We start from the raw sequence: 122,588 nt of genomic DNA on the forward strand, positions 1-122,588 counted from the left end.
TACATGATAGATTAGGTGTGGGAATGAGTGAAAGGGAATCTGCAGCCTACAGAACAAAATGCAATCTGACCAAAAAATCTGGCGCCCTTTTCTCTGCGATGCAATTGGCTGTTCGGCTTTACAAAGGTACAGGCAGTGACCTGGCATATGATTGGTAGATTGATTCCACATGACAGCCGCAGTAGCTGAGCCCAGACACACACCCCTTTGTCTGTCACTGTTTTTGCCAATAAAGCCAGCAGAGATTAAACAAAAAAACAAACAAATGATATCATTTTCCCGTGCCACTCCCCGTGAACCCAGTCTCCTGCTCATTATTAGCCGTGGAAACATCTTCTGTCAAATGATCAAGTACATGAGAGGCTTGTGCATGGGGGATATAAAGAACCTGGGGGCGGGGAGATCGGAGCCCGACTGACTGCGTTATTACATACTTCCTGTGGTATATTTATGACCAAGACTGTAATTTCCGGTAGCCGATCTGGACTTATCCCCCTCTCTCTCACTCCAGTCTGTTTGTATATTTACCCCTCCCACGAGCCAGTATAAACTCATCAGCTGGGCGGAGTCGCGCTGAAAGGGGACACTGTCTAGCTTAGTATAGCCCTCCCCACAGACACACTGCTAGAGAGATAAAGGTGGTGGATGGGGGAGAGGATTCCCCCGAAATAGGACGAGAACAGAGGATATTTAAAGCATCGCAGGAGCAGACTGGTCCCTCCTCCTCCATCACAGTCTGTAATATGATAATAAGTTGTTATTGCATACTTGCTATATAACATTGTCTAGCAGCTTCTTTCTGGGATTCCTATGGATATCCACCTGCAGGTAGGTACACCGGCATGGGGTGACGGGAGTCTATTTTGCCTGGGGAAAAAAAAGATCACGTCTGCTGGAAAAGTGTTATGCTCACAACCAGAGTCTGCGAGGTTTTTTATTCATCTGGGGTAGCAGCTCCCTCTCCTCTCTTATTACACTACCTATTTTAAGCATCTTCTGCCTAGGGTTTATGCTTGTCCTTTATTTAGAGTGTGAGCTCCTGGGATTAGGGCACATGAAGTCAAAATGTTCCATTATTTGATCCCTTTATTCACCGTGCCAAACTCCTTTAGGAGCAGTGCATGCAATATAGGGAACAATGCAGTATTATGTATGTGTGTATATATGTGTATATATATATATATATATATATATATATATATATATATATATATATATATATATATATATATGTAATAATTCCCAAATAATAATTTTTATCTTTCTGGATAGTACCTTGTACAATCCTAGTACAATGTATATGTTTAACCAAGATCTTTGAATAGCAGGGTTGTCCCACCTGTGACCCTCCAGCCCTTGCTTCCAGGTTTCAGAGTTGTACTTGAACTAAAGCTACAGTCTGCACATTCCTGCACATTGATTTGTCATCTTGAGTGGCACAGGGTTATAAATACAGACTATTGGAGTTTGGTTTATCCAAAACCATATGGGTGGTATTTCCTTTAAATCCATTATTCGCCGGGAATGATTTCCCCCTGTTACATTGCAGTTCATGCCTTTGTCTCTGAGTCTCCAGGAGTTGCAGCGTAAGGGTGAGAGATGCCTTTTTTTTTTAATTGACATTGACTCTGCTGAATACAGCAGGAGATGTATGAGATTAATATGATATGTGATTTTGTGTCTGTAGTAGCCTAAGAGAGTGAGGATACACTTTTCCTACAAAATAGCCTCTAGTGCTTGCTGGTGATAAGATTTACTAAATAAATGATAAGCAGGGGGGTGTAGATGATAAATTAAAAAAAAAAAAAGTTTTTTGTGTAAGTGTTTTTTTATTGATTTTGGTATATGCAACATTTTTAGTTTTGCAAACAAATCACACTTAATATTGTTGAATTCATTCAGATTGCTGGTTTTGACTTTGTGCAGCGATTTAGATATATTATGAGTGATAAAGGTAAGGTCCTGCTTTTGCTGCTGACAAAAACATTGTTCTGCTTGTTACCTGGATCTTATTGTCTGGCAGTTCTGGAACATGCAACATTGTTCCACTGCTGAATAATCTTTTTTTCCCCAAAGGAATTACCAGTTCTTCTTGGACCATGCGTAGTTACATAGTAAGTTTGGTTGAAAAAAGACACGTCCATCAAGTTCAACTTTTTAAGTCTATATATAACCTGCCTAATGGCTAGTTGATCCACAGGAAGGCAAAAAAAAAAACATTTGAAGCCTCTCCAATTTGCCTCAGAGGGGGAAAATAATTCCTTCCTGACTCCCAAGATGGCAATCAAACTGGTCCCTGGATCAACTTGTGCTATGAGCTATCTTCCATAACCTTGTATTCCCTCCCAGGGCTGGAACTAGGGGTAGGCAAAAGAGGCACGTGCCTAGGGTGCAAAGCTTGGGGAGCACCAGGCACTTACCTCATAAGCAACCTACCCCTAGTCCGCCACTGAAAAAGGTTAAGCGGGTGCCACTCTTTAACATCAAAGCATGCTGACGTAGGCCCGTCTGCTCCGCAAATGCGACTCCTTGTTTGTATGAGGGGGGGGCGGGGTGTGACGTGGCCCGGCTGGGTTGCCTGGGGCACCCAGCCAGCATTGCCTGGCACTTTTCCCTCCATTGCTAAAAAGCCATCTAACCCCTTCTTAAAACTATCTAATGTATCAGTCTGTACGACTGATTCAGGGAGAAAATTCCATATTCTCACAGCTCTCACTGTAAGAAAAAAAAAACTTCAGAATATTTAGCCAAAACCTCCTTTCTTCTAATCGGAATGGGTGACCTTATGTCAGCTGGAAAGACCTACTGTTAAATAAAGCATTAGAGAGATTATTATATGATCCCCTTATAAATTTATACATAGTTATCATATCACCCCTTAAGTGATTCTTCTCCAGTGTAAACAACCCTAACTTGACCAGTCTTTCCTCATAGCTAAGATTTTCCATACCTTTTACCAGCTTGTTTTCCTTCTCTGTACCCTCTGTAATTCACTAATGTCCTGTTTGAGCGCTGGAGATCAAAACTGTACGGCATATTCTAGATTGGGCCTTACCAGCGCTCTGTACAGTAGAAGAATAACCCCCTCCTCCCGGGAATCTATGCCCCTTTTAATACAGCTCTATACCGTATTTGCCCTTGAAGCTGCTGATTGGCATTGCTTGCTACAGCCAAGTTTATCATCTACAAGGACTCCAAGGTCCTTTTCCATTATGGGTTTGCCTAGTGCAGCCCCATTAAGGGTATAAGTGGCTTGGATATGTTTACATCCCAGGTGCATGACTTTACATTTATCAACATTGAATCTCATTTGCCACTTAGCTGCCCAGATTGCCAGTTTGTCAAGATCCTGTTGCAAGGATGCCACATCCTGGATGTAATTGATTGGGCTGGATAGTTTTGTGTCATCTGCAAACATTGATACATTAGTTGCTATAACCTCCCCTAAGTCATTAATAAATAAAAGTAGACCCAATACCGAGCCCTGAGGAACTCCACTAAGAACCTTACTCCAAGTAGAGAATTTACTATTCACAACCACCCTCTGTACCCGATCATGTAGCCAATTTCCTATCCATGTGCAAATGACTTCATTAAGCCCAACATACCTTAGTTTAGAAAGCAGTCATTTGTGGGGCACTGTATCAAATGCTTTGGTATAATCCAAATAGATCTACTGCTCTGTCCAGCATCTTACTTACCTTATCATAAAAAGCAATCAGATTTGTCGGACATGAACTATCCTTCATAAAGCCGTGCTAATTGCTGCTCATAATGCCATTCACTACAACAGAATTTTGAATGTGATCCATTAACAAGCCTTCAAATAGTTTGCCCACCACAGATGTCAAACTTTCTGGCCTATAATTGCCAGACTGAGATCGTAATCCATTTTTAAATATTGTAATTACATCCGCTTTCCTCCACTCCATAGGTACCATTCCAGATAAAAGCGAATCTGAGAAAATCAGAAATAGAGGCTGGTCTAAAACTGAAATAAGTTCTCTTAGAACCGGGGGTGTATTCCATCTGGCCCTGGCGCCTTGTTCACATTCATTTTTATTAAAGCTTTATGAACCATATGCTGAGTCAGCCACTCAGAGCTTAGATTGAGCAGAGCCAACAGTGCAGCTATGAGGGGAGTTTGGCAACTCTGACTCTATTGTATACACTGAAGAAAAGAACTAATTTAGCCTTTTCTGTATCTGTTACAGCGATTCTGGTACCATTATTTAAAGGAGCAACACTCTCAACCCGCATCTTTTTACTGTTAGTCTTAGCCTCTGTCCCAATCCGCATCATTTCCTATCTTCGCCTTTCAGATTGCGGTTTTAGAACATTTATTAGTGTTTATATTCATTAAATGCAGCTTCTGTCCCCACAGACTTGTAGCTTTTGAATGCCTTTCTCTTCTTTCCTATTAAGTTCTATATTAAGCCACATAGGGTTATTCTTGGTGCTTCTACATTTTCTTCTTAAGAGAATAAAATGTGAACAGTAACAATGTAATATCATTTTAAATAACCACTTATGTTCTGTGTTTTTAGTTGATATAATGCCCCAATCTATGCTGTGAAGCGCAGCCCTCAATGCACTAAAATTAGCTTTTCTGAAATTCAGGGTTTTTGTTGCCCCAGTGTATAATTGTTTTTTGCACCTTTTTGCTCTGGATCCAGCATAGAATTTTTTTCTGGCTGGCTCTACAACTTAAATGGCATAACATTGTCATGCAACAAGTTTATAAACTTGTTCCCATGAACTGAACGGCTAGTAGTGTTCCTCCAGTCAATATCTATGTAATCAAAATCACCCATTAGCATTACTTCCCCCAAACTAGCAGGCTTTTCTATTTACATCAGGAGTTTAGCCTCCTTCTCCTCTTCACTTACATTGGGGGGTCTACAGGGCCGCCATCAGCGAGGGACATTGGGGAGAGTTGTTGGGGGCCCCCTTACCCTCGGGCCCCCTACAACTCGTCCCCCCTGATGGCGGCCCTGCACACCATAGTTAAATAGTCTACATAATATGGGTGTTCTTATGTGGAAAGGGGTAAATACTGACCCCCTTTTTTTTTTATTAGCATGTGGGAACCCTAGCCACCAATGTGTTTTTTTTTTTTTTTTTTACTGTGTGGTGGGAGTTGGGCTTGTGGGGTGGGGAGGGTGTACCTGTAGGTGGGGCTTGTGGTGGGCGCAGCCCAAGGGGCCCAGGAAAGTTTGTTGTATGGGGCCCTGCGATTTCTGATGGCGGCCCCCGGGTCTATAGCAAACTCCTACAAATAATTTGCTTGTCTCTTTACAATCATTGAAGAGCTCTACCCATACAAATTCCGCCCCCTCATTTTCTATCTTCACCTCCTCCTTTATGTTAGCTTTTAAATCCTGCCTAACAAACAGACATACCCCTCCTTTTCTATTGCCTCTGTCCTTTCGAAAAACAAAGTATAGCCACTGATGTTAAAGTTGAAGAAAGGAAAAAGAACTGACCCACATAACTGCACCTTCCCATCCGTAAATCCAATGCGCAATGCGCATTTTTAGTTTCTGGTTAGGCAGGCATCTGATAGGGACATAGAATTGGCTAACTGGGTGATCGGATCGGGAGGGGACCTCTGTGGGTGAAGGGGTTGGATAATGGAATGATCCGTGGGTCTGATACTATCTGATACATTTGAGTTTCTAACGTACTTAAGCGCCTAAGGGCTGTTGCTACCTTGGTTCTCACTCCTCCAACCTAATACCACAAGGGAGGGATCCTCAAGTGGGTGAAGGGGTTGGTTTGGTGTGGGGCAATCTTGGCTGTACCAGATAGACGTATAGCTTGGCCTATGTGCCAAATAATTACCATCTGTGTTCCAACCGCAACTTTGTATTGACTCAAGTGCAATTAGCACATTTCCCCTCAAACTCGGTGTTACCGTGTCAATCAGCCTCCTATACCTAACCTCAATTTTAATGTTGCTCTCTAGACTTTGGTTTTAACGATTTATTAAAGGTTACGTTTTATTTAATTTGCTTCATAGGAGTTTTGGATTTACGGATGGGAAGGTGCAGTTATGTGGTTCAGTTCTTTTTTCTTTCTTCAATTATAATTACTATTTGACCCTGCACACCATCCTCTGTGTTTGATGGGCGGTGCTCCCCAATCACTAACTCTCTAACACTGATGTTAAAGGGATACTGTCAGGGAAAAACATATTTTTTTCAAAAACACATCAGTTAACAGTGCTACTCCAGCAGAATTCTGCACTGAAATCTGTTTCTCAAAAGAGCAAACAGATTTTTTAATATTTAATTTTAAAATCTGACATGGGGCTAGACATATTGTTAGTTTGCCAGCTGTCCCAGTCATGTGACTTGTGCTCTGATAAATGTCAGTCACTCTTTACTGCTCTACTGCAAGTTGGAGTGATATTACCCCCTCCCTTTCACCCCTCCAGCAGCCTAACAGCAGAACAATGGAAAGGTAACCAGATAGCAGCTCCCTAACACAAGATAACTGCTGCCTGGTAGATCTAAGAACAGCATTCAATAGTAAAAAGCCAAGTCCCACTGAGACAAGGAAGTTTCTTAGTGTGGCAACTTCGGGCATGACGCGTGTGCCATGCCGCAGGCGACTTTGCATTATAGCCGGCGCAAGACAGGGGGAAGGTGTTCGAGGAGATTAGAAAGAAGAGGCGATTAGTCGCCAGGCGACTAAATATCCCCGAATCTCCAGGTGTACCCTTACCCTTAAGTAAAGTATTTAGTTAAGAAATTGCTTGTAGAGCTCCTGTGAACATGTGTGAAAAATCATATTTCTTTCCAGAAATGTGATTAGAGTGTGGTGATTAAATGGAGCATAGTATGTATTCAACTTCCCTATACTTGGAATCAGCCAATCCCAGCGAAAATGGGAATTTAAATTTACACATATCAAATATTTAAATATGTTTGATCTGCACCTATTGTTTGGACTTTTGGAATGCTATCTGGCTGCTAGAGTCAGGAGAAGATCAGAAATGAATTATAGGAAATGCACAATACACATAATGCTCCATTTTTATACAAATCAAAGCCGATTTTCATTGAATATTGACATATTTTTGAGAGGACAAATTCTAATTGTGAACAGAGCAGTCTTTATTTCTGAAGTTACACTGGGTAGGTTGAGAACCACTGTGTCTGGATGTACAATACCAGCCTATGGCTGACTCTGCCTTGATTACATGAGTATTGTACAGCACTGCAGCCAGTCACAGTGAGCCTTTTGAGGTGGTCATCAGTTAAATTTTTTGGGATTCACTTCTGTTGCCTGCTAATGAGTACATCATTGACCAGTAATCACGCTAACTGTATATGTCAGATATGGTTGGGTAAGCTAGTTTGCCTTGTGGCACCATGCTTACATGCTGCTAAGGTTACACTAGTGGCTAACAAAGTGTAGATCACCTTTTAGATAACATTTGGTATGGTGTAGACAGTGATATTGAGACTGTTTTTGATTGGTCATTTTTTAAGAGAAGGCCTGAGTAGGAAGATAATTATTAATAATTTAGCAACAGTAAAATTATTTATCCTTAGAGAGAAGAAGTGTTTTGGCTGGTGGTACCTGGAACCTCCATAAACTGGAAGAAGCAGAGGAAGAGTATGGCCGATAATTCAACACCTATAAAAAAAAAAAAATAGGATCGGTTGAAAAGTTGCTAAGAATAGGACATTCTATAACATATTAAACTTTAACTTAAAGGGAAACTGTGCAATATTTTTGTTTCAAGATTGTTTTGGTATGGACATCACTTTGTATGTTGGCGTAAATGTTATTGTACAGGTATGGGACCTATTTTCCAGAATGCTTGGGACTTGGGGTTTTCTGTTATTTGGATCCCCATACCTTAATACAGGGATTCCCAACCAGTAGCTCGTGAGCAACATGTTGCTCTCCAACCCCTTGGATGTTGCTCCCAGTGGCCTCAAACGAGGAGCTTATTTTTTAATTCCTGGCTTGGCGGCAAGGTTTGGTTGTATAAAAACCAGGTGCACTGCCAAACAGAGCCTCAGTGTAGGTTGACAATCCTCATAGAGGCTACCAAATGGCCAATCACAGCACTTATTTGGCACCCCAAGAACATTTTCATGCTTGTGTTGCTCCCCAACTCCTTTTACTTCTGAATGTTGCTCATGGGTTCAAAAGGTTGGGGATACCTGCCTTAATGCTTTAAAAAAAATAATTTAAACTAAACCCATTAGGATTTTGCATCTAAAAATTATTATATCTTAGTTATCAAGTACAAGGTACTTATTATTACAGAGAAAAAGTTAATGATGTTTAAAAACTGGAATTTTTTATTAAAACGGAGACTATGGGAGTCTTCCCATTAATTTGGAGCTTTATGGATAACAGGTTTTCAGATAATGGATGACATATCTGTAGTCCCTAAAATATTAACAAATCTGTCCCAGTTAGAGCTGATGTACAGATAGTCATGGTTGTGTAATGCAAAATATATTCACCTCCCTTTTTTTTGCTTTCTATTAGTGCTGTAAACAATTCCTGAAAACAGTAAATAATTGTGGGTTGGAAAGCATAGGCCATTGACATCAGGGTTGCCACCTGTTTTGTTCTGAAGCCCATTTTTTCTAGGAACGTGGCAGCATTGAATTTTGGCTGTTTTTCGATATTTTTGCTAATTTAGTTTTTAAGCCTACTATAAACCTTTTATTTATATATATATATATATATATATATATATATATATATATATATATATATATATATATATATATATATATATATATATATATATATATATATATAAATAAGCCAGCACGTCAAAAAGTCATTGATTGTAGGTAGTGTATTTAAAGCTTTATTGTTGTCTTTTTTCACGTGAAATGCCATGTTGGCTGATCACAAAAATAATCTATTACAAAGAGCTGATAGTGTTGTTTAAAAAGGTTCATATTTACACCACCTCTTACATGGCATATGTATTTCAATCAACAGTTTGATGAGTACTACCTGCTGATATCGGTAGCTAGGTCTGCCATTCATTTTACCACAATTTGTTATACCTGGTTACATTTGCACCGATATTCATTTCACAATTTTGTACCTTAAATGATTTTGTCACTACTTTTAGTTATATTCTATTATATTTCGTAATTGGTCCCATTTTTTATTTTCTTTAGCAGCTCTAGAGCCTGGAACCCTAGTTACCCCTAGCAACCATATAGTGGTTTTAATAAGAGATTGGACGATGGATAGAAGAAGGCCTAAGTAGAAAGATAAGTAATAAAATTTAAAAATAACATTAAAATTGTAAATGGCCCCCATTTAAAAAAAAAGTTGGAAGTTCTATAACTAATAATGCTAAATTGTAACTACTTCTACTACACCGTGGGCAGTCCACTTCAGTGCAGTTTGCCAAGGTGAAAAGATCAGCAAAGAGAACAACTGTAAACAAATGGTGCAATGTGTTCACAGTTTCAAAGCTGTTTTCCTTAAATTACATTCCCCCTGTGTGTGCAATAATAAATGTCCACTCCCAAAACATGTATGTTATTGATGTGCATTTTCTTAGCAACTTTTCTAGGTTTTTTTTTTATAGCTTTTAAAATAATTCATTTCTTTTGCCTCATCCTGCAAATGAATATGCTAATTTGTTGCATATTTTTTTTTTTTGCATTTTTCACTAGTGACCAAAAAAAGTGGTTCTCTGTGGGGCTTCAGTTTTATTGTTATTATTACTGTTGACCTATTGTAAATTGTTTCATATACATCATACTAAAAAAAATACTATAATAGTATAATACACGCTAAACCTTCGTGCTTATAGTATAACACATAATGGAAAGTTTGTTCATGCTCACAACTAAATATGACATTGCAGCACTCCCATAATGTGATGCATGCTTGTTTATTGGAATGTGATTTAGCTGTAATATTTCAGGCTTTTCCCTTTGGGTTTAGAGGTGTCAGTATAATTTTACATTATCTGCCAGATCTGAAACTGATATATGTGCATTGTGCTACCAAATTCTATTAGAAAAACAAATGGTGAATAGAGATCAAGGCAATTCATTCCTTGGAGGCAGGGGTCAATATATGAGTTACTCTTTAATATTTTGAACCCAGAATTGTTTTAAAGAGCAGTGTCACGAAGTGGAACATGTTGATGGCCATTTAGTACAAACCACCATGTGTATCAACCATGTAGATCAACAACAAGACCATTTTATTATTATTATTATTAGTAGTAGTAGTAGTAGTAGTAGTAGTAGTAGTAACAATAATACAACTGAAATAGAACAGCAGCCAGTAAGAATTAGGAATGTATCTCTGTCATTGCAAAGAATGCTATCCATAAGGAAACAAATGCCTACTCATATTTGGACACTCTGGTCCTTTCCCAAACTAGCCCAGCACTCTTCCATAAGCACAAAGCAGTAGATTTCCAGTACTATGGAATGGTGCAGTCTGATCGGTCAGATGGGCAGGCAAGTGATATTGGGCTAAACGTATGGCGCATGGAAGCTCAGCACCTTTAAAAGCTCCTAGGTATGGCTTGTCCTTTTCCACAACACATGGTTGAGTAGATATCTGACAGTGGCGGAACTACCGGGGGTGCGAGCGGGCCAGGGCCCGCACCCCCTCAGGGCCCCCCGGCAGTCCATGCGCCACTGAGAAATGCGGGCAAATGCGGCCGTACGGAGGGGGACGGGGCCCGGCTGCGCATCACGCACCAGGGCCCGCCCCCTCTAGGATCGCTACTGATATCTGATACTGTGCAACGATGTAATCTTACTGGTTAGGTGGTCTTAATTTTGGGTTGGCATATTGAAGCTTAGGACCTTTAAAAAAGCCATAGATACATACTTTATTGCATGTGGTTGTAGGCTATGGTAGGATAAATTGGTGGACTGTTGTAGGCAGAAGAGATGTTTTATGAGCAAAAAGCAGTTGTTGACCACCTCCCGGATGTGGGTATTGTCCCTGAAAAGTGTTGTTGGATTCCAAATGAGTTTTTGAAGTGAACTTTTTTTTTTTATAGTTAATGAATGATCCACCTACAGTATTATTATTGTTACTTTGCTTTTCTTTAAAATGAAGCCCTTTTCCTATTCCCCTCCGGGCATTCAAATGGCCTGGTTGCTAGGGGAATCGCAACCTTTATTAAAGGAGAAGGAAAGGCAATTTCGGGGTGCCAAAAGTTAGGCACCTCCAAGTGATTCTATTTACTTACCTGACTTTAAGTAAGGTAAGTATGCGAGCACCACTGGCCGATCGTCTTCTGACTTCTGCTTTCTTCTCATGGCTGCGCATGCCGAACTTTAATGAAAAAGCCGGCTATTACGTTCTACTGTGCATGTGTCTGCCCCAGGAAATTTGAAAGAACAGCAAGAATCTTATTTCTCCATGGTGCTCGCTGGAATAACTCCGGACAGGTGCTCCTATTGGAGGAAAATTGCACCGGACCGGGGGTGTCATGTAAGTAGAGACAATCACTTTGGGGTGCCTAACTTTTGGTACCCCCAAGTATAAACGCCATTCCTTCTCCGTTAACCAGATGCTGGGATGCTGCACAACAAAAAGTTAAAAAGCATTTTAACTCAAAAAATCTCAGCAGTATTTGTCTATCAACTCTCAGTTTTGTATCTCTGGCTTCCAAAACAAGGTAGCATAAACCAGCTGATTAACCGACTTGTTACTCCAGTAAAAAACTGATTTTTTTTTAACTAATGTGGAATGATAGTGGAAAAAAAGTAAGTAAACAGCCCATGTAAAATTTTTCTTCTTTTACATATGTGGAGATATTATTTGTTCTTCCAAACAGTATATAAAAGGTGAAGTAATTAGCAATTCCACAAAAAAAAAAAACACATATACAATTTCCTTGGTGGATTCACTGGAATATTTAGGGTCACTGTCATGCTGCAACTTTCTGAGCTTTCTTCTCCTGGCAACTGATTACCTTAAAGCACCCTCTAATACAATGAACAACTCATTGTGGATTTTATTATGTTGAGCTGACAAGGCCCAGATCCAGCAATTCAGCCCCAAACCATAACATTTTCACTGCCATGATTTACAGCTTTCCTCAGGTCCTTCTTTTCAAATGCTTTCTTTGGTTTTCATCAAACATCACTTCTAGTACTGTGGCCAAATCTGTTTTTGCCACATCGGTCCAGACTACATTGTTTCAGCTGTCCATGGGCAAACTTTAGGCCAGATCATCTCGGCCTGTGCAGAAATGCAGGCTGAGAATCCACTCCTCTGCAGCTTGATGTATCTGCACTGAAATACATAGCCTCATCTCAGGTGCAGAGAGATGTAACAGATTTCCTCCTCAAAACGTGAGATACTGCATTAAACTCTGAAATCCCCTGTATCTGCCTGCACCTAGGTGTTTTGCCGCAGACGGAGATCTGCAACCTCTGACCTAGTCTTAGTCTAGCTCTGGTGTTCTTTCTGGACAACACAAGGTTTCCTTCGGCACACCTCCCTTACAGATCTAACTTGTGCTGCCTCCTTCTAATGGTAGATTCATGCACTTTAACATCAAAGGGGAACTATTGTGAAAATAAATGAATATTCTTAAATATATTTGTTTACCAAAAATGCTTACTTTTTAAAATAAAAGAAATAATATAACCGATCGTTAGGAGCCTTTATCTGAGTGCCAATTCAAGCAATTGCTAAATGGGAGTGGGAACATCTTGCTGTGATGTCACAAAACCAGTAGCAAAGTCCCACCCTCCTGTACGCTGAATGCAAAGCATCCTTCCAACAACTGTCTGCCATGAATCCTCCTAAAGCTGGCCATGCATACAAAGATCCACTTGTCTGGCGATGGGTGAGCGATATCGGGCTGATCCAATCATGGGCCATAGGGCCCAGCGATCGGATCACAATGAGGAGAATACAGGCGGTCAAATCGAGGACTGCATCAACAAACCAATGCGGTCCTTGATCCAGCAGGATTTTCAACCCTGCCCAATCGACATCTGGCCAACTTTCGGCCAGTTATCGATCAGGGAAGCCCGTCAGAGGGCCCCATACACTGCCCAATAAAGTGCCGGAGGGGGAGGACTGTTGTCCTGGGCCTAGTGATCTTCATATGAACTAGGGCCCACACCCGTTAAAAATTCCACTAACAGTAGTAACCTTTGAAAATCATGTTTTTGTAAAGTACGCATTCTGACAAATGCAAAATGGGTAAAGATGTCTTTCTGCTCCAAGTGATCAAACTGCAAAGCTTTGCTAGATTTAGCAGTTATTACATTTTTAAGAATTGCCTAAAATTAATACAATTTGCCTCAATTATCTCACCCAGTTTCTTACATAGAAATATAAAACACAATAAATATGAACACCAGTTTATTGAACAGTTTGATGCACAATAAATATAGATTTTCTTGGCTTTAAATTCATCTTCTGTAAACAAACACCCTTATATGCATATTATATTTTGTAAGACCTCCTAACTGTACAATGGCCCCAGAAAGTCATATATTTTTGTAAAGTGCACATTCCAATGAACAAACGGATAAATATGTCTTGCTACTTCAAACTGCAAGGTGTGTTAAGAAACCGTAGTAAATAATGCAAGGCTTAAAGTGCAATAAAATCAAAATAATCAAATAGTGCAATCAATGGAAAGAAAACACACAATAACTGATCTGACAGCATGCTTAAAGGCCAAAATATCTTATCCAATAGTCACGCTGCAAAAACAAAAGAAAACTATACGTTTTACGTTTACAGTTTGTGTGGGCCACTTGGTGTTATTTGTATCAGGGGGAGGGGCTGTTTGGATTGCTGGAGAATCTTTGCAACAGGAAGTATGGTGATGGCAGTGGGGGAGGGGGGTGGCTGTAGGAGAGGCCAGCCCCCCTGCTCCCCCGTTGTGACTTGTCTGCTCTTTGGGGGTCAGTCCTGCCCAGTAATGTGTGTGTGTGTGTGTGTGTGTGTGTGTGTGTGTGTGTGTAAAGCATCATTGGCTTCAAAGGCTCCTCTTTGTTAGTTCCCTGATAGATTGATACAAAACTCTCTTGCTTTCCCCCTGACCCAGTGCCCACTCCACCCCCAGCCAGCTAGCATAATTAGTTGTTTAACTTTAAAAGCTCTGTTCTCTGTCCATTTCATACAAACGTACCCTCCTTTTTCAACACCACCCCCCTTCCAGAAAGGCATGTTGACCACTAGATTTGGTAGCAAAACTCCTGCTCCCCCCTGACCCTGCATCTGTACTTTGAAAGCTCCACTCTGTCCATTTTGCACAAAACTGCTATGCTTTTCCAACTCCCCCTAACACCCCCTCAGAAAGACATGTGGAAAGCTAGACTCCTTAGCCTTTGCTTCCTTCCCTGCCACACATTAGTTTCTATTTGAACACTGAGACAGGAGTGTCAAATGTGCTGTTTAACAGGGCCGGAACTAGGGGTAGGCAGAAGAGGCAGCTGCCTAGGGTGCAATAATAAGGGGGCCCTGGGCAGCTACCTCTAAAACGGTCTTCTGCCTACACCTAGTCCTAGTCTTAAGTTTTCCCTCTTGACACCCAACCCTCTCTTGTCGCTCTCCCTCCCCTCCATTGCTGTCTCCTCCCTCCGCCACTCACGGCTCCCTCCCAGTCCGTACCTTCACTTTCCAGCGCGTGTGCATGCCAGGGGCGGGGCTTGCCAGCCGGGATGCCTAGGGTGGTCGGTCGGCCGGCCTGGCCCAGCTTTTTTAAGTTTGACTTTCCTGCGTATCTAACATCCATGCATCACATAGAAACTAATGTGCGGCAGAGCAGCGTTGTGCGAAATCGTCAGAGTGGAGTTTTAAAATTTAAACTACTAATGCTGGCTGGAGGGGGGAGCTGGGTAAGGGCCCGGGGAGAGACTAGAGCAGGAATTTTGTTACCAAATCTAGCTTTCCACATTCCTTTTGGGAAGCAGGAGGGTGTTGAAAAAGGAGAGAAATGTATGTGAAATGAACAGAGAACAGAGCTTTTAAAGTTAAAAACTACTGATGCTGACTGGAGGGGTGGGCACTAGGTCAAGGAGAGCAGGAGTTTTGCATTAATCTAGGGAGCCGTTGAAACCACTTAGCTGCTGATCATCATTTTTATTTATATAGCGCTGTCAAGATACGCAGTGCTTTGCTGATGCTGACATTGCAGAGCATATGATGGATAACACTATCAACCAATGAGAGAGAGGCATTGTTGTTATGCAAATGAATCCAACTCTGACCCCAGAGCTGGCCAGAGTCAGGTAGGAGAAAAGCAGCTAGGAATAGATTCGCTATGATAACTTCAATATTTTAAAAACTGTACATTTTTTCATGCGTTATATTTAGAGGATTTTAATAACTTTTTACCTATTTATTAATTTTGCGATAGTTCCCCTTTAATAGTGGCTAATGCTAAATGCTGGTTCCATGATTACATTTTGGTGCTTTTAGAGACGTGTCTTATTCTTGTGTTTTGCTCTTGAGCTAAACTTGATATGATGGCCTGTCCTTGGAAAGTTAGCAGTTGCTTGGTTTCTTTTCCACTTACAGATGTTCTTCAGGACAGTGAGTTGTCCAGTTGTTTGGTGAACTTTTTAAATATTTTTCGCACATGTGAAATTTGCATTGATGTTTATTTACACAATGTACAAAGGGAAAGTAAATGGTGAATGTTTATCTATTTCTATCAATATATAACCTCTTTTTCCACTAGACTCTAGTGCCAGAGCTGAGAACTACATTTTTTTTATTTATTTATTAAACAAAACTAAAAATAACTATAATAATTGTAATAATTATTTATTTAAGGACAGATAGCAAATTGCTTTTGAATCCCACTGTCTACATGATAAGGTGACCTTATACCAGTTGCAAGTTATACCTATTCTATAGCATCTGTGGCACGGCCTTGTTCATTTGTATAATCATGATCATCATTTATTTATGTCGAACCAACAGGTTATTCAGCCCTTTGCAATTAAATAAATGGTAACTTAAAGAGTTATCTGACTATTCTATGGCAGAAAAAAAGGTGAAGTCTTAGCAGCTTTTCAGCTGGTCTTCGTTTTTTATTTTTTGTAGTTTTTAAATGATTTGCCTTGTTTTTTGCAATTAAATAAATGGTAACTTACCGGTAAAGAGTTATCTGACTATTCTATGGCAGAAAGAAAGGTGAAGACTTAGCAGCTTTTCAGCTGGTCTTCATTTTTTATTTTTTGTGGTTTTTAAATGATTTGCCTTGTTTTTCTTACTCCTCGCAGCTTTTGAAAGCGCCTACGGTAAGGGCACAAAAACTCACCTGTCATAATGAGGTAGGTAGGGTATCCTGAATTACATGGTTCCCCCTGCAGTGGGGTAAACGGCGTGCACCTGACACTTTAAATAGAGACCAGTATATCTGGACTCTACATCATAAGGTGAACACCAAACAGGGTTGCAATTTAAAGTCTGGGGGAGAACCAGCTGATTATGGGAAACTGTCAATGTTTTTATATCAGTCAGTAGACTTGAAACATATTAACAAACAAATGTTACAAAATGAATCTACAGAAGTAGCTCATGAAAGGCTTGTAGTGCCGCATTTAACTAAGGAATTCTATTAGGCTCTTAAACTATGATGATTTTAAAGGAATTGCTACGATCCTAGATACCTGCTGCCATTAAGTCCCATTCTGTGCGCACAAATATTATGGCCAGAAAAAGGATTCAAAAATAATGCTGTCAGTCTCAGGAGCTATCAAATTGTCCTACTTCTATCTTTGATTTATGGTGTGTACTTGGGGCCACATGCCTGCAACCTGCTTAGTTGGCAGTCGATCAGTCTTATATGCAAATAGGAGTGATAGCAAAAAGGACTGCACATTGTTTCATGTCAGTGATCAAATTTAATAAAATAGTGAAATTTAAATTTTTTTTAGAAACCTTGTAAAATATATATTCAGAATGTTGGGATGCAGGAACAATTACTGAATGAAACATTTTTGTGCCAAGTCAAATGTAGCAATGTGGATTATTTTTTATTCTTCACATAGGCATACAACTCAATGAAATCTGTGCTAGCAGCAATTATATATATATATATATATATATATATATATATATATATATATATATATATATATATATATATATATATATATATATATATATTATATATAACATTTATTTATATATATTTATAAAATGTGTATATATATATATTTAAAACATTGGGTAAATTTTTTCCTGGCAGTAACCCATAGCAACCAATCGGTGATTAACTTTTTTTAGCCAGCTGCAGGTTTGACATATAACAATCATCTGATTGCTTGCCATGGGTTACTGCCCAGGTGTAAATTTGCCCAGTGTTTATAAATAACCCCGATTGTGTTGCAACATCACTGAAAACCTGTACAGGCCACCTGTAACTTATCTGGCTAAACTTTGTATTGGAAACTTAATAAATATTTCTGTTATAATTAAGATTGTCTTTAATAAATGCTTGAACCTTTGTATTTAATTGTTTCATTTTGATAGTAATATGGCTTTTAAAGCCTAAATACGATTATCAGTTTCAAGCTTAAGCAATGGCACATTAATTACTCTAGCATATCAGCTTTTTACAGGGCACGGACTGCACCGAAAACGCAGCAAAAGCCACATGTGTGTCCTGCCCTTAAGTGTATCCATTTAGAACAGTTAAGGAGTCAGCGACCCCCCCCCCTCCCAGAGCTGCTGGTGAAAATAGAACTTTACACTTTAATATTAGAAAAACATCACACATGGAAAATAGAAAGTAATTGGAAAAAGTCTTAATTTCTGGTGAATCTGAAACCAACTGAACTGAAAAAAGTGTTTGAAGGGGAACAACCCCTTTAAGCCTATGATTTTAAACAAATGAAGGACCAACAGACAGCAGAGGCACAGTATAATTCATGTTTTATTAAACATGTATTTCTCTAGTAGGCCCGAACTGTCAGTGCAGACGTTGTGGGTTATGTTATCCTTCACCTCTGGAGGCAGGACAGAAACTGTTGACTCATGGCCCCTCCTCCTGGCTATATGTGCCTGGCTTCACCTTCTCTCAGGAGGTTGAGGACAGTTTTATCTTTTTATTTATTTTATTTTTATATTCTTTCAGATCCCTTTCTTTTAGGAATACCAACACCTATTGGACATGCAGAGCTGTCCCTCAGGTGCAACAATGCCAACTGAGCTAAAAGCAACTTGTGGGCCACAAGCTACAGACACAGTTGAGCAAAAGGGCCATAGGTGACATGCAGAGCTGTCACAGGCACACAACCTACAGGGTAAGCAGAGCTACTTGCTATGCCTATTAGGTTGTTATGGAGCATAGGGAAACAAGGCTCCAATGGCTGACCGGTGCGTCCCAAAGGGTGAGTGCACAAGCAGTCCATTATCCTGGGCCAATCTTTCAGCTAATAAATTACATCAGACACTCACTCAGGGGATCAGGAACACGCAGGTCATTTTTTTTTCCTGTCAGCACCCTAAGCTAAAGTGGAGCCACAGCCTACCGCGGTATCGGTATACCCCAGTTGCCTAGCAACAGACCACGCCATGACTTACGCGGGAGACGATTTGCGCCGTTTTGGTACTTCGGGTCTGACGTCTCCCTCCCAGCCGCACCAACGTGGCAGCTAGGTGTGTTCGCGCCATTCCATCAAGGCACACTGACGTCATCAGGCATAGCAGTATCAGTATTACCAGCACGTCCTGTAGGTTTCTCCCTGCAGATTCTTCCTGCACTCTGCACACCACTATAACGAAGGAGCTCCAGGGGAACTGCATATAATTATACAGCGCATCGCAGACACAGCAAAGTGCAACGGAACAAATTAAAGAGACAGTACACTAAGGGTTCCACACAATAAGTCCCAGAATGGGGTGAGTCAAAAACGCTGCTTTTATTGATTAACACAGCTAGACATGGAGAAAACAAATTCTCTCACCGATCTAAGGGCAGACATACAGTTTGCAAAGAAAGTAAAAAAAAAAAAACAGAAAAATTACCAAAGTGTAAAACTTGCAGGCATTCATTAAGAAGGTCAGAAAGAACTTACTGCTCAGACTGTAAAGTCAGCACCAAAAAGGGCCACCTATATTGTCCCCTCAATATACTTTATCACAACCACCAATAGACCCAGTTTCGACTCCAAATACAGATGACAGAAGGTCATCTCCAGGCCCAATGCTGCCAGCATCACCAACACCAGCCACCCCACAGCTGGGTATAGGGGACGCCTCCCCGCTTCCACTCTGGAATCAACCATAAACAAGCTCCTCAAATCAAGCTCCTCCACAGTTTGGAGACTTTCTACAATGGATAATGAAATCCGTTCAACCTTTTCCCGCAACAAATGTAGAGAATACTCAGACAGCTAAACAGACAGAAAAGCGTAAAGCCGCTCTAGCATTAGACTCCTCTTCAGACTCTGAGGAGGGATTAGCTTCAGACTCTGAGGAGGAAGATGTTTTCTGCCCAGATAAGGACATGTCTGATCACTTACAATCCAATACTGACACAGATTCAGAGGACGAACAAATTCACACTATCAATCAAGAGGTGTCTTAAGAGACTACTTAGGGAAATGATGCAAACACCGGAGATAAAGGATGAAACAGTGGCGCGCTCTAAAGCCGACAAGCTGTTGGGCGTTCAGAAAAAATCCAAATTAACATTTCTCGTATTCAATTCGGTCACACAGGCCATTGAAACAGAATGGAATCAACCAGAGAGGCGTATTGCTCTCACCCAAAGGTTTCTCAAAACATATCCTATACCAGAGGAACACCAAAAGAAGTGGGACAAAGCCCCTAGAGTGGACTCGGCAGTAGCCCGCCTGTCCAGACATACTGCCAGCCGAAGAAGCGGCTTTTAAGCACACATTAGACCGTCGTATGGAATCTACCTTAAAGAAATCCTATGTCCAAGCGGCAGCAATACTACGACCAGCAGTAGCTTCAGCTGGTTTAGCCTGTACGGCAAAACATTGGGCACAAGAATTAGCTACGAATCCCCCATCATCAAGACAGGAGTTACAGTCCGAAGTAGACAAACTAGTAACCAGTTTCTCCTTCCTCGCAGAGGCAGCTATGGAAATTACCAGACTGGTGGCCAAAGCAACAGTAAATACAGTGGTTACAAGACGGGCCTTATGGTTTAAACACTGGTCAGGAGACACTGCCTCAAAATTTAGACTACTTTCCCTACGGTTCACAGGTGATTCTCTCTTCGGCTCTGATCTTAGAGGTAGCTTTCCAGTCCAGACCTTTTCAGGACAACTCTATCTGACCAGGCAAATAAGCGCAGCAGAACACCCTGGCACCAGCAGACTCGACCTAACATCAAGAAATCTGTCCCCAATAGAACCACGTCGGCCTGATTCAGCCCCACAAGGGCAGAGTCTGGTGGGAGGCAGATTACACGTAACACACGTAACAGACATGTGGGTGTTGACAATAATTCGACACGGTTACAGAATTCCTTTCTTGCCACATCTACCAACCACAAAGTTCCGTACACCATCAACTACCCCAAACAAAGCGCAGCTGCTTCAAAAAGCAGTCCAGTCACTACTACAAGCAGAAGTTATACAAGAAGTCCCACAAACCCAGAGGTTTCGAGGTTTTTACACCAACCTGTTTCTGGTCAGGCAGAAGGATAGCACCTTCAGACCGGTGCTAAACCTAAAATCTCTCAACACACTAGTCTCCAATCAAAAATTCAGAATGGAATCCATTCGGTCAGTCATAGCAAATATGGAACCAAACTATTTCATGACATCCATAGACCTGCAGGATGCCTACCTACATATACCCATTTACCCAGAGTCCTGCCGATATCTACGTTTCGCCATAGGCAACCACCACTACCAACTTACGGCCGTGCCCTTTGGACTCTGTACTGTGCCACATGTTTTCACCAAGGTGCTAACACCAGTATTAGCCTACCTCAGAGCTCTGGGAATAAAACTTCTACCCTACTTGGAATGCTATCTCTTCATTGGCTGTTAGACTGGAGGGTGTGTTTAGTAATCTGATCTGAGAAGAACTGAGCATGTTTATAAGTCAACAGCCAAAGCAATTCCTGAGGGAGGGGGCCGAGTGGGTTAGAGGAGGAGAAGGATTTCTAAGTAATTAATGGGATGCTGCAGCCTTACTGTTAACTGCCACTCTGGTTGTTAAAAGTTTATCTAAAGATTTCAATGAGGCTTTTCACCGATTAAATTTTTGTGGGGGTTTACATGCTCTTTAAGAGACACTAGAGGGTTAACCAGCCAGAGGTGTAGGCTGTGGTGTTTTAAGGAAGTGAGCAGCAGGTCAAGGAGAGAGAGAGAGAGAGCGACCTTGTACTTCACCTGCTGAATTGACCAGAGTTCCTGGGTCTGATAGCAAGTGGGACATTTTTCTTGATCGGATATTCACCTGTGGGGTTCCCCAAGAGACCAGCCTGTTTAATCTCCATATGTTCTGGACGTTCCAACTACCAAAATATGCAAACGTAACCTTTAATTCGATTTTATATTTTGTCGCTGAATTCAAGCCTATTGTTCTGTTTTGGAAAAGCTCTTTTGAGTTGAAAAATAAATGGATTATTTTTCCTTCACTCTGGAGTGGCCTGCATTTATGGTGCAAATCCCAGTGTGATCTCCCCAAACTTAGGGAAATTCCAAAAACACCCGCACACCCTCGTCCTTCGATAGTGACTCCCTGGTGCACAGCAAAGGAAGGAGACGGCCACCTTCCAAGTAACAGCAGTACAAAAATTTCACCGGCACACAGGATAATGCAAGCAGGCTCGGCCTTGCTATGTGATTTATTGCAGCATGCAACGTTTCGGGGTTACCGATGCTTGATAAAGGGGGTAACCCCGAAACGTTGCATGCTGCAATAAATCACATAGCAAGGCCGAGCCTGCTTGCATTATCCTGTGTGCCGGTGAAATTTTTGTACTGCTATCTCCCCAAACTTCACATCCTCAATAAGCTAAAATAACGTAATGCCTAAATAAGGACAGATATTTACAGGCTAGCTAAGATAGATTGTTTTGTTTAAAAGACTGTCAAACAAATTTTTAGGGTTAGAAAAAATAAGAATGTATTGTTACATTTTTTTCAACATTTATTTTTCATATAAAGGATATGTGAAAACAAATGAATTTAAAGTTGCTCATAATGCTCTTTTAAGCACTTTTGCAATTTACCAAATTACATTTTTATTGTTTTGGAGATATTCATATTTTTTAAAATACTTGTATATGAAAGCCCCCAGCACCACCTCATTTGAAAAGGAAAGCCTTGTGATGTTGTACTCATCTGTTCTAAGCAGAGTACTGGAAAACTTAAAGGAGAACTATGACTTTTGTTTTACAATATTGAAAATATAAAGTCTAGACAAACATTTTAACAATGTATAGTTTTTAAAAAATTTTTGTTCCCAGACTAACTTCACTATTTCTTTACTGTTGGTTAAAATCAACAGCAGTTTGGCCCTTTTTTGAAATTCATTATATTAGCTAATATCTTCATAAACTAGAAAACAAATAACATTAACTGCAAAAGTGTTTCGAAGATTTTAAAATAATTTTGTTTAAGGGTTTACATTTCCTTTATAGTTTTACCAAGAAATAAAAACTGGTGGGAGAACTTTATTTCCTAATATTTATATAGTGCCAATACATTTTCACAGTGCTTTACACATAATTCATACCAGTCCCTGCCCCAGTCTGGTCCCTATCACATTTGCTTGCTTTTGTGGGAGTAAACCCTCACAGACACAGAATTTGCAGATACCGCCCAAGAGAGTCATCTTTCACAAAGCAATCAACCTCAGCACCTCAAATTATATAAAAGCCTGAGGTGCAAGTCAATAGACAACAGCGGCACCAAATTAAAGCGCTTTATATGCATTTAAATATGATGTACCGTTACCCTGTACTTGTAAAAACTGAGTGTTTGCGTCAGAACCACTATTATAGTTCTATAAATAAGCTGCTGTGCAAGCCATGAGGTTTGAAATAGGACAAAAAGGAATAGGCTACATAGCAGATAACAACAGATAAGCTGTGTAGAATACAATGGGTTTAGTTCTTACACAGGAAGATAAACAGGGTCAGATGGCATTCATGGTATTGAACAATATAATGAAACCTCTCTCATATACATTGTAAAATAAAATTTGTGTTGCCAAGAAATAGTTTACTTGCAACACATGCACACTTTGAAATTTTAACAGAACATATTGTCACTTTTTGTTGCTGAGGCCATCTCTGGTAGAGCAATTATATCAAAGCACAGAAACCTTTGCATTTTACAGTATAGTGACATGTTCTTTATCAGGTTCAATAAAGACATCTTATAAGACGGCAGTGACGCAGTATGAAGGCACTAGAGAATGTTGCCTAGGAAACAAATGGATCACTCATCGCCTGATGAGGGAACCTTGACTCTTTGTGTATGTGTTTACTTAGTCTCTTTGTACATTTTCTACAACCCTTCAAGTTCAATGAGTTTTCTACAGGACCTCAGCCTTCTCACTAGTACAGTCTGTGTGTTTTTTCACAGGCCTCCCACTCACTTGAACAATTGCTCTGCCTCGTACATATTTTGCTTTGCTTTTCTGTCCATAGCTTTTAGATCACCGATACCATTCTTAGTCAGGAGCTGCATAATTTGCAGATACAGTGAGTTCATTTATATGTACAAGCTATTAAAGTTAACACATCATTAAAGGAGAAGGAAAGCTACCAAAGGCAGTTTATTGCCAATAGATTAGCCACAATAGTGCAAGCTGTAACACTAAATTTATTCTGTAGAATGCTTTACCATACCTGAGTAAACAGCTCTAGGAGCTATCTCTGTTTGTTTAGGATAACGGCTGCCATATTAGCTTGGTGTGTCAACACTTCCTACCTGAGTCTCTTCCTGCTCACTCATAGCTCTGGGCTCAGATTACAGCAGGGGGAGGGAGGGGGAGAGAGAAGCAAACTGAGCATGCTCAAGCCCTAGCCCTGGAGGTTTATGCTGAAAACAGGAAGTCTGATACAGAAGCCCATGTGTACACAATAGAAGGAAAGAAATGTGGCGTTTCTTTTGACAGAGGACTCAGATCAGCATTACTTTGAGGGTTTACTGATGTATTTATATAGACCATTCTGATAAAGCATACTTAATTTTAGCCTTTCTTTCTCCTTTATGAGGAGTGCCACCAAGCTCTTGGACATCCCCCTTGATGTTAGGCTAATATCATTTTCTTAAAAAGTCAGCAGCCCTCAAGTTATGTTTTATCATTAACTCAACATGTAAGAGGCATTAATACGACTGATGGAACTTTCTAATAATAAAACAGAAGTATCACTTTTTTGAGAATGCAGATGTTTCTTGGGGCTCTTCTTACTGATTAAAACAAAGTCTAGGAGATAAAGCACTCAACGGATATTGTTTCCATTTGTTATTTTCCCAATGCAAATACTAATAGATGAAAGGATTTCATTTCTGTTTATTTCTCAACAGTTTCTTCTATTTTTAGATTACGCTGCAGGTTTAACCTTGCCTAAGCAGGCATGGTCCTACTGGCAGGCTGGCTACGAGCTCACAAACTTTCTATTGTATTTATAATTACATTGCAAGAAATCAAAAACTAGAGAGAAAAATCAATTCAAAAGGATCATCACTACTGAGAACTCAAGAACTTTTAATTTGAATATAAAAGTAAAAATAGATGCGTATCTAAAAACAGCACCAATGTGTAAAGTCAAAGTAAAATAGTGGTATTAGATACTTAGATATCCACAAATGTATTTTTTTTTTTTTGCATGTGTTTGAATTGCAAAATAAAATAATCTGCACATGATTATCTGCTGAGCCGTATGTTGGCCTATTCTGGTTAGCTCTTGAACAGCTCTTATAAAAGTGTGACACTAGTGAGCAACGCTGTTTATACATGACTTGGGTGACTTTGTTAAGCAGATATTATTTACACAAGGGTATTATTGCATGCAATTAGTTGCTAGGAGTGTTGGTTGAAATCAAAACACTGGTAATAGTGTCTATTTGGCCTACTTGCAGAGGTCAGAAGAGAGCAAGAATACAATATAATCCCCAGAAATAAAACCCAGAGATCTCGGAGATCATCAAATTACTTTGAGAGTTTGCCTTGGGTAATCAGAGCAAGCACCAAATTCTTTTGTAGCTGTCTCTATATATGGCCATTTCTAAATGGAAAAATAGTAGCCATTTAATTAGGCAGAGCCATAACATATGATTTAATATAAAAAGGAGTTTATTCAGCTCTTTCTTCTGGTTAATATATTTTGTATAAAGAGATACCTGTGCTGCTGGTTGTCATATCTCCACTTTCCCACAAATCATATTGTAGAACCCCTGTCTCTTGTGACAGCTGAAACTTATAAAATTGTAAATTTGACTTAGAATTGCAGCCACTTAGAGGCTGGGGTGCATTCATGTGTCCCTCCACCTGCCTGTGTAACCAGAATATCAGCATCCAGAACAGTCATAGGTAGCTGCGGTATACAGCTCTTCTATTTATAAATAGAAATGTGGTACAAAAGTAATCTCTATGAACAAAATAAGCTTTAAAATCATTTTTGATCTAGGAGAGAAGGCCAGCCAAAGGGGGAGCAACTACAGATGAAGCAGGAGTTATATGGGCCACATACATGAGGCTCTAATTCACATACAATTAAAAAAAATATTTGTAAAACACGTCAGCCTCTAGACCTTTTGGGGGCCTGAAAACGAATTTGCTGTGGGGGCCACTGCCAGCCAACACTGCTTATAGGTGTATTTGCCCTTTTGGCTTGAAAACCTAAACTTGTTTTCTTTTTGGCATGAAACAGGAAATAAGTCAGTGGGACAATTTTTTGGACCCTAACCCCTATATTAAGAATTTCTGGACTATAGATGTATGGCACAAACAAAAACGTACTTGTCTGGCAGATAGGACATCTAATCCTGAGAGTTGAGCAAATTCCAGTAACTGTACTGAATACACAACAACAATACACAAACCGTTTCAGATCATATTGTTTATTCCTTTTGAATGAAGCTATGGCTTATGAAACACTTGCACAGTAGGTAACACACAATATTAATTTACATTTGTATAATAATGGCTTCTGTTCCTCAGTGCTGCTAAATGTGCTTCATAGTGCCCATTTATTGTTCTCTACAATTAACAGGCTTCAGGATATAGCTACCAAAGGACATTGTAATTGGATAGAGAGAGAGAATGGTTTCTCATTCATGTTTTACTGTCATTAACATTACTGTTATAGTAGGCAAGCGTTTTCATCTCTTAAGGATGGTAGCCTCGTTACTAGGATTGTTGTTTATAATGGCTAATACTAATGTTTTGTTGTCGGCATTGACACTTTTGGAATATAATGTGGAATTAATGTGTATTACGAGATGTTTTATAGTAGAAAAATGGTAATATGTAATACAATTTAACTAAATACATTTTGTCGCAGAAAACCTGATTCTCTTGCTTTTCCATTAGCCAACTGCTGGATTATTGCTCTAAACATTGTTTGCAAAGTCATCTATTCATGAAGTGAACATTTTTTTTTAGACTTCCTGGATAATATTATTAGGCCACATAAAGGTCTTGTGCTGCACATGAATTCGAGAATGCACCAGAAATAATGTGTCTTTGCACACGTAATGTGGGCATTGAACTGGATATTATTCCACTGTATCTGACTCTTGCACACTGCATCGGGCACAACTACGTCCGATTCGTGTGTGAGAGAAACTGTAAATCGGATGCAGTTGCACCGAATATTTTTAAAGTCTGCCTGGTTTATTTCCTGTGTTCTGCATGTAAGTGACTTCTGCTCCCAATAATTTAGGAGCAGCTGCCCTGATATCTGCTTAGCAAAGATATACTATAAACAAGAGGATGTCATTTGAGTGGGGGGTGGATACAATGTTTAAACTGTAGGTGCAAAGCATACCTTTTTTTCAAAAAAAAAAAAAAAATCTTTTGGCACTTTACTATGATTTTGCCTAGTTGTGCTTATAGATGCATTACCTTGAAAAAATAAAATGTTGAGCAAAATATTGCATTATTTTTTATGTTGTGCCGGTGAACTCTGCAACAACTGCATATACTGTATATCAGCCGGATATAGGCAACCCCTGGCTTAGTTGGCTTAAAGCAGGTGTTTATTTTTTTAATTCCGTGCTTGGAGACCACTTTTTGTTGCCTAACAACCATGTATAATGCCAAATAGAGCCTCCAATAGACCAGTCCACATAGATGCTACCAAATAGCCAATTACAGCCTCAGAAATGTTTTCCTTTCTTGTGTTTCTCCCTGACTGTCTTACATTGTAATGTGGCTCATGGGTAAAGAAAAAAAAGTTTGGGGACACCTGATTTATAACAACTCCCTTGATCCATGTTCCATAAGGCCTTATAGAGTCTATAATTGTTATTAATTTCTGCTTTGATTGCACAATTTTTCAGATAATTTAATTGTTATTGCAATTATTGCATATGTTATTGTTGTTCCAAGAAAGATGACATTTTGTTAGAGTGCCAGCATACTGTGACGTTTCCCTAATATCCTTGCTGTTTTGTTTGTTTGTAGGAAATGAGCCCATAATAATATAAAATGGAGGACTGCCTTCACACTTCTTCGGAAAATCTCTCTAAGTTAGTGAGTTGGGCCCACAGTCATGGAACCATATGTAGCCTTATTCCTAACCTGAAGCACTTGCTTTCTGAGGGTTCTCATGGCACCCTGACAGCAATGTGGGGCTGTAGTGCTGGCCATGCCTATCACTGGCCATTGACTACTACTTGTCGTGCTGGACCACAAGAAAGAGTTTGTTTCCAGGACAATAGAAGCTTCAACTCTGACAGCCCCAGCATACTTGGTGTACCCTCAGAGACTCAAACCAGTCCCTTGGAAAGATATCCAGGGAGACCTGGCAAATCCAAATTAGACTGCAATAGAACAAGGGATTCTTGTGACTTTCCCTACTGTAGCGAGCCATCGGAGATTGATGAACCAGTAGAGGAATATGAAGATGAAGCCACATTATTTGACATGGTGTGTGAGTCATCTGTGACTGATGAAGACAGTGATTTTGAGCACACAGTCCAGCAATCATCAAGTACTTCTCGAAAAAGGTCAAGTGGTGGACTTAACTCTTCTCTTTCAGGATCCCAGACTCATATTGCAGACGAGGATAGCAGTGATGTAATTGTAAAAAAGATCAAACAGGAAAATCCTGAAGACTATTACATTGTTGCAAATGCGGAACTCAAAGGAGGTGCTGACGGCCCCACAATATCTCTCACACAGATGTCTAAGCCGAAGAATCAGACTCTTTCATCATCTCCTTTTGTTGGTACGTCAAAAACATCCAATATAGTACCTCCATCCATAAACACTGATTTGGACATACAAGCTATTACACCTTCTCCGCTGGTTCTGCCTCGGCATCCTCCACAAAACCCCCCCCAGAGACCAACACCAACATCACAAAACAAAACTGTACCTAATGCTTCCTTAGTCAACCAACAAGTAGCACTTCAAATGCCTGTCAGCACATCCACAGGAAATCCTAATCAGCCCATTAGCATTCCTTTATCAGCACTTCAATTGCCAGGACAGGAAAAGAAGGAGATCTCAGAAGAGCTTCTTCCCCCTGTACTAAAGCCAGTATTGCCCAATGAAGTAGCACTTTCACCTTCAATAAGTGCGGAACCAGAAGTTAGCTCAAGTCAGCAGCAGTCAAATAACATCCCAATTATCAACTGTGAGACAACACCACAATCAATACCAGGTATGATAAGTTTATATTTTCTTTCTGCAGTTTGGTAGCTGTATTATGGTTCAATACTCATAACACCTGAACTATATCTGGCCACCTCCCCAGAACCTATCCAGATGTTTTTAGCCATCTAGTGGACTTTTCACTTAAAAATGTTCATGTTAATTGCTATGCTTATGTAATGACTTTGCCATCAACCTCATGGGGTGCTATATGTCATAAGACCTAGGGGTTTGTTTATGGATGAGGCTTTATTTCCTATTGACCATCCTCTCTAGAAGGACAATGACAAAAGTGGAAGTTTGTCTCTTAATATTTTGGGGTGGTGGGTGCACCTGTGAGTAGCTTTGTCCCTACTTACAACAAGTTGAACTAGTTTGGAGGACTTAGTGTATTCAAGAGCAAACACAGAAACAAAATGCCATATCTGCCTTTGCTTTGAGCCCACTGAAGGAGAATGTAGGGAGCTGTACTGAAATTAAAGCGGTGGTTCACCTTTAAGTTAACTTTTAGTATGTTCTAAAATGGCCAGTTCTAAGCAATTGTTCGAATGGTCTTCATTATTAATTTTTTTTATAGTTTTTTTTTCATTATTTGCCTTCTTTTTCTTACTCTTTCCAGCTTTTAAATGGGGGTTACTGCCCTCATTTAAAAAACAAATGCTCCTTATTTTGTATAATAAATATAAACATGAACTTACTGCACCAGAAGCCTAATAAAACAAATGATTTATGCCCGCAGGGGGCTGTAATTTTCTAATATTGTTAAACATCTTTGCAAGACCAAGACTTGGGAGGTTAAGCTTAGGGATCATCATAAATTATCCAAACAGCACAAGTCAAATAATTTCTGCCATAGAAGCTGGTACAGCAAGACTGATTAATAATCAGAATATGCAGACTGCACTGGGTCTGTGGATAAGAATCTGTACACAGTTGCCGGTTGCTTTATAGGGAAACCAACAAAGCTGCTGCAGTTCTGGGAAGTAAAGTGGGGGGAGTCCCCCCCCTGCTTTTTAAAAGTATGATCTGTTTCCCTGCAGAGCAGTTAGGGACTTACTGCAGCAGTCAGAGAAGTAAAACAAAGGGGGAATTTTACTGCATACAATCCAGTTTCTTATAAAAACGGTACACAAGTATATTGGAGATAAATTTCTTTTTCTTTAAAGAAAGTAAAATAGGTTTTTATTTTTTGCCTACATCCCCTTTAAGGCTACAAATGTATTGTTATTGGGACTTTTTATTACTTCTAGTTTTATTTAGACCCTCCCCTAATTATATTCCAATCTGTTATTCAATTAATCAACCCCTTTAAACTAGAGGCACACTGGGGCAAAATCAGCTAGCTGAAATATGCTGGCTGATTTCAACCCTACTGAGGGCAGTAGCCTCCTCTCTTTTCAGCATTTAAAATAGACTTCAGTGTATTTTCATAGTGCAACGAATCACAGTTCTTCGCTGAAATCTGCCGAGTCTGTTGCGTCAAAGCTGAGTCAACGCTTTAAAACATGGAAAGGGAGAAGGCTACTGCCCACTGTAGGGCTAGCATATTGCAGCTAGCTGATTTTGGGCCCCCGTGAGGCCCTATCCTTGAAGTAGCATATCACACAGGACAGCCACAGTGACATATATAATAACATTATAATACACAAGACCCATGAATATACTGTAAATTATATCGTTACAAACGGTGCTTAGTGATATCATTGGTTATAGTCAGAGATTACTGATGATGTCACATGACTCAAAACTTGTGTATTTTAATAAATAAATATAATAATATAATATATTATTATATAATAAATAAAGTACCTAGGAATTCCATGACCTGTTTAAAATCACTGGGCCTTCAGTATCGTGTTTTTATATGGTCATAGAACTCCTTGGTAACTTCTAATATCCTTATATTTTACAAGAGGGGGTATTTATTCACTACGGTATATTAGTATATTATGCAATGTCCGGTAACTCATTGTGGCTTAGGCTTCTTATTTCTTAAATGTGTGTGTTTTACTATGATCTCATTACTCATCTGGCCAATTTGCCTTCAAGTTTGGGTTCTCCCTGCTCACCAGCAGGTTTGCACCATCAATGATGATCTCTGCCTAAAAGACTAAACACAAAGAAAGAGTCCCACAACATGGGTGACACTGAAGAGCAAAAAGGAGTCCTAGGTACAACAGGCCTCTTTGTACTACCGTATATACTCGAGTATAAGCCGAGTTTTTCAGCATCCAAAATGTGCTGAAAAAGTCTACCTCGGCTTATACTTGGGTCAGCGGGCAGTAGCCGAGATTGCAGTCACTTTTAATCATTCCTATACCACCAGTTCACTTGGGGAGAGACTGCAATATCCCACAATGCCCTCTGTTGGTTTTATGAAAGAATAACAGTGCGCCCTCTGTTGGTTATATCAAAGAATAACAGTGACTGCAATATCACACAGCGCCATCTGTTGGTTATATCAAAGAATAACAGTAACTGCAATATCACACAGCGCCATCTGTTGGTTGTATCAAAGAATAACAGTGACTGCAATATCACACAGCGCCATCTGTTGGTTGTATCAAAGAATAACAGTGACTGCAATATCACACAGCGCCATCTGTTGGTTGTATCAAAGAATAACAGTGACTGCAATATCACACAGCGCCATCTGTTGGTTGTATCAAAGAATAACAGTGACTGCAATATCACACAGCGCCATCTGTTGGTTGTATCAAAGAATAACAGTGACTGCAATATCACACAGCGCCATCTGTTGGTTATATCAAAGAATAACAGTGACTGCAATATCACACAGCGCCATCTGTTGGTTATATCAAAGAATAACAGTAACTGCAATATCACACAGCACCATCTGTTGGTTGTATCAAAGAATAACAGTGACTGCAATATCACACAGCGCCATCTGTTGGTTATATCAAAGAATAACAGTAACTGCAACATCACACAGCGCCATCTGTTGGTTGAATAAAGGATTAACAGTGATGGCAATATCACACAGCGCCATCTGTTGGTTATACGAAAGATCAGTGATGGTTTTATGACACACAGCACTCTCTGCACAATTCTCTGTCACCATCAACTTTGCAAAGAAGTCCGGTCGATCGCTGGGGGAGTCTTTGGCGGAAGGTGCGCTGCTGGGAGACAGGGCTGTAGTTGTGTCTAGGCTTATACTAGAGTCAATAAGTTTTCCCAGTTTTCGTAGGTAAAATTAGGTACCTCGGCTTATACTCGGATCGGCTTATACTCGAGTATATACGGTATATATTGTGTCAAACCTAAGCAAATAAATCTCTAGTTTTTTTCACTGCAAAGAAAAAAAAATTAAACAGCGCTTTTTAATAGCAAATAAAACAATCACAGTTCACAAAGACAATTGGGGACATTACTGAAGAAAAAGACAAGCAAGGCTCTGGCTTATTGCTCTGTGTGGTGTCTGGTTTCTCAAAAGAGAAATTCCAGCAATAGTTTTCTAAGGAGTAGCTGTATACATACTGTGGCAGTTGGTTTATAACATGCAAAGGTAAGCAGTATTTTTTGCTAATCACTGAGGTGTGATTTTCAGATCTGTGATAAATTGTTAGGCACTATTTTTAGGAGCGAAAGCCTAGTCTCTCTAGCCAAAAATCTCACATATTGACAGAAAACAGCAGCGTTGCGCTTTATAGAAGTGTCAGCCTCAAGGGGTCATTTCTATTTTCTCAGTTTCTCCTTGAAAACATAACTACTTCACTTTTCCATTCTTATATTTGCAGCGCTGAAATTGTTAGGGATCCAGTGTATCATATATAATAGTCCTACAATTGACATAAAATACTAGCAATTGCAGTTTGCAACAACTTTGTTATGGCTTAAACTGGCCATACATTTAGGGGCATATTTATTAACATTGGAAACAAACCTCACCAGTGATGTTGCCCATAGCATCAGCAATTAGACTTGAACAGTCACCTACAAGTTGGGAAAACCAAAGCAAAGGTCTGTTTGGATGGGCAACATCACTGGTGTTATTAAATATGCCCCTTAGAGATCTCTTTATTGCAACATCATCATCGTTTATTTATATGGCCAGCAAATTACACTGATTTATAAAAAAAACGGCTTACAATAATTTAACAAACACGAGTTATGGACAATAAAAATAAAACCAGGGGGCCCTGCTCAGAAGAGCTTACAATTTGAAAAGGGTTAGGGAAGATGAGAACAGTCGATGATTGATGATAAGGTGATGTCTAAATCTTGAGCAAAATTTATCTTTGGCCCTTCTTTTCTACCCAAGCAAGCATGCATCCAATAGTCAATATTTACACTGTGCCACCTCCCTATCACCAATATCCCTCGGACCCTGTTTGTAGGGTTGTGTACTGGTTATTACCTCAGCACCTGCTCTATTTATGCCTCCATTTCCTGTGGCTTTCGCTTCTCTGCTTTTCATGAATAAACCCAACATTCTGTAACGGAAAAGCTGCTTTAGGGCAGAGACATGTGGCGTTCCGGGGAGATTATTTGCCCAGTGACTCGCGAGGCAACTTCGAAAAAAGGAAGCGTACCAAGTGCCCGGCAGGAGGGCAGTTACATTAGTCGCCCAAAGAAATGCCGATTTGTTGCCGGGCGACTAAATCCCCCCCGAATCTCCACGTGTGTCTCTGCCCTTAGACTTCTATGTTCTCATGATGTACAGCAAGAGTTCTACCTCTTTGTTTATTTTAAATATCTAATTGGTTCATGGACTAGAAAAATGATGCCTGAAGTCCCATTTTGTAACTAGATTTGTTTGTTTTAGTTTCCAATACAAGTTCCTGTGTTAGACATTGACAGCACAGCCCTGCTGTTGTAAATCGTTTTGTCTTAGTATATTCCCAGGGGAAAAGCTGTGATCATACAACTCTCTCAAAGCTCAAGAAAGAGATAGGAGGTAGAAAACTAATCATGTAAGGAAACCACTGGGGCTGCATTGAGTCGGCCTGACAGGTGATAATAAATAATGTATCTGCGTGACTGCACCTGTTACATTACCACACCACACTTATTAGTTTACCATGTATGTTTTATGGGTTGGATACTGCAACAGAAGATGCACTTTGTAATCCATCTTGAAAGTGGAAATAAATATATTTGATATTGTTTGCTTTGATTCCATACTATTGCGCATTTTAAATAAAGTGACACCTAAAATAAGAAAATTGCTGTTTGCTATATAATTTATGGGATCTATTATCTGGAAACCCATTGTCCAGAAATGCTCCAAATTTACGGAAAGGCCATCTCCCATAGATGAAATTAAAAATGTTACAAATGATTACCTTTTTCTCTGTAATAATAAAACAGGACCTTGTACTTGATCCCAACTAAGATATAATTAATCCTTATTGGAAGAAAAAACAGCCTATTGGGTTTATTTAATGTTTACATGATGTTCTAGTAGACTTGAGGTATGGAGAGCCAAATAATGGAAAGATCCGTTATCCAGAAAATCCCAGCTCCTGAGCATTCTGGATAACGGGTCCCATACCCGTACAGGGATTTTTAACACCAAATTGGATCCCTATGCTGTTTAGAGTGGGTTTGTATGGTTCCCTTAAATATAGGGACATTTCTCCCTACAATAGAAAATGTTAATTAAAGCAAGATGCATAAAGGATTCGTAATTAAATAGTGGGTCGTAAAGTTAGAAAGCGTCGAAAACATAGTCGCTGAGACATTTTTTTGTGGAGGGTTTAAGTTTCCATTGATCTAAAAATCCAGAAAATTAATCTGCTATTCTAGGTAAATTACTGAAATTGAACTAAATTATGGTATTTAAAAGGAAGCTTCTTGGACTACCTTCCTTGTTCCATAGTCAATGTTGGACCATTCTCCTCTCACTTGTGTGAGGATTAAAGTGAGTTTTTTTTATTTGTATGTGTGTCTGAAATAAAGCCTCCATTGTGTGGAAAGTGGAGTATGCAGATGAAACTTTGCTATTTCTGAAAGCCACATGTAAATGACAGATTGTTGTGCTTGTAAAGCAATTATAAAACCATTTTTAGTTTCAGACTAGACAAATAAAGATGTGTCTTAATCCCGAACACATTCACTTAATTAATTGCATTTCATTTTTTTGTAATAAATCAGCAGGCTAATAAATGCACTGTGAATTTCCCAAGTCTTTGTCATATTCATTTATGTAAAAGAAATACTTCTTTGTTCAGTAGTGTTTATTTCCCTTAAAGAGGATGCAGATGAACTTTACTGGAGTGCCTCCTGCCTGATAAAATATCAAGAAAAAAAACTGACACCCTTTTGCTCTAATTCCTGCGCAAAGACAATTGTAGCACCTTTAAAGGGGTGGTTCACCTTTAAGTTAACTTTTAGTATGTTATAGAATGGTCTATTCTAAGCAACTTTTCAATTGGTCTTCATTTTTTCTTTTTTATATGTTTTGTATTATTTGCCTCCTCCTTCTGACTCTTTCCAGTTCTCAAATCGGGATCACTAACCTAGTGATGTGCGGGTCAGGTTTTTCCCGACCGGCACCTGCCCTCCCTCCACCCAAGCCTGACTTCCGGTTTCCCTTTATAGACCCGCCCCACCGATGACGTCACAAAAGGAGCATGGCGAGCGGCTATAAAGCTGTAAGCCGGCAGTTGAAGGTGGCCGCAAAGGTGGGTGCGGGGTCAGCCCAAACCCGACCATTATTTTTTTACTGTTTTTTCAAAATCTAAGTTTAATGTCCCTGTCTCTGGTGTTTGAGTCTGACAGCTCAGTAATTCAGGTGCAGAATCTAAACTCACAACGAATGATGAGCAAATATGGATGATAGTAGTATAAACAAAAACTGTTCTGGTCTCTGTGAAACTCACCAGGTGTAGGAGGAGGTCCAGGTGCACCGCCCTGAACCCTCAGCTTAGGGGAGCAGACAATGGCAAACAAAATGAGCAGGCACAAAGATCACTCCTCCAGCCAGACTTGTCAAGAAATAGGTAACTTTATTCTGGTATGCAAGGTGTCTGGTAAGGCCTCATCTGGAGTATGCAGTGCAGTTTTGGACTCCAGTCCTTAAGAGGGATATAAATGAGCTGGAGAGAGTGCAGAGATGTGCAACTAAACTGGTTAGAGGAAGGGAACATGATTACACTTTACAAGTACATTATAGACAAATAGCAGGGGACCTTTTTACCCATAAAGAGGATCACCGTACCAGAGGCCGCCCCTTTAGACTAGAAGAAAAGAACTTTCATTTGAAGCAACGTAGGTGGTTCTTCACAGTCAGGACAGTGAGGTTGTGGAATGCACTGCCGGGTGATGTTGTGATGGCTGATTCAGTTAAAGGGGTTGTTCACCTTCAATGTACAAATCTTATGAAACCACTAAAAATGTTCTCAATGTTTTAGAAAAACCATTTTCCATACGAAAAATAAAAATGCCATTGTAAAAGCTAATTTTTATAGCTATTAACTCAGCCCTTCTCCTGTCTCTCTGACCAGTTTTCTGAAGTGATGGGAGTGGCCTATTTTGAACCTGACACACCAAGAACTTCCTATATGATGACATCATCATGCCCAGGCTTTGCCCTTACTTGTTTCCTATTGGATGTTGATACTGCCCTCCTCCTAGTAATTTATTGGGTGCTTGTGAACTGTAACCAGTCACATAATTTGAATGGTCATTGGTTGATTACTCAATTGTAATGGCAGAGGTTAACAGACGCAGCATATAAACAAACCTGCCTTTCAACAAACAATCACACAGCCATGCAGACAAATACTGCAGAAAAGGAAGGAGCAACATTGTTTGGCAAACCTTTGGCATTAGGCATAATGTCAGTTATTTACAAAATTGCAACAAAAACCAGCAGTGACTTGCTTAGAATCGTATGTAACTTACACATCTAGCAGGGACAGTAGGGCTGCCACCTCACCCTTTTAAAACCAAACACATATGAAATCCACAGGCTGAATGGCTATCAACTCATTTAGATGCTGCAGACTGAACTGATTTCTGTGCAGCCATGTATCATGCATCTAAATGAATTGCTAATTAGCCATGCAGGCTGTGGATTTCATATGTGATTGGTTTTAAAAGGGTGAGGTGGCAGCCAGTGACAGGCAGAGCAGTGATGAGGGCAGGTACGTTTTTTGAACATTTTGTGCGCTCTCCCGGGGGGGGGGGGGTAGGTAATTTACCTAGGAAAACGATACCTTTTTTAAGTGTTCCACTTCTGGAACAAGATTTAGAGCTCTAAATACCAAAAAATTAAAAAGTTATATTTTTCATGATATAGGGATCTATACCAGAAAAATATTTTACCTTTTTTATGAGGTAAATACACAAAATAATACATGGACCCCCCCCCCCCCAAAAAAAATAATATATTTCTGGAAAGTACAAGTGTCATCTCCCATAGTAGCCATTATAATCCAATAATTCAAATTTTTAAAAATGATTTCTTTTTCCTGTGTAATAATAAAACAGTAACTTTTACTTGATCCCAACTAAGATATAATTAATCCTTATTGGAAGCAAAACCAGCCTATTGGCTTTATTTAGTGTTTACACCATTTTCTAGTACTAAGATCCAAATTACAGAAAGATCTGCTATCCAGAAGACCCCAGGTCGCAAGCATTCTGTATAACAGATGCCATACCTGTACCTTGTACTTGATCCCAACTAAGATATAATTAATCCTTATTGGAAGCAAAACCAGCCTATTGGGTTTATTTAATGTTTACTTGATTTTCTAGTAGACTTAAGGTATGAAGATCCAAATTATGGAAAGATCCATTATCCAGAAAACTCCAGGTCCCAAGCACCTTGATCCCCCCATCTGCACAGTTGAAGTCTCTGCAGCACACAGCCCACACTCCCCCTCCCTCTCACAAACTTGTAACAGTTTCTCTTCAGTACCTGAATGCTGCTCAAATTCCCCAGCACAGCCCAGCACAGGAAGCAGTGGCAGATTGACAGCAGACATAGCCAATAGGAGTTAAGATAGCTGCCAGTACAATGTGTGATGTCATATAAGGAAGAGGAAGTGAACACTGTAGTGTTTTTGGGGGTCAGTGACCCCCTCCCAGCACAGGGTCTGTGTGGAACTGAAGGATTAGTACAGGGACACTTCTGAGGTGAATATCTCTTGAACTGTACTTTTTCTGTTAACTATATCTATGGAAAAGTTTGTTCTATTCATGTGAACTGTTAGATTTGTCAATTTGTTACAAAGGTGAACAACCCCTTTAATGCCTTTAAGAATGGCTTGGATAATTTTTTGGACAGACATAATATCAAAGGCTATTGTGATACTAAGCTCCATAGTTAGTATAAGTATGGGTATATAGAATTTGTGTGAAAGTAGGGAGGGGTATGTGTATGGATGCTGGGTTTTCATTTGGAGGGGTTGAACTTGATGGACTTTGTCTTTTTTTTTCAACCCAATTTAACTATGTAACTAACTATGTAACTATGTCAATAGATGTTAATTTAATGGATAGGTTAAAAAGCTATCTTTGTGCTCTACACGGAAGCTAATTCAAAGCAACAAAAACTTTACATACAAAAATTAAACACAAAATGTAACATAAAAGACTAATAAAAGAATAGTAAATATAGAATAAGACAGTTATATTATAGTCCTGATGAACTGTATTAGCTATATTAACACCATGAAGGCAAAGGAAACAGAAGATTATTACTGAACATGACAACAATTTCAAAAAGGACCAGTTTAATATATGGGAGGTGGGAGACTTATAATTTAAAATGAAGCTATATAGTCACACTCTTTAGTACTAACTACTCTATAATTTAGAAATAATATGTTACATCGTATTCATTATTCATGCCTAATGGGAATCTTGTTGCTAAATTAAAGATCCATTTTGTTTCAAGGTATAAAGAGTTTTTTTTGTTATATCTCCCCCTCTCTGGTCCAAGGACACCCTTTCTATGCCGATTATGGAAAAGTATTCAAGGTTATTGGAACTACATAAATGAAAATGTCTAGCTACGTTAGTTTCATTATTCTTTGAAATGTTATTTGTGTGTCGCCGGGCCCTTTCTTTCAATGACCTGCCCGTCTGGCCTACATATTGTTTGCCACAGTTTGAGCAGGATATAAGATATATTACATTGCGTGTGTTACAGTTTATATATTTGACAGATTCACCTCATATACCACTAAAAAAATGTTTGCCTGGAGGAGTGATCTTTGGAAGTGCCTGCTCATTTTGTTTGCAGATTCTAAACTGTTACAATTTTGCAACATTCTGTTGATACATTTTTCAGCAGCAAAAAAGAAGAAATGTATCAACTAAATGTATCAATTTAGAACAGTTTACAGGGTCGATGACCCTCCCCCCTTCCCAGAGCTGCTTTAGAAGGTGAAAAATGAAAAATTACACTTCAATATTAGAAAAATGGTCACATGTAGAAAATAGAAAGTAATTGGAAAAACTCTTTATTTCTGGTGAAATACTGAAATCAACTTTGATTAATCTATTACTTGGCTCCTATGTTAATCCTTTAAATCTTTTATAAATATGGCAGCACTAAACTTCCAGGTCAGTCTCGTCACTTGCAGATGTGGCAGTGCTTCATAACCGCAAATAATATGCATCATCTTTCGGTATTAAGCATTCTTATTTAATCTTCCTAGAACGGAGAAATCTAATGGTGCTCAGGATTATCCAACAACTCTCTGCGTCCCTCTGCCTTTAATCTACTCTGTTTATGAATCCAGCAGGAGAAGATTTATTATTGCTGTTACAAATGTATTCTCTTGTTATGGATCAATAGAGATTAACATATCAAGTTATACAAGTTCAGAGTATAAACAATGCCAGTTATTTTAAGAACGAATATATAAACTAAGAAGTGATATCTGAGGCAAGGAAAAGTTGTGTTGTTGTTCCAGCTCCTCATACAAATGCAGCATAGAGTTTGATCAAGTACAGTTCTATAATGTCCAGTTCTAAGAAACTTTTTAATTAGTCTTTATTATTTATTTTTTATAGTTTTTAAATTATTAGGTACTTTCTTCTCACTCTTTCCAGCTTTCAAATGGGGATCACTAACCCCATCTAAACAACAAATGCTCTGTAAGGCTACAAATATATTGTTATTGCTACTTTTTGTTGCTCCTCTTTCTATTCAGGCCCTCTCCTATCCATATTCCAGTTACTTGTTTACATCAGTTCATAGTTGCTAGGGTAAATTGGACCTTAGCAACCAGATTATTTAAAACTGCAAACTGGAAAGCTGCTGAATAAAAAGCTAAATAACTCAAAAGCCACAAATAATAAAAAATGAAAATCAATTGCAAATTGTCTCAGGATATCACTCTCTACATCATACTAAAATTAATTTAAAAGTGAACAACTCCTACAAAGTACTCCTCCACCCAAAAACATAGTTTTGCTTAGTGAAGTAAAATGCAATTTTTTGCAGCTTTCCTATATACACTAATTATACATTTTCAATGGTTTTAAAGATATTCATAAATGTAATTGTAGTTTTTTGGGTGTAGGACCCATTTAATGATGTAATATGATAATAAGTACAGTAGTTGCTTCTGCTATTTTTAGCAGGGTAGGGGGTGCACATGTTTTTACTTCCTGAGCAAGATATACTGAAAATATTAGTAGTTTTCATGATCTATGAACTATTAGACATCTTCAGCATGTGACTGACACATTTTTTCCCGAATACCCAGGCAGACTTTGATAAAGAACTCTCAATTTTAATTGACTTGCTTTTGGAAGGCAATTGTTGATTTAATAGTAGCGGTTTTTAAAACTTCCTTGACTATTGAGATGCCACATCTGCTGTTAGCCCTCCCTATTACTGGACTCCAGAACGCTGCCCAAAAATGGGTTAACCAGGTAGCGACGGTAGCGCGTTTGGCAATCACTTCCAAATGGAAGTCCTCGGAAATCCCATCTCTTACAGAGGTTACATACAGGCTTGAAAGCAATAGGAGATTTGAGGAAATGACTGCTCGAATAAGCAATACACTACCATTACACGATAAAATTTGGGGTAACTGGGTTTTCTATATCACAACCAACAGAGTGGAGAGTGATTCGGCCTAAAACATAAAGGTTGCTGAGGTGGGCCACTTATCTCACCTTGCTCATGTGAGCTCAGTATCACCTTGTGGGGCTCATTTCTTTTTCTTTTTCTGATTCTCGTTGCTTTACTTTGTATGATTGTCCTTTTGACAGACTTGCTTATGTGTTAAAAGCTATGGCTAGTATTGTGCAATCTTACGTCAATGTGGGTAACTAGCCCGTTTGGTTATGTCTGTATTTTATTTTTATTTTGTTTTTTCTTTTGAAAATCAATAAAAAAATAAGTTACAAAAAAAAAAAGAACTCTCAATTTTCACCTACATTTCTGTGTGTTAGTATAACCTTGTGCTTTTGAAAGATGGCCACAAACAGGTCAATACTGCGCCCAAGTTTGTCACTCCAGACCGACCAGCGCAAAACACTGGTGAAGGTGGGGTATGGATCAAACCTGTTATTGTCAAATCACTTTCAACCATTGAATACAGCAAATACCGTCAGTGATTCAGTCTTTAAAGGACAATTAGTAGGTTAGAAATAATGCACACTTAGTTTTGGGATTCTATAACAGTCCAAGGCAACCACAAAGTAAAGAAAAGTTCTGTGCTTAAAGATACTTCCAGTATTATGTATAATAGAGATGTCACCGTACAAGGCTTATTAGAAATGTATTCAGATTCTCATTGTGAGTTGAGTGGGTTAGAGGAGTAGGATTTCTAAGTGATTAAGGGGATGCTGCAGCCTTACTGTTAACCTTTTAACAACCAGAGTGGCAGGTATCTAACGATTTCAAAGAGGCTGTTCACTAATTACATTTTTGTGGAGGAGGTTTACATGTTCTTTAAAGTCAGTAGCTGACTGCCAGTAACTGACAGTTCGTAACTGTAGCACTATAAAAGGTGAAGTTCAAGAACACAAATCAATCAAATGAATACAAACTTTTTACTGCTTATTTCCCTTAAACCACCATCCTGATAACTATAGCACCGGACATTTTACTTAGGGTACATATTGAATATAATAACCCTCCTTTATGCACAGAAATAAAATATAAGATATGGAATACTGCCATAGGAATGCATGGTTTGGGCTTGGAAACCGGTCCACCACTTTCCTACACTGTATCGCTCTTTTTCCTGCTTCTTGATAATTAACGTTGACTTTGCTATACTTCCTTCAAATGTGCTACTAGCTGACTTGTCACAAACAAGCTGGAGAAAATATAAACCCCCCTTTTTCTGCTGAAACTGATCAGCCATCTGCTAGCCTTGCAACACCCATTTAATGACTACTTACTGCTTTCAGAAGAACTGAGGGCTGCAACCATACCCTCTTACTAAAAACATGTATTTTTGCTAGCAGTGCTCTCTGCTCCTCTTATTTCTTCTTTTAATGCATCTTGAATGTTCTTTTTAGTCTCTGACAAGGGACGAGTGTATTAGTTACTATGAATACGCTCCATGCATGAATTGGTTGATTTTAGCCATTATGTTTTCAGTGAAAGGTATGCGGGGTCATGAGTTTTGTTATGAAAAGAGATAACATGTTCTTTCAGCATCCCGCGTCATAAAAATATTTTCTGCCAAAATTAATTCACTGAGTGCATCTGCTCATAAGAATAAAGGAAATGTTTTGCTGAATCTCCAGCATTACATTTGAGATTTATGAACACTTTCTTATGTTATTTTTATATGAAGAGGAGACATGGCATTATTGTCTACAAGAACTGATCTAATGAGCAAAAGATTAAGGGGCACATTTACTAAGCTCGAGTGAAGGATTCGAATGAAAAAAAATTCAAATTTTGAAGTATTTTTTGGGTACTTCAACCATCGAATAGGCGACTACGACCTTCAACTTCGATCCGAAGTAGTGATGGGCGAATTTGCGGCGTTTAGCTTCGCCGAAAAATTTGTGAATTTCGCGTGAAATGGCGAAAAATTCGCGAAACGGCGCCGGCGCCCGTTTTTGACGCCGCCACCCGTTTTTGACGCCGGTGCCCGTTTTTCCGACGCCTGCGCCCGTTTTTCCGACGCCGGCGCCCGTTTTTGACGCCGGCGCCCGTTTTTTTCCGGGAAAAAATTTTTTTTGGACGCCAGCAAATTTTTGCTGCGAATTTTCGCGGGCGTTTCACGAATTTATTCGCTGGCGGCGAATCGTGCAAATTCGCCGCGAATTCGCGCCTGGCGAATAAATTCGCCCATCACTAATCCGAAGTAAAAATCGCTCGACTATTCGACCATTCGATAGTCGAAGTACTGTCTCTTTAAAAAATACTTCAACTACATACTTCGCCAGTTTAAACCTACCGAGGTACAATGTTAGCCTATGGGGATCTGCCCCAGCACTTTTCTAAGTATTTTATGATCGAATAAAAATCCTTCGATCGATCGATTAAATTTTTTTTAATTTTTGATTGAGATTTTTATTCGATCGTTCGATCAAAGTATTTGCGCTAAAATCCTTCGAATTCGATATTCGAAAGATTTTACTTCGAGGGTCGAATTCAAAGGTTTATTAACCTTCGAAATTCAACCCTTGATAAATCTGCCCCCAACTGTTTGCAAAAAACCCTCGGTAAGTGGTGAAGAGTAGATGTGGTTCATTTTTTTCTAGCACACAAGGGGGCAAATTTACTTATGGTCGAATATTGAGGGTTAATTAATCCTCGATATTCGACTGCCGAATTGAATTCCATCGATCGAAGGATTATCCTTCGATCAGAAAATTGTTAGGAAGCCTATGGGGACCTTCCCCATAGGCTAACATTGGCCTTGGTAGGTTTTAGGGGGCGAACTAGGGGGTTAAAGTATTTTTTAAAGAGACAGTACTTCGACTATCGAATGGTCGAATAGTCAAACGATTTTTAGTTTGAATCGAAGTCGAAGTAGCCCATTCGATGGTCAAAGTAGCCAAAAAAAACATTAGAAATTCAAAGTTTTTTTTCCTCTATTCCTTCACTCGAGCTAAGTTAATGGGCCCCAAGGTATTGTAAATTAGATGCAGTGTGTAGGAGGTTGCTATTATTTGGGAAAATACAAAAAAATGGAAAAAAGACACTGGTTTTTGTTTCACAATGAATTAGTGGAAAATCCTGAAAACCATTTATAAAATGACCACGTCCTTAAAGGAGTAGTCAACCTTTGGATTAACTTTTAATATGATGTAGACCAGTGATCCCAACCAGTGGCTTGTGAGCAACATGTTGCTCACCAACCCATGGCATGTTGCTTCTGGTTACCTCAAAGCAGGTGCTTATTTTTGAATTCCTGGCTTGAAAGCAACCTTTATTTGCATAAAATTCAGGTGTCCTGCCAAACAGAGTCTCCTGTAGGCAGTGGGGAATCACAGCCAGTGGTGTAACTACATGTTATTGGTCCCCACAGCAAATTCATTTTAGGGCCCCCAACATATACAGAGGTTGTCCTGTTTTGCCGATATAAATTGAAATTGCTCATTAATAAGAGCCTCATGAGGCCCCCCGCAGGGTCTGCTTCCTCTATAGTTACACCTCTGATTACAGCCCTTATTTGGCACACCTAGGAACTTTCTGCATGCTTATGCTGCTCACCAACTTTTTTTTAACATTTGAAAGTGGCTAAAGGGTAAAAAGTGTTGGGGACACCTGATGTAGAAACTGATGTTCAATTTGCAGTTGTTTTCAGGGACGGACTGGGGGGTCCACTGTCCCCTGCCGAGCCCCCTCCGGGCGCCGCACTTTTTATTTTTCGTCCTGCCCAATAAAGGAAGGTTGCGACAGGGAGATTCTGGAGGGTGCGGATCAGGCAAGGTTTTTTCCTGGTGTCCTGCCGGTCCAGTCCAACCCTGGTGACAGGTATGATGTCACCTGTGAGTGACAATGTAAATGGCAAACTCATACTGTTTTTTTATAAGTGTGGCATATATCATTTGGTGCATAAAATCAAGTGTACACCATATAAGAGCTCCATTGTTTTCTATGTTATAAAAAAGAGCTATATAAAAACTTAGAAAACAATGGAGCTCTTATATACTGTGTACACTTGTATTTATGCACCAAATTATATATGCCACACTTATTAAAAAAAAATGTAAAAAGTTTTTCACTTGAGAAGTCCTTGGAGTGCGGTTATTTTTGGTAATGTATGCATTATGGTGTTGACCTAGCACCCAGGCAATTGATGTGGTTGTGAGCGCACCTTGTAAGACTGACTATATATATATATATATATATATAATGTATATATATATGTGTATATATATATATATATATATATATATATATATATATATATATATATATATATAAAAATGCAATAGTTGACAGCACTCCAAGGAAAATATACAATGCTTGAATAATCAAATAGTGGAGGTTTTATTGAAATCCAATGTTTCGGCTCCACTCAGGAGCCTTCGTCAGGGAACAAGGTTTGTTCCCTGACGAAGGCTCCTGTGTGGAGCCGAAACGTTGGATTTCAATAAAACCTCCACTATTTGATTATTCAAGCATTGTATATTTTCCTTGGAGTGCTGTCAACTATTGCATTTTTGTATTTTGACCTACGGACTAGCACCCAGGTTTTTCTTACTATTATAGGAGTGCGTTCCATTCTGCTTGCTATATATATATATATATATATATATATATATATATATATATATATATATATATATATATATATAATGAAAATAAATATAATACTTTACATTTAGCAACATTTAGCAGGTATTCCTTATTAATGAATAACGATTGTGTTCTTTGTTGATCTTGCTTTTTGAGCACTTATGGTAATGCATGCATGCAAACACATTCTCGCAATTGAAAAAAGACACTCTCTTACATTGAGCACCACTTTCAATTTCTATAGTTTTAGCCATTGCTAAAGGTGTGAAATCTGACCAGACATTAAAAAGGCAAATGAACTCAATGAACTGTTATCTAATGACAAGCCAATAATGACTTAATGTAGTGAGCACTCTGTGGCATACATAATAAGGTACAGATAAGGTTGCAAACAGAGATGAGTTCCACCACAAGTAACTTCATTTAAGCAGGTCTGGTCTAAATAGTGTTGTTGGCTAGAAAAGAAAACTCCACCAATAATGAAATTTGCTATAGATGTATTTCATATATTTAACTAATAAACTGGGTATGGCCATCCCTATAAAAGAATTTTGCCTTTGTGAGAGTGATAAAGCTCTATGTATACTAATGTAAATTATACTGTTGAAATTTTACAATTATTTTTAACACTAGGAATATTTTTTTTATTTCAAATATATATGTCATATGATAAAGAATAAAGGATTCAGTTCGGGATTCTGCCTTTTTCAGCAGGATTAGGATTCTGCCTGGCCTATCCGAATCCTAATTTATATATGCATGACTTTTGTCACAAAACAAGGAAGTGAAAAATGTTTTCCCCTTCCCAACCCTAATTTGCATATACAAATTAGGATTCAGTTTGGTATTCGACTGAATCTTTCGCGAAGGATTCGGGGGTTCGGCCAAATCCTTCTGCACGGCCAAACCGAATCTGAATCCTAATATGCATAAATGTGACTTTTTGTCACGAAACAAGGAAGTGAAATATGTTTTTCGTTTCGGTATTCAGCCGAATCTTTCTCAAAGTATTGGGGGGTTCGGCCAAATCCAAAATAGTGGATTCGGTGCATCCCTAGTTATATTGCAGTTCTGTTATCTATAAGTAGACAATATGCTATGACTGCCTAATAATCCTTACAAATAGTAGCAATGGTGACCCATTATTTAGTAATTATTTAGTAATTATTGTAAGCTAGTAGAGGAGCTTCACAGGTGAAAGAATGGTATTAAGGTGGGGAACCAGAGCAGGTTGTAGAAGAACATGGCAGTTGATGTGATGAGGAGGAGCAATGGGGTGGCAAAGGGCTACCACAAACCAGATAAAGATGGCCATACACTGAGCTATCCTTCAAGGACCATATGACTAGCCATGCACATGGATAGCCACATTCTTTTGTTCTGTTCATTTGGCTGCAGCTCCTTCCTTTCTTTATCTAACGATGCATCCACCAACAAGGTGTATCAACAAATGAAATTTTTGTTTGGACAGATCAGCTAAAAGTCAAAATGACTGGATCCTTGATCCATCGCAATGACTGGATGGTGTGTTCAAAGTTAGCCAAACTGCCCTCAAATGTGGCATCTATGGAGGGCTATTCCACAATAATATATTATTTTCTACTGGCCTCATTCTTTTAGAATTTAGTTTGATTATTTTGGATACTGTATTGGAGATGTTGTAAACCCTACTGTAAATAATTGAGCCGTCCCAGCCTGCTGAAAAACAGCACAGCGCTAGCTATGTTTTATGTTGACGTGCGATTCATTCACTATAAATGACACATCGGGTACAGGTATCTGCTATAGAATTGCTAGTTCCAGATTGCCTTCACCTGATTGACTAGTTGAGGGGTACTGAGAGGTGAGGTTCTACAAAAGCCTGAGCGGGATGCGTTGCATACCCTTGTCCTTAGATGACCATGTTACATTGTAGCATCCGTTCTTTTATGAATGATTATATACTGAAATATTTGATGAATGTGAAAGCTAATGTTATGGAACCAGTACAACCTCTGGTTTCACAAATGAAGAACGTACATTGGGATTTTAGTAAAAAAAATCATTTGACGAATGATGCAGTGGGATAAATTAAATACAAAGCAACCGCTTTTATCTCACATGTTTTTTCCCACCTAAAAAAAAGAAGATTCAATCTCACAATTTTGTTTTTCCTGCAAATCTACATGCAATAAGTGTCCCAATGACACGAAGAATTTATTGTGAATTCGTTTTTGACTTGCCCTAGTCCATCATTTGTGAAACTACTGAAGTTGGCTTTCCAAACGTGAGACAGGTATGTAATATAGTTCTAAAATGTGCTTTTGATTTAAAGTGGAAATACGAAACTATCATCATCTCTTTTCTTTCTTTTTCTGTTTATACCTATTATCTGCTTTTTTGGTTAATTCTTAATTTTAAATTTTGTTTTTAATGCCTTATGACTGTCATGTGATATCGCTCTGAAAAATCTCAGTCCTAATGATTTGTTTTATTTAATTCTATTTATTATTTGTATACTTTGATTTTGACACTCATGGCAATATTACTTTTTGCAATTCTGTAATGTTTTTGTTAATTGCTTTTCATTTTTTACCCCACAAATCTTTTGCCTTCTTCTTTCTTGTAGATGAGGATGACATTTTGGGGGAGCTAAACAGAGAACAGAATGAGAAGACCATTAGAAGCACACAAACAGCTCTACGCAACTTTAGGGATTTTATTATTTCCAAGTACCCTATGGAGATGCGAGAAATCTACATAATCCCTTGTAAGGAACTAGATGACTATTTAGCATCTTTCTTTGTGGATGCCAGACAGAAAGATGGATCTGAGTATGAACCCAATAGCTTAGCCAACTACCAGTGTGGCCTGGAACGTTATCTGAAAGAGCACAGGTACGGTTACAGCATTACCCGAGACAAGGAATTTAAAAGGTCACAGGAAGCTTTAAAGCAAAAACAAATTGAGCTGAGGTGCAAAGGGAAAGGGAATAAACCACACAAGTCTATGAAACTTACCTTTGCTGATGAACTCATACTCCGTAAGAGAGGTCTTCTGAGCCGATACAATCCTGAGGGACTACTGAACCTTGTTTGGTTAAATAACACCAAAGCCTTTGGTCACTGCACTGGTTTTCATGGCTCCACTCTTAAATGGGGAGATGTTAGACTTCGTGTGTTGGAGACTGGTTTAGAATACCTTGAGTGGATGGGACAGGAAAGCCCCGATGTTAAAATCAAAAGAGTGGGGACAGAATGCAGGGTGTATGCCACACCTCACTCTCCACAAACCTGCCCAGTGCAAGACTACAAAGAGTATGCACAAAGGCGGCCTCCTGCCATGCGTTATGAAGATGCACCATTTTATTTGTCCATCAAGCCTGTTGTCAACCTAGCTGCATTGCATTGGTACAACTGCCAGGCCCTTGGGAAAAACAAACTGGCTAAGATGGTAAAGACAATGTGTGAGAAAGGGAACATACCTGGAAGGAAAACTAACTTCAGTGTCTATCAAAGTTGCAGCACGCTCTCTGAAGCACAGAGTAATCAGTTGGTGCTGATATGTAACAATCTAAGCCAGCAGGCTGCCCAATCAATGGCAAGCCACTCTGGGCCTGGTAACTTTATTGTTTCTGCTTCATATGATTCTTCTTCAGACACTGCCTGAGGGTGTCTATTCCAGGATTACTCCAGGGATGCACTTAAATTAAATGAGATTCTCTGACACCAATGTCCTCCGTTCCTGTTGTTGAACTGGTTTAGGGAAATAACATGTAATATGTTTTCTTTTTCCATTACAAATATGTTAATAGGTCTAGTTTTAGTATTGCACTTAGCATAGTATTTATACCATAGTGTTCAACCAAAATGCATGTTGTAGCCTTGGGGTGGGGAAAGAAATCTGCACAAGTAATAAGCAAAGCAGATAGGGACTATTTTTAAAGTAGGAGCCTTGCATTTGCCTTGCCTGAACAGCAAAGCACAGAAGGCTACAGCAACAAAAGGTGCTATTTGAACAATGACTTGACTCACATAGGCTTGTGCTGTAGCCTCGCAGCATCAAATTGCCTGGCAGACCTGATCCGAGGAGCGGTACTGAAACAGAGGTATATTTAGTTGCCTTTTTTTGTCTCCTGCACTTGATAAGCGAATTTTAGTTTTTTAGTCCAACTTTGTTTTGGGTAAAACCAAACACAGAGACAGTCAATTTTTAATGTATGTGTGTTTTGTTTGTCCTTCCGAGCAAGTATTTTCATTTTCTAACATTAAATTGGAGCAAAATATAATTTATAGCAATATGCAAAGGTGCCCATGGCAAAAGACTGTTCACAAATGCAGCTATACTGTATGTTGGCTTGTGCTAGGTCATTGATGTCTGTTTATGTCCATCATAAAACTGTGGCATGTGAAACTACTGATTTTTTTTAAACACCTAAAAACAGATGCAAAACTGCCTTTATTTTTAGCTCTTTGCAGTCTCTTCTGTGCCCCACTTTCTTTCAAATGATATGATTACCTTTGATGCAGAGCACACATGGCAGTATGTAGTACATGTATTGAACATATTCCATTCCATTCCATTCCATTGCAAAGATAGGAACATTTTCGTGGCATTTTAATAACAATATCTTAGCAGAAGAAAAGAATGGAAATCCTAAAATCAGTCAAATATTTAAAGGGATAAATATGTTGGGCAAATTATGATCAGCATTTTGTAGGCTTTTGTAATTAAATAAAAACATAAAAGCGAAGCATTTTCATTGCATGCACCTCTAACAAACAGTAACTTCCACAGGCAAAATAAGCAATTACAATTAATAAGGGATTACAATTAAAATTTATTTTTTGTTCTACACCTTTAAATAAATACCTTGTGTAATGATCCCTAAGGAATTGCTAAGTCTAAAATGCAAGTTGATAATTACTGATAAGTAATGATAAGTCTTTATGTAAACATTCCCAGAACTTCATAGAACTTGACTGACACTGTATATAATGTAGTTATCTACAATACTGCAGAACTGCCGTGCTCTGTGAGCCATGTTATACTCACAGATACTTGTTGCATTGCAAATATCCCTTTCTATGAATAAAACTTTGTACCAAGTATATTTTGTACATTATTATATACTATAACTGACTTCTTTGTTAATGTTGCTGTTTGCATATAAATCAACTTGTATTATAGATTTAGCATTTCATTTTAAAAAAAAATAACCATGTCATATTGATCTTCTGGAACTGAATTCGGAGATATATTTTTCTCCGCTAATTAAATAACGCACAATATCTGTGCTGTTTTTTTATTTTACTTATTACACTAAGGGGCAGATTTATCAAGGGTCGAATTTAGAACTTGATCCCAGGACGTCTTCCATTACTAAAACAGCAATTTGGCAGAAATTCGAATTTGAAATTCAAATTTTCAATTCGACCCTTGACAAATCTGCCCATAATTGTAATGTCCACCTATTGGAGCAAATTTTACAGTAACAACATGCAGGCAATCATTATGGTCATTGGACAGTACCATAAGTAGCGCACAAGTGCAATATTCTCTTGTAAACAAAGAGGGTTGCTCTTAGGGGTGTTATATAACGATTAGCCAGGCTTTACAAAATCTATCTGGAATATTGCTTGGCCCCTGGGGAGGGCAAATCAGGCTTGCTTCGTGTATGGCCAGACTTAATTCTTTAATATGTATGGAGAGATGGAAAATTAAAGGGGCAATTGCTTTGCCCAAGAAGTTCAATTTGAAACTTGAATGCTAATATGTATTTAGATTTACCATAACCCATGCAACGGTAAATTGAATGATTCCTGTAGGTGTACTGTTTTTATGTGCCATGCAGAAAAAATTTAGGGAAATTGGATATCCTCCTTTCTCTCCAAACCTTATCATATTAAATGGTTTTAGCTTTTAATTACCTGCATACTGTACGGTGTGTTACACAAAATTAAAAACTATTAGGGGTTTTTCGTCAGTTTGTCCTTTTTCCAGGTGGATTTATACAGATCCCTTCTACTGACTTTTAAACTTTGCATCATTGAGTCTATGGAGAAATTCAACTCTGGAATTAAAATGTAATTCGTATTGCCCAACGTATAGTATTTTTTTTTCCTTTCAGTTTACCTGTCTATGAACCACACTCCTACTGGGGTACTAACATAGATGGCAAAGCAGTTAAAACTGATACAGTATCCCCAGATTCACTTTAAAATGAATGCCAAAGCCATTTTGCATCCTTGAAAAAGAGTCCAGCACAAAAATACCTTTAAAACTATCCTTATATTTACTCATTTCCCATAACCAAACATAAACATTTTCCCATCCTTGACTTGTCACATGCACTGAACCCCTTTGTATTAAATGTAGAAGTTGCACCTTATTAAATAATTTTCATTGCTTTTTATTGTATATTTGTGATCTTCATCCATTAAGGCCTTTATTGTTGCATTAATTAAAACTGTGATTTTTATATGGTCTGAACGATAAAGATATTCTTAATTAGAGTAGCTGGGCTAAAGTCGCACCAGGAATCTGGCAGTGTTTTGTAGTTGCAACCTGCTTCTGGTGGTGGTGACAAGAAAACAATACTGATCAGCAGAAGTATGGCACACCTACACACTATTTCCTGGTAACCATCAGTTTTGGGGTTCTGTACTTTTCACTAATCCATTACTCCATGATGGTTTTTAGAGAAAAGTAGCAGCTACAAAATGCTCCACATCGCCAATGATTTTAACCTTATGCTATCTAATGATGTTATTTCAAACAATTAATTGAGATGTGATGGGCAAAGAAGCCCAGTGTCTGATAACCTGTCCAGCTTGTATAAGCTATTCTTCATATTAGTGACAGATTTAAGTAGCAGTTTGTTAAATGAATGTTGGTTTAGTAAGAAATGCTTCATTCAGTGCCTGGCTGTGCATTCATCAAACCATTGTTGCAACTGGTGACAGCGGTGGGACAGTTGCAGCTGGCTGTAACTTTTATCAGCCTTTAGTACCAGTACTTTGAGACAAATGAATCCTGTTTCTAGCGACAAAGTTGTGTTGCACAGTTACCAGGATAAACTAACCTAGAGGTTGTTGTTTCAACACAAAAAAGCACTTAAGTTTAAAATAGTTGAAAAAAAAAAAACAAGTTTTGTAGGTTTTTGTCTGACTAAAACTGTAACCTTAAGAGTGGATAAAATTAAAAAATTTTATTAGGGGTAGAGATGAGCAAATTAATTTTGCAAGTTCTGACATTACTGGTTACCAAGACAAACCAAACTATGAGCAAAATTGTACCGCAGAGGCAATTACTGCTCTCCTTTCCACAGTATCTCGGATTAGTAAATCCCCATGCTGTTTGTAGAATGCAGTGTCAGAATGACTGCATTTATGACAGCTATGTATTACAGTTTACTAAAAAAAAAATATAAAAAATCTTCAGTACAGCCTATCAGGGTATTATAATTACCATTAACCATGAGGATATAATAGCCTTTTAATGAGGCATGAAATAAGCTTCAAGGCACAGGGCAAACTATATTACAACTGCAAGATCCAGTGAATTGAGACATTAAGATAACATTAATAATATACAATTTGAAGATAATGGTGTACATACAGTTAGGCCGATAAATCTTTGGACAGACAACTTTTTTTTCTAATTTTAGACCACAATGAATTTTAAATGAAACCTCTCAGATGCAGTTGTACTGCAGACTTTCAACTTTAATTCAGTGGGTTGAACAAAAAGATTGCATAAAAATGTGAGGAACTGAAGCCTTTTTTTTGTTTTAGCATAATCACTTCATTTCAGGGGCTCAAAAGCAATCGGACAAATTAAAAAAACTGAAAATAAAATGTTCATTTCTAATACTTGGTTGAAAGCCCTTTGCTGGCAAAGACAGCCTGAAGTCTTGAACTCATGGACATCACCAGATTCTGGGTTTCCTCCTTTTTAATTCTCTGCCAGGCCTTTACTGCAGCGGCTTTCAGTTGCTGTTTGTTTGTGGGCCTTTCTGTATGAAGTTTAGTCTTCAACAAGTGAAATGCATGCTCAATTGGGTTCAGATCAGGTGACTGACTTGGACATTCAAGAATAATCCACTTCTTTGCTTTAATAAAATCCTGGGGTGCTTTGTCTGTATGTTTTGGGTTATTATGAAACGCCTCCCAATCAATTTGACTGCATTTAGCTGGATTTAAGCAGACTGTGTCTCTGAACACCTCAGAATTAATTTGGCTGCTTCTGTCCTGTGTCACATCATGGATAAACACTAGTGTCCCAGTGCCACTGGCAGCCATGCACACCCAAGCCATCACACTGCCTCCGCCATGTTTTATAGATGATGTGGTATGCTTTGGATCATGAGCTGTTCCACACCTTCTCCATACTTTTTTCTTGCCAGAATTCTGGTAGAGGTTGATCTTGGTTTCATCTGTCCAAAGAATGTTCTTCCAGAACTGTGCTGGCTTTTTTAGATGAAATAGCCATGAAATAGCAATTGAGTAATTGTCCAATTACTTTTAAGCCCCTGAAATGAAGTGATTGTGTTAAAAAAAGGCTTTAGTTCCTCACATTTTTATGCAATCTTTTTGTTCAAAACACTGAATTAAAGCTGAAATTCTGCAGTTCAACTGCATCTGAGTTGTTTCATTAAAATTCATTGTGGTAATGAACAGAACCAAAATTAGAAAAAAAGTTGTATCTGTCCAAAGATTTATGATTAACTGTACCTTAGATAAAAAGCATTGGCATCATACAAAAAAAAAATCTACGAAGATAGACGATCTTAGTAGTTATTTGCCTCTGTATACTATACAACAGTCACTACCTAATAGATAGTATGGCCATATTTATAAGACCTTTGTAGAAAAAATAAAAACAGTGTTAAGTCCTTGCCCAGTTTTACTAACTCCCTGGTTCCATAGAAATCATGCCAAGGAATTAAATTGGTATGTGGTATGTACACCCATAGAGTATGGACTTAAATGGCACACTTAAAGGAGAAGGAAACCCCCAGGGCGCTAAACCCCTCCCCCCTCCCCTGTGCTGCCCCCCCTCCCTCCTCCCCCCTGGCCTACCTGTCCCCCTGGGCAAATGCCCCTAACTTTTTACTCACCCCTCTGCGCAGGTCCTGTCCACGGAGTACGCAGTCGCCATCTTCTCCCACACGCGTCTTCTTCCTGCTCTGATCGGCGTTTTCTGGCGCATGCGCAGTAGGAACAGGTACCGGTACGGCTCTACTGCGCATGCGCCGAATGTCACGAAGTTTTCCGATTTCACTTCGTGACATTCGGTGCATGCGCAGTAGAGCCGTACCGGTACCTGTTCCTACTGCGCATGCGCCAGAAAACGCCGATCAGAGCAGGAAGAAGACGCGCGTGGGAGAAGATGGCGACTGCGTACTCCGTGGACAGGACCTGCGCAGAGGGGTGAGTAAAAAGTTAGGGGCATTTGCCCAGGGGGACAGGTAGGCCAGGGGGGAGGAGGGAGGGGGGGCAGCACAGGGGAAGGGGGGAGGGGTTTAGCGCCCTGGGGGTTTCCTTCTCCTTTAAGAGGATTTACATTTGAAATAACATCAAGTTTGGCATTAGTACTAATATAAACAGCTTTATACATACCAACTTAATTTTACACCAAATTGTAATTGTTGGTATTAGTTTAGAAGACTAGTTAGAAGACTTTTCATATTCTAGAGCACTTCATCTGACTACATAAGTGAACCTGAGACTGAAAGCTAGCTTCTCTGTGTCCCAAATACTATTTGTTTCTTAGGGACTGGGCAAGTGTCAGGACATCATCAATATAACTGCTTCTGCATTACATTAATGATACAGTGAGTCAGCCAGGAGGCTAATCACTCATTTTGAATTGGGTCTTTGCAATGATCCATGCCAGTCACTAACTTGCTAGAAGCAGTTCACTCAACTATAGAAAATGTTTTTTTCTGTATATCACACATTTCTTTGTTTTTACTTTATTTAAAGCAATCAATATTGAAAACACATTAAAGTATGTGTACGCCTTGGTGTTGAAGTCACTGAAGTCCAAAATCTTTCTTATGTTTCATGTTGTAACATTTTGGCACTGATGTGAAAATCTAGTCTTTGTTGTCAACAGAAGAAGCAATATGTACTGATGATTTTGTAGTATTTATCTGTAATAAACTACTCCCACAATTTCCTTTTGTTTATTTAATGCCTATTACAAATAAAGAACGTTTGCGATAAGCTGACTGGAGGTATATTTGTGGATTCTCTGCAGTTAGACTTTTTCTCTTTCTCCGGGTATGGATTTCTGCCTTTGCCATGGAAAGTTTGTTAAGGAATATGTCTATGAAAATTTTCATTTATCCAGGTCATAGTATATCTAGAGAAACTGGACTTGCTGATTAATCATTGAAGACGTTGTTAAAGGGGAACTCCGGCTTCCAAACCAAAATTTGATAAAGAGGCCCACAGAACACAGAAAACCCTAATATACCCATCACAGTTACCTGTTTCTTCAAAAAGTATGAATAAATGCCATTTACTATGCTGAAATCCAGCTGGTTAACAGTTCTTCTCTTTCTGCATCATTTAAAGCCTGGCAGGGAAGGAGGGACTAAAACACTGATGTTACAAATTGTAACAACTACTCCACAGCTTACAGACAGCATGCAGGAACTACATAACCCACAATGCATTGCACTGTGATGTTCTGTTCCTTATTGAATTCACATGTGCAGGGAATTGTGAGGTGGACAGATGGCTGCTGATACACGGTCACAGTAGTTAGACAGCTCAGCAAAGTAGTCAGACAGATCAGCAGGAGAGCAGGGGTTAGGGAACTGTTCAAAACCACTAAAAATCATGAAAAGTCTGCATATTTTTTAATTGATGTATATTGCAAAGTTGCTTGAACTTATGTTTACTTTTCAAAAAGCATAAGTTACGTTTGTGTGGAGTTCCCCTTTAAGGAAGCAGCCATTGACATGAAAAATACAACACAATGGAGGGTTCTTCAATGACCCTTCCATTAAAGGCTATAGGAATAGAAGGCTGCTGATATTTTGTGCCTGTAAGGTCTGTTTTGTTTTGCTGCACACATGCTGGCAGCCTTCATAGAGGTCTTCTGCTTATTATTGGGCAGGGGTCTAACATGTTGGTAAATGCTTCAGTATATGATTTTACCTGCACATAAGTTCATGACCAGTGATTGGTAATGTAAGTAAGGTCCACCAACCTGTGTGCAAAAATGGCAATAAGCTTTAGAGATTACAAAAAAATGCAATCCAGCGTTACAAATGTCATTTTTAAATCGAGCCTTCTCATCTACAGAGAATGCACTTCCGTATAATTTAAAAGCCTTTAATTTGTTATTTATGAGTTTTAGAAACACCGCTTTTTTTAGGGTTTGTTTACCTTTAAATTCTTTTTTTTGTATGATGTAGAGAGTGAAATTCTGAGACAATTTGCAATTGGTTTGAATTTTCAATTAGCTGTGGTTTTTGAGTCATTGATCTTTTTATTCAGCAGCTCTCCAGTTTGCAATTTCAGCAATCTGCTTGCTAAGGTCCAAATAGTAATAGTCTCCTAGCCACCATGCATTGATTTGAATAAGAGACTGGAATATGAATAGGAGAGGCCTAAATAGCTAGATGAGTAATAAAAAGTAGCAATAACAATACAATTGAATCCTTACAGAGCATTTGATTTTTTTAGATGGGGTCAGGCCCATTTTTAAAAGCTGGAAAGAGTCAGAAGAAAGAAATAATGAAAAAAGACCAATTGAAAAGCTGCTTCGAATTAGCCATTCTGTAACATACTAAGTTGAAGGTGAACCTTTAAGTTACCTGAAAATACTGTTTCACACCCAGCCTTAATAAAGGAATTTTCGTTCGTTTGGCGATCTTACCCCGATGCGGCCACATTGAGGTGGGCGATATCGGGCTGATCCGATCGTGGGCCCAACGATCGGATCATAATGGAGGCGACACAGACAGTCAGATTGCGGGACCGTATCAATGAACAGATGTGGCCGCAATCCAACGGGATTTTTTTTACCCTGCCCGATGAACATCTGGCCGACTTTCGGACAGATATCGATCGGGGAAGCCCGTCGGATTGCCCCACACACGGGCCAATAAGCTGCCGTCTTTGGCTGTCGGCAGCTTTTATTGGCCTGTGTATGGCCACCTTAAGGGCAAGGCCAGACGAGGAGATTCGGGGAGGTTTTGTCGCCTGGCGACTAATCGCCATGTCTTTTGCGCGACTATCTCCCCGAACTGCCTCAGCGTTTTTTCCCCATAGGTTACAGCGCAAAATCGCCTGCGCTAATGCACACGCGGCGATGCGTTTTCAATAGTCGCCCAAAGTTGCCTCACCTCGACTATTGAAAACGCATCGCCGCGTGTGCATTAGCGCAGGCGATTTTGTGCTGTAGCCTATGGGGAAAAAACGCTGAGGCAGTTCGGGGAGATAGTCGCGCAAAAGACGTGGCGATTAGTCGCCAGGCGACAAAACCTCCCCGAATCTCCTCGTCTGGCCTTACCCTAAGAGTTTTATGCCTTATATGAAAGTTCTTAGTCTGCTGCTTGGTGACTTTATGCGGTTTGAATATATATACAGTACATATATAGATCTTCTGTTCAAAGTATATCTCCAACCTGACCTTTCTGGTAGCTGACACAAAATTAACCTTGAATATAAAGGCCTGTTCATTCATCAAAGTGATTTTTATCTCACTCAAGATATCATCACACTGTTTGCTTTGTTATTCTGTGGAGCTGATTCATCAGTGTCTCAACTAACTCACAGCTTGATGAATCAGCACCATGGAATAATAGCATAGCGTGAAATGATACCATCTCTCTGAAGATATTACTCTTCTGATGTCTATACCTTATGCTTTGCCAACTCAGCCGTTTCAACTCGGGTGTTCTAAATCTTTTAGAAGAAAGGCCATTTTACAGAGTGTTTATAGACTTTTTTAAACACTTTACATGCCTGCTAAAGGAAAGTTATGTCAGACTGAAAGAGAATGGACTGTGATTAATATTTCCAACATCAAGGAAGGCCAAAGGGCCAGCTGTTCAAATTACATTTGAGAAAGATATCTAACAAATGGAGGTTTGCTACATAGTAAATAAAATGTAAATGGAGTGAAAAGTCAGTTTTCAATTTTTTGAGTTGAGTTGCGACATCTACTGCAGTCACATGACATGTCTTTTCTGCTTTACCTTCTAACATAGAACGTACAGTAGACTTATGGGTACGATGTTTAAAGGGCTTTGAATTAACTAATGGGACGATGTAGAGAGTGATATTCTGAGACAATTTACAATTGGATTTCATTTGTTGTTATTTGTGGTTACTTAGCTTTAATGCCATCAATCTGGTTGCTATGGATCAAATTACCTTAGCAACCATGCACTGATTTGTGTAAGAAAGTATAAAATACCAAAATATGTGTAGTCTTACAGAGCATCTGTTTTAAGATGGGGGTCAGCGACCCCCATTTGAAAGCTGGAAAGAGTCCGAAGAGGAAGGCAAATAATTCAAAAACTATGAAAAAAAATAAGTTCAAATGAAAAGTTACTTAGAATCAGCGATTCTATCACAAACTAAGTTACCTAAAAGGTGAACCACCCTTTTAATTGTATTGCTTTCTGTACTCTACCACACTCTGCAGTGTATTGTCTCCATTGGTAAAACCCTCAATGCTCTCTGTCTATAAAAATAGCAGTACTTGCCTTGAACCACTTTACTTAATAACCATACGTATTTGTATAATCCCAGCACTTGCCAGGGGGTAAATGGCAAAGATAAATTATCTTCCTTCACATTTTAACTAGTTTAGTTTTTATCAAACTCCAAATATGCTTTCAGGTCCCCGAACCCATACTCCGCCAATTGCAAAGTCTACCCGTGCCTGGTTTTAATAAACAACCAAGAATTTCTTTTGGTCATGTATTAAAATCAGTTACTCTAACTGAGCCTGTGGAGTGCTTTATTTATTTGTTATTTTATACCTGCATATGGCATTATATCAGAGGATGAAGCACCCAATGGTGCGAAACGAGTCAGGTGGCTTACATGAGGGATGTAGACAGGGGTGAGACGCTGCCATGTGGTATGATATGAATTTATTTATCTCTATTTTGTAATTCAATTGCTTTGGTGAATTTGCACAAATCCATTATTATATTTATATATTGATTCGCTTAATAATGAGGAGCAGGACAGATGTTACTTATTTTGGGTTGGATGTGGGCAATTGGCTGTGTCCCAGTTAGTAACAAAACTGCACTATGATGATGGTAAACTTCAGGCTACTTTACTTAGAGACTGGGACTGCAGATGTGACACCCAGTATATCAGCTTCTGTAAATAAATGAAATCCCTTTGTGGTTTATGAAAGGGAGAAGACTTACAGATCCTAGTGTGCCAGTGTATGTCGTTAGAGTGTTGTTCATCTCAGCAGTATTTCTACGTTAAGTAAATGATTAGTTCGTTTAAAACTAGGAAAAGCTATGATTCGTGTTAGCTGCTGGAAGTCTTATTAAATGATTATTAATATTACCATATAGTGGGAACTCATTTTCTCTGCTGTCGAATGTATTCGATGAGAAAGGATACAGTAACCAAGTAGCTATAGCTTCATATTAGATTAAGTAAATGCAGTCGTTTTAAGCTGACTTTCTGTTGTGCAAAGTATCGACAAGTAGAAACGTCCTAATGCTAAAGAAACGAGCAGAATCTGGGGTGCAAATTTGGTGAAAAGGTAAAGTCAATACTAAGCAAGTGTTCCTGGCATATAAACAGACACAAATTCCAAAGCATTTTTATACACAGGATAGAAGGTGGTTGATGGTGAGGTTTAAACCCTTTTGCACTTTCATCTGGGTCTACTTCTGCCCATTCTGCACCTGATTTGCAATAGCCAGAAGGATCCTTTGGATCTAATTTATTCCTTTTTCTTCCAGCATATTCCACCAAGCTCAACAGATTTCCCATGTTTCATTTTCAAGATGATCTAAAGGACTTGTGTATCAGTGCAGTCAGCTCGAACACTACCAAGGCTACCTTATATGCTCTGAATGTGTGGAGGTACTGGTGCATGACAAGGGGATTGAAAGACTGCATGGACTTCACTAAGGTAATGCCGTTTATCATCTGTTTGCCTCTGTGTAATAATGTTTAAATTGTTATAACAAAACATTACAGAAATTAGACACCCCCAATCCTCACGTCCTTTTTGCTAAGCCCCTTTTTGCTTTTGTGCCTAAGATTCAGAACTCTCAATCCTAAAGAGGAACAGTAGGGACATTATACCTACTCCACATTTTTATTATACTCCAAATGTATTATTACACAAACGTTAATTAAACCAAAAACAAGGCATCTGCCCCCACCCCACCGCTGAATAAATTGATGGTAGAATCTGGAATTATAAAAGTGACTGCTTGGGGGTATGTTCCAACTTTGCACATCGTTTGCAAGGGACATTAGCCCATTCTTCCGGGAAAATTTGCTCCAGGTTGTTGAGGTTAGTAAGAGAATGCTTAGCACCATTATAGGGAATTCACCTTGTTATTATTGAGTCACTCCAGTGGTACTTTGGCCTTGTGTTTGGGATTGTTGTCATGCTGAGAGATGAACTTGTGCTGCAGATGCTGATGAGAAGTAGCCCCTCAGCGTGATGCTTCCACCATATAAGCATAAGTTTGGCTTGCTGATTATCACATTTAAGATGATTATAAAATGATTATGGAAACCTAGAAAACCCTTGGAAAGTGAAAGGGGTAAATGTAATAAAAGCTGTAATAAAAGGAAAAAAAACTGTACAAGTAAGAATAAAAATCCACATTTTGCAATGTGATATTCTTCATTAGACAGTTGTTGCATTGTAAATTTTAACACAGCACACTGTTATGGCATGTGTAATCTTTTGGAGCAAAAACACGTTTTTTAATAAGAAGTTTTATTACATACACTGCACACTGGCGCAAACTATAGAATTCAGTCTCTTCCACTGTAGGAATCGTCACCAAAAAGTTTGGAGTTTTCAAAACTTATATTAAATATTGCCTTAATATTGCCATGTAGGATCATTCCATGTATTAAGACTGGTACTGGATCAATCTGACCCAGAGCACTAACTCATAGCAACCAATTGGAGATTTGCTTATATTTTTCCAATAGACTGAAAGGAGTGGATTGGTTATTGGGTTATTGCACAGGGCAAATTTGTTGATTGTAAATGAGACCGATGCCTCTGGGTTTTTGTCGGGACCTGGGCACGGGGTTGTGATTAAAGTCCCTATTTATTTATTTCTGTAAATAATGCGATTCTCAACATTCAAACCGTATCTAACATCTTCACTAACTTTTACATTTCAGAATCATGAAAAAAATCAGAATCCTCTCTTTCTTATTTGCCCATACTCTATTATGGGGACTTATTACTGATTACGTAATCCATCTTGTAAGAATTATGGAGTTTAAAGGGGTCCTCCCCCCCGAAAAACATAAAATTCTAAGCAACTTTTCAATACACATGAATTAAAATGTTTCATTAGGTTTAAAGTTACTTGTAAATGTAATTGCAACTGAGAGCAGCATTTGTTTATCCCTCTCTGTTCTCTGGAAATCATTTCTTCTCTAGATCTGTTAATCAGTTTGCTTCTGCTGCATTGTTTCAGGGGTCAGAACCAGCAGTGTAGAAAACAGCAAGGGACAGGCTGCTTTCAATACCAATTTCACGTACACATACCATTTAAAATGTGTAATGTGTATGTATTACAATTCTTAGAATTACCTTATTAAAAAAACTGTTTTTGGGTGCACATTGGTTGCACGCAGTTGGCTACATTATTGTACTAACTATTATTGTAATACTATTATTGTAATATGATTGGCCTTGAAAATGAATTCTATATAGCTGATCATGGTCTTTTAATAGCCAGTTCCAGATTTATTTCAACTGTATTTTCTCTAAAAATATTATTTTACCCCTCTATGGATTGGTGGACAATTTTTTTCATATTTGTCCTGTATTTTGCTTAATACTTTTCATTTGAATATATATATTAGACATTATTATTCAATTTGTGCAAATCTTCTGATATTAAATATTGACATATGGACATAGCCGTCATCTCCCAGGATTTGTCAGGAGTTTGGGAATTGTGCTAGAAAGGTAATTTTTATGGGATTGGGGTCTGTAGTATCTGCTATATGAAGGCTGTATCTGTAAGTAAGCCTTGGGTTATCACACAAACACACTTCTAGCTTAATCTACAAGTAGAATGAATTTGGAATTGTACTTTGATTCAAAATATTAACAATGTGAAAAAGGCTCATAAGTTTGATAAAAGTTGTAATTGTTGTAGCATTTTCCAAAAATTTCATTTTCAGTGTATAGCACCCCCACTTGACTTATTGGTTTCACCATTACAATACAAGTGTGGCCCTAGCAAATCATATATGTATTTTAATTGCATTAACCAGATTAGCATGGTTAGCAATTATCACCTTTAGCAGAGGAATTGGAATTGTTTCTATATCTGTAATTTTATTTTAATACAAATTGTTTGTGTCCATTTGGTTCAAAGGTCCCTGCTGTTAAGCTGAATGAGCTTTTGGAGGACTTTTATGTGACTGTAAAGAAAACTGATGGCTCTGATTTTCTGGCAACCTCGCTTCATGCTATACGCAGGGGATTGGACCGTATCCTGAAGAATGCCGGAGCTGGATTCTCCATCACCAGCAGCGTTTTCAATTCCTCTTCCCAGAAACTGAAAGAAAAGCTGCGAATGCTTAACAGAGCTGGCATGTCTGGGTCCCGCTCACGCAACATTGTCTACTTTACTCTGGCAGATGAAGAGGAAATGTGGAGAATTGGATGTCTAGGGGACGATGGGCCTGTAGCTTTACTGTCTTCAGTGGTTAAATACAATAGTCAATTCCTAAATATGAGGACTTTACAGGAACATGCAGACCTGATGTATGGGGATATTGAATTGCTCAAGGATGCAAACAATAGACCTTTTTTTGCAAGAACAGATAGCGTGAAGCGGGACAAGCAGGCTAATCCCAGCAAGATGTGCTACGGACAGATTTACCATGAGCATTCAAAAGGCCCCAGGCGATGTCCATACTGTCTTTTATATAAGTACATGTACACCTACCGGCCCCCAACCCAGGTTGAAGTGCATTCCCCTTTTTACCTGACTGCTCGGAAAGAGGTCACTAGCAATGAAAAGATCTGGTATGAGGAGCAGAGAATGGGCCTTCGATCTCTGCGTGGCGTCGTTCCAAAACTGGCAAAGCGCGTGAAGCTTGACCAATGTGACAATTACACCTTTGTCTCATTTACTCAAACATTAAAAAAGTTTGGCCCACTCCACAGCTATTAATAACGATAACGCTCAAATATGATTAATAACTAATGATTTATAAATTAGTTACGTGTACATTCAACCCAGTGGGAGGGAACATAGGAGATGTAATTTACTCACAACTGGGAATATGGCAGAATTTATATGACATGCAATGTTATCTATGGGATCAGGTTTTGGCTAAATATTGCTTAAAAGTATCACAGGATGTAGTTTCTTTTTTAAGCAATATTAAAAAATGAACAGAGTTGTCTATTAGTGCCTTTTGGGAACATTTGTTTAAAGTACAACAATAAATAGACAAAAAAACAATCACTAATACCCAAATATTTGTCCCTGGTGTGTCTGCTTTTTCTAGCCTGAATTAAAGCACAAACAAGTTGGTTCCCTGGCTGACTGGAATGGAACTTCCATGTTTTATGAAGCTACAAATGGACCTCTAGTTGAAATCATTTTCAAGAGATGAATGGGTGACATGGAAACGTGGATGTAATTTCATAAAAGGTGCAATGTTTGGTCCAGATCTAGTACACTTTAAAGCAGCACACCACTAGTTGCTACCTGCTTATTGGTTGCTGTGTGTTATATAAAGTGTAGCAAATTTTGCCTCTTTTACATTTCCCTCTTGTCATAACAGCAGATCTGGCAGTGTAAGAACAGTATAACCGAAAACCACATTCCTTAAATGGAAAAGAAATCAAGTGTTCACAGTTACAGATATATGTGAAAATACCTGCACTGTGCCTGCAAGCTGGTGAAGACATTTAACAGACACATATTTTTATTTTATTAAACAATAGTAAAAAACTAAAAATAATACTTCTGATAAAACTTTTAGACCTGGACCAGGTAATCCAGCCTCTCAGGGGGATGATACAAGTGGTTTTCACTTAGAGATACTTGTTCAGTGGCATAACTAGCTTCCAGCAGACCCTGCATCCACAGAAGGCCTGGTAATGACCCAGATCCATCCCGCACTCTTTCCTGCCTGCACTCACTTTGTTTGGGTGTAGTGAGCAGCCCAAAACAGATTGTGCAGGGGAAGCTGGTATATTCAGGTTACACCACTGGTATTGCTGGTAAACTCTAATGAAGTGGAAGAATGTAAAGGAAGCAAAACCACCATAGTTGGGTGCATACTATCAGAATTACATTTCCTGGGACAGCTTGCCCAAAAACATTCACATCAGTCACTCATGACCTAGTTTGTGCACATAATATGCAGTATTAAATTTGCACCTATAAATATATCTGAACTGGATATCCTTGCTATGGCATTTTCAACAGACACCACAAGAAGGGTCATGAGTTCTCTTTTATAGACATTTAGATCTTTTGGGAAATACATCATTAGAGGCTAGCGTGTAGACTAGAGCAGGGTTCCAATCCATCCCCCTCTCAGGACCCTGGTCTCTGTAGAAAAGTGTCCCCATAAACTTGGAACTTTGTGTTGTGGATGTGACCTTGAATGGGTCTGGTTGGGGGAGGCAACAAAAATAAACATTTGCTTAAGGCGCCTCACGAACCAAACTTTAAGGGTAAGGTCACACTGAGCGTTTTGGGGAGATTTAGTCACCTAGCGACTAATCGCCTCGTCTTTGCAGCGACCAATCTCGATTCATTTTCCGAAGTTGCCTCACGAGGAAACTTCGGGCGACTTCGGAAAATGAAACGCCACTTGTGATTAGCGCCGGCGAATTTTCATTTTAGCCAGCGCAGAGTGAGGGAAGGCGTTTGGGGAGATTGGTCGCCGCAAAGACGAGGCGATTAGTCGCCAGGCGACTAAATCTCCCTGAAACACTCAGTGTGACCTTACCCTAATGGGTCTCCCTGGATTTCTCTTTAAAAATCTGTTAACTTTAGACAAGTGCAGAGATTGGCAGTGTATTGATTTCATGAGGATTAAAGGAGCAAAGTGTAGAATTGCATCCTGCATTAGAGCAATTTGATTTTCCAGGTGTCATTCCCAAAAACAAGATTACCTACACACAACCCAAAACGGTCTCCTGATACTAGAGGTGTGTACTTCTGCTGAACAGCACAATATATAGGATTTATATAGGATGCCATTCTTTCCACCAAAGGATAAGGCTTGTATCAACAAGGGCCTTACCTTTATGTTTACTTTTATTTATGAAACTGAATCATAAACTTGATCTGCAATTGTCAAGAAACAAATCTCATATTTGAAATGAATATAGCACACATGTATGTTGTTAGGCACTGAATAACGTGGCTTCTCTATCTGAACTGCATTTATTTCTGAAAATGTCAGCATTCAAAAGATGCCGTACAAAATGACCTCTTTAACGTAGCTTAATCCTGCCCCCCCCCCAAGTCATACAGATAAATGAAAATTCATGCATAATTGTTCACAAGCCTCAATGTTTTTAAATCAATTGTTGAGCAATCTCTTACAGTCTTCTAACGTTAGACATATATAGCTTTACTTTTCCAATGAACTTTTTTTGATATTTATGTACTGGGATAACATTTTCTAGGAGAATCACAACAAAAGTGCCTCAGTTTTAGTTTCTTTCACTCTGTTAATGTTACTGTGTGAGCCATTGTCAGTCTATTGTCTTAACTAGAATGGATTTTACACTGGATGGACCTGTACTGTTTGCAATTTTACAACATAATTATTGTAATAAAACTCTGGTTTCTGTGTGCACCTTTATTTATTTGGAGGAAGGAGAGGTGGAGTATATTTTATTAAAATAATAATTAAATAATATTTTTTTTCCTCTATCCCCATGAAGTAGTGATGTGCAGGCCGGCCCAACCTCCGGTGGCGGGCTGGTCCAGGTTGTGCTCTTCCTTTCTGCTCGCCCCGCACCTTGCACTGCTAGTCTGTCGGCTTCCTTTTTTTATAGACCTGCACCTTATCGCCCTGCCCCTTTTTGTGATGTCATCGGTGGGTCTATAAAAGGAACTCGGAAGGCACAGGTGGAGGGGGGTCGGGTGCGGGTCGGTTAAACCTGACCTAAACCTGAGTCTTTGACAGTGCGGTTCTGTTGCCGTTTATGTACCTCTGCTGGAATAAACAGGCTATGCCCAAATTCTTTATTATATGGTCCGCCAATCTGGTACCAAAGAGAGAGTACTTAATGGAAAATGGTGGGAAAAGTATTTGTAAAATATGAATAAAAAAGGTAGGTTATCTGTTGCTCACTGGTATATGAATTGGCAGTCAAACGTGTTTTTTTTTTCTATACTGTGAATTAAACATGGGAGGTAGCACAGAAAAGTTTAGTGATATTTCTAACTGGGTGTTGCCTAATAAATTACTCCATCATATTTAACTTTATTTTTCTAACTTGTATCTAGGCACAAGCATCAGGTTCCGGCTGTAGAAGGATTGTGGGCTACTGTGAGTCTGAAGAGTAAGGGGCAGATTTATCAAGGGTCGAAGTGAATTCGAGGGAATTTTCGAAGTAAAAAAATCCGAAATTCGAAGTAATTTTTTGGATACTTAGAGCATCGAATAGGATACTACGACTTCGAATTTACTTCGAATTCGATTCAAAGTTAAAATAGGATTTCATCATTCGATTTTACTTAGATCGTTCAATGCCCAAATTCGGTGAAAAATCCTTCGACTTCGATATTCGAAGTCGAAGTATTTTAATTCGATGGTCAAATTTCGAAGTAGCTTTTACTTCAAAATTCAACCCTTGATAAATCTGCCCCTAAGTGTAACAAAGCAAAGGGAAGACTCTATACTAAATATACCATGTCCCTAAAATATCACAACAGTTGGCAGTGGAACAGTGGAATTTATATAGGAGGTCAGTGGTATAACTAGAACTTTTTGGACCCTACAAAACCTTGTTTTAGGATTCCTCATGTGCATCATTTCCAACATTCCTGGGCCCCTATGTTTACATTCTTGTAGATTGTTTATGGTCTAAAACCAGATATTTGTAATATGAAAAGAGACAGTACTGAAAAGAGTTCACTAAATACATCATGACTTGGCTGTTATGGAAGATATGATCAAGTTATGTAACTAGTACACAGCTCCTGCCATGAGCCCTAACAAGGGGAGAAGGTTCTTTAGAAATTTTTAGTACAACGCTGATGTTGGATGCATAAAAAAAGCTTTATTTCACATCTGTTGAGAGAAAATATCTGCTAGTTAGCAGTAATGTCACTGTAAAGGTGAGGCAAATAAAGTATGGTATTTTTAAACACTCTGTTTTTCTTAGTGCTACACATGTGTTCCTTATATACGGAAACTTTCAGCATTTTGTTTGGATTAATGAAAGGACAGTAACACTAGCAGCTGCCCCATATACTGTACATTGACATGCTATACCTACTTAGTCTGCAATAATCTATTTCTAGAAAGTAATATATGTTATAAAATCACTTTTACTTTCAGTTAGAATGGCTTACTGTCCTGAGTAATGAATATTCTGAACCGAGTATCATTTTGACACAATCCACCTAATACTAATTTGGTAGGAGTAGAGACCTGAGCAGTTCCAGTTTACTGAACCAACAGCCCACTGAAAAAAATATGACCGCATCAAGAAAGAGGAGCAAGGAGGAGGATCTGCTATAACCAAATCTGAGCAGCATACCCAACCTGGTAATTCTAACCAGCAGCTACCAGGGCTTCTATACCAAATCAATCACTGCAGTGTGGGCACTCTTATATCTGACCTGCCCGAAGGACTCAAGAAGTCGGACAACAAATAAAGTAGCACTGCAACTTTTTTTCAAGATTACTGCTCCTTTAATTCTCATTCTGTATGAACATCATCCCTGAAAACAAACTGTGCTGGCGTACTGTGAGAAAGCATCACATTGTCAAACAAAAGAAACAATATCACATAAAGATATATTTTCTCTGAGTAATTGTGATTTCTGTATGTTCTGAACCCTTTTGTCTTTGAGTAGAAGTGAACAGGGTGGGCCTGGGCAGCATGCAGTGCTTACTTTTTGTTTCTCCCTACAGGATCATTTTGAAACACACTTCCATTAGGATTTCCAAAGAGCTCCTACAGGCCCTGCATTTTTCATAAGAGTCCCATTTCAGAGAGGGAGATGAAGGTAATGTATGAATACCTCCATTCTATTGTCTGTTTGCTTGATTCATTATTCTAAAAGGAAAACAATTTCTTTCCCTCATTTTTTCAGTTTTCTTTGAGTTCATTTCATTCCACTTCTGTGGCACCCAAACAAAACAATAAATATTGTGCGTTCAGAGCAGAGAATTTTCCATAGCACTTGTGCAATGGTCCCTTAGAATGAAAAGACTGCAATTAAACTCCAGGATGGAGGGCAATAAAGGCTCAGCAGAGGGAGAGGATAATGCACCGAAATGTTATTCCATAGAATGGATTGACAGCAAAGCTTATTTACTGAGATGCTCTAGTGAAAGTTTTGTGCCAGGCTTATAGCAATGTTCTGGCATAGCATTTATCTGGTGTACACGTTTATTTGCATGTTTCCTATAAATTATAAATTACTACGCCTGCTCCATACTGATATATGGGTAAATCTTGTGTATCACTGCTTTCTCAGAGCAGTCCCCTAAGCCCACAGCCATTCCATTATGAAAGAAGCCTTTAATAAACTGTAAAGCATAAGTATAGCATCACTGAAATATGGTATTATTAAAGGGGAACTCTCATACACACCATTCTATAAATCTGACATTTGTATTGGGAGGTTCAATAAATCTACTTTTATGAATAATGTATATTATTTAATATTACAGGGCTTTTTCAGGCAGTTTTATTTCTGTTTAACCAGCTGAGACAGACAAAAAAATTGTCAGATTTTAGTAAGATTGTTTTGGGGGCAGATTTACTAAGCTCAAGTGAATATTTCGAATTTCAAAAAGTTTGAATTTTGAAGTAAATCGAAGTACTGTCTCTTTTAAAAAAACTTCTACTTCATCAAATTAAAGCTACTGAAGTGCAGTGTTAGCCTATGGGGACCTTCCAGAGCACTTTTCTATGTTTTTTTTGGTTGAATAGAAATCCTTCGATCGATCGCTAAAAATCGTTCAATTCGAACGTTTGAATCGTTCGATTCGTTCGTTTTAATCGATTATTTTTCGACCGCAGGATTGCCAAATTTGTTGAAAAAAACGTTGAATTCGAAATCGACGTTTTTTAATCCAGTGGTCGGATTTGAACATTTTTTGTACTTCGAAATTTGACCCTTGATAAATCTGCCCATTGATGTTGTCAGTGGAATAAACTCAATGCATCTGTCAGGGGCTCACAGCATAAATCAGTTACCTGCAATAAAACGAATTACATATAACAAAAATATATGTATTTTTGTATATATGTATATTTGTATAAGTACAAAAAAATAATAGTTTTATTAATGGACAACTGTCTTGGTGTTCTTTTAAGGCAACACATACACTGTACTTATAGCATATAGCATGTGAATCAGAGGGGTGAAGACTGCGCTCAGTCCAACTGGTAGAGATAGGAGCTGCACCAAAGTTCAATCTGTGGATCCACTTATCCACGTATAATTCGGTAAAAAAGAAAGAAATAGAAGGTGCGCTGGGGGTACCTATAGAGAGAGGGAGACAAAGCCTATATGGTGTAGTATCCTCTATACACCTTAGCAGATAATAGGCAATTGGTTCTACTCACATTCACAAAGCGGTCATTTCGCAAAAGGATGCTGATCGCGTCTGCCAGTAATCTGAAGTCAGTGTGCGGCTGGCGTGTCAGTTTTGAGCCTGTTGAATAGGAGTGCCAGATAGTGTGGTAATGCTAATTTAGATGGGCCTTGTACTGTGTTTTATAAATATTGGATTATAATAAAAGCTTGAAAGGCAAAGACAGTGCCGTAGAATTTCTTTTTGAAACAAATCCCCCTGAGTTAAACTATCCCGTGGAGAAGTAGAAGGCATCGCCGAAAGTATCCCCAGGCACGATCGAAGACCGCGTGGAGGAGAACGCCGACATTTGAAACTGCGGTAACTCTGATATAGCATGTGGCCACAGGTATATTGAATGCATTAGCAATAGAGTGCTGGTGTGGTGGGAATAAGATACTTACAGTATGGGGCAGATTTATCAAAGGTCGAAGTGAATTTTCGAATTAAAAAACTTTGAATTTTGAAGTAATTTTGGGGCACTTCGACCATTGAATAGACTTCGATTCGAAATTAAAAACCTTTGAAAATTCGACCTCTCGAAAATCGAAGTACTGTCTCTTTAAAAAACTTTGACTTCGACACTTTGCCACCTTAAACCTGCCGAATTGCTGTTTAGCCTTTGGGGGACCTCCTAGAACCTATCTGAGGCTTTTGGGCAAGTTTTGAGAAGTAGAAGTTTTTTTTGGGAAAAATCCTTAGAATCGTTCGATTTGAAGGGTTAAATCGTTCGATAGTACGATTTTACTTCGATCGTACTTAGATCGAATATGGCCGTTTTCGCTGGAAAAAATACTTTGACTATTGCAGTACTCAAATTTGCAGGTTGAATTCCGAAGTTTTTTTACTTCGAAATTCGATCCTTGATAAATATGCCCCTATGTCAGATAAAGGAGAACACAATTATGATGTATCTTGCTCTAAAATGATCCTTACCACCTGGCTGTTGGCAGGCATTAAGTACAGGAATCCATTGTGACCATTGGCCATCAGTGCAAAAAAGATATAGGGACGAGAGATGGAAGAACAAGATTGGAGGGTATAGGGTAACAGGGAAAGAGAAGATAATAGATTTGGAGTAGTGATGAATAGAGAAGGTATATGGTCAGAAAAAGGGATTTTAAAAAGGCAACCAAAATTGGGAACAATCACTTTTAGCAAAAAGTACATAGGATTGCGATGTGACATGTTTTACATTTTATTGAAGGTTTTTATAAAATATTCATCCTAGTGTACTTCACATATTAATTTAACATTCTGTTTTAGGCTGTCGAGTAGATTCACAAACGTTGTTCGGCATTGGCTCATTGCCAGCGGCGGAGACCTGAGTGGCATAGGACTTTGAAGAGAAGTAGCTTCTCTGACTGACCACGTATTTCTGCTCGATATCGCTCACTGCCTGTAAAGTTCATCTTGGTGACGATGCTGTAGTGGTACTTTGATTATACAGCGAGTTCCTGAGGTGAAGTTCTACTGAGAGCAGCCATCACAAAATGGTGGATACTAATGGACTTTAGTGACAGGACTTTTCAACATGCAGTTATTTTTCTATCACCGAACCTTTTCGTCTGCAATACAGCTTTACTTGGAATATTATTTGTAAACCTCCTTCTTTTAGTCTTTGAATTCACAATAACCTAAAATAGGCAGCAGTCATTTTGTGGACACTGTTATTAAGTCAAGCTTTAGATCATGCACCCGAATGGGGCACCTGATGCCTATGTCCATGCACTGGCTACACAATTAGATGGTGAAGAGGGAGGGTGACTGGGAGGAGTGCCTGCCCCCCCCCTCTATGACTAAGGCATAGAGGAGGGACTGACAATATATGTCTAAGGTTTACAATGGGGAACCGCTGTAACCAAAGATAGTCGCTCCATGGGGAGTGGATATGGTGGAAGCCCAGGGCTGTAGCCATTGGTGATTGGAGGCAAAGACATGATGAAAGTAAAGTGTAGTTTTAATGGCAGCCAGAACACAGAAACAAAAAGGCAGGAACAGGCAAAAAAAGGCTAATCAGGGTTTCCACAAGGTGAGGGAAAAAATGGGGAATACAGGAACAAAAGCTACTCACTCAAGAACAAAGTACAAGGTATTCAAAGACAAGGTTTCCAGGTTTCAGATAACAAGGTTTTCAGATAACAAGGTTTTCAGGTAACAAGGTTTTCGGGTAACAAGGTTTTCGGGTAACAAGGTTTTCGGGTAACAGGATTCGGGTAACAGGATTCGGGTAACAGGATTCGGGTAACAGGATTTGGGTAACAGGATTCGGGTAACAGGATTCGGGTCGGCAGGTCAGGAACAAACAAATTACATTCAATGACTCAGCAAGGCTCAGGGCTGGGATTATAAAGGGAAGGTGATTGGGAATAGGAAACACATGAGGGTAATGAGAAGGGAGGAGACAAACTGGGAACAGGCAGATAAACAGGAACATCAAAGACAAGAGTTCAGGATCAGCCCGAAGAGCCCCCAGTGGCTCACGAGGTAAATGCAAGAGTCCCGGACACAGAAAACTAGAGTTCCAGTCCCGGCTGATCCTGACAATATGATTGACAGCTGGGAGTTTAAACGAGTATATCACAGGTAGAGATGTTTTAATAAAAAAATGAATTTGTGTTTCATGATTCATTTTTAGAGGACTTTTATTATACAGCATTTTATGATTGGGTGACAGGTCCCCTTTTAGAACATTTCAGTTTCACAGGAAAAGAAAGAGGAAAATCAATAATAGGAATATAAGAGGAATATAACAGAATACAGAAGAAGAAGGGAGAAAATGGAGGGGAAAGGCACAGGGAAAAAATATAAATAAAAAAAGGAAAATAAGAAAAAAATTTAAAACTAGGTGAGAAACAAAACAAAAAAAGAAAAAAACATTTCTAAAAAACCCAAAATAAAACAAAAAGAAAAAAAAATCTAATGAAAAAATGAAAGGCTTGTGATAGGTCTAAACTAAATGTAGCAATACTTACATTAGTCAAAGACGAGTAGGGCATATTTATTTACACTGAACTCCGTATTAATTATATCATCTAGCTTTTATGTTCAGCGTATGCCCCAAATAATTAAAAAAAATTACCATTTTACCTGGCTTAATGAGTGATCATTTTAAGAGATCTAAGCATTTGCATGATTTATTTAAGGTCACAAGCCTTAAAGGGGAACTATTGTGAAAATGAAAATTTAATATAAGCTTCATCCAACTCCCTTTTAAAGAAATTCTACTGAATAATCCAAAATCTCCACTTAAATATTTGTGTTTAACTATACGGTACCATCAGACTTAAATCATCTATATTCGCTAAATATTATATGTATGTGAAAAAATGTGTATGTTTAAAAACTATTAATACAATCACATTTTTAAAACTTGGATGAATTGAATCTAATTCAATTTAATTTTCAAAAACCCGATTTGAGTTTTTTTTCTCCTGAAAAACACTCGAATGTCAGGAAGCCTGCAAATAGCTACAAATTGATCCATTTTAGGTGCGAATAGTCGAATTCAAGTTCTCAAAGGGCCAGAGTATGATCAATCTCGAAAATCATGCAGAAAAATTGGAATATATTACGTCTCAGGTATCCTCTGAACCTTAGATTATTCCCAGTCGAGAAATGCAGTAAATAAGAGTGGGTAAAAAGTATTTTATTGGTGTAAGTAATACAATGGATATAACTACAAGATATGATCTAGTTGGACTAAACAAAGTAACAGTGATGTTGGGACCGATCTTTTTTTTTTTTTCTATGTCAAATGTGTATGGAATTAATGTACATTTAAGAATTACCCAATCTGCGAATTGGGGTGACAATGTGTGTATACTGTTAAATTACTCTGTACCGCTTAAAGTTTTCAATAAACTTGAACTAAAAAAACAAGTTTTGTGATGTTTCTCGACATGATAACCATCCTTTAGTAAGAGCGTCTACTAAATGGATGGACTATTTACAACAGATTGTATCCCCCTCAGTTTTTGTTCATTCTACTTATAATAAAAGGATTCTTTCTGAAAGCTGGAGGGTTCTGCAATTTAAACGTGTTCATCTGGGTTATTGGAAAATGTTTATTAGAGAAACTTCCTCTAAATTGTATTTTTGTTTTGTCCTCAATGGGGAAAAAAACCAATGTTAACTTATTTCATTACATCTGGTCCTGTTCTAAGGTAATTTCTGGAAAGAAGTGGAAAGTCTTTTAAATTTTAAGCTAAAAACAAGTGTCAAGCTATCTCCGAGTTTTTTTGTATTGCATATTCATAATGGCAGGTTATCTTCTAATCCAAAATCAGTTTCTTCAGCAAAACAAATGAACAATTTGTTGTTTTTATATATGGCTGCCCCTAAAAAAAAGCTTTATTTTACAACAGGTTAAAACAACATTGTTTCTCAGTTACTGATATAATTTCATACCTTAATCAGCTGAGATGGCAGGAAGCTATTAAAGCTAAAACAAGTGAAGCAAAATTCAAACTGCTGTTTAGAACGACGCGATCACTTTATTTTGATTTTATTGACTCCGCAAATATGAAATGCTTCATATTTAAACAGTTATGTTTCAGTAATCCAACCAAGCTAGTGTTCTTCAGGAAATAATGGTTCATTTTAGTTTTCATTTTCTCTTCATGCACTGGATTTAACTCTGTTTAATTTAGTTTATTTTGTTAACCTACCTGTTTGTTTAGTTATGTATAATCTTTAATCTTCTTTCACTCTGTCCTCACTTCTTGAGGGCAAGGTTGCTATTTTGGACATTTGTTCTTATGCCTACATCTGAAAACTTTCTACTTTGCATGTCTATTGTAAAAAAAAAATAGATATATAGATATATATATAGATATATATATATATAGATAATATATATATATATAATATATATATGGGATCCGTTATCCGGAAACCCGTTATCCCAAAACAGCCTATTAGTTTAATTGATGTTTAAATGATTTTCTAGTAGACTTAATCTTTCCAAATTATGGAAATATCCATTATCCAGAATACTACAGGTCCCGAAGCATTTTGGATAAAATGGATAAATACATATGCACACAAAAAATAAATCGGACAAAGGTTGGTACAGGTATGGGATCTGTTATCCAGAAAGCTCTGAATTATGGAAAGGCTGTCTCTCGCATAGACTACATTATAATCAAATAATCCAAATTTATAAAAACAATTTCCTTTTTCTCTGTAATAATAAAACAGTAACTTGGACTTGAATTTAAGATATCATTCATCCTTATCGATGCACCGAATCCACTGTTTTAGGATTCAGCTGAATCCTTTATATAAGATTCAGCCAAATACCAAACCGAATCTGAACCCAAATTTACATATGTAAATAAGGGAAAGGAGGGGACAGAGAACTGCGTGTGCAGCACTTGGTTAAAAAATGTTTGATTTCAGTGTTTGTGTAATGAAAAGTCATGTGACTTTTTGGATTCGGGTCGGCCAGGCACTTGGATTTGGCAAAATCCAAATCCTGCTGAAAAAGGCAGAATCTTGGCCGAATCCTGAGGCAAAACCAACCTATTGGGTTTACTTAATGTTTAAATGATTTTCTAGTAGACTTAAGGAATGAAGATCCAAATTATATAGAGATCCAGAAAACCCCAGATCTTAAGCATTCTGGATAACAGGTTCCATACCTGTAGTGCAATTTAAAAAGTAATAAAAGTTGCAACAATATATAAAGGGCCATAGTTTGGACATAAAATAGTCCCCAAATTTATGAACAGAAGAATGGATCTAATGAAATATCGGGCAGTCCATTCACATAGTTGAAAAATCTGCACTGTAACTATAGCCAACAGGTACACTAACAGCAAACAAATAGCTTTCATTTTAACTCTGTGTTCATAATCAGGAGAGCGGTGTCCTTTTTTTCCAGTTCTTTAAACACTTTGAAGCACAAAGGGCAAAACGCACCACACAACGAATTTCTTGAATGTCCCTTTTCTCTTTATCTGGAAATAGGAAGGAGAAAAATGAGAGATTGGCATTGCTAACACAGGTCTTATTTATTGCATATGTAGCCTGTGCCATTAACATTAGGTGGGGGCGATCTCTAGTTTGATTTTTTGTTTCTACACTTATTTTCGTATTTTTATTAATAGGAAAGTATCACTTCCTTAATGAAGGCACACAAGCCACTTGTAACCCATTAAGATTTTTATGGCCCCGGCGTGCCCAATGGATCCACTTGTTTATTTGTATAATATTATCAATTTATTATGGTCTTTCAATATTACTATTAATTGGAAAGTATAATTCCCTTATTGGAGGCCCACAAGCCCCTTGTAACCCCCTAATATTTATATGGCCCTGGCCTACCCAATGGATCCTTGCTTAGTTGTATAACATTATAATTTTATTATAGTCTTGCCCTGACCTAAATGTGACATATGTCAGATAACTGGTCCACTGCATGGGAAACTTTAGACAGCAGTGTTATCATTTATATCATGGGACAGGTTTTCCAGATAATTTGGTTTGAACATTTCCTTTTCTTTTTATGACTTGCAAGGAACCCACTTTGCCACAATGAAAGGTTTTAGACAGATAAAAATCCTACAAAGTATGCTTTACTCCACGGTCAAGGTTCAAACTGGGTAATGTAATGACAATTCATAAGTCTACCTACATCAAGTAACACATAGCAACCATTGTTTTTAATAGTTGTTTTTAAATAACTGACCAGTAATGCTACCTGCTGATTGGTTGGTTTGGTGGCACAATTTAGAATATTTATTATGATGTCCTAGGAGAAGTCTGGATAGAGAATAAGTGAACTTGGGACACATCCTATATTGTTCTTCAGACAAAATAAATAGCATGACACCATATTAGGAATAAAACCTAATCACAGAGAAAATCAAATCTGTGATGCCCAATGGTAAATGCTGTTTTTGTTCCACCCACCCACCACTCCACATACAAAGGTAAAAGATAGATCCTTACCTTGGTGGTTATTTTTTAATAGATTTCCCATGGTGCACTCTTCAGAAGAAGGTAAACATGAGCTGATGACACAGTCTGGGAAGAAATAGTAAAATTCAGTTTTCTATTAACAAAAATGCAGAACTGTTTATTAATACAATACAATAACACTTAGGGAGTGATGTATTAAAAATCTTAACGTCTGCACCAAAATAAATGGTAGATGGAAGACCTTAAAGAGTGAGTTTAGGGATCTAGCCTCTAAGATTAAGGGAAGATCTTCCAATGTAATTTTTTCAGAAATTTTGCTCATGCCACGTGCATGTTTAGGAAGACAGCGGGAGCTTAGGGAGCTAAATGCGTGGCTTAAGTCTTGGTATAGGAAGGAAGGGTTTGGGTTCCTAGAGCACTGGACTGATTTTTCCTTGGGGTACAATATATATAGTCTTGACGAGTTGCACCTCACTAGAAGGGGGTCCACTATACTAGGGGAAATAATGGCTAAGAGGTTGGAGGAGTGTTTAAACTAGGCAAGGGGGTGAGATAAAGAAGTATAAGGAAGCTAGGGTAGATGGGGTGGTGGGATTAGTAAAGGGTCATGGGTGAGGAGTGAGGGGTACATATAGTTTACCAGCTAAGGAGGTCCCTCTGTTACAAGGAAAACAGAATAATACTAACTCAAGGTTTAATTCTCCACTAAGTAATGCAGATTTCAAAAGGAAAAGTAGTAACCTGGCAAATGGAGTTAATTGCATGCTCTAAAAATTATGATATAATTGGTATCACTGAGACCCGGTGGTGACTGGACTGGGAATTTAAATGGTTACACCCTTTTCAGGAGGGACAGCGGGATAAAAAAGGGTGGAGGAATGTGTTTGTATGTCAAGCCTGATTTAAAGTCATGCACTAAAGAAATAACAATAGCTGGCACTGGTGAGGGACTGGAATCCCTCTGGGTAGAGATTTTGACTGGGCAATAGGTTACAAACAAAATTATCATTGGTGTATGCTATAAACCACCTTGTATAAGTAATGAGTATGAAGCCCAGCTACTTTTACAAATAGAAGCAGCTTCATAACTAGGTCAAGTTATTACTATGGGTGACTTAAATTATCCAGACATTGACTGGGGCCGAATGGTATTCATCCCAAGGTACTTAGCTCTGTGATTGCCAAACCTCTTTACTAAACTTTTTCAGGATTCATTGAGGTCTGGCATTTTGCAGAGAGACTGGCGAATTTCTAATGTAGTGCCACTATTCGAAAAGGGATCCTGTTCTCAGCCTGAAAATTATAGGCCAGTTAGTCTAACGTCAGTGGTAGGAAAGCTTTTCAAAAGGTTTAATAAAGGATAAGATACTGGACTTCATAGCAAATCATAATACTATGAGTTTGTGCCAGCATGGTTTTTTGCGTAATAGATCTTGCCAGACTAACTTAATTTCTTTTTATAAAGAAGGTGAACGGGGACCTCGATTCTGAGATGGCAGTGGATGTGATTTACTTAGACTTTGCTAAAGCATTTGATACAGTGCCACACAGAAGGTTACTGGTTAAAAGAACAGTAACACCAAAAACTGAAAGTGTTTTAAAGTAATGAAAATATCATATAGTGTTGCCCTGCACTGGTAAAACTGACGTGTTTGCTTCAGAAACACTACTATGATTCATATAAACAAGCTGCTGAGTATCAATGGCGGAAATTGAAAAATGGCTATATGGCAAAGGATAAATAATGGATGACAGATAACATCATTATGTTCTACAGAGCTTATCTGCTATCTGCTGTGTATCCTGAGCCTTTTCTCCTTTGAATGGCTGCCCCCATTGCTACACAGAAGCTTATTTATATAAACAATAGTAATGTTTCTGAAGCAAAACACAGCAGTTTTACTAGTGCAGGGCAACACTGTATTATATTTTTATTACTTTAAAACAATTTCATTTTTTGATGTTACTGGTCCTTTAAATTAAGGAATGTTGGCCCGGAACATAGTATTTGTACCTGGATAGAGAACTGGCTAAAAGATAGACTACAAAGAGTGGTGGTAAATGGAACATTTTCTCATTGGACCAGTGTTGTTAGTGGAGTACCGCAGGGCTCTGTACTAGGTCCCTTGCTTTTCAACTTGTTTATTAATGACCTGGAGGTGGGCATTGAAAGTACTGTTTCTATTTTTGCTGATGATACTAAGAGGGTTATTTACTAAAATCCAATTTATCTCATTTTTTTAAATAGAAAAACCACGACCAATACTCCAATACCCGATTTTACTTTATTTATTATTAAAAAAGCTTGATTTAATCGGTTCTGGTAAAAACTGGTTCTGGTAAAAACTCAATAGAATCGAGTGAAAACCCATACAATTCCTGAAAAACCCAAATGTTTGCTCAAAATGGTCGGATTTTCAGGCTAATTCCAGTGCAGACCACAGAAACTTCAAAATAGGATAAGGACCTCTCCCATTGACTTATACACAACCTCCACCAGTCTGAGATGGCAGATTTTTGGATTATGGCCTTATGCAGCATCAGGCTTTAATAAATCAAAAAATGTGACTTGAAAAAAAAGAAAAATTTGAGTTTTGCCCCAAAAAGCCCAACCAGAAAATTTGGATTTTAGTAAATAACCCCCCTAAATTGTGCAGAACTATAAGTTTCATTCAGGATGTTGCCACTTTGACTAGGCTAGAAAACTGGGCAGCAAACTGGAAAATGAGGTTCAATGTTGATAAATTCGAGTTATACACTAAATGGCATTGTGTTGGGGATTTCCTTGATGTTGATAAATGCAAGGTTATGCACTTTGGAAGAAATAATATAAATTCAAGTTATACACTAAGTGGCAGTGTGTTGGGGATTTCCTTAATTGAGAAGGATCTAGGGGTTTTTGTAGACAGCAAGTTGTCTAATTCCGGGCAGTGTCATTCTGTGGCCACTAAAGCAAATAAAGTTCTGTCTTGCATAAAAAAGGGCATTAACTCAAGGGATGAAAACATAATTATGCCTCTTTATAGGTCCCTGGTGAGGCCTCATCTGGAGTATGCAGTGCAGTTTTGGACTCCAGTCCTTAAGAGGGATATAAATGAGCTGGAGAGAGTGCAGAGACTAAGTGCAACTAAACTGCTTAAGGGGATTGAAGATTTAAATTATGAGGGTAGACTGTCATGGTTGGGGTTGTTTTCTCTGAAAGAAGATGCACTTTCGAGAAGACATGATTACTCTTTATACAAAAATGTGGTGTTGGGGAGCACCAACCATCAAACACAGTGTATGGTGTGCAAGGTCAGATAATAACTATAAACAAGGAAAAGAGAAAATGAAAGAGGTGGCCCTCACAATTGCACCTTCCCATACATAAACTCCGAATTAAATTAGAAGTATTAAAGTTAAAACATAACCTTTAATGAGCGTTTAAAATGGATGTCCAAACAAACAATTAAAAAATTAAAAAGACAGCTAGAAGCAGGGAGCTGATTGACCAGGTAAAAGGAGGGTTGTTATGAGTGGTGCTAAGCATCAGTTTAACCAGTAGTGATTAGTTAATCCTAGTAGGTGTTAGGTATCGATTTTGAACCAAATTAACAAAAGGCTACCTCGCCGTACTGGTAAATACCAGTTTAAGTATTGATTGGAATACAGAGTGCCTCAGGCACTTAGTTCAAATGATTGGTTAAAGATTCTAATCCACGGATCATTCCGCCAATTCCAACCCCTTCACCCTCATAGTACACCACCCGCTCTGTAGTGCTCTTCAGTAGTAATGCCGTTTTCCTAAGGCACTTAATTCCTGCAAATAGCTAAGGTTCTGGCCCACGGATCATTCGACCAAATCCAACCCCTTCACCCTCGTGACGCACCCTCCCGATCCGTATTCCCATTAAGGTCCCTATCAGACGTCCTGCCTAACTGAAAGCTAAAAAGGCAGGACGTCTTCTCTTTTCCTTGTATATCTTTATGAGGACATTATAGACCACTAGCAGAAGATCTATTTTTCCATAAAATGGATCATAGGAGCAGAGGTGATAATTTAGACTAGAGGAAAAGAAATTTAATTTGAAGCAACGTAGGGGGTTCTTAACAGTGAGGAAAGTGAGGTTGTGGAATGCACTGCCGGGTGATGTTGTGATGGCTGATTCTATTAACACCTTTAAGAGTGACTTGGATGATTTCTTGCACAAGCATAATATTATAGGCTGTAGTTTTACTAAAATCTAGAATTAATATAGATATTGCTATATATAGTTTCAGTTTGTGTGAGTGCACTGGGATTCATTTGGAGGGATTGAACTTGGACTTTTTTCAACCTAACTTAAATATGTAACTATGTGACGTATTCTGCAAATGAAAGCATATAAGTATATCTTTTGCTGTTTTTTTTGTGGTTTTTCAGCACTGTAACAAGAACCTGTGATACCAGGTAGTGTCAAATGTTAAGACAGTAGCTTTAAAATAACAGCCCCATGAGAGAAAAAACAGTTTTGCCATTAATGATTATGTTTTCTTCAGAAACATTAAGTTAAATGAGGCTGTGTGTGCTGTTTTCAAAACAATAGGGAGACCTGATTTTTTCAAAACAATAGGGAGACCTGATTTTCTTTCCAGTTGCCCACCTATTTTATGTTACAGCACTGGGATTAGGGGAATACTCGTGTATTTTATATCCATAAAAACAACCAAAGTAGTATTTAGTTTAACAGCAGAAAATGAGTGAGGCTAGTGGGCATCTGCATGTGCACCACATACATGAATCTGTGTATGGATGGGCTCACTGGAAATTCTACAGCAGCTTTCATGTATATCAGGGATGTCAAAGCTGCAGCTATAGCTTTACTAAACACTCAGTATCATATAACAAATACTTCTGTGATGGTTATGGGTTCTACAAGTTCTGAGGAGCCCAAACTGTGTGGCTGGCCTCCCTGGTTGCGGGCTGGAGCAGTGGCAGGGACCAGCCCGAAGGCAGGGTGAGATCTAGGGAGGATGATTATTGGCTGTCCAAGATATATCTGAAGTGCAGCTTGAAGGCCAGGTAAGGGAAAAAGTGTATTTTCTGCCCTTCTGGAAATTGTGGCTAAATGTCTGATACAACATTATTTATGTTATTAGTAGTCTTGTTATGAACTAAGGGGGGGGAGCTTGAACTGAAAAAGTCCAACAACTATTGCAATTTGCAGTGGGGAATAATGACTCCAAGGCATGTTAGAGCTCAGTGCTGCTGCTGAACTCTAACACTCCTTACGTATACTGTGTTTGCTGTAATAAATGGGCCAATCGTTAAAACACTTTTATGACTAAACAGGAAAAATATCAAACTGCTGGAATTTGTTCTAGGCCCTAAGTTCTATATTTGATAAATCTGTTGACAATATTGGATTGAGAGTCCACAGCCTGCAAGACCCATAGTGATGGATATAACTTATGTAATAAGATAGCATTAATCAACCATCTGGATTTATAATTGTAAGCTCTTGTGAGCAGGACCCTTGGATCTTATTTTAACTTGCTTGCGCTATATGAATAAATGATGATGAATAGCTGTTGCTGTTAAAATAGCTTGTTTGCTTGGCTCTGATTGCAGCTACCAAAAAATAAATGAGCCGCCACATTTTTAAACCTAAACATCTATAGAAACATAGGCATGCTTCCAGTAGGTATAAAGTTCCTTGATCAAAAATGATTGCAGCTGCTTCTATTCATCCATGTGGAATACAACACAACTGACTACAGATCAGCTGGGCACAATATGTATCTTATAGGTGGTTATTTTAAAATAATTATCTGACAGACCTCCTGATTGCTAGACAATATATCTACAGTACCTGCCTATCTAAAAGGAAAGTGTTCAGAATGAATAAAACACCTACTGTATCTTGGATTTTCTTCATAGCAGGTTGATGTAGACCGCTTTGTAAAAAATGCTGAAAGAGAAAGACACTTAGCTAACTACTTTATACATTTAGTTGAATATAGTTATCTTTGACATTTTATTTCCACAGATACATATTGAGGACAGAATTTTTTTTTTTAATTTGGTGCATGAATAGCCCAAAAACAATTAATCCAGCGAATCAATAACCCTAAGGTAAGTCATGTTTCAGTTATTAGTTACCTGTGTGTTTGCACAAAATTCCCATTATCAGCACACAAGAGGGTTATGCAATAAAAGGTGCTACAAGTCTCATCACCAATAGCAGCCAAGCAGCAAACCTTGTGCCTTTTATTACATATAGGGTAGTGTTTGCACCCAGTGGAAGCTGCAGTTTAAGTAAAACCTGCACTTAATGCCTGTCCTAAGAAGGCATTAAATACTGTACACAGTGTATCTTCTAAATGAATGATGCAAAGAAGGGTCATCAGTGCTGGATTTCTTTTTGGGCTCCCCTATGCCAGAGGGTCACCTGCCCTCCCCTTGCAATCATACCCCCTCGCAAGCATTTAAATAGCAGCGTGTCCCGAGTGCTTCAAACAAAATTGGAATGCAGCTGGGTGGCATGTCCCCCCTGAAATCTTGCCGCCCCAGGCCCGGGCCTTTGTGCCACAAATCTTGCCACAAATCTGGTAACATAATATGCCTCATTAATGAATGCAAGTGCACTAGCACTAAAGCTGAGGGTAACCATACACGCTCCTTGCACTTGTGAGTACTTGTGGCGGACACTATTTTGCTGCCTAGTCTGTTCTGATGAATTGTGTGCAAGTGCACGCATTCAGGGCCGTATTTATTGATGGACCCTCGAGTGCCTGTGCCTTGAGGCAGCTTTTGGGGGCCAGCCCTTGGGTACCTCTATAATTGAATACATTTGTTTGGGGTGATTCTTTTTATTTTCTCAAACCAATTGGATGAGGGGGTGAGGGGTATAGGCAACAAGAATTGGTACAGCACCACTAAGTTTCTTTAAATTAAAAATGTGTTTATTACATTATTTCCAGACATTACAGCTATGTTTCAGGCCTTCCTTGGCCCTTTATCAAGGGGGTGAGGGGTATAGGGCCCATTGTGCTGATAATAAGAAGTGATGTGAGCCGGAAGTTGGAGCGCTGTTAGGTCTAGGTGCCTAGGGTGCCTGGAATTACAGCCAGCTTGAACATGGTGGTAGTTTCAGGCTTCTACTAACAAATCCAATAGCAGCAGCTGACTGACTGAGTACATCATACATCATCCCTATTAACACAGTGCATAAGTGATGCTATTGCCACTGAAAATGTAAGCTGCAAAGGTCACTCAAATTCACACACAATTAACAAGCATATTACATGGAAAAAATGCTGATTTGCTTATGAAATGAGTACTTTGAACTGAGCGCTGAGTTTGAAAATAAACCCTAATACCCTTATACTAATACTCTTTAATACTCCCTAATACTCTTTAATTTTAAGGGGATATAAGATCTGGAGCTTGGTGTGGCAGCATTTCAAAGCGAGTGTTCTATGGGTGTATGGGGTTACTTCGTCGTGGAGCACAAAGGGCAGAAGTCTGCTTAGGGAGCCCTGAGAGCAATTGCATGTGCAGAAAAGTTTATATCAAAAACGATATAAGTCCCAAGGCCTCTTCAAGTAAAAAATATTAAGTTTGATATAAACTTTTCTGCAGTTGATTGCCTTTTTGAACTGGGGCGAGTCCCTTGGGCCTGGCTGAATAACTATATGGACTCCGATTTTGAATTGAAATAAGCAATTGCATGTGCATAGGATTCCAAAAATTAGGTACAAACAAAAATCTACAGCACAAGCAAGCAAATCAGTATATGCTGAACCCTAAAATGAACCAACTGTGCAATGATTTGTCCTGTCATTTCACAACCACTGCATATTCCTAGGGTCTGGTAGAAATGCTTTTGAATGGTCTATTGATGCATTTCAATGATAAACAGAGCAGCTTTGTAAATACTCAGTATCCACATGTGCATGCACCATTATTTGCACGAGACACAGCAGCCATTGATATAGCGCTGTTAAACAAAAATGTGTTCTGTGCATGAGTGTAATGTAATGTCTAAGGAATAGTGGCCTATTTGTGCAGAAAGATACAACTATTCATTCAGTATTCAGACTGTGTTTTACTACAGTAGTATTTATCATTAGCTTTTACAGTCTGGCACACTTAGTACATTCAAGCAATTATTCTAATAACAAACCCTTCCTGGCTAAAAGGAAAAGAACATATTTTTACAGGAGGAATCCACATTGTAGGCCAGTGTGGCTTTAGCCTTATGGGGTCCCTGATTTTATAATACAGAAAGGGTTCATTACTTTTTTACCTGGTGCTGACAGGCAGTGGTTTTGCATGCACAAACTCTGCATTCAAATCTTTGCATGATATCTCTATTGAAATCTAAGTGAGGGCTTTCATGCAATAATCTATGCCCTCAAATTTGTCTTACTTAATTGTCAACGTGGAATAAAATAAGATAAAGAAACACTACTTACAAATAGGGATGAGCAAACTTTTTTGTGGCAAAATTTGCGGTTTTGCCAGTGACAAATTTTTATTGCGTTCCGTGCTGAAACTGCATTCAATACAGTGTACAATGAATAGAAAAATAAAGGGGGTTTGTTTGGGCAACCTTATTTGGAGAATTTCTGGTAACTGCCACATTGGAATAAATTGCCAACATATGGCCTATTTTTGTATGAAGAACAGTTGTAGCATATTGGAAAGGACCTTCTTTTAACAATATAGGACAATGTCATACCTCCTAACTGTCTGTTTTCTGTAGATCCCAATCAAAAACTCAGAAAAAGACAATTTTACTTCTAGAGTAACTAGAAGCAGCGAAGACACTAAAATGGCCTCATGACTACCTTTGCATCGCTCTCTATTTAGTAGACCCCATCAAAGATCTAAGGGAGAAGCTAAACTTGTTATCATTATTTAACACTGTCAAGACCGCTGATTATATGATCTGCATGCTTTGGTGGTCTTGTATGTTATAACAAACCAATCAGAAGGTAGCATTTACTGATTGTCTACTTAAAAGCAAATAACTATTTGGTTGCTATGGGTTACAAGACCTGGTGCCTGCTGGACATAATCAAATACGCACAGGAACCAGTTGTGGTCTAAGCTTCACAAGAAAGCGACTTTACTTTCATCAAAAGCAATTTATCTAAACATAGCTTCAGGCCAGTGGAATATCAGCTCCATCTAGTTTTTTGCATAGGGAATGATAAGATTACATACATATAAACTATAATGAGCTAGAAAATGGCTGGTATCAGAATGAATCCAAGGAAGGATTATACTTGAAGGTGAAGCTTTTTCTTTTATAGCTTTCTTGACGGTGGAAATTTGTAACAAAACAATCACCAAGCGACAAACATTTTAAACATATTCAAATTACTTTCTTGATGTTGTCTTTTTGCATAGATCTGCATTCATTTATTAAACGAAATACAGAAGTATTATTTAACCCACCGCTCAGCACCAGCTCCGTTTCGCCTCTGTTTAAAGGATGAGATATTTAAAGATTGTCCTAAATACATGTAATTAAGTTAAAACTCGTCTCTGCTTTAAAGGAACACAAAGGCGAGCGGGGATCAGTCTGAATTTCCTAACATCTGCATCATTGCTGTTGTATACATTTTTTTGTCAATTGGATAAAAGAAGCCAATTATTTTGAGAAGTGGGTTAAAAACTGAAGAAGAGAAGTTTAGACTGTATTCTGTTTTATGTGCTTTTGTACAATAAAAGTCTTGTATTCATTCACTTAAAGGGATACTGTCACGGGAAAAATTTTTTTTTCAAAATTAATCAGTTAATAGTGCTGCTCCAGCAGAATTCTGCACTGAAATCCATTTCTCAAAAGAGCAAACATCTTTTTTTTATATTCAATTTTGAAATCTGACATGGGGCTAGACATATTGTCAATTTCCCAGCTGCCCCAAGTCATGTGACTTGTGCTCTGATAAACTCTTTACTGCTGTACTGCAAGTTGGAGTGATATCACCCCCCTCCCTTTTTCCCCCCATCAGCCAAACAAAAGAACAATGGGAAGGTAACCAGATAGCAGCTCCCTAACACAAGATAACAGCTGCCTGGTAGATCTAAGAACAACACTCAATAGTAAAAACCCATGTCCCACTGAGACACATTCAGTTACATTGAGAAGGAAAAACAGCAGCCTGCCAGAAAGCATTTCTCTCCTAAAGTGCAGGCACAAGTCACATGACTTGGGGCAGCTGGGAAATTGACAAAATGTCTAGCCCCATGTCAGATTTTAAAATTAAATATAAAAAAAAATGTATTTCAGCACAGAATTCTGCTGGAACAGCGCTATTAACTGATTCATTTTGAAAAAAAAAATTTTCCCATGACAGTATCCCTTTAAGCAAAAGCCAACCATGTGATCATGTGTATGCAAAGAGAATGACCCACATATCAGACAAAACCAACAGAACTTGCCTCTGTGGGTGCTGCCTGCACACCATATACTCCCTCATTATACCTGCTCCTCTAGTGCACTGGGAGACAATAAATCTCTCTGCGACCATGCGTGTAAATATATATTTATATTCACTATCACATTGCAGATAAATGACATCTCAAAGAACTCACAAAGAGTGCCTTTTACTTTACAATAGCTGTAAGGTCAGTGCCTTCAACCTTGTGCCATTACTTTATTAACATGTATAATATTTAGAAAGAACCAATATATTATACTAAGCTATGCTTCTATGTTTTGTGTCTAGTCTCTTCTACAATGTAAAAGTTCACTGTGTGGCTAATAGTTTTGTTCTATGACTACAGGCAGACAGGGCCTGATTTACATAGTGGGTGCCCTAGGCCCACTGCCGTTCATCGCCCCTGTCCCCTCCCCTTTATTCATGCAAATTTTCGTCATCTGGACAGGAGCAATGGGGATTGGCGCACGGGAAATTTAAAAAATTATTGTATCTCCAGCACATCCCCAGTATTTTTGAACCAATGTGGGTGTGGTTGGACAGCATGCCGCCCCCTAAAATCCTGCCACCCTAGGCCCGGGCCTATGTGGACTTTCCACAAATCCGGGCCTGCGGGCAGAGATATTCGCGTATTAATATACTCTCATTCAGTCAGCCTCTCATTATAACAACCCCCCCACACACAAATAAAAAACAATTATAATAAGTAATATAATAACACAGGTATGGGACCTGTTATCTAGAATGCTCAGGATCTGGGGTTTTCCCGGATAGTGGATCTTTCCGTAATTTGGATCTCCGTACCTTAAGTCTACTAGAAAATCATGTAAAAATTAAATAAACCCAATAGGCTGGTTTTGCTTCCAATAAGGATTAATTATATCTTAGTTGGGATCAAGTACAAGCTACTGTTTTATTCTTACAAAGAAAAAAGAAAATGTTTAGAAATATGAATTATTTTATTATAATGGAGTCCATGGGAGACAGCCTTTCTGGATAACGGGTTTCCAGATAACGGATCCCATACCTAGTTAAAAAACGTAAATTGACTTTGAATATCACTCTCTACGTCATGATAAAAATCAACTCAACAGTGAGTGAACAACCCCTTTAGGATTCCCAGATGTAAAGTATGTTATGGGAAAAAATCAGTCCGAGCATATCTTGGCTTCTTAGCAGGGGTAGAGACTCACTGGCCTAGCCAATAAATTATCTGCTAGCAGGGGCGATCCTGGCCCCTCCGCTGCCCGAGGCAGCAGCAGCTGCTAATGCCCCCTCCCCCATGCACTTACCTTTTTGCGCCTGAGGAGGTCCGGGGGGTCCACCACGGCAGCAGAGAGGGCCAGTGCACTAGTGCAGAGAGCCTAACTGCGCTCTCTGCACTAGAAGAGCCAATTTCCGGTTTGAAAACCTGGAAATTCGGCTCTTAAAGTACCAGAAGCGGCCCCTGGTACCTAGTGGGGCGCTGCCGCCTGAGGCGACAGTCTCAAGTCGCCTCATTGGTGAAGCGCCCCTGTCTGCTAGGGCCAGCTAGTAATGGCAATGTAACTTTTCCCCCTGCGTCACTTACTCTTCGTGCTCTGTCCCGCTCCAGGACCTCCTCACAGACCCTGATGTGCATTTTCCCCACCTCTGACACGCCCATTACTCGCTCACGAAAAGCCCACTCCCTACTAGAGATGTCGCGAACTGTTCGCCGGCGAACTTGTTCGCGCGAACATCGGGTGTTCGCGCTCGCCGGAAGTTCGCGAACGTCGCGCGACGTTCGCCATTTTGGGTTCGCCATTGTTGGCGCTTTTTTTTGCCCTCTCACCCCAGACCAGCAGGTACATGGCAGCCAATCAGGAAGCTCTCCCCTGGACCACTCCCCTTCCCTATAAAAACCGAAGCCCTGCAGCGTTTTTTCACTCTGCCTGTGTGTGCTGAAGAGATAGTGTAGGGAGAGAGCTGCTGCCTGTTAGTGATTTCAGGGACAGTTGAAAGTTTGCTGGCTAGTAATCGTTTTGATACTGCTCTGTTATTGGAGGGACAGAAGTCTGCAGGGGTTTGAGGGACATTTTAGCTTAGGTAGCTTTGCTGGCTAGTAATCTACCTTCTACTGCAGTGCTCTGTATGTAGCTGCAGTGGGCAGCTGTCCTGCTTCTGATCTCATCTGCTGACTGCTGCAATAACAGTAGTCCTTGTAAGGACTGCTTTTATTTATTTTTTTGTTGTTTTACTACTACTACTACTACTACTACTATAAGAGCCCAGTGCTATTAGTCTAGCAGTGTTGGGGAGTGGGACTGGTGTGCTAATCTGCTGCTCCTAGTAGTTCAGCAGCACCAACTTTAATTTTTTTTTTAATATTCATTTTTTTTTATTTTACTTTTTTTTATTTTACTACCGCTGTAGTAGTGTATAAGTTGACCTTTTAGGCATTATTTGCCCTGTAGGCATTATTTGCACACTGTTTTCTTCAACCCGCCATCGAGCTGTGTGACCTTGTTCCCATTCTGTCTAAATATCCATAATATTACCGTCTCCAGAAAAAACACCGGAGTCACTTTTTTCAAGCAGCATTCATATATTTTACGTAATCCGTATCCACCGCTGTAGTAGTGTATACGTTGGCCTTGTAGGCATTATTTGCACACTGTTTTCTTCAACCCGCCATCGAGCTGTGTGACCTTGTTCCCATTCTGTCTAAATATCCATAATATTACCGTCTCCAGAAAAAACACCGGAGTCACTTTTTTCAAGCAGCATTCATATATTTTACGTAATCCGTATCCACCGCTGTAGTAGTGTATACGTTGGCCTTGTAGGCATTATTTGCACACTGTTTTCTTCAACCCGCCATCGAGCTGTGTGACCTTGTTCCCATTCTGTCTAAATATCCATAATATTACCGTCTCCAGAAAAAACACCGGAGTCACTTTTTTCAAGCAGCCATAATATATTTTACGTAATCCGTATCCACCGCTGTAGTAGTGTATACGTTGACCTTGTAGGCATTGTTTGCCCAGTTTTTTTGGCCACAGCCACTGAAGCACAGAGGCCAGAAAAAATATGCCATATAAATGCTGAAAATAGTCATTTTTTGCCATACGTTGACTCAACGTATATGGCAAAAAATGACTATTTTCAGCATTTATGTGGCATATTTTTTCTGGCAACTGTGCTTCAGTGGCTGCAACCAAAAAAACTGGGCAAACAATGTCTACAAGGTCAACGTATGGCGAAAAATTACTATTTTCAGCATTTATATGGCATATTTTTTCTGGCAACTGTGCTTCAGTGGCTGCGTCCAAAAAAACTGGGCAAACAATGTCTACAAGGTCAACGTATGGCGAAAAATGACTATTTTCAGCATTTATATGGCATATTTTTTCTGGCAACTGTGCTTCAGTGGCTGCGTCCAAAAAAACTGGGCAAACAATGCCTACAAGGTCAACGTATGGCAGTTGTTTAAAGAGAACAGTAGATTACTAGCCAGCAAAGCTACCTAAGCTAAAATGTCCCTCAAATCCCTGCAGACTTCTGTCCCTCCAATACAGAGCAGTATCAAGCAGATTACTAGCCAGCAAACTTACTATCATCTGTCCCTGAAATCACTAACAGCTCTCCCCCTACACTATCTCTTCCAAGCACACACAGGCAGATTTTTCAGATACATTTTTGCCCTTGATCCCCCTCTGGCATGCCACTGTCCAGGTCGTTGCACCCTTTAAACAACTTTAAAATCATTTTTCTGGCCAGAAATGTCTTTTCTAGATGTTAAAGTTCGCCTTCCCATTGAAGTCTATGGGGTTCGCGAACCGTTCGCGAACCGCTCGCATTTTTGCGCAAGTTCGCGAATATGTTCGCGAACTTTTTTTCCGACGTTCGCTACATCCCTACTCCCTACCCAAAAAAAGCCCCATTTCCCACCCCTATTATGTCACTGCCACCCAGACTCACCCCTTGAACATAATTATGGCAGATTTGCATAGCTTTTATTCTTTTCATGTCATAGCGGGTCATAATACATAGGCTCTAAGTTACACACTCTTTTTTTTTTCCAGAATTACATACAATCGTTTTGTTTCTCAGTAGAAAGCAGTAATAAATAATAATAATAATATACGCTGACCATCCAATAGGGTCTGCAAAGAGGTGTACAGCTATGGGACCTGTTATCTAGAATGCTTGGGACCTGGGGTTTTCTGGATAAAGGATCTTTCCATAATTTGGCTCGCCGTACCTTAAAGGTGGCCATACACGGATAGATCCGCTCGTTTGGTGATGTCGCCAAACGAGCAGATCTCCCTCCGATATGCCCACCTTGAGGTGGGCAATATCGGGCTGATCCGATCGTGGGCCCTAGGGCCCAACGATCGGATCCTAGCGTTCACCAAACGGGCGGTCGGATCGCGGGACCGCATCAACGAACAGATGCGGCCGCGATCCGACGGGATTTTTAATCCCATCCGATCGAGATCTGGCCGACTTTCGGCCAGATCTCGATCGGGGAAGCCCGTCGGGGGCCCCCATACACGAGCCAATAAGCTGCCGACACGGTCTGTCGGCAGCTTTTATCGGCCCGTGTATGGCCACCTTAAGTCTAAGAAAAAATCATTTAAACATTAAGTAAACTCAATAGGCTGGTTTTGCCTCCAATAAGGATTAATTATATCTTAATTAGGATCAAGTACATGGTAAGAGAAAACTTATTTTTTAATCTTTTTTTTTTTTTTTTAAATTTGAATGATTTAATTAAGATGTAATCTATAGCAGATAGCCATCCCATAATTCAGAGCATTCTGCATAATGGGTTTCCGGATAAAAGATACATTTATTAATAGAGACTGCAGACGTTGCCCTCTAGTGTCAGTGAAATGAAACAAGCTACATACAATATTTAGTGGATGGTAGGGTCCATAAAAGATCATGCTGAACCCAGTAATTTGTACTTATCAAACTGGGTCTCTAGGTATCATCTGCTTGGCCTACAGACCTCACTAACTCACTAACTCACAAACCTCAACTCACTAATATTGCCTTCATCTGGTTTGGATACAAATAAGAAGTGGATTGTTTCACTTGAAGTGCTTTTTATGTGGATCCCATTGAAAAATCTTTGTATTGTACTGATGAACCCCAATAACTACTGGTCTCTAGTTGGGATCTGCTCTGGTTGTACTCAGGGGGTGAACATTAGCCTATAGGGTATTCCATTGAAATGGACACTTTCCCTTTGTTGTAAAAACATGGTCAGACTCATTGGTCAGTTTTGAATGGCCTAGCTTCCAAAAGATGGAATTGGAAACTGTTTATATGGGTAATGAGCCTAGTGAAATTAACATAAATTTTCTGAAAAGTCTGCAAATACAAGGTAGGTAGTTTGACTCATTTATTACTGTAGTGAAAATATTTCGGAGAGTCAGAGAGTTCCAGATGGCAGTATCACCCAATCCCTCATCACCACCATTCTTCCCTCTGCATTCAATTCTGAACTCTCTGAGGCTTTGTGGGAACCAGGATTTTTGACCTCTGGTTTCAAATCAGAAGTTTAGTCTGTAAAAGTTACATGCCTGAGAATTAGTTAGCACTTTGAAGCAAATATATATCTCTTGGAATTCACTGCCTGAACCAATTACTCACTTGCATGATGGCATCACAGTCCCTGTGTGGATGTGGGCTACACCACTTCTACCTAAATTATATTATCAATTACTTGAACATTACCCATTGCAGTGTCATTGATTAGTAATGACAGAAACTAATTATACCAACTGAAAGAATCAAAAGACACATGAAGCAATAGTAACACAATTAATTCCTTAATTAGCCCTTAGGGGGTTGAAGTGATGTTGCCTAAGTTTTATTGATATTATTGTCACATGAACAACAATGGGAGATGAGCTGGGACTCTCTCTCTCTCTCTCTCTCTCTCTCTCTCTGTCTCTCTCTCTGTCTCTCTCTCTCTCCCTCTCTCTGATATTGGGGCTCATGTACTAATTTTCAGCAAAGTGGTAAAATAGCAACTAATTCTAGACACTAGACACACCGGACAGGTATACATTTAACATAACAAAATACAGTTAGAAGGACAAATAATTTTTCAGGAATTCATAATTAAAACAAAAACTTTTTTAAACAAAAACTTTTGAAAGGGATGCTTTGCTTTTAGTATGTTATAGAATGGCTAATTCACAGCAACTTTCAATTGGTCATCATTATTATTATTATTTTAATTATTTGCCTTCTTCTTCTTCCAGTTGTCAAATAGGGGTCAGTGACACCATCTAAAAACAAATTCTGTGTAAAGCTACAAATTTATTGTTATTGCTACTTTTTATTACTCAACTTTCTATTCATATTTCATATTTCTCCTATTCATATTCCAGACTGTTATTCAAATCAGTGCATGGTTGCTAGGGTAATTCAGACCCCAGCAAATAGATTGCTGCAATTGTAAACTGGAGAAAAACAAAAAATGTCACTCTCTGTGGCCTGGGGGTTTCCGGATAATGGATCTTTCTGTAATTTGGGTCTTTATACCTTAAGTCTACTAGAAAATCATATAAACATTAAATAAACCCAATAGGCTGGTTTTGCTTCCAATAAGGATTAATTATATTTTATCTTAATTATATCTTAAGGTACTCTTTTTTATTATTATAGAAAAAAAGGAAATCGTTTTTAAAAATGTAATTATTTAGCTAAAATGGAGTCTTTGGGAGACAACCTTTCCATAATGTGGAGCTTTCTGGATAACAGGTTTCCGGATAACCAATCCCATACCTGTATTAGTTCCCCTAACTTTATTGATTAAAATATCAACTTTCTTCTGAAGATGATCAATGACCAGCAGCAATTGTTCAAATACTGGGGATATTATGCTTCTTTTTCCATTGATTATACTATGCTTTCTATCTACGCTTTGCTTTTCAACAGTGTTTTAGGATCAATATTTTTCTCCAGAGATTTCAGTGATAAGTAAAAAATAATAGTATCTTATATCTAAAGTGCTTGTTTATTAATCAATTCATTTTTTCTTCTGAATTTTTTTTTCTCTGTTAGAATTAATATAGCCTGTGCCATGGAGCTCACAATTGTTCTTGTGTATCTTTAGCACATTGTTATACATAGAAATTAAGGGGGTTATTTATCAAAGGTCAAGTTGTTTTTTTCTTGAGTTTTCAAGGGTATTTCAGTCAATTTCAGTCAAAATTTTAATTTTGGGTTAAAAAAAAAAAAAACTAAATTTTTTCGAGATTTATTATACCCCTAAGCTGGAAATAGCTTGAATCCGAGAATACACCATCTAAAACCTGTTGAGGTCATGTAGAAGTCAATGGCAGAGGTCCCTTGAACCATTTGAAGATGTTTGTAGCCTTCACGATGTTTGAGTTTTTGTTGGTGGGTTTCACTCAAAAACTAAATCAATTCGAGTTTTCACCCCAACTACACTGATTCAAATTTTTTCTTATATTACAAGCCATTTGAGTTGTGAGGTCTAAAAGCTCACAAAGGTCTAAAAATCGACCATTGATAAATAACCCCCCTTAATGCTTGTCAAAGATCACAGGAAGCTGATTGAGGAATTAAACATTTCTTCCCATGATGATTGTTTTAGCTCAGGCCATGGAATAATCTGTTGTCCATTTTAATTAACTGAGGATCGATATATAGTATTTTTAATTAAGAATTTATACATTTTCTACTTGTATGCACATTGGAATGGAATATAGCGACATAAGTACAGCCTATGATATTTCTAATCATTATGTGGGGTTAAGCATTGAATAATACATGAATATCATAAAAATGCTGTCAAAGCGCATTATACTGTAACAATGCTAATGAAACCTAGTCTGACATCTAAAAAATAGGTATTCAAATAAAATAAATTACCAAGAAAATGAATGAATAAAAGATGGAAATTATCTACGCTGATTCACATGCATATTACTGAATTGTGTTATGCACATATTGGTCACTTGGTTGTAGCTATTGAATGCATTTATTCTGAAAGACACATTTACACATTGCAAATCAGGCACTGAAATCATACCTCGTTGTAGCTTTATCTTTTTACCAGAAGACAATCCTTCAGTGCCATCTGCAATCATGGAAGTTTATGGAAGCAAATAAAGATTAGAAAAATGTAGGTTTATAATAATAATAATGATAAATATTAATGTCCATTTTATCATTTAACAAATTCTCTTAAGGGAAAATATACCCCATTCTCATTGGTTTTATGTACTCGCAGAAATAAAGATTGATGTATTTTTTATTTTACACAGACAAACCTGAGTCTAGGAATAGAAAGGAAAATATGATACTCATAGAAACATTTCCCAACATTAGGCTAACAGTGTAATGCAAGCCTTCCCTCGCCTTGTTTCATTGTGAAGTGATGGATTCTGGGACTTCAGAGAATCAGTGCACCACTATATATATATAGTTTGAATTGTAGCCCCTTAACTAAGTTATTCCAGACTAGCAAGAAAGAAGTACACCTTTAAGTTAACTTTTAGGGGGTTATTTATCAAAGTCCAATTTTATCTCAACATTTTCTGCTACAAACTCCGATCAAATTCGCTCATTTTTTTACGCTTATTTATTATTACATTTTCCCGAAAATTTACTTTGCGGGGAAAAAACTAATTTCTGGATTTTTCACCCAAAAACTCTGATTTCTTATGCTTTTTTGCCCAACACCTTGGGGTATTGCATGAAACCCAGCACGCATCAAAAAATCATGGGGACTTCTCCCATTGACTTATATGCAACCTCGACTGTTCAGAGATGCTGTACTTTCTGATTCAGACTTTTCCTTTTCCTCCGGGTTTAATAAATTCTGAAAAATTTGTGAATTTTATAAAATAAAAATCAAAAATTTTTCGGGATTTTTGCATTCAGATTTTAGTAAACAACCCCCTTAGTGTGTTATAGCGTGGCCAATTCCAAGCAACATTTCAATTGGTTGTCATTATTAATTTTTTTTATAGTTTTTCAATGATTTGCCTTCTGAATCTTTTAAGCTTTCAATGGGGGTCACTGACCCCATCTAAAAACAAATGCTCTGTAATGCTACACATTTAGGGGCACATTTAAGCTTGAGTGAAGGATTCAACGTAAATAAACTTCAAATTTCTAAGTATTTTTTTGGGTACTTCGACCATCGAATAGGCTACTACAAACTTCGACTACGACTTCGACTCGAACGATTCGAACTAAAAATCTTTAGACTATTCGACCATTTGATAGTCAAAGTACTGTCTCTTTAAAAAAAACTTTGACTACATACTTCAGCAGTTTAAACCTAACAAGGTACAATGTTAGCCTATGGGGACCTTCCCCATCAGTTTTCTAATGTTTTTTTGATCGAAGAAAAATCCTTCGATCAATCGATTAAAATCCTTCAAATCGAACGATTTTTACTTTGATCGATCAATTGTAGTATTTGCACAGAATCCTTCGAATTCGAAGGATTTTACTTCGAGGGTCGAATTCGAGGGTTTATCAACCCTCGATATTCGACCCTTAGTAAATGTGCCCCTTATTGTTATTGATACTTTTTCTAACTCATCTTTCTATTGAGTCCCTCTCCCATTCATATCCCGGTCTCTTATTCAAATCAACGCATGGTGGCTAGGGTAATTTGGATCCTAGAAACCAGATTTCTAAAATGGCAAACTGGAAAGCTGCAGAACAAAAAGCTACATAACTCAAACACCACAATTGCAAATCAGAAAATCCCATCTACATCTTAATAAAAGTTAACTCAAAGGTGAACAAACCCTTTATGCTGAATGAAAATTGCAAGAGAGGATTCAGACAACTCAAACATGAAAAAATACACTGGTAAAAGTGAACTGAACGATAACCATAGTTACTGCTCAGTAAAAAAAAATACTGAATGATAATGCATATTTCCCTTAAAGTTGACTTATTTTCTTTTGGGGGTGACCAGAAAATATTACACCGATACCAAAAGGACATGTGGCGTAAATTCATGGTTCTCAAAAAGTGGCATATCTACTAAAGGGTGGAAGTTGAAATTTGGAGTATTTTCACCAAAAATGAAAATTCAAAACTTGATTTTAGTTTTGGTAAAATGTATCTTGGCATTGGTAAACATGCACATCATTTCCCCACATAATATTTGTCAGTATCCCAAGAGCACAAGACTGCAGTTTGGCAAAGAGAAATTTCTTCAGGTTCAGGCTGGCTGCCATTATAAAGATAAGGTAGCCACGTTTGCATCTTATTATCCACAATATGCCACTTCTTTATGGTCGTTTCTCTATGGAATTTCCTCCACTACAATTGTATGGGGAAAATTACACTGGTGAGTTTTCCCAGAGACTTTATACAAAGAGAAATATCACCACGTTTCTCTTTCAGCAATGTACCTAAAAGTTTTAATAAATATGAGATGTGTTGTGAAAATGCACATGACAAATTGAGGTGAACTTGAATTGAGGTGCCAGAAGAGTATAAAATTTACAAGAATAAATATGTCCACAATGGTACATTTCTCTCAGTTCGGGAGTCATAAATTTTTCTCTGGCATATCTCCTTAGTGGTGAACCTGGTCTGGGATAACAGACAAATACTTTGGAATGCCCTCTCTACTGCTACAGAAAAAGATTTATAAAATGATTACACATATTTATGTTGACAGTTACAAAGAAAGTGCCAATCAATGAGTAATAGATATTACCATTAGAGTGTGATGCATAGATAATAAAGATGTAATCCAGAATGCTTAGGACCTGGCGTTTTCTATATTAAGGGGTTTTCTTTCTGTCATTTAGAACTAGAAGCTACTTGACACATTTAAATACTATTTTAAAAAAAGAGGTTTGTTTTGCTATCAGCATGGATTTATGCAGTTGAAGTTATCATAAAGCTACAAGGTACTGTCTAATTTAGACAAAGAAAAAGGAAATCCCTAAAAAATGCAAATTGGCTTCTTTATAGCACTCTATGGGAAATGATAATTCTTTAATTCAGAGGTTTGCAGATAACATGTTTTGGATAATAGATCTCATACAAAATAATGAAGAGTGAATTCTTACCTGAAAGCCATGATAGAAAGATCAGAAACACTGCCATCACTAAGAAAGTTTTCATCCTATCTGGAATATTTTGCTGCTAGTCGGTGTTCTTTGCCTACTGTGCTATGACTTTTGAAAGGTTAAAGTGCTATTTATATAGTGAGTGCTACTACCTCACAATGAATGGTTTTAATGGAACTTAACCACTTACATTCAGTGTGCTGCCTAGGAGATAAAGCTAACATAATACGCAGATCTATTGCAAAGTATGGCGTAATCATGAAAGTATTTGTGCTTAATACCTGACTGTGTACAGGGTTCTTAGAGGGGAACTATTGTTGGATCTTCTGTGTCCATCACTGCTGTATGCCTTGATGTTATTTTATTCTTTATCCAGTAGAGGCATATTTGTGTTTCATAGAAAAATAAATGTTAAATCTGAAAGGCTCTGTAAGTTTTACTGGCCATTCATATATCAGCCCCTGAGATTGTGAAGCGGACTTGTGTGCAGAAAAGAATTGGCTGGTGTTAATGGCAAATTAAGACAAAGTAATATGCCTAGACTGCTGTAAAGTCATGATTTTCAAATATGCATGTGATACATGTGCTTCAGTGACTTTCTGCATTTAATAATAATTCATTAATTTTGTGCCAGAACAACCAAAATGACTACTTCTTGTAATTGATCAAAAAACATCAACTATGAGTGATAATGTTCAATAATCTACTAGAACATAAACTTGCTCTATTAATGTAAGCCCTCTCTTGTTTGTATCAGGTAGGGGAGTGAATGGGATAGCAGCTCCTTCCTTATATGACAGTTTATTTTGGTGATCCTCATGTAGCACACTGGCAACATGTTAATGTAAGGGCATGTTAAGCATTTAATTCTGCTCCCAATGGCCACAAAACAAGTAATGTATAAAATAAATGCTTGTGACTTTGGGTTTTCTTAATTCGGATCACCATACCTTAAAGGGATACTGTCATGGGAAAAAAAAATTTTTTCAAAATGAATCTGTTAATAGTGCTGCTCCAGCAGAATTCTGCACTGAAATCCATTTATCAAAAGAGCAAACAGATTTTTTTTTATTCAATTTTGAAATCTGACATGGGGCTAGAATTTCCCAGCTGCCCCTGGTCATGTGACTTGTGCCTGCACTTTAGGAGAGAAATGCTTTCTGGCAGGCTGCTGTTTTTCCTTCTCAATGTGAATGTGTCTCAGTGGGACATGGGTTTTTACTATTGAGTGCTGTTCTTAGATCTACCAGACAGCTGTTATCTTGTGTTAGGGAGCTGTTATCTGGTTACCTTCCCATTGTTCTTTTGTTTGGCTGCTGCTGATGAAAGGGAGGAGGGTGATATCACTCCAACTTGCAGTACAGCAGTAAAGAGTGATTGAATTTATCAGAGCACAAGTCACATGACTTGGGGCAGCTGGGAAATTGACAATATGTCTAGCCCCATGTCAGATTTCAAAATTGAATATAAAAAAATCTGTTTGCTCTTTTGAGAAATGGATTTCAGTGCAGAATTCTGCTGGAGCAGCACTATTAACTGATTCAATTTTAAAAACATTTTTTTCCCATGACAGTATCCCTTTAAGTCTGCTAAAAAATCATTTAAACATTAAATAAACCAAGTAGGATTGTTTTGCCTCCAGTATGGATTTAGGCAGCTCAGTTACCATCAAGTACAAGCCACTGTTTAATTATTACAGAGAAAAAGCAAAAACTTTCTTTAAATATTAGAACTGTTTTGTGGGAAAAAAAATGTTCTACTTTTTTTTTAAAGAGAAATTGGCATTCATAATTACCGTATGTAGAGAGCCATGAATAACATTTGGCTCATTTATCATCCTATGTATGAACTAAAACAATTGTATTTTACAGATCTATATAAATGTGTGTTCTATAGCCCATTCTATACAGCAGCTTATTGCAGCGTTTCTAAAGTTAATACACACTAGTGCTAAGTAACAGTGAATTATATTTATGCATACTAGTGAGGGGCGAATCTGACCCAAAATTCGCCAAAATGCACTGAAGTCTATTGGCGACAAATTGATTTTTGACGCGCTACTAATAGCGTGACAACATTTTGATGCTCGACAATTTTTTTCACCAATTAAGAGTCTATGGGCATAATTTTCGCTGCGAAAAATTTGGCTCATCCCTAATGCATACAAAACCTGTATTATATTTGGTGTTTCTGGTCATTTGAAATATAGTAAGAAGAGTTAAAGAAAAAAACGAGTAAAGAAAAGAATGTAAAAATAAATAAAATAAATAAAACTCTATCCCTAACCCCTACATTTTGATTACAAACTTTATTTAGGAGACTCGTGTATCCTTGATGTATAAAGAATGAAAGAGAAAGGCTGGACTGGAAGATTGAGAAATATTAAGTATACATTGGGAAATAAGAAGCAAATGATACATAGTGACTATTTTAGACTTTTTTTTAATTTATAAACATTAAGGCAAGCAACTTTTTTTTAAAAAAAAGAATGTTATAGTCGCTCCTTTTTCTCATGCTTCTGCATTTGCCAAAACCTTTATTTAGGTCACCTCTCACATACAACCAGAAAAGCACTAGATATAAAAAAGTTATCAGGATTTTTGAAAAACTGTTTAATTCCTACAATTAAAAATGTACACAAAGGTATCATGTTTAGGTATCTACTTGCCAGACACCTTGCGAATAAATTTCCTGCTAACAGTGCAAATAAATAGCATTTATGTTAAATACACTTAGGGGCAGATTTATCAAGGGTCGAATTTCGAAGTGAAAAATACTTCGAAATTCTACCATCGAAGGGAATCCTCGAACATTCTAAGTCAGAGGATTTTATTCATCGTACGATCGTATTCCGATCGTAGTGCGATCATACGATCGTACTCCAATCGTACTTTGAATCGTACAATTCGAACGATTTTATCGTACGATCGTGCGATTTTCCTTCGATGCCCAAAAACTTAGAAAATTGCTCTGGCAGGTCCCCATAGGCTAACATAGCACTTTGGTTTAAGTTGGCGAAGTATTGAAGTCGAAGTTTTTTTAAAGAGACAGTACTTCGACTATCGAATGGTCGAATATTCGAACGATTTTTACTTCGAATCGAAATCGAAGTCAATTTGAAGTCGTAGTATCCTATTCGATTGTCGAAGTACCCAAAAAATGACTTCCAAATTCGAACTTTTTTAACTTCGAAAATTCACTCGAGCTTAGTAAATCTGCCCCATAAATGACATGTAGCAAAGCAAATGAATTGATTACTAGTTGGATAACAAAGCTGAGGGCCATTCGTTGTTTTCATCAGTATTCCAGCTGCAGCAGGTATTTTTGCATCCACACTTAATTTATCATACATTGTACATGATGGGAAAAAAATTACCAAAAAGTATCTACAAATAGATGTGAAATAGTGTGCACCAGTTTTGCACACCGCAGCATATCAAGTAGTTCTTAAAAATTACGTTGCTTGTTGCTACTCAGCTTTAATTTTTTATAAAAATCTATCAAATCTATTGATTTGATAGCTACCGTGGATAATTTAATACATCACTGTGTACCTTACTATGAAACTTGTCAATTGCAATTCCTTGTTTCTTTTCTGTCTATACTGTTATTGAAATATGCAAAAATACAATTCGTTAAAAAAAAATGTGTGTGGGTCTGGTCTAAACACTTGCTGAAAGCAAACAAGATTCTTGTTTGAATACAATCACCATGGCACTGACCAGACATGCTGGAGGGCAATTTAAGTCCCCTTGCTCAGTTATTAGGGGATGATATTAAATTCAACCAATGCAAGGCAACCTTTTGAACAGCCAGCACTCGCACTTGCATTTATAACAACCATTAAAAAAATGATTAAATGTTATCTCCATTTACTTGCAATTATTTTTCCAGTATCAGAACTGTCCAACAGGAGGCTCTGGGGCTACATGTGGCCCTTCAATGGGATTTTGACTGCATTCAGCCCATTCTGTGTATTTTTTTTTTTTTTTTTATTTTCACCATGAATTAAAAGATAAATATTTGGCGTCCGTGGCAGCACACACAGCCTTGAAAAAGCAATTTTGCGAAACGCGCGTTGGCTTGCCATATTCACTGGTTTATACCATTTTTAAATATAACCTTGGGGGGTTCTTTTTACAAAAAACTTTTTATAGTGATCTGGGCGCTTGTTTCTGCTCAGATTATAGGAGATTCCTCATCTGTATTCTTGTTTTACTGTTTTCACTATAAGTGCTCTGGAATTTGTGTGTTTTTTAGACAAGATAGCTTCTCAATCTAGCTAGTTAAAATAGAATTGAGACCACAGTTCCAGAAGCACTGACTTCTCCTCCTTTGTGGGGTCCCGCAGTTAGTAAAACCATCAGCTAGATAATACGGGACTTCTCCACCCTTCTACCAATTTCCTTTTCCTACCTTTTCTTGGAATCAGAGATATTTATAATTGCACTTTAAGTAATTTATATGTGAATCGATCACAATTGGTGGCACTTTACCATCCTTATTGGTGTTTTAGCTGGTTGTTAGTAATTTATTAATCAATGTTAAATAAATTATTTATGAGTTAGAAATTACCAAATACACACAATAATTAAAAGGAAAATTAATTGTGTCTTAGTTTTACCCTATTTAATGTTAACTTATTGAGGTTAAGCACTACTAGCACTTTGTGGGATCAATTATTTAAAAAAATAAGGGGGAACTCATAGATACTGGATCACGTGACCTAATGGTTTAACTGAAAACAAATCACACAGTGATAATATATATTCTTTTGTAATTTTTCTGATTAAGAAGACGGGGATACTTTTCTTCTTTTCTCCTATACATGAATCAAAAAGGTCACATAACAGAAAATTCCCTCCACTTACAGTGGTAACAGGTATGAACATAGTACAATAATCTGGTACATTAGACATATTCCCTCTCATAGGGTTATATGTCCTAAAGCATTCCTGGAAGAAAACATGTATTCTACATTTCTATACAATCCACTGTGCGCTGTCAAGTTCGAGTCAGGTCGAGGTGGGAGTCAGTCAAACGTGGAATATGTAGCATGATTATTTAAGAATAAATCAGCAAAGTAAAAAAAAAAAAGGTCAAAGAATGAGTGCTAGCAAAAATAACAGAAAAGAGGAAGGGGAGAAGAGAGGGAAGACAGGCCCATTCTGTATATTACCACATGTTTGTGTGTCAGATTATATCACTAGCCCATTACAAGAAAAATGTTGCACAGCACTATACAGGTATCTTATACAGGTATAGGATTCCTTATCCGGAAACCCAATATCCAGAAAGCTCCGAATTATGGAATGGCTGCCTCCCATAGACTCCATTTTGTCCAAATAATCCAAATTTTTAAAAATTATTATTTATTATATTATATTATTATATTATAATAAAATAATTCATATTTATAAACATTTTTTCTCTGTAATAATAAAACCTTAGCTTGTACTTGATCCCAACTAAGCTATAATTAATCCTTATTGGAAGCAAAACCAGCCTATTGTGTTTATTTAATGTTTAAATTAATTTCTAGTAGACAAAGCATGAAGACCCAAATTACGGAAAGATCCGTTATCCGGAAAACCCCAGGTCCCGAGCATTCTGGATAACAGGACCCATACCTGTATTTCGAAACTGGAGGATCACGCTCCTTTTAATGAACCACTTTACGCCATCTTGTGGTAAGACTGTAAATGAAAAAGGGGCCTATTTACGTCTGCCTGTCAGGAAAAAAGCTTTGAAATGATTTTTTTGCAATGTTTAGCCATGAGTAATAGCTGGCATAAAAAAAAAAAAAGTTCGTAATTAAAACAAAAAATATTGTAAAACCACATGCTATTATTGATGCTTTGCACTTTAGGAAAGGAAGGTGACATTTTGGTTTGGGGAAGCTACACACAGAAGGCATTATATATATATAGATATATAGTAGCTGCTATACGTTTCTAATTATATATGAATATATACAGGGCCGCCATTAGAAATCACGGGGCCCCGTACAACAAAATTTTTGGGGCCCCCTGGGCCCCGCCCACACTGTCGACCAAGCTCCACCCCATATCCCGCCCACTCCACATCGCAGTTAAAAGACCACACAGACATCAGCGCTAAAAAAGTAACCCCCCCACACAAGTTGTAAAAAGCTATTGATGGTCAGGGCCCCAAAAAAAAAAAAAAACATTGGTGGCAGGGGCCCCCCTTATAAGTTAAAAACAAATTGGGGCCCCAAAAAAAAATTTGAAAAAAAATTAATTTTTTTTTGAAAAAAAAAAAACATTGGTGGCAGGGGCCCCCTTACAAGTTAAAAACAAATTGGGGCCCCAAAAAAAAATTTGAATTTTTTTTTTTTTTTTTTTAAAAAAAAAACCATTGGCGGCAGGGGCCCCCTTATAAGTTAAAAACAAATTGGGGCCCCAAAAAAAAATTTGAAAAAAAAAACTGGTGGCAGGGGCCCCCTTACAAGTTAAAAAAATTTGGGGCCACCAAAAAGAAAATTAATTTTTTTTTTAAAAAAAAAACAACAAAAAAATACAATGGTGGCAAGGGTCCCCTTACGAGTTAAAAAAAAAATTGGGGCCCCAAAAAAAAAGTTTTAAAAAAAAGATTGGTGGCAGGGGCCTATAGAATATTAAAATAATACATTGGTGGCCAGGGGATTAAAAAAAAACAAAACACAAACTGGTGTTCAGTAGAATTGAACTCATGGCTTCAGTACTTCAACTTCGCCTCCTTTCGTGACTTCGGGTCTTTTCACCGCTTCAGGACTTCAATTTCGGCTGTTTTCGTGACTTCGGGTCTTTGCGCTGCTTCAGGACTTCGGCTTCGGCTGTTTTCGTGACTTCGGGTCTTTTCGGCGCTTCGTGACTTCGGGACTTCGGCTTTTTCCGTGACTTCGGGTCTTTTCGGCGCATCGGCTTCGGCTTTTCGGCACTTCCGCATTCGGCACGCAAGAGGCAAGACGTACGGCTCGGGCGCTCGTAAGGGGGGCCCGGATCTTCAAAAAATGCAGCGCTGCCGGGCCCCCCTTCATGCCCGGGCCCGGTACGCTTGTCCCCCCTGTCCCCCCCTGATGGCGGCCCTGAATATATATATAGCGGCCAATATCCGCTTATGATGCACTGTTAACAATGGTCACATTGATTTAAATTGACTTTGCCATGTAAACAGTGCAGTAAATAAAGTTATAAACAGTCAAACCGCAGCTTCCACATACAGAATTTATGCACCATGGAAGCACATCATTATTTCTCTCGTCTCTTAAATCATAGCTTTATAGGTACAGAATGTATTTTATGGTGACTTTTCTGCAATTTTTTTAAGGTGTAAATGCTAAATTCAAATTTGCATTTTAATAAAATGGCCCCTTTGCATTAATGCTGATTAAGACTGAATTTGGGATTTAACATGCTGCTACTCGTGGACCTGTATTTATTCAAGTGGTGGTTCACCTTTAAATTTACTTTTAGTAGGTTATAGAATGGTCAATTCTAAGCAACTTTACAATTGGTCTTCATTATTTTTAATAGTTTTTTACTATTCACCTTCTTCTGACACTTTTCAGTCTTCAGATGGGGGACACTGAAAAATGTATTGTTATTGCTACTTTTTATTACTCGTCTTTCTATACAGGCCATTTTCCGATTCGTATTCCAGTCTCTTATTCAAATCAATTCATGGTTGCAAGGGTAATTTGGACCCTAGCAACGAGATTGCTGAAATTGCAAACTCTCGAGCTGCAAATAAAAAGCTAAACAACACTAAACAACTACAAGTATTAAAAAATTAAAACCAATGAAAATCTCAGAATATCACTCTCTACATTATAACTAAACCAATTTGGTTGTATTTTAAAAAAAAGAAATTTAATTGCTGGACAACCAGTAATGGAAATAATTAAATTAAACTAGGTGGCACCAACAATGGGCAAAAACTGCCTACAATGTATGGAGATTACTAAAAGACGTGGTCACTCAATCAGCACCCAAGTTAGGAACTACTGATTGCTTTGCTCAGCTACATTCCTGCATCTTAGTTACAAAGTTATTATTTTTAAAAAATATTGTGTAATGAATAAAAGCTTGTAGATGTTGATACAATCTGTAACACTATTACATTCACGAAGAGTATTCACAATCATTATTTTTGTGCACAAACAAATCTTGTAGGGCAGCTTTTTGCTGGGCTGCTATGTGTTGCTGCTCTGCCTTTGTCATGGAAATCCTTATTCGTATTTGGCCTTGTAAGAGCTATACTGTTAAAGAAGAAAACAAGAAACATTATTGTTCTGTTAACTATATTATTCATTTAACCTAGATATAAGGATATTATAAGTTACCGAGGAGTTTCATGATCATATAAAAACACGAGGCTGAAGGCCTTCTAATATCGTCATATTTTGCAACTGGGGGTACTTTATTTATTATAATACACAAGTTTCACTGAGTCTTGTGACAGAAATGACATCAGAACTCACCGTTTATAACTGATGACATCAGAACTCACCGTTTATAAGGCTATAATTTACAAGATATTTATGGCTTTTGTGTATTATAAGGATATGAATTACAGTCTGGCCTATAAGGAACTAGCTGATCTGTAGATTATATAGTAAATAAAGTACCCCCTATTGTAAATTATAAGGATATTATAAATTACCGAGGAGTTTCATGACCATATAAAAACACAAGGCCAAAGGCCAAGTGTTTTTATACAGGTCATGGAACTCTGAGGTAACTTCTAATATCCTCATATTTTGCAAACTTTATTTATTATAAAACACACGTTTCAGTGAGTCATGTGACAGAAATGACATCACTACTCACCGTTTATAACTGATGACATCAGTACTCATCGTTTATAAGGATATAATTTACAAGATATTCATGGCTTTTGTGTCTTCTATATAGTGAATAAAGTACCCCCTCTTGTAAAATATAAGGATATTATAGTTTACTAGGAGTTCCACGACATATAAAATATGTTATACAGGTCATGGAATTCCAAGGTGACTTCTAATATCCTCATATTTTGCAACAGGGGGTACTTTTTTATTATTATTTATTATAATACACAAGTTTCAGTGAGTCATGTGACATTACATCACTAAGCACCGATTATAACTGATGACATCACTAAACACCGTTTATAAGAATATAATTTACAGGATATTCATGGCTCTTGTGTATTAAATTATAATAATACACAAGAGCCATGAATATCCTGTAAAGTATATCCTTATAAACAGTGCTTAGTGATATCAACATTTATAATTGGTTCTCAGTGATGTAATTTATGTCTTTTAAAAGGTCCCAAAACTTCTCAGTGACTTATAATATCTTTATATTTTACAATAGTAGGTACATTATTCCCTAGATTATTACAACTATTAGGTGGCCATATTCACACGATACATCCCATAGACTCTGGCCTGGAATACAAGCCAACAAGACCTACACAGAGCTGAAAATGCAATAAAATGGCTAAAATTGCACCAAAATTATAATATAATCACCTAAATAACATTTAAAACGTATTGTGCAGTGTTGTTAGCGAATACACTATTCGCAATGGCAATAAAACACTTTTTTTCAGGCAAAAAAACAGACAATGCAATGAAGAAGAGCCACAAAATTAGGTGTGCATATGTGCAAATTGCAAATTGCTTGTTATGTGCGAGTGTGTGCATGTAATGTGTGAATGCTGTGAATGTGTGAAACCCCCGATCCCCCCCAAAATGTATGTGAGTGTGTGTAATTGTAAATAGAAGTGTGTATTAGTGTAAAAAGTGTATGCCTGTGTGTGTGTTAGTGATGTGCGGGCTGACCCAATACCCGTGGGATCTCCCCACCTGCTTCCTGCTTCCTTTTTTATACTCTTGCATTCACCACGCCCCTTTTGTGACATCATCAGCGGGGCAGTACTATATATAGAGAGGAGGAGGCGTGTGGCATTTGGGTTCAGTCAGGTGCGGGTTGGGGGTTGAATTTTTCTTGACCAGCACATCACTAGTGTGTGTAACACTAAACAGGGGTAGGAGGTGCAGATCTGTCTGGAGGGGTCCCAGTAACAGACTGCTGTGTCCACAGGATTCGGCGGGGTTGATGCATTTGAGTCCAGGCAGGACACAAAGTTTCCACATGCCTGCTGCTGCCATGGGGTACCTGGGCGATCGCACCCCAGGGGCCACTGGTTCCCCCACCTATGGGACTGGGGAATGAGCGGGGAATAGGGATGGGTGAATTTTTTCGACTTGTTTCACGCAGAAATGACGCCCATAGACTTGTATGGTGTCGTGCATCAAATGAAAAAGACGCGCGTCAAAAATATTTCGCCGCATGAAAAAAAATTTTTGACGCCCATACTTTAATTGGCATTGGCGACATTTCGCTGGCGGCTAATTTTTGTCGAAAGGAAACTGGTCAAATTCGCACATCCCTAGCAGGGAAGGAGTGAGTCACTTTACAAGCCGCTCCTCCACTCCCCAATGTTGAAGTGCTGCAGATCGTACAATCAACGATCTGTGGCACTTGAGTCCTTTTATCCACATAATGTAAGGTCTATCATATGTGGCACTCCATCACATTTAGAGCACCTGTATAGAGAAACCTATGAGTTTCTTTATTGTCAACAATTACCAAAATGTTTTTCCTACAAACTTCCAAAATCAAGGACTGTTATTTTTAGCAAAGGCATAAGCCTATACACCCTGTGCATGTAAGTAGTCATTGCATTTTATCTGCGTAATAGCAGAGATACACAACATTAATGGATGGATGATAAGGAAGCACTAATGGCTTTGGAATGAGCCACTGCTTTTAGCATGTCCTAAGAACATCTTGGTGGTGGAAAAAAAAAACTGGTCAAGAATCTTAATGACATTTCAAGCATCAATGTTCTTGCTATTCCACCTAAGGCACCCATAGTGGCAATTTTTAAAGCCGTCTTTGCAGGTTGGTTATTTGGGGTTTTAAAAAACTTGTTGCTCGAGCAAAAAGGTTAAGTGTGATGCTTTAGTCTGTTTTGATAGAGTTTGATGTTGGAAAGAATTTATTGACCCATAAATGGAAGCCTTTCATCAGAAAATACATATAGCTGCAACTGATAAAATTTACAATCATGCGCATTGTGGGGACAGTGCCAATACCCGCTCAGCTTAAGTTAAGGTTTACATTAGTGCTCTATTAGCCTGTTGGGTCTTTCAAGTGTGACAGCTACATGCAAAGCCATAGGAAAAAGCATTCAAAAAGACTCAATAAGAAAAAAAAATAAGCAATATATTCATTTTGCTTTAAATTTGGCAGACAGCCACAAAAAAAAAGTGAGGGGGGTTAAAATGATATGGCAAACATATCCTACATACGCTTAAGGTTTAGGTGCCTTTATTTTTCTATTACTAAAATATATTCCCTAAATATATATTGGCATATATGATACTGCTCAAAGAAAATGTATTCTGCTAGAATAACAAAAGTTACTGAGCAAAGATAGTTGGCTATATCCGAGTGTGTCACTACTTCAATTACTGTAATATAAAACCAGAAACACCATAGGACTTTATCCCACAAAAACCAGGTAATATATACAGCGGTTATTATTTATTTACTTCAATATTAACAGCAGTTATTTACAGTATTGTGATAACATTATTACTGTGTGATATAATTGCATGTGTCACAGGAATGAGGGGCACCTTGTCTTACAGGAGTTTTAGGGTTTTAATGTGTTTTTAATATGTATGTGTTGGCATGATTGACTAATAAACATCGCCATTTTAATTATATCTAATATTATTAATTAAGTATCTTATTACAGGTTTGGGACCTGTTATCCAGAATGCTCTGGACCTGGGGTTTTCCGGATAATGGATCTTTCCGTAATTTGGATCTTCATACCTAAAGCCTACTAGAAAATAATGTTAACATTAAATAGACCCAATAGACTGGTTTTGCTTCCAATAAGGATTAGTTATATCTTAGTTTGGATCAAGTACAAGGTACTGTTTTATTATTACAAAGAAATCAATTTTATGGATTATTTGGATAAAATGGAGTCTATGGGAGACAGACTTTCCATAATTCTGAGCTTTCTGGATAATGGGTTTCCGGATAATGGATCCCATACCTGTACCTAGCTTTTGGGGAATGAAGTCTTATTGTGTTTCTTGTTTTATATCAAGGAATGTTTACCTTTGCATACTTTGTAATGATACAAAAAGCAACAGATATGAATTAAATGGTGCCCTCGTGTGGGCAAATTGTAGCTGATCAAAAAGAGTGTGTTTTGCATCTCTGAGCAAAAAGTTCAAACAAGGGAGCATAGTTTTAAATACATATTTATCAAACATTAAACACCTCCCCTTTGCATAAGCTCATGAAGAGACTACAATTATTTAAAAACAAATTAGGGCTCATTTACCAATGCTGGATCATTATACAGGTATAGGACCCTATTTTCCAGAATGCTTGAGACTTGGGGTTTTCCAGATATGGGGTCCTTGCATAATTTGGATCTCCACACCTTAAGCATGCTAAAAAATCATTTAAACAATAAACCCAATAGGATTTTTTGTCTCTTATAAGTATTAGATACATAGTCAAAGGCATGACTATGACTATGTATCTTACGATACGAAACGGGTCAGGATTGATGTTTTAAATAGATGAAATAAAGTTACTTTTTATCCTACGAGTGGCGTCCGTTGTGCTTGCCGAGATTTCTTCAATTGGTACGAATTTTGTAGCCCTCAATTAATTGATTTTCTTCAAAAGAAATGAGCAATACAGTTGAAAGAAGAGACTTAACTAGTCCTGATCAGTCAATTTCTTTCTTATAAACTACGTGGGATATTGTTTCAGTATAATGTGTTACTGTTCATCAGGTGCAAGTGCCAGAGAGGCATGTAGTGCGACATCTTACATGGCTCTGTATTAGAATACAATTCTCATATAAACAGCTTTAGAGAGTGTTGAGAACCCAAACAGAGATTTCTGGTAGGAAAAATGATGAATACATTTGTAGAGAAAGATGATCCATTGCATACCGATGGTGCTTCGCATTGGACTTGCAGTGGATCCAGGATCCATTGCAGTCCCGATTTCCCAGATCGCTGTTTAAACATTCCGCAACACCTTTATGATGATCCAAACTAGGGATGCACCGAATCAACTATTTTGGATTCGGCCGAACCCCTTTCCTTTGTGAAAGATTCGTCCGAATACCAAACCAAATCCTAATTTGCATATGCAAAGTAGGGGTGGGAAGAGGAAAACTTTTTTTACTTCGGTGTTTTGTGACAAAAAGTCACGCGATTTACCTCCCCATGCCTAATTTGCATATGCAAATTAGGGGATGGATTCGGTTCGGCCGGGTAAATGGATTCTGCTGAAAAAGGCTGAATCGCGAACCGAATCCTGGATTCGGTGCATCCCTAATCCAAACCCTTGGCTCCTGCCACTGCCGAATTAATATGTCCCAAATTTCATCTCGCGAGACAGTGACGTCAAGGCTGCACGTTTATAAATGCCATGATACGTATGTGGCCACATTGTAGGAAGTGTCAGATAAAGATGTAGTTCCCTATGGAACGCAAGCATAACGCCTAGTGGGTACCTTAGTTCACAATATTTGGTCTAAACTAAGTAATACATTGGTTTCTCTGCACACCGGAAGCCTTGTACTGGCAACAAAAAAACCCACTTTGTTTTTTCTTCTTGTTGGTGCCAGTTTCTGTCTTTGTGCCAATTCCGTCTACATGTGTCAGTTTGTTTGCAAGTACTTTGCAAGTGCAAGTGATGTTATAAAATGAGGGGACAGAAGTCTTATGGATGGAGCGCTTCACTGATTGTAGAGTATCCAGCAAATTAGTTATAGGAGTATGTTATAGACCCCCTAATGTAAGTGTGGAGGAGGAGGCTAAGCTCCTGATGCAAATAGAAAAGGCTGCTAGTTTGGGTAAAGTAATGATAATGGGGGGTTCTAATTTCCCAGATATTGACTGGAGCAACAGTATTGCCAGATCAGTTAATGGGAACAAGTTTGTTGAGGAGCCAATCAGAAAAAAATGCTATACTGGATCTATTGATCTCTAATGACCCAGAACATGTGCAAGCAATTGAACCTCTGGGTAATAGTGACCATAATGTAATCTAATTTAATGTCTGGTGCAAAAAACAAATATACACTGGGGCAACAAAAAACATGAATTTCAGAAAAGCTAATTTTAGCTCCTTAAGGGCTGCCCTGCAGAGCATGGATTGTGGCATTATGTTTTCTGCTAAAAACACAAAACAGCAATGGCTGGCATTTAAAATTATATTAAATTGTTACTGTTCTCAATTTATTCCCTTAAAGTGGTGGTTCACCTTCAGGTTAACTTTTAGTATGTTATATAATGGCCAATTCAATTCAAACCTTTCAATTGGTCTTCGTTTTTTCGTTTTTATAGTTTTTGAATTATTTGCTTTCTTTTTTTGACTCTTTCCAGCTTTCAAATGGGGGTCATTGACCCATCTAAAAAATGGGGGGTTATTCTTATACTATACAGAACACTGTTAAGACCCCATCTAGAATATACCGTTACCGTATACAGTTTTGGTCTCCAGTGCTCAAACGAGACATTATTGAATTAGAGAGGGTACAGAGAAGGGCAACTTAGCTGGTAAAAGTTATGGAAAATTTTAGCTATGAGGAAAGACTGGCCACGTTGGAGAAGAGATGCTTTTTAAACTATGTATAAATATATAAGGGGATCGTAAAATAATCTCTCCAATTCATTATTTACCAGTAGGCCATTCCAGCTGACATGAGGGCACCCATTCCAATTAGAAGAAAGGTTCCATCTAAAAATTTGGAAGGGTTTTTTTTACAATGACACCTGTGAAGATGTGGAATTCTCTCCCTGAATTGGTCACACTAGGGGATTCCCAACCATATGGGATATTTCAGACCATAGGGTAACTCTATGGATGCCTACAACTTTATGGTGCTGTATAAATAAATGATGATCAAACTAGCACCAGGTGATATTAAGTAACCTATAGATACTATTTTGAGTATTAAGTGCAAACAAGGGACGGATTTTTTTTAAAAAAGGGCTCATTTTGGAGAATACAATATGAGAACTTTATCAAAAGTTATCTACATACCTCCTAACATTTGCAAAATGTAAAGATGGACAATACGTGTGGCAATTTTTTTTGAATATACCCTTTTTTGGGCATACCCCAAAATACCACGCCCATTTTACAAAATTTGGCAGGTAATGGAAAGTTTAAACACATTTCTGGTGGTTTAGGTACATGTTTTATGTGTTATAACAGTTTTGCTAATGAAGGTGAAGTTCCCCTTTAAGATGTCACAGTTCCCCCCAAGAGACCTGCTTATCTTATTAGTCACAATTGTATCTAAGTGTAGGTGCTGAGTATTCTGGGCTCTCTGCCAAAGGCCATGGAAAGCGGGTGTGACATCAAAAGGGCGGGGCTGTGATGCAAAAAGGGGCGGAGCCGCGACGCGGAGAACTGAAGACTGAGGACAAAAGCTAAGTTACAGGGGATTGGGGGCAGTCCGAGGGGTCTTTTTGAAGGGTATTACAAATTTACCGGCAGCTACATTGCCGGTAAATTTGTAATATCGGCCCCGGCTGTGTCTGCACTGTCTTGTGCCCCTATATGCGGCTACCACGTCAGAGCAAATGACATAACCACACAGACCCAGAGGGGGGTGAGGTGGCTGGCTTGGCTGCTTTTAGATTTCCCACGAGTGACAAATCATTTCATGGTCCATTACCTTAAAGGTGAATTACCTATTATATATAAATATATGCATATAATATTAACAACAGCCTGCAGACTTTGTACTATATAGTGTTAAACTGAACCAACCCTATATGCCATGGCACAACCTCGAGATAAAGGAAAATAAATTATACTTTTTGGTCAAATATCGGAAGGAGAGATTCTGGTGGCATTGGTAGTAACCACCATGAATAAAACAAAATCGTTTTTTTTATTGTTCCCTGGAAAGAGTAGGTCTCACCAGGGCTGCCATCAAGGGGTAAAGGGGGTACAGCAGTACTGGCCCAGTCCTAAAGGGGACAGCGTGCTTGTATTTTAATGAATATAAAAGGTTATTATGAGAGTTGGGGTTAGGGAAGGAATGGTGCAGCACTTGCTGTTCAGGTTGCTAATTTTGCATATAAAATTGCCTTCTGTAAAAGCTCTTCAGGGTAAAGTTTTTGAGTTGGTACTTCCCAGGCACTAATCCCCTCAAGCTGTCTGAGGATGTTGATGTTAATGGCAGGCAGCCATTGCTTTTTACTGATCTGAAATGTCTAATACTCCCAACAGCCCCTATAAGACCTTCAGCCTTTAGTCTTCTAAATTTCACTGACCTACACGTCCCAGCATCCCCTATAAGACCATCAGCCTTTAGTCTTGTAACTGTTACTGACCTACAAGTCCCATCATTCCCTTTCAGCCCTTCAGCCTTTAAACTTCTGTCACTGACCTACAAGTCCCAGCACCCCCTATCAGTCTTTTAGTTTTGAGTCTTCTAACTGTCACTGGCCTACAAGTCCCAGCATCCCATATAAGACCATCAGCCTTTAGTCTTGTAACTGTTACTGACCTACAAGTCCCGCCATTCCCTATCAGCGTGCTGAGTATGAGAGCTGCCATTATTGCTTACCCCCTTTTCTTTGCCGATTGATAACCCTACCCCCACCTATGAATTGGTACGTCCTGTTAAACAGTCAGCAATGTCAGTATCTATTGCTAGCAATGATGTCATCACCTGGACTGCTCCATGGGAATGTGGGTGGTTGACAATGTATCACCTGAGAGCTTTTTGTTATGTAGCCATGATCCCCAACTGGAGGGCCCCCACCAATTAATGTTAGCATAAACCAGTAGCGAAAGCGCTCCTGTACATGCTGGGAGTTGCTCAGGCCAAAGAGCTCTGTAAGGCTACACATTTATTGAGTTATTGCTGCTTTTTATTACCCCTCTTTCTATTCAGACCCTCCCCTATTAATATTCCATATTCTCATTTAAATCAATGCATGGTTGCTAGGGTAATTTGGACCCTAGCAACCAAATGAAATTGCAAACTGAAGAGCTGCTGAATAAAAAGCTAAATAATACCAAAAATAAAAATAAATGAAAATCAGTTGCAAATTGTCTCAAAATATCACTCTCTACATCATACTAAACGAAGTTTAAGCAAACTTTTAATTAGCATGGCTAATTCTAACCAACTATTCGATTGACCTTCATTGTTTATGGTTTTGAATTGTTTGCCCCTGTTTTCTGACTCTTTCCAGCTTTCAAATGGGGTCACTGCTCCATCTATAAACAAATGCTACAAATTTATAGTTATTTCTACATTTAGTACTCATCTTTCTATTAAGTCTTTCCTATTCACATTTCAGTCTCTCATTCAGGTCATTGGATGTTTGCAAGAGTAATTCGGACCCTAGCAATTGGATTGCTGAAATTGCATTCTATAGAGCTGCTGAATAAAGAGCTAAATAACTAAAAAAAATCACAAATAAAAAAATAAAAACCAATTGCAAATTGTCTCATATGATCACTCTCTACATTATACATAACTCTTAGCAGCCTCATCGGCTTCAACGTCAGTTGTTGCTGAAATCTAAATTCTAGAGATGATAAAATAAAACTGTGAGGTTTCTTTTCATCTGCAGGGACTGGGCACCATGTTATAATAGATGGAAGGACGGGGCCAAGTATAATTTGATTCAAAGGGGAACTTTCCCTTCAAAGCTGTTATTGCTGCAATGCTATTGCTGTCAAGGTTTGAATACTGATATAAGGCAGTGTATGCTGATATGTACAGCAGAGAGGGCCGGTGTACGTGAGCTTACAATCTCTTCTTTCTTTTCCTCTACCATAAAGTGAAAGTTCTGAGCGTCGAAGCGGTTTCGGAGCAATTTCGGAGTGATTTTCAAATCGACTTTCCAGAGTTTTTCAAAGCGATATTCAGTGAATTTTTCCACCTTTTTTTTTGACGTCTGTTATAAATAACATCTTTCATTGACGTCTGCTGATATCACTTTTTTATTCCCAACTGCTCTTTTTAGAGCACAAAGACTGGGGGCGCAATGCCATTCTGGGCCCCCCAGCGGAAGGTAAGGCAGCTGATACCATTTTATTTAAATTAAGGATTTAAAGTATACAATGTTAAGTAACGTATACAATGTTAACCCATTCAGTAACACAGAGCAGGCCATATGCAGCTCTATAAAGGGTACATATTGGGGGCAGCTTATTGCAGAATCAGACTGTAAACTTGGAATCTGTACCCAACTGTATTATAAGGGAATTACATGTTACTAGAAATGAATAATAGTTTGGTTCTTATCCAGGGGTTTAATTATAGAGAAAGGAGACCCTGTGACTGAGGGCCCAGAGGTTTAGGGGGATAGTGGTTTGGGGGGCCAGAGGTTTAGGGGGCATGGTGGGGTATTAATCAATAAATGGGTTCATGAAAATGCCTTAGTGTGCCCTAAAATTATTGTGCTATGGGGCTCAGTAACTTCTAATTGCATCACTGCCCTGTATTCTTTACTGAGTAGTAACTTTGGGGAAATAGTATCTGTCACACCGGGAAGTACCATTTAGTACCCTAGTACCAAGTGTTGGACCATATTATTTCCCTTTACACTAATGATCTTTCTTTTTTCCCTCAGCGAGAAGCAGAATGCTGGTCCCTCTCCGAGACTTATAAGGTGAGTAGAAAAGAGGGTAAAATACATGACTCAGTAACTGTAGGGGCTGCCTGAGCATGGAATCTGGCAGTAGGTTTGGTGATTCCCCCGCCCAGTTGTAAAACCCTCCCACCTGGCAGTTGCCTCTCTATTTCAAGTACCTTATTGCCAATCCTTCCCTCTTCCTCTGTCTGTCCCCCCAGGTAAGTGATACATTTTTTGATACCCTATGGCATATTATGTTATCAATAAAATTCCTCTTTTATTCTATTCTATTTTCCAGCCTCCTAATGGTCGGCTGACCAAGGACATGCTTCTCGGAGAGGGTGGAACTGGAAACGTTTATAAGGTAAGGGAAAAACCAATCACTTAATGGCAGGGGGAACTGGAAGCAATTTCAAAGTGCTAGTGGCATGTTGTGGTCCCCGAATACAATAGACAGTAAACAACATTTGTTCCCAAAATGAATCTTGATATTTGCAGCTAATATTGAATGTCAGTTAAAACTTTTCTACCTGTGTTACAGGGTCGCCACCATCTAAAAGGAGTAGTGGCTGTGAAGATAGCCAACATCAGCAGGGTAATGTATTTTTATAGTTCCATTCTCCATATCATTCCTATTTGTGTAGTCAACTATGTGAGCTAAAGTGTTTCCCGTTATCCCACTCCAGGATGAAGAGTCTGTTTGCCGGGAAGTTAATTTTCTCCGGAAGTTCAGCGGCCACAAGAACGTTGCAGCTTTCCATGGAGCCTGTTATAGTGCTCCACTTAATGAGTGCTCATCGGAGCTGCTGGAGGTAAGAAATTATTTGCTGTATCACGTTTATCCCTCTTGTGCCAAAGGGATCTCCATTAAAGGTAACAGAAGGCCTTAAATAATTTATTTCTATTTTTCTACTGCAGATTGTCCTTGAATACTGTGAGGGCGGCTCCCTATATGACTTGATTAATTCCACCGAAGGCCAATCCCTGAGAGAGACCTGGATTGGCTAAGTCTGTAAAGAAGTGTTAAAGGTAAGGCCAGATTTGCTTTACACACAAACACACACGCACGCACGCACACACACAGACACACATATATATTTATATACACTTTTTGTAGATCATTATTATTATTGTTAATGCTTAGACCTATGTCTGTTATAGTCTTATAACATGAATCTCATTCCCCCCAGACACTCAAGCACACATGAACAGGGCCGTGCACCGAGACATCAAGAGCCCGAACATAATGCTTACAGAGAAAGGGAAGGTGAAGCTGAGTGAGTAAAACAGTTATAAGATGACAGAAAGCTTCTGTGAATATAGAGCCCGAGGGTTTCATAATACAGGTCTTTATATTATTGCATTTAAAAATTAATTTTTCATAAAATTTGTCATTTCAGTCGATTTTGGACTCTGCTGGGACCTGGACCCACAGAATGGAAAGTGCTATGAGAGTGAAGGCACTGCACACTGGATGGCGCCCGAAGCCATAAGGAGGAGAGGCAAACCAGTGGCATATGACACCAAAGTATGTTGTACTTATAATACTTGGTGCACTTACCTTTCATTGTTACTGTACATTTTTCTCTAACCTCTCCCCTCCTGTCTGCACAAACGAGTGCTGCATTCAGTTAACGTCAATTTATTTTACAGAAGAGCTAAACTTGAAGCCATGGGGGCCAATTCTTCTGTGTTTTCCATTCTTTGTATGTAGGCACTGGTGGAAAAACCAATTGGGCAACAAGTCATTTACAAATACACTAACCCAATCTCTCCTTCTAATGCTTTTTGGTGTCTTTTTTTCCAGTGTGACATCTGGTCGCTGGGGATTACCGCCATCGAAATGGCCGAGGGAGAAACACGTAAGTTGTTGTGGGTCTTCTGCTGCTCCAATGAATAAAATAATTGAATATCTTATACAGTATTTATATGAATGGTGTAATATATATATCTTTTTTTTACTTTTAGCATATGCCAATCAGTATCCAGTGTCAGACCTCATACTGAACAATGATGCACCGGAGCTTCAATCAAAGACCTGGTGAGTCCTTCCCAGCTCATGATGTACTTGTGTGTAGTTACTGTTACCAAAGTCAATGCATTTTGATGTTTCATTGGATAAAGCTAAAAGCTGTTCTCATTTCATTTTTTTTTTACAGGTCACAGAATTTTGTGTCCTTTTTGAAATGTTGTCTGGAAAAGGAACCATCAAAGAGGTGGAGTGCTGAAGATCTTCTGCAGCACCAGTTCATTACTGAACTGCCCCCAAAGAAGACCATTAGGGCTGAATTAAAGAAACACCTTCAGGTGCTGCAGAACCATCTGACCAAGAAAGGTGAGTGAATCCGTTATATTAAGTGTGAATCCCCCCTTTTGCATAACTTAAATCAGCACTAGATTGAGAAGCTGAAAAAGGTGGTCGTATTATATTGGTGCTAGGAATAATGAACATTTTAAGGGGGAAGGGAGGAAAGGCTTTATTTACTTGGGGGTGCCAAAAATTAGCCACCCCCAAATGATTATACATACTTACCTTAAACCCCAGGCCGGTGCTCCTATCAGCAGAAAACTGCACCCGCCCAGGGTTTCAGGAAAGTATATACAATCACTTGGGGTGCTTATATTTTGGCACCCCTAAGTAAATGGCCCTTTCCTTTTCCTTTAACCTCATTACATTTTAGGATAACATTGAAAATGGAATTCTAAGACAATTTGCATTTTTATTTTTAAATCATGCACATTTTATCCTGTAGCAATATTGTGCAGCAATACACACTCACTAGCTTACATCTGTGCAGGTTTAACAGCACTTGTGTCTGTTTGATTATATCCAATAAATTAAACAAAACCAGGATATTAATTTCGGCTATTTCCTTACTGTGATTTTATTCATTTACACAGGATTGAAGGGAGCAGCTGTCTGGACCATGAGGAAGCTGCAGAGTGCTTGTTCCTTCTGAACTCACCAGACATTGCCAGAACAAAGCATGGCTGAGCAAATGGCACTGGAGGGCTTTCCCTCTTACTGATCTTGTGGCAAATAACATCAATGCTCAAGATGAATCTCCTGAATAACATCCAAGGAGAAACATCCACAGGGAAAGGTACCATCTTCATTAAATATTCCTACAATTTGGTCCTAGAGAGCTTTAGGACAATATTTACACTTTGGTCCCCTTCTACCCAGTGTGTGTATGCATTGATGGTAACTAAATCCACCTGTCACTGTGCACAAGAGGTGGATTTCTGCTACAAAAAGTCATATGCATTTTCCGATGGAAATCCTCTCCATGAGCTAAGTGATATCCACACACCAGGTAGTGGTGGATAAATGAACCAGCCCTGGAAAAATAACTGATTTGCTTTCCTTTCCTAGTCATCCCTGCAGACTTGGGGGCAAAATTATTAGTAAAATTAACGGAATTTATCAAGCTGTATATTTTTACACCATGTGAATGCCAAATTTAAAGCCATTATTTTACATTGCTTCCAGCTTTACGAAAAAACACGTAAAACAATGTTTTTTACACGGCGAAAGCCTGCCAATGTGTGATGTATAATGGTCTATTATCCCGCTGTTTTTTACACAGCATAATAAATATGCTCCTTATACTTGCACATGTGCTGTACACTAATATTTTCTGATTTTACTTTGCCATGCTACTTAACGAATATTCATAATGATATACAGTATTACTTATTGATGTTTATTTTGTTTCTCAAACAGCACCAGTGCCAATGACAGCTCCACCAGGACCATCTCCTTTTAAGCCACCACAGCTGAACCAGTCGTGTCTTGAACATCCATTGACAGTGTCTTCACCTTCATCCAGAGCTCCATACTTACACATCCTTTTCAGACCACCATATTTGCACCAGTGGTATCTTGAGATCCTGCAACTCCACCAGCAGTCTCACATTGAAGGACCACGTCACCACCAGTGGTACCTTACTTTCCATCTAATGGTTCCACCACCAGCCGTTTCTCTCCCTTCTAGTGCACCTTTACCACCAGACTGTCTATCTTTTCACAGGTCCACTTGCCACACAAGCCGCTTTTTCAAGAACCACGGCTCCACTTGTGATGCCTAAGTTTCCATCTATTATAGTTCCAAAAACAGCCTCTTCTCCTTATTCTTCTGCACCTTTACCAGCGCATTCTACCATCTGCTGCACCTTCAACATCTGCAGCTCATCATCATTATGCTCATCATTATGCAGCATCAGCATTATTCTGGTGTGTTCTCTCCATATTACTGAAGACTATCACATTTTCACCAGAGATGTCTTTAGATCATGCAACTCCGCCAGCATTCATACTTTCTGTAAGGCTCCACTGTGTCCTCCAGCATCATGTCTGCCTGTGCGCAGATGTGGGGGTGCACATTCTTTTGCGCATCTTTGGCACTTGCTGCCGTCTATGTGCATGTCCATGCACCATATCTGACGCTATAACATCGCTTGTGCATGTTTAAGCCTTTCCTTAAAGGAAGTATATTGAGCTTGGTTATATTTCCTCGCTCTTGATCTAGTGTTTGCTGCTTCTGACTTCTGGATTATGACTCGGCCTGAATCCTGGACTTTCTATTGCTTGAACTCCGCCTGCCTCTTGACCTCTGCCTGTCCCCGACCATGAATGAACTCAGCCTGCCTCTGTTTTTTGGCCTGACCCTGATTATACTTGAACTCTGCCTGCCTCTTGACCTCTGCCTAACCACGACCGTGAATGAATGCAGGCTGCCTCTGTCTTTCGGCCTGTCCCTGATTATGCTTGAACTCAGCCTGCCCAGACCTTGGCTTGACTTCCGGAAATGTCTTCCTTCCTGGTTTTCCACTACCATCTGTATTTACACTATAACAGCTCCAACAGTGATGTCCACATTTGGTTGTCACAGCTCCACTAGTTAGATTTTGCCTTTATAGTCCACAGCTCCAGCAGTTGTGGCTACTTTTGTAACAACCATTCTTCTTTTCATGCATCTTTGGATCCACAACCAGACTCTCTTTCTTATTCTAATATACTTATT

General features: G+C 38.5%; 1 protein-coding gene across 2 annotated transcripts; it reads left to right on the forward strand.

Annotated features, from left to right (window-relative positions):
- The first annotated feature begins 294 nt into the window (after positions 1-294).
- Positions 295-64,130, forward strand: LOC108713381 (uncharacterized protein KIAA1958). Of its 2 annotated transcripts, XM_018256431.2 has the most exons (5): positions 295-828; positions 27,595-28,798; positions 48,048-48,130; positions 60,386-60,559; positions 63,018-64,130. In XM_018256431.2, exons 2-5 carry the CDS (start codon positions 27,619-27,621, stop codon positions 63,819-63,821), a joined length of 2,241 nt encoding a protein of 746 aa, XP_018111920.1. In that variant the 5' UTR covers positions 295-828; positions 27,595-27,618; the 3' UTR covers positions 63,822-64,130. The 2 variants fall into 2 exon arrangements, with proteins under 2 accessions (XP_018111920.1, XP_018111915.1); XM_018256426.2 differs by lacking the exon at positions 48,048-48,130 and having other exon boundaries at positions 297-828; positions 60,387-60,559.
- The last annotated feature ends 58,458 nt before the right edge of the window (positions 64,131-122,588 follow it).

The sequence above is a fragment of the Xenopus laevis genome, chromosome 1L (assembly GCF_017654675.1).
Source record: "Xenopus laevis strain J_2021 chromosome 1L, Xenopus_laevis_v10.1, whole genome shotgun sequence".
Lineage (NCBI taxonomy): Eukaryota > Metazoa > Chordata > Amphibia > Anura > Pipidae > Xenopus > Xenopus laevis.

Excerpts from the sequence above, each read along its gene's own strand:
- LOC108713381 (XM_018256431.2), top strand. The coding sequence starts at position 27,619 with ATGGAGGACTGCCTTCACACTTCTTCGGAAAATCTCTCTAAGTTAGTG. Across the intron at positions 28,799-48,047 it reads AACACCACAATCAATACCAG|ATGAGGATGACATTTTGGGG; the intron begins GTATGATAAGTT and ends TCTTTCTTGTAG. Across the intron at positions 60,560-63,017 it reads ACTGCATGGACTTCACTAAG|GTCCCTGCTGTTAAGCTGAA; the intron begins GTAATGCCGTTT and ends TTTGGTTCAAAG.